At 49.9% G+C, this 123,969-nt stretch overlaps 6 protein-coding genes across 39 annotated transcripts; 3 read left to right on the forward strand and 3 right to left on the reverse strand.

Annotated features, from left to right (window-relative positions):
• Positions 1-12,966: 12,966 nt before the first annotated feature.
• Positions 12,967-22,127, forward strand: ZNF683 (zinc finger protein 683). The gene is given in 9 exon segments (XM_070610621.1): positions 12,967-13,042; positions 13,175-13,253; positions 15,134-15,258; positions 16,404-16,531; positions 17,184-17,388; positions 18,793-19,487; positions 20,600-20,728; positions 21,737-22,034; positions 22,037-22,127. Coding segments are annotated over 8 exon segments (1,680 nt in total). The 5' UTR covers positions 12,967-13,042; positions 13,175-13,227; the 3' UTR covers positions 22,111-22,127.
• Positions 22,128-23,322: 1,195 nt separating this feature from the next.
• On the forward strand, positions 23,323-58,048 carry CRYBG2 (crystallin beta-gamma domain containing 2). Of its 10 annotated transcripts, XR_011537520.1 has the most exons (24): positions 23,598-23,816; positions 25,939-26,008; positions 27,890-28,626; positions 33,505-36,211; positions 36,620-36,667; positions 36,753-36,865; positions 37,035-37,164; positions 39,074-39,213; positions 40,027-40,153; positions 40,383-40,418; positions 40,777-40,913; positions 41,071-41,197; positions 41,477-41,616; positions 41,707-41,833; positions 42,087-42,119; positions 42,238-42,350; positions 42,613-42,652; positions 52,680-52,809; positions 54,067-54,206; positions 54,581-54,704; positions 55,392-55,507; positions 56,194-56,352; positions 57,593-57,752; positions 57,849-58,048. XR_011537520.1 is itself a non-coding variant. In XM_070610617.1 (22 exons), exons 1-22 carry the CDS (start codon positions 23,701-23,703, stop codon positions 57,935-57,937), a joined length of 5,703 nt encoding a protein of 1,900 aa, XP_070466718.1. In that variant the 5' UTR covers positions 23,607-23,700; the 3' UTR covers positions 57,938-58,048. The 10 variants fall into 10 exon arrangements, 4 of the variants coding, with proteins under 4 accessions (XP_070466719.1, XP_070466720.1, XP_070466718.1 ...); XR_011537521.1 differs by lacking the exon at positions 42,613-42,652 and having other exon boundaries at positions 23,595-23,816; positions 41,304-41,616; XR_011537522.1 differs by lacking the exon at positions 42,613-42,652 and having other exon boundaries at positions 23,595-23,816; positions 41,362-41,616.
• Positions 58,049-59,467: 1,419 nt separating this feature from the next.
• Positions 59,468-74,249, reverse strand: CD52 (CD52 molecule). Of its 2 annotated transcripts, XM_070597465.1 has the most exons (4): positions 74,078-74,249; positions 67,158-67,310; positions 61,016-61,188; positions 59,468-59,852 (listed from the first exon to the last, which is right to left on the reverse strand). In XM_070597465.1, exons 2-4 carry the CDS (start codon positions 67,267-67,269, stop codon positions 59,700-59,702), a joined length of 438 nt encoding a protein of 145 aa, XP_070453566.1. In that variant the 5' UTR covers positions 67,270-67,310; positions 74,078-74,249; the 3' UTR covers positions 59,468-59,699. The 2 variants fall into 2 exon arrangements, with proteins under 2 accessions (XP_070453566.1, XP_070453576.1); XM_070597475.1 differs by lacking the exons at positions 67,158-67,310; positions 74,078-74,249 and adding an exon at positions 62,455-63,042.
• UBXN11 (UBX domain protein 11) lies at positions 66,882-89,854 on the forward strand. Of its 17 annotated transcripts, none has more exons than XM_008529026.2 (15): positions 66,882-67,007; positions 71,095-71,200; positions 71,974-72,002; positions 72,641-72,739; positions 75,519-75,619; positions 76,118-76,172; positions 76,630-76,706; positions 79,147-79,273; positions 86,155-86,366; positions 86,656-86,733; positions 87,702-87,819; positions 87,944-88,047; positions 89,292-89,365; positions 89,447-89,587; positions 89,666-89,854. In XM_008529026.2, the coding sequence occupies exons 2-15, from the start codon at positions 71,130-71,132 to the stop codon at positions 89,826-89,828; spliced, it is 1,449 nt and encodes a 482-aa protein (XP_008527248.1). In that variant the 5' UTR covers positions 66,882-67,007; positions 71,095-71,129; the 3' UTR covers positions 89,829-89,854. The 17 variants fall into 17 exon arrangements, with proteins under 17 accessions (XP_008527248.1, XP_070453474.1, XP_008527249.1 ...); XM_070597373.1 differs by having other exon boundaries at positions 75,519-75,586; XM_070597376.1 differs by having other exon boundaries at positions 66,921-67,007; positions 71,095-71,372.
• A 751-nt stretch (positions 89,855-90,605) lies between these two features.
• SH3BGRL3 (SH3 domain binding glutamate rich protein like 3) lies at positions 90,606-93,120 on the reverse strand. The gene is made up of 4 exons (XM_008529023.2): positions 92,469-93,120; positions 92,019-92,184; positions 91,162-91,329; positions 90,606-91,048 (listed from the first exon to the last, which is right to left on the reverse strand). Exons 2-4 carry the CDS (start codon positions 92,064-92,066, stop codon positions 90,983-90,985), a joined length of 282 nt encoding a protein of 93 aa, XP_008527245.1. The 5' UTR covers positions 92,067-92,184; positions 92,469-93,120; the 3' UTR covers positions 90,606-90,982.
• Positions 93,121-93,430: 310 nt separating this feature from the next.
• CEP85 (centrosomal protein 85) lies at positions 93,431-121,127 on the reverse strand. Of its 8 annotated transcripts, XM_070597321.1 has the most exons (16): positions 120,552-120,772; positions 119,957-120,058; positions 118,385-118,416; positions 116,661-116,736; positions 113,866-114,018; positions 108,169-108,863; positions 107,218-107,351; positions 106,683-106,800; positions 105,426-105,611; positions 101,713-101,865; positions 101,327-101,481; positions 100,099-100,213; positions 99,139-99,189; positions 96,894-97,001; positions 95,539-95,764; positions 93,431-95,152 (listed from the first exon to the last, which is right to left on the reverse strand). In XM_070597321.1, exons 4-16 carry the CDS (start codon positions 116,713-116,715, stop codon positions 94,992-94,994), a joined length of 2,310 nt encoding a protein of 769 aa, XP_070453422.1. In that variant the 5' UTR covers positions 116,716-116,736; positions 118,385-118,416; positions 119,957-120,058; positions 120,552-120,772; the 3' UTR covers positions 93,431-94,991. The 8 variants fall into 8 exon arrangements, with proteins under 8 accessions (XP_070453422.1, XP_008527255.1, XP_070453404.1 ...); XM_008529033.2 differs by lacking the exons at positions 118,385-118,416; positions 119,957-120,058; positions 120,552-120,772 and adding an exon at positions 120,953-121,127; XM_070597303.1 differs by having other exon boundaries at positions 118,385-120,785.
• Positions 121,128-123,969: the final 2,842 nt, after the last annotated feature.

Consider the following 123,969-nt stretch of genomic DNA (forward strand, 5'->3'; position numbering starts at 1 on the left):
GCAGATAAAGAAATTGACACTAAGGAATGTTACGGAACTTGCTCAAGGTATGACCTAGTGTGGCAGAGATGGGGTTTGATCTCAGTCCAGTTGACTTTGGGACCTTGGGCTATTAACCAAAATACTCAACCACCACAGGAGAAATAACTGAAGGAGGTTTCGAGGTTGAGTTGGAGTGAAATTCAAGTCATTTCATTAACCTGCTCTGGGTTATTCCAAGGCCTGGTGGAGCCTAGGTGTTTGGGTTACATGTGCGTCCCAGCTGTGTTAGCCACCGACCTGACATCTGTGAATGTCTGTTGTGTGACAAGCTATAGCAGCAGGAGAAGCTCTGAGCCAGAACCATGGGCCTTCCAGGCACCTAAGCCCCTTGAATCTGGTGACAGGAGGAAACTGGCCTTGGCAGTGCCTCTTGGCCAGGGCTCTGAGGTCCTCCTGGCCCTCACATGAACATAGCATCTTAGCATCACAGCATCACACCTGTGATCCTACACCTCTTACTTTTTGTAGATGAGCAAAGATGGTAAAAATCTCAACAGACATGGCTTATGATTCATGTCTGCCACTTACTGGCTGTGTGGCCTCAGACAAGTTAATTAGCCTTTCTGAACTGTTTCTTATCTGTAAAAGTGAAGGAAGAAAATCCATTTCATGGGATTGTGGTGAGGAATACATGATGTCCAGCAGTTACACTAAAAGAAATCTCTCATAATGATAGAAAAGTTCCAATTCTTCCCCTCCTCCTCTTTATTACAATCCTATTATTTTGTATGCCTTCCCAGTCTTATGGTTGCCACAGCCTGCTGAGGAAGGGGGTCTCCTCTCTGGATTTGAAGATCGAGGCCCTCCACTCAGCTGGGTGCCCACAGTTTGCACTGCCTGTCCCTGGAGGGCAGAGCCGCCTTCTGGTCCTGCAGCTGGGAGGCAGGTTAGAGCCGGGCCTCAGAGCTGGGACACCTGAGTTCTCCTCACAGCAAGGCCACCAATTTGCTAGGAGACCAAGGGTAAATCACTTTCCCTCTCGAAAGATCAGTTTCCCCATGGGTGAGCAGAGACGGTTGTATCTGCCTTGCTCACCTCACTGAGCTGTTGTGAGATTCACAGGGTCAAGCCCTGTAAGGAGTAATTGTGTCCCTTGAAAGAAGAGCAAGGGATGCAAGAACTCAGAGGAGCCACGCTGTCTCCTGCCGCCAAGGCTCTGACTACCACTCTCCCTCTGCTTCGCCTGCTTCAGTCATTCATTCAACACATACTGACTGAGCCCTACGAGGGACCAGGTGGTCTTTTAGGTGCTGGGGTACAGCAGTGAACAAAACAAAAATCTCTGCCCTCATGGCACTTCCATTCTAATGGAGGGAGAGGCACAGACATGAACAGAAGTACACGTCCATGAGTCGGCCCAGGCACCAACTCTCCCAGGAAACTGCCTGACGCCTTCGCTCCCACCCTCCTCAAGTCAGATGCCCCCTCTGGGCTCCTGTAGCTCAGTGATCACGCTGGACTTTAATGCCCCACTTGTCTGTTTCATCACAGCCTGTGGGCCCTTCGGGGCAGGGACCTTGTCAACTTCTCCTTTATATCCTTGGCCTGGCACTTGGCTGGGACTCAAGACACATTTGTTCCACAAATGGATGAATGAAAGGAATGGCCTGAGTGATTTAGACCATGGGCTTCCAGTTGTTGACTCGTTCATTCAGCAGCTTTTGTCAGGCAGCATCTATGTGCGTGAGACTGTGTGGGGGTGTGGATGTGGATAAACAAACAATAAGGTTCTGTCTTTGTCCTGAAGGATGGTATAATCTGCAAGGAAATGGCAAGAGAAGGACCAAGGAGAGGGAATGACCATCCATCGAACAGGAGTCAGGCCCTGCGTAAATCCGTTACTTCTCTTTACTTCTCCAGCAAGGCAGGTATTAGGAACTCTGTTTTACAAGTGAGGAAAGAGGTTCATAGAGGCTCAGTAACATGCCAAAACCACACAGGTAGGCTGTGGCTGATGTAGCTGTGAGGTCAGTCCAGAACCCCTGCTCTTCCCGCTGTGGTCATGACACAAGGCAGGATATGCTGTGCACCTAAGGAACTGTCTGAACTGAGGGCTGCAGACCCTGAGATGTGGGAGAGGTTGCTGAACTGAGGTCTGGTCTTAGAGGTTTTTAGGAGGAAGAAATTGCCCTCTGACCTTAAAGGTGGGGTGGTTGTTAGGATGGGGATTGGGGGGACCTCTCTGAGGGTGTGAAAGCCCTGGGGCCCTGGGGCCCTGGGGAGGGTGTCCTTGGAAAGCTGTGAGGCTGGCTGATGGGCAGGTGAGGGTGGAGTAATGGTCCCTGCTTGGGCTCCCTGCTAGAGCACGTGCTCTTTCAAGAGGCTCTGGGCCCACCTCCCCGCTGCAGCTCCCATGGCACCGAGCACCGTGTGGTTCTGGTCTATGTCAGCTGAACGAATAGATCTTTCTGTCCGACTCCTTGGGTGAGCAATCAGGGTTGTCATCTCAGCCAGATCCAAGCAAAGAACCCGCCGCCTCCTTGTTGTGGAACTCAAATCACCCCAGTTTTCTGGGGTAGCGTCCCTGCCCACTGAGCGCTCCAGGAGGCTGCTTGTTGAGGTGCTGTCTCACTGAAATGAAGATGCCAACTCCTTTCCCCAAGCTGAATGGGAAACAGATCGTATGCTAAAAGTAACAGGTCTGTGTACAGTGCCCCGATGAAAGGGCTCACACTCTGGAGTCAGACAAAAGTGGCTTCCTTCAGACGCATCCTCTGCCTTGGTGGCTCCCTGATCTTAAGCAAGTCCTTTATCTTCGATAAGTCACAGTCTTCTCATCTGTAAAGGAGGGCTACTGGTACCTAGATGGTCCAAGTCCAAACCTGGTGGCCTTTCCCCTGCCCCAGTCTCTCAGAGCTGACACAATTAGACCTACACTGCTTGGCTCTGAGTTTTAAGGATTCAGAGTTAGGAAAGATCAGGGCAGACTTCTGGGAGGAAGGATGATGAAGACTGGGTCTGTCTTGTGTCTCACAGGGGTACAAACTGTGAGGACTCCTGATAAAATAACCAAAAATAGCTCAGTTCATGAAACTATGGTCAAGTGTAGTAGTCCCCCCTTATCCCTGGGGAATGTGTTCCAGGACCCCCAGTGGATGCCTGAAGCCATAGATAGTCCTGAACCCTATATACAATGTGTTTTCTCCTATACATAGGTACCTATGATAAAGTTTAATTTATAAATTAGGCACAATAAGAAATTAACCACAATAACACAATAAAATAAAATAATAACTATACTGTAATAAAAGTTACTGTAGATCTTAGCAACCCCAGCATACAATTTTTTTTTCTATCTTTATCAAGTTGAGAACTTCCACCTTTTCACTTAAAGGAAGCACTTTATAAGTTCTCTTTGGCATGTCCGAATTGCCAGCATCACTACTCTTGTGCTTTGGGGCCATTATTAAGTAAAATTAGGGTTAGTTAAATACAAGCGCTGTGATACTGCAACAGTCAACCTGATAACCAAGCCAGCTACTAAGTGACTAATGGCAGGTAGCTTCTACAGCATGGATACACTGGGCAAACGGATGATCCACGTCTGGGCTGGATGGAACTGGATGGCACGAGATTTAATCATGCTACTCAGTATGGCATGCTAAGTAAATATAAGTATTTAAAATATAGGTATTTAATAAATAAATATAAATAAATAAAATAAATAAATATATTTAAATATAAGTATTTAACACTTATAAATTGTTTATTTCTGGAATTTTCCATTTAGTATTTTCAGTGGGTAACTGAAACTACAGAAAGCAAAACTGTGGCTAAGGGAGGACTACTGTAGTGCACTAGGTACTTAAAATATTTCAGATTTAATCCTCAGTGAGGAATTCTTACTTCCATTCTAAAGATGAGGAAATAGAGGCTCAGAGCTGTTAAATTTCATGCAAGACCACTTGGGCAAAGCGGGCATATTCATCAGGACTCAGCTGCAGATAAGATAAACTGCTATTGCCAAGTGGGAAGGGATGTAACACAGGGCATTAAGTGCTTCCAAAATACCTGGAAGGGACAGGGAGCTGGTTCTGGATGAGGCCTCCGGACATAACTCCAGAACAACTCCACAAAACTGACCAGCCAAGGGAGCTGCTCTCTTTGCTACACTCAGAAAGGTGGAGAATCTGTAACTGTTGGCTCCAGACCTATGCTAGAGCCACACCAGAAAAAAAAAAAAAGCCCAAACCTTGACCTTAGGCTCTCTGCTGACACTGTTGCAAAAATAGCTGACCTAGAACCTTTGACCACTTCACTTTCACCTCCCAAATCTCACCCAAATGTATCCACGTTCACACCCCAGAGTCCTAGCTGCAAGGAAGTCCAGGGAACAAGGTTTTTTTCACTTTCCACCTGTGCAGTACAGGAAGGGAACAAAGGATGTCGAGTGCCGAGCCGCCATTTCGGCCAATGCGAGCCTGTGCGTTGAATTGTGCTCACGGCCTATTCTTGCTCACATCTCCTTAGGTTGATGGTGTGGGATGCAGGCATTTAGGTTTTAATGGAAACCTCACTTGAGCACTCCTTTCTTGGAGCTCCCAGTCCAGCAGGAGGCATTTATGGGAAACTCCAGGAAGGTACTCCAGCAGTAGGAAAGCAAGAGCATCCTCGTCTCTTTTTTCCCAGCTTTAAGACAGCCCTTTGAAGTGTGCAGTTCAGTGGGTTTTAGTAGAGTCATACACCGCATAACGATGTTTCATTCAAGGACGGGCTGCACATACCACAGTGGTCCCATAAGATTGGTACTATATAGCCCAGGGATGTACTAGGCTATGCCATCTGTGTCTGTGTAGGTATACTCTGTGATGTTTGCACGACGACGAAATCGCCTAATGATGCATTTCTCAGAACGTATCCGCATCAAGTGATGTATGACTGTATATTTGGAGTTGTGCAACCACCGTGATCTATTTCAGAACATCTTCATCACACCAAAAGCAGGCACTTCCCTCTCCCCCCCAGAACCCTCAGCCCTAGGTAAGCACTAATCTACTTTCCGTCTTCATAGATTTATCTATTCTGGACATTTCATATAAATGGAATCATACAATACTTCACCTTTGCGACTAGCTCCTTCCATCTAACACAACGTTTGCAGTGTTTGTATGGTAGCACGCATCAGTACTTCATTCCTTCTAATGGATGAAGAATGTCTCATTGTGCACATATACCACATTTTGTCTATCCATCATCAGTTGATGAACATTTGAGTTGTTTTCGCTTTTTAGCTATTATAACTAATGCTGCTATGAACTTTCATGTACAAGTTTTCTCATGAACATATGTTTCCAGTCCTCTTGGGTAGATATATCTAAGAGTAGAATTGCTGGGTCATATGGTAACTCTCTGTTTAACTTTTTGAGGAGCCACTAAACTGTTTTCCACAGTGGCTACACCATTTTGCATTCCCACCAGCAACGTATAAAGGTTCCAATTTCTCCACATTGTCACCGATACTTGTCTTCTCACCATATTTTTTTAAAAAAATTGTAACCATCCTAGTGGGTGTGAAATGGTAATTCATTGTGGTTTTGATTTGCGTTTCCCTAATGACTCATTATGTTGAGCTTTTTGTGTGTGTGTTTATTGGCCATCTGTGTATCTTCTCTGGAGAAATGTCCATTCATATCTTTTGCCCATTTTGTAATTGGGTTATTTGTCATTTATTATTGAGTTTTAAGAGTTGTTTATATATTCTGGATACAAGTTCCTTATCAGATATATAATTTGAAAATATTTTCTCCCATTCTGTGTGTTGTCTCTTCACTTTCTTTTAAAAAAATTCATTGATGTAAAATTCACATAACATAAAATTCACCTTTTTTTTTTTTTTTTTTGCTGAGGAAGATTAGCTCCGAGCTAACATCTGTGCCCATCTTCCTCTATGTTCTATGTGGCACATCTGCCACAGCATGGCTTGATAAGCAGTGCGTAGGTCTGCATCCAGGATCTGAGCCTGTGAACCCTGAGCTGTCGAAGCAGAGTGCATGAACTTAACCACTACGCCACCAGACTGGCCCTCAACGTTAGCCATTTTAAAGTGAACAATTCAGGGGCCGGCCCCATGGCCGAGTGGTTAAGTTCACATGCTCTGCTTCGGCGGCCCAGGGTTTTGCCGGTTTGGATCCTGGGCACGGACATCACATCGCTCATCAGGCCATGTTGAGGGGGCATCCCACATGCCACAACTAGAAGGACCCACAACTAAAAATACACAACTATGTACCGGGGGGCTTTGGGAGAAAAAGGAAAAACAAAATCTTTAAAAAAATAAAAAATAAAAAAATAAAGTGAATAATTCACTAGCCTTCAGTACATACATAGTTTGTGCAAACACCACCAGTCCAGAACATTTCTAAAGCTCCACAGTAAAACCTTTTACCCATTAAGCAGTTCCCCTCCAGTCCCTCTTCCCCTCAGCCCCTGGCGACGAGCAGTCTGCCATCTCAATGGATTATCTATTCTACACGCTCATGAAAATGGACTCATATAGAAAGACGAACTCTATGTGACTCCACTCATAGGTGGAAGTTAACATATGGACAAGGAGAACTGGTCAGTGGTTACCAGGGGAAAGGGGGGGTGGGGGAGGGCACAAAGGGTGAAGTGGTGTACCCACAACATGACTAACCATAATGTACAACTGAAATCTCACAAGGTTGTAAACTATCATAATCTTAACAAAAAAAAAGTGGAAAAAAGGGACTCATATGATATGTGACCTTTTGGTGTCTGATTTCTTTCACTCAGCATAGTGTTTTGGAGGTTCGTTCATGCTGTAATATGTATCCGTACCTCATTCCTTTTTAATGCATGAATAATATTCCATTGCATATATATACTACAATTTATTTATCCATCAATTTGTTAATGGACATTTGGACTATTTCTACCTTTTGGCTATCATGAATAGTGTTGCTGTACACATAGCAGTGCGCATGTACATGTACTTGTTTCCATACATGTGTTCGATTTTTTTGGGTCTATGCCTAGGAGTGGAATTCTGGGTTATATGGCAATTCTTTGAGGTACCACCAAACTGTTTTCCACAGCAGCTGAGCCATTTTGCACGCCCACCAATAATGGATGAGTGTCCCGATGTCTTTACATCCTTGCCAACACTTATTATTTTCCTTTTTTTAAAAAAAATTATAGCCATCCTAATCTTTTCCTTTCTTGATGGAATCCTTTGAAGCACAAAAGTTTTTAATTTTATAAAGTCTAATTTACCTAATTTTTTCTTTTGTTGCCTATGCTTTTGGCTTTGCATCCAAGAAGGTTTTGACAAACCCAAGTTCACAAAAATTTGTTCCTATATTTTCTTCTAAGAGTTTCCTTTTTTGTTTTAAAGATTGGCACCTGAGCTAACAACTGTTGCCAATCTTCCTTTTTTTTTTTTCTTGCTTTTTCCTCCCAAATCCCCCAAGTACATAGTTGTATATTATAGTTGGGGGTCCTTCCAGTTGTGGCATGTGGGATGCCGCCTCAGCATGGCCTAATGAGTGGTGCCATGACCTCGCCCAAGATCCAAACCCTGGGCCACCAAAGTGGAGTGCACGAACTTAACCACTCGGCCACAGGGCCGGCCCCTCTTCTAAGAGTTTCATTGTTTTAGCTCTTACACTTAAGTCAATGATCCATTTTGAGTTAGTTTTGTACATGGTGTGAGAACTTCGCATATAGGTATCCAGTTTTCTCAGTGATGTTTGTTGATCTTATATCCTGCAAACTTGCTGAACATATTTATTAGTTCCAGTAGGTTTTTGTCGATTCCTTAGGATTTTCTACATATAAGACCATGTCATCTGTGTAGAGAAATGGTTTTACTTCTTTTGTGTATTTTTTTATTGAATTTTTTTTTTGATGAGGAAGATTGGCCCTGAGCTAACATCTATTGCCAATCTTTCTCTCTTTTTTTTTTATCTCCTTGAAGCCCCAGCACATAGTTGTATATCCTAGTTGTAGTTCTCTTCATTATTCTATGTGAAATGCCGCCCCAGCATGGCCTGATGACCAGTGTGCAGGTCCCTGCCTAGGATCTGAACTGGTGAACCATGGGACACCAAAGCAGAGCACGAGCCCAATCACTATGCCACTGGGCCAGCCTCCCTATTTTTTGTGAGGAAGATTGGCCCTGAGCTAACTTCTCTTGCCAATCTTCCTCTATTTTATATGGGATGCCAGCACAGCATGGCTTGATGAGCAGTGCTAGGTCCGTTCCTGGAATCTGAACCTGCAAACCCTGGGCCACCAAAGCAGAGTGCGCAAACTTAACCACTATGCCACTGGGCTGGCCCCTTTTAATTTTTATTTATTTTTGCAGGGGAAGATTTGCCCCAAGCTAACATCTGTTACCAATCTTTCTCCTTTTTTCTTCCTTTTTTCCCCCCCTCAAAGCCCCAGTACATAGTTCTGTATAGTTGTAAGTTCTTCTGGTTCTTCTATGCAAGCCACCGCCACAGCATGGTTACTGACAGATGAGTGGTGTGGTTCCATGCCCAGGAACCAAACCTGGGCTGCCGAAGTGGAGCACACTCAACTTTAACCTCTAGGCCATCAGGGCTGGGTCTACTTCTTCTTTTTCAATCTGGATGCCTTTCTTTTTTTTTTTTTTTTTTGTGGTTTTTTTTTTTTTTGAGGAAGATTAGCTCTCAGCTATCTACTGCCAGTCCTCCTCTTTTTGCTGAGGAAGACTGGCCCTGAGCTAACATCCATGCCCATCTTCCTCTACTTTATATGTGGGATGCCTACCACAGCATGGCGTGCCAAGCGGTGCCCTGTCCGCACCCGGGATCCGAACCAGCGAACCCCGGGCCGCCGAGAAGCAGAACGTGCGAACTTAACCGCTGCACCACCGGGCCGGCCCCTGGATGCCTTTCACTTCTTTTTCTTGCCAAATTGCCCTGGCTAAAACCTCCAGGACAATGTTGAATAGAAGCGGTGAGAGTGGATATCCTTGTCCTGCTCCTGATCCGAGAGGGAAAGCAACAAGACTTTCACCATTAAGACATCGGCCGTGTGCTTTTCGTAGATGCCTTTTGTTAGGATGAGGAAGTTCCCTTTTTCCAGTTGGGTGAGTGTTTTTATCCTGAAAGGGTGTTGGATTTTGTCAAGCGCATTTTCTGCGTGAGATGATCTTGTGACTTTTCTCCTTTATTCTATTGATATAGTGTATTATGTTAACTGACTTTTGGATGTTAAACCATTTCTGGTATAAATCCCACTTGGTCATGGTATATAATCCTTCTTTTGTGGGGCTGGATTCTGTTTGCTCATATATATATCTCTTTTAATTATTTTATTGAGGTCATATTGGTTTATAACATTGTGTAATTTCAGGTGTACATTATTTCATACCAGTTTCTGTATAGACTGCATCATGCTCACCACCAATACTCTAGTAGTTTTTATCTGTCACCACACGTGTGCCCTTTTACCGCTTTCACCCACTCCCCCACCCCTTCCCCTCTGGTAACCACTAATCTGTGCTCTTTGTCCATGTGTTTGTTTATCTTCCACATATGAGTGAAACCATATGGTGTTTGTCTTTCTCTCTATCTGGCTTGTTTGCTCATATTTTCTTGTGGATTTTGGCATCTATATTCATAGAGATCCTTGTCTGCCATTTTCTTGTTATGTATCAGGGTAATACTGGCCTCAAAGAATGAATCAGGAAGTGTTCCCTCCTTTTTTGGGAAGAGGTTGTAAAGAATTGGCACTAATTCTTTGAACGTTTGGTGGAAGCCATCTGGGTCATATCTTTTCGGGACAGCTGTAAACATGGAAAGGGCTGGAGCTCTGGGACCTTGGACAGAGACAGCTGAATTTGGCATGCAGATCTGACTGGCATGCACATTATTTAAAAACATTTGAACCACTTTAAGAAAAAAATCTAGAGATTTCACATAAAAATCCTGATTTTCAGATTCTCTAGAAAAGTCAGAACCTCTGGCAACACTGGCCTCTATTTATGCTGAGACGTGGTGAACGGCCCACACTTGCTGGTTTGCCTCAGTCCCCACCTCTCCCTGTTAATCCTGACACCAAGGCTGAGTTTCAGGTACCATTTGTACCATACTTATTTCTGGACCTCTTTACGTTAACTATGTGGCCGCTGTAGACATTTGAGTTGATGCTGCCTAGTTTACCCTTGCTGAGTCTTTCTTTGTTCATCTGTAAAATGGGGACATCAAATTCCTACCCTGGAAGATTTTGAGGAAGACTAAATGAGATGATTGTAAAGGGATCTGGCATATAGGAGGTGCTCAATAAATTTACCCCTTGCTTTTTCCTGGCTGCATAGTATTCAGTTGCACAGATGTAAATAATATGTAGCATTCCTCTAATGGCAGACACATAGGTGGATTCCAACTTTTTCCACCTGTTTCACACAAGGCTGGAAAGAACCATCCATGTACATCGTAGGCAGTTTTGCATAGTGGGAGTATATTAGCTTGACTGGATTTTAATTCCAGCTGCATACCTCTTTTTATCTCCTATCCTCTTGGACTGGTTGAGATGAGGGAAAAGGTGGGATGACCTCAGATGTCATTTGAAGACATATTTGCAATTTTTTCCACAGAAGGACTGGACGGTCACAGGTGAGTGCAAGGAAGATGCAAGAGTCTTGAGGCCCCTTCTGCAAATGTGAGAGCTGGCGCACCCTATCTCAGGATCTCCCCACCCTAGGGTGTGAAGCCAAAGGCAAACTCATTACATCTGATAGACTGACAGCCAGGCTGTCTGATGAAATAAGATAAGTGGGTGTCAGGCAGAGGGCGGGAGGTGTCAACCACAGGGAGGGGCGAGGTGAGAGCACAGTGGACTGGGCTGAGCTCCCCACCCTCAACCCTGTGCTCCAAGTCACATCCCATAAAGCTGCTTAACTCTCTAAACCAGTGATGCTCCCAGACTCCCTCCCAGCCTGGACTCCTTACCTGGTGCCCTTCAAAAGTATCTGTGCAACAGAGCTACCCCATGCACTGAGCTTGCCAGGAACTCAGCTGGCTGGCCTCAAGGTTGCTTATGGATTGGAGAAATTTTTGAAGGTTTCAAAGAGGAAATAGGGTTTCTGCCTGTGGTTCCACTGTTTCTCTTTCATATTGCACCAGCCAACCTGACACCCCTGGCTCTACTTTTCTTCCCAAACCCCTACCCTAATAATAATAAACCCTGATAGTTGCACACCACTTTCTATTTCAGCAACATCCACCAAGCCTTCTGATAACTGGACTGTAAATTCCAAGGTCTAAGTCATATTCGTGTGGGCTATATTCCCAGCTACTAGTCCAATGCCTGCTGCATAGCTGGCAATCAATAAATATGTGAATGAATGAGTGATTGAAGGAATGAACAACAGGTCCTTGGGGTTCTTCCAGGGTGCCGGATGCTAATTCCACAGTTTATTTTCCCAGTCCTTAACTTGGGCCTCTGACAATCCTGATTTTTCTGGGGCTTCTTCAGTGCCTGAAGGGAATCCAGACTCTGCCGCTCCACCTCTGTGGCCCTTTTTACCTCTTCCCAGCTTTCCCTCCCGCGATTCTTCCCTGAGCTCTCCTTTCCCTCTGGGAGGTCGCAGCCTCAACTTGGGTCATGTGATCTTGAGCCAGTCACTTTTCTTCTGCATCTCTTACCTGTAAAACAGGAATAAAAGCATCCATCTTGCAGGGTCATTGTGTTGACTGAGTTAAAAGCACATCAAAGTGCTTCGCAGGGTCCCCGGCACGTGGTGAGCACTCAGGTGCCAACAGCTAGTACTATAACAGTGTGTAGACTGGTGTGGGGGCAAGACTGCGTTGGATGAGAGCAGTGGTCTCCAACCAGGGGTTAATGAATAAAGCAATAAAACTGAATGGAGTTAATCTCTTCAAGCGTGCTGCCCAACTTCTGGTCCTCCAAAGTGAGCCAGGAACATCCATCACCATTTTAACACTTTTAGCAAGCTGGCTTGCAGATACTTGCCTAACCAGGGAAAGATTGATGTACAAAAGTAGCAGAAACTCACGTTTGTCAAGTGCTCTCTTTGGGCCAGGAACCATTCTAAGGGCTTTATATGAACTATCTTGAGGAATCCCCAAAAGATCCCTGTGAGGCACGTACTGTTATTATCCCCATTTGACAGATGAGGAAAGAGGCACAGGGAAGTTAAGCAACTTGCCATAAGGTCACAGAGCTGGGATTAAATCCAGGAGAGCTAATATTTTTAACCTCTCTGCATATTGCCTCTGTGTGGAGGCCCTTTCCAGTCTTGTGTGGGACAGGGAAAAATTGGAGTCCACCAATAGAAGGATGCTACATATTATGTCCATCCCCACAATGGAATACTATATAGTTAGGAAAAAGCAGGAGGCAGATGTGTATGTTCTGGAATGAAATGATGGCCACAGTAGATTGTTGGATAGAAAAAGCTGCGGAATAGCATGCATTGTATAATCCATTTTTGTATAAAAACAAAATCAAAAAGCCCATTTACCTGTTTGTAGTTTCATAGATAAATGTCTGGATGGATAAAAAAACCACTGGGAAATTATGAAGGAGGCAAGCTTCCATTTTTTATCTTTATATTCTCTGTTGTTTGAAATGTTTACCACTAGGACGTATTATTTTGTAATTAACAGAAAGAAGAAGAAAGTAAGTGTGCAGTGAGCCAGGAGCCTGAGGACCCCTGTCCATCTCTCCAGCTCTTGCTCCATGCTCCAGATGCTGCGTCTTTTCAGAGGCCTCCCTAGTGTCTCCCACACATCCCTGAAGGCCCCTCAACCCTACTTCCCCTCCACGAGCACTTCCCAAGACCCCTCTGGTCACCGAGGACTTGCCTTGGCTTGGGTCTCTCATCTGCATCCTGGGTTAGGAGGCCACGGTCCTACCCCTGTACTACTCTCCAGGAGACGTGGGACATAGTGACGTCAGAGTTAGGCTGGTGACATCACAATGGACTTGGGGGCTGACAGGACAGAGGACCTGGCAGGGCCTAGGAGATGGGAGAAGGGGTTGGCAGGTAGAGGCTGTTTTGGGTAGGAACTTGAGTGACTGTGTTCTCGGCACACCACCCAGGACATTCCTAGCCAGGCCTTTCAGAGATTGAAGACCTGGACATCTCCAAGGTCATTTCCTTTTTTGTTTAACCAAGAGGTTGTACAGACTTTTCTGAGAGTTGGGAGCAGAGTGTGATGCCAGGAGGGAATGGAGTTGGCAGATGGAAGCCAAAGGTGTGTGTGAATCCTCATCAGAGATGTGAGCAGGTTATTCTGTGGGTGCCCAGCGAGACTCTTGCTCCCTTGTGATTCCAGCAAGACAGTAGGAGAGGCGGGCTAGTGGCCTGAGAGTCAGGGCTCTAGCTTTTGGGGAGTGGAGTTTTGTGGACCAAGAGAGCAAGGGGTGCCATAGGAGGAGCTCCTCCACTAATCTTAAGGATACTAAGAGGGCAGCTGGGAAAGGGGAGCAAGGCTGGGGAGGGCCATCTGGGCACTGTGAACACACGTCGGTAGGGAGCATGAGGGGCAGAAATGAAGCAGAGCAGGTGGGCTGACATGGCCAAGAGACAGTGGAATCTGACGATTAGCACTAGAGAGTTCTTGGCTACTTGCTGTATGCCTGCGTGAATTGCTTACTCTCTCTTAGCTTCTGTTCCTTCATCATGCAGATGATAAAACCAACCACACAGGCTTATTGTGAAGATTAAATGAGATAAAGCTTATGCAGCCCCTAGCACAGGGCCAGGCACATAGTAAGCTCTTTGTAAAGGTAGCTATCTACCCTGATTCTTGGAATATTCCAGCCTGAGCCCTGTTGTTTCATCTTCTATTTGGGGCATGCATAATGCAGGATTCTTGGTTGTAAGCTACAGAAACCATTTCAGGAGGATTTAAGGATAAAAGGAATTCATTTAAAAGATGTTGGGGAAGCACACAGAAGGTCTGTGAGAGCTGCAGAGCCAGGCTTGGAGAACAAGCTGGGTCAACAGGGGCTTGGAGCCCCAGGACCAACACAGAGAGGGCTCTGCAACCCCCTCTGAACACTTCTCTCTTCTGCCACCCTGGAAGCTGATGTGGCACCATTTGCAATATGGAGTCTCCACTGACCCGCCACCTCTGGGCTGGCTTCTGAGTCACAGTCTGGATGAGGGCATCCAATTGACCTGGTCCTTTTCATGTGTCCATATCATGTCCTGGGGCAGGCAGATTGGAATCAAACATGTGGCCATTTTGGCATTTATAGTGGGAGCTGCTTTCTACCTCCCTCCAGACTCCTGTGGGGAAAAAGCTTCCAGATGCTGGGCACCCAAAAACCCTAATAAATGTCTACATGAGAAACAAAAATGAATAGACAGTAGTCCCTGTCCTTGAGACACTCACAGTCACATAGGGGTCAGTTACGTGGGCAAATAATTATGACAGGAGGAGATGGAGGCCACAGCAGAGGTGAGTACTAGCCAGAGGCTGAGCTGGTAGAGAAACTTCAATAATATGTCCCTGGCCCATGGTGAAAAGTCTGAGATGTCCCTGTGTGTCCCAGGCCACATGGGTGGCATGGCTGGGGTGGAGTTTGATGACGGGTTGGGGCTGTGTCACACTGGGCCAGACACTGTGCAATGTGGACACATCAACTGGGCAGAATTTCTGTGAGGCCCCAGGGGTGTTGCATCTTCTCCTGCTCACAGGAATAATGCAATTGCTCCCTCTAAAAAGCAGCTTCCTGGCCTAAGAGACCTCCCTTTTGATACCTAGTCATGCCTTACAAGCATTTTACTGTGTCCTTGGATTATCTCTTGTCCTGTTGGGTCCTCAGTGCTCTCTCTGGATTAGAGAAAGGATATCCCAGGATAGGGAGAGCAAAGATGGGACAATGAGGAGGAAGATGTGTTTGCTGCCTCCTGGGCCTCTGCTCTGTGAGATCAGGTTCCTGCTCTCTTCTCTGTCTCACCCTGTATCCTATGCTGCCTGCTCTTGTCTCTGCCTGTTCCTGTCCCTACCATCACCACCACTGTCTTCCTTGTCATCATCACTGCCCATCTCTGTCTCAGCTGGGCCCCTGTCCCCAGAAGGACTCCAGCTCCAGCCTTTGAGCCCTCTGTCCATCTACTGTTCAGCCATCTAGGTTCCCCGAGAACCAGAGATAGCAACCCTCATCCCACCCTGCTCCCACATACTGAAATTCCAGAAGTCCCAGTTCATGGCGGTCCAGAAATCACATTGGCCTGGAGAGTTGCCACAGGTAGGTAAAGGCTGGTGGGAGGCTCCCCCTTGTCAGGTCTTGCAAGGCCCCAGCCTGCCTGCCTGCCCCCCTCTTCCTATTTGTGGCAACTTCAAATGTAGCATCTTCCTGTCATCTCTCACACCCACTGAGGCCTCAGCCCCAGGCAGCAGCTGCCCGCCTGCCCACCTCTTCCTTCCCCAGCCAGAGGGGACTTCTGCAGAGCCAGGTGAATAGCCACACGCAGGCGGCCCCTCCTTTCGGGGTATTTGTCTTGAGACTGGGGCAGGGTTAGGAGGAGTCGGGAAGGAGGGTAGGATCCTGGGTTTTGGAGGGCTGAGACGCCGGAGTGAGGGTGCTGTGCTGAGGGAGGGTGCGAGGGTTCGAGGGGCACCTGGTGTTAGAGAGAGAAGGGTAGTTCCTGGGGGACTGGGGGACCCTGGGGCATTTGCTGAGCTGAGGTGATCCTTGTGCTGTGTGGCCTCCAATGAAAGATGGCCAAGAAGCTGGTACTAACTAAGCAGACAGCCAGCTGAGCACTCAGGGCGTCTTCCTGCCAGGCCAGTCAGGGGACCTGGGGACTCTTGGCCCACTCTCTCAGACTGTCCCTGGCGAGGGATCTCAGCCTGGGCAGTCTGAGTGGCAGGACACAGGGGCTCCCTCAGCTGCCCAGAAAAGTTGTGTGGAGAAGCCGGGATGCAGGGGCACCCCTCGGTGGGGAGTCTGTGGTTGGGAGAGTCATGAGTCCTGCCCAGTGTAGAAGGGAGTGGCTTCTCAATTCCCTGTGGCCCTGAGGAAGTCTAGAATGCTCCCCGAGATTTCTGAGCTCACTTGGAAGTAACCTCCATGAGGACCTTCTCTCCTCTCTTCCCCAGGGATGGGGATCAGGCTAGCTTTTCTCCTCGTCTCTGATTGGCTAGTCTCCATTCAATCCTCTTCCTGCACCTACTAGGAAAGCTTTGTTGGCTTCCAAATATCAGCACTGAGAAAGTCCTGACACATCAGCCAGTCCAACCTTCCCATTTTGCAGATAGGGAAACTGAGGCCAGGAGGGGTGGTGACTGGTTCAAGATCACACGATGGTTTAGTGGAAGAGCCAGCCCTAGAATCCAGGGTCCTATCTGGAGGACCTTCACTGGCAATCTGTGACTGACCTGTCTTCCCAGCAGGTAATGGGGGCATAAAAAGGGAACCCGCTCCAGAATTGGGTTGTTGCCATAAGACCAAGACCCTGGGGAGCACAAGGGGCTCCCTGTCCCCCAGCCTGGACTTCCAGCTCTGCCAAGGCAACCAGGTAAGGTGGGGTCCCAGCCCCATCTTTGAGACCAGCCTGCTTAAGGAGGGAGGGGACCTTAGGAGGAACTGGGGGAAATCTGAAGGGACCTAGATTCCCATCATCCCCTGCTCCTGAGCACTCCTGCCCTGGCACGTCATGGGGACGTGCCCCTGAGGTGCCAGAGACCCTCTCCCACGTGCCAGGGGTCAGATTCTCCTGTGGGACATGAGAAGGGACTGGGCCATGAAGGAGGCTTGGCTGTATGACCATGGCCTGGGCCTTAGGGGGAGTGAGGCTCAGGGCCATCCTCTGAGGTTTACAGTCTTTGATGAAGATTTTCTCCAAGTTTACCTTGGCTCCATTCAAAACACAGTGGATGGTTTGAGACACGATGGGACCAGGGTGGCTGGGAAAGGAGGGTGGAAGGGAGAACAGGACCAGGCAAGGGGTTCTAGGGGGCAGCAGGAGGGCAATCTTAGGGTGGGCGCCAAAGTCCCTGGGGAAAGAAATCTTTGGATAAGGGAAGGGGAATCCATTTGAGTGACAGATATGGTGGTGGTGGGTCTTAGCTTCTCCTCCCACTTTGGAAACCAAACTAGGGGTGGGAACATCCTAGGGACTCAGGAGTCCCAGCCCCCAGCCCCCAAGCCCCTTGCCCCCTGCCCTCCAGGTTTTCCCAGCCCGCAGGTCACTTCCAGATACAGTGGATGCCCATGGCCTGTCCTGTGCCAGCTGGCTGTGCCCCTTGCCGTGGGCATTGGCCAGGTCTGCCCTGCTGGCCTGTCCCCAGGGCCTGGACCTATACCTGTGTGCCCTGCAGCCGGCACCCCTGGGCACAGCCCCACAAAGTCTCAAAGAGAACGCCTTGAGCACGAGTAAGCCCAGGGCATGGGTTTGCACCTTGGTGGAGGTTGGAGGTGGGGGGAACTGTTAGGTTTCCTGACCAGAGTAGGAGGGGACCCAGTGTCACTGGTGAGGACAGAGCCTCAGGCACCCCTTACTTCCACATTTTAGCCTAGAGTTCTGGCCTGGTGACGCAGGGGTCTTTCAAGGTGGCGATGAGAAGTTGGGCAGTGGCTTTCTCAGACATGGGTGTGGGATCTGGTGTAGGCGTAGCCAAAGTCCTGGGGATACAGGATGGCCTGGAACATTTGAGACGGAGGGGTCTTTATTATAAGACAGGAGCACTGACTGGGAGTCAGGGGGCTGGCGAGGGAGCCCTGGTTCTGCCTTTCTAGCTCTATGACCTCGGGCACACCACTGAGGCCAGTTTCTTCTTCTATAAAAACAGGCTCTCACTATACCTGCATTCTAGGTTTGTCGCGTTGTAATCCACCATTTCCATACATGACTGTGACCTCCTGTAGGGCAGGCACTATGCTGCCGTGTCCTTTATTTCCCCAGCACAGAGCACAGAGTGACACAGCTCAGTAGAGTTGGTTGAGTGAATAAATGAGGATCCAAGCAATCTACTTTTCAAAATTATTTTCTTTTTAATATCTTACTCCATATCGCTCCTAGCCTAACTCCTACCTCACTGGCTGTGGCGTGGCATCTGTCTCCCTTGCTAGCTCTTCTCTATGTACCTCCTAAATACTCCCACGCTCCAGAACTCAGTCCAGAGCCGTCTTCCCTTCCCTCCTCTCCCCTTTCTCCTCCTCTTTGCTCCTCCCCCTTCCCTCTTCTTTCCTTCTCTCCTCTCTTGTTCTCTTTATCTAGCGTAGCACTGTTTGATGGAACTTCCTGGAATAATAGAAATGTTCTATATTGTGCTGTCTAATATCATACCTATTGAGCATTTTAAATGTGGCTAGTGCAACAGAGAAACTGAACTTTTTATTGTACTTACTTTAATTAATTTAAATGTAGTCATATGCATCTAGCGGCTACCATTTTGGACACAGTAGATCTGGTGTCACCCTTATGTGATCTCATTTGGGCCCATGGCACCCAAATTTGTCTCTGGCTCAGACCTCTCCATTAAACTCCACAGCACTTTATCCAACTGACCACTTGACTGTTCCACCTCACTGTCTAATAGGCTTCTTGAGCCATTTTCTCGCCCTAGAATTGTTAAGCATGGCACAAATACTAGCCACTTTTATTGGCAAGTGCAATTGCAGACCAGGAAAGCCCAGAGAGAGAAAACGCCTTGCCCAAGTCGCCCAGCAGGCTTGCAGGCTAGAGTCCTCTCCCAACCCTGGGCTGGGCAGGGTAGATGGGGAGCAGAACTTTACCCCATGCTGGGGGGCACTGACCGTCTTCCCTTTCCTGCTCAGAGCACCAGTCACCAGGGCCACATGCTGACTCTACCGATGACCAGAAACTCACAGCTAAGTACCCTCAGAGCAGAGACAAGATGGGAAGCCGACCAGAAAGAGATGGCAAAGGGGCCTCCTGCCCATCCTTCCCTCTTCACAACAGCTCTTCCCCAACTCCCTGGCAGAATGGAGGGAGCCCCAGCCCCTTGGCTTTCTGCTCCTGCCGCCTGCTTGCTCCCAGCTCCAAAGAACTCCCATTCCATCTCCACCCTTTCTATCCTGCATACCCACTTCTCCTGCCTCCACCTTACCTGTTCACCTATGGGGCCCTACCTTCTCTCCCATTTCCTCCCTTCTTCATGCTGCCCCAAGACACCTCCTATCCCACCATGGCTATGCCCAGCTTGCTGATGACTGTCAATGACCCTGGGCCCCACAGTGCCCCTGGGGAGACCCTGCATCCCTACCCAGGGACCTCCCAAGACCCTGGCCAAACTCAACCCTCCCAGACCAGGAATCCAGGCCCTGGAGCTGCCAGGCCCTACTCCCCAGGGCTGGAGCGTGCTGGCGAGGTAGCTCCAGCAAAGCGGGCCCCACCGGGCTTCCGGGCGGGCACCACAGCCCTGCCTTACCCGCTGAAGAAAGAGAATGGCAAAATCTTGTACGATTGCAATGTGTGCGGCAAGAGCTTCGGTCAGCTCTCCAACCTCAAGGTATCTGCCTCCTGGACTCTGCTGTCCCTCTAGGCATTCTTCAATGACCCCCTTCCCATCCTGCTTCTGCTTCCTGATCAAGAACCTTAAAGCCAGAAGGAACTCCTGAGCAGCCTCTAGGATGGTCCATTTGATGGTCCCTCAGTTTCACGACTGTAGAGAGGAGATACAGGATAAAATGGCCACCCAAGTCCGCTCCACCCTAAAAGACTGTCCATGAGACCATTTCATTTAAGTTAAAAATAGAGAAACTGAGGCCCCTAATGGGAAGGGTTTGCCCGGGATCAATTTGATTTAATAGTGGAGGTAGGCCTTGATCTCAGTCTTTCAGCATCTAGTGCAAAGCCCTTTCCTGAACAACCATGCTTTTTGGATTCCCAGTTTAAGCCTCCTCTTGTTTATTTCTTGGAAAGTCAGGTGGGGGAACAAACAGGCAGATTTCACTGAGACTCACTGAGTCTAGACCACAGACCCGACAACCAGCGTTTTTCAAGTGGGATCCCACAAACCAGCCCCGGTGCTGTTGGTGTCACCATCGGCAGTGCCCAGCAGGGGGCGACCATGGGCGCATCTCTGTGTGTGAGCAAAGACTGAAAGCTATGCGCAAGTTGGCAACCGCTGAAGTTAAGGAAAAGTTGTGGTTATCAGGGAAGGGCCCTTCTGGATCCTCTAGGGCATGAGCTCTTAAACTTTAATGAGCCTTAAACTACCTGGAGAGCTAGTGAACATGCAGATTCCTAGGGCCCAGCCCCAGAGATTTTAATGCAGCTGGTCTGGGGTGGGGCTTGAGAATCTGCTTTTATAACATGCTCCCAGGTGATGCTGATGTTGCTGGTCTGTGGACCACCCTTTGAGAAGCACTGCTCAGGATATATATACATGGGGTACCCCTTACCTGGCCTTCTCCCCTCCTGCAGGGCTGCAGAAAGAGAAGGGGGATCCTGGGGAGTGGTAGAGAGGCCCTGAGGTGGGTGATAGGGAGGAAAGGGGATTGAGAGTCTCTGATGTCAAAAAGGGATCCTGTGGGGCTGTGGGTAGAGATTCAGAGAGGATCCCTGGCCCTGCTGGGGGCCTCTGGGCAGTTGGCAGCTTTTCTCCCACACCTGGCTCAGGTCCATCTGCGTGTGCACAGTGGGGAGCGCCCGTTCCAGTGTGCCCTGTGCCAGAAGAGCTTCACCCAGCTCGCCCACCTGCAGAAGCACCACCTGGTACATACTGGGGAGCGGCCCCACAAGTGCCCGGTGAGACCCTACTCCCCTCCCCTGTGCTCGTGCAGGCTGGTGAGGAGCTCCAGGCCCTGGGGGAATGGCACCTGTAGCCTCCATTCCCCAATCCTCCTGAAAAAGTGGAGACAGGACAGGAAGTGACAGTGGGGTGGGGAGGTAGGTGGAGGGGGTTGAAAATGACCCCCCTCAGCCTGGAAGGGCCAGGATGTGATATTGGAGTCACTCCCTGGGCCTGGAGGGGGGAATAGAGATGTACATCTCTGAGGGGAGAATAATGAAGTTGGGGGGTCCTGGGGAGTGGATACCCATTACCTACTTCCCAGCATTGCCGGAGGAGTTAATGCCATAGTGTGTGCAAAATATACAAGCACTATGTATAACAAGAGCTCAGTGTTAGCACCCTGCCCCTTTGAGCCTCACCATGTCCCTTAGAAGGTCAGACAGGTAGGGACTCTCCCTGTTTTCGGAGGCAGAAAGGAAAGCAACGTAGTGGTTATGAGTCTGGCTACCTGGGTTCAAATCCTAGCTCTGCCTCTAACTTGCTGTGTGACCTTTGGGTAGTAGCTTCACTCCTCTGAGCCTCTGCTTTCCCACTGTAATATAGGAGTTACTAGTACTTGGGAAATCTATGTGAGATCAATTCCTGGCATGTGGCAGCTCTAGTAAATGTTAATTACGCCCGCTGAAGCTGCAGCCCCACGCACAAGGGTTGTCTGCTATTATCTTATTCAGTCCACCATACTTATGAGGTTAGGTATTAATAGTCGCACATTGCCAATAAGGAGAGCAAGGCTCAGAGAGGGGAAGTCACCTATAGAAGGTCACACAGGAAGTAAAAGAACCAGGGTACTAACGCAGGTCTGCCTGGCTCCAACATGCCAGACTCTGTGGGTCCCAGGGAGAAATCATCAGGGGAAAGCTTCCAAGCCTGCATTACAGGGAGGTGGCGATAGGATGTTTCCAAGATGGGGGGGAGGAGCAGAGATCCTGAGCAGAGCTGACACCAGTGCCCATTCTCATCAGATGTGCCACAAGCGGTTCAGCAGCTCCAGCAACCTCAAGACCCACCTGCGCCTGCACTCAGGGGCCCGGCCCTTCCAGTGCAGTGTCTGCCTGAGTCGCTTCACCCAGCACGTTCACCTGAAGCTGCACCATCGGCTGCATGCCCCACAGCCTTGTGGCCTAGCCCACACCCACCTGCCCCTGGAGTCTCTTGCCTGCCTTGCCCGATGGCACCAGGGGGAACGAGATCTTGTGGCAGCTCCATCAGAGAGGCAGATGGGCTGGGATGTGGACAAGGTCAAGATGACCTTGGCATCGCAGAGAAAGCAAGGGCAACCAGCCTGACCAATGGTGCCAGGACTTCCCTGGGGAGGGGGGAGGGGCAGAGCAATTAAAGGATTTTCTCTGATGAGTCGAGGCCTCCTGAGCTTCAACAGTGGAGGAGGAAGCCACCATGTATCTGCCAGACCTCACACCCCACCTGGGAGCAGGTCAGGAGACAGCCAAGAAGAGCCTGTGCTGCCTGTGCAAGGGTGGGTGCCTGCAGCCATCTACCTCTGAGGGCATTGGGGTTCCACTTCCTGTCTGGGGCCTGTTGGGGACCAGGCCCTCCATCTCAGCTCACCGATGGACAGTCCAGCCCTCCAGGACTCTGCAAGGTGCAGACTGTGTTGCCAAGCACAGGGCACAATGCCCTCTTTTCTGGACAGATTTTCCAGCCCCTGTCCAGATGTCTGTCTGCTGCTTCTCACCACCTGCTTGTCTCTCAGTTCCTAGGAGGCCCCTGTGCCCCCTCAGCTGGTATTCTCTGCCATGGTGGTGGTGGGGTGTTTGTGCTTATTCTTCTGTACATGCCAGGATCTGAGCCCCCTGTCGGGGTGGAGGGGCAGGAATGCAGGATGTCAGTGTCCACTCAAGACCCAGAAGCATGATGTCCCCTGTGTTCCAGGACCAGTCACCAGAGAGGGCAAAAGGCTAAGGGAAAGGGGTGCCGAGCTCAGGGAAGGGGTAGAGGCCCTACAAGGACTACTACAAGGGCAGCGAAGAACTGGCAGAGAGGGCCTGGGGACCTGGGACCCTCCTGATGACCTTTCTCCTTGCTGTCCCAGAGGATCCCCTCAAGTGTGCAAGTGTTCCCCACCCCCACCCGAGAGTTAGAGAGGCAGCATCAGGTGGGAAAGGACTCTGCTTGGGAGGCAAGAGGCCAGGGTTAAAATCACAACAGCTGTTTTTGAATAATAGCCGGCTAACTGGCAGCAGGGGCGCAGTTCGCACCCGTGTGGATTTCCGAGCGACTTCCCTACCCGCTGGGCGGGATTCCCGCTCTGTCGTAAGCTCTCCAGGACCGAGAGAGAACTCCGAGGGAGCCCACCACGGCAGAGCAATGGCAGGGTCGGCTGCGGCCCCCACAGATAATCAAAGTCCAGCTGCCAAGACCACCCAGTCACCCTTTTGGCCCCGGGCCAATGCCAACCACTTGGGTCAGGCCCCGCCCAGTCGGCAAGACCACGCCCATTCCCATTGCCCCGCCCTTGTGTTCTAGCGCCCCCTCCTTCTGGTGGGGAAGACCTTCCACTCAGCCCCGCCTCCTGGCCCCCGCTCACCCCAGGTCCCTCGCTCCCCGCCCACATAGTACAGGCCCAGCTTGGGTCAGGAGGTGGGGCTGGGGGATACTTGCACCAGGTGGGCCCCAGGCACCTCTAGAAGGCCTAAAAAAGTAGCGCGGACAGGGCCGAGAGCAGGGCCTCCGAGAGGGGGCTCGGCGTAGCAGCCCGGGGACTGCGGCCCGGGTGGGGACAGCCCCTGGGACATGGGCACCTCTGGGTAGGTCCTCCGCCCGCACAGACTGCGGGCGGGGCGGCTGTTTGCTCAGGGGGGCGGGCCGGAGGAGGCGTTTCTCCGCAAATGAGCGGATCCGGGTGGCCCCTGCTGCCCGGAGCGGTCAGGTGCCCCTGCAACCCCAAGCCCGGGGCCTTGCCCTCGCCATGGCAGAGCGGCGCGGGGGCCTGGGGGCTCGCCTGGCCCGGCGCCTGGCCGGGCTAGGGGTCCGCAGGGAAAGCAGGGAGAAGCGGACCCCGAAGGAGGCCAGAGCCCCGGATAGGTGAGGGGGATAGGGGACGGCCACGCGGGGCGCCCCTGGGTCCTATGGTGTGCGTGTGTTGTGGGGGGCGCCCATGGGTCCTATGGTGTGTGAGTGTGTGTGTGTGTATGTACTCCCAAGCTGGGCCTGCACGAGATGGGCCTGAAAGAGGGGCCTGGGATGAGTGGGGCCAGAGAGTAGTCGATGTTCAAATAAGTGTGTACGAGTGTCTCTCTCGGGGCATGAAAATACACCTGTGGATGTACCATGATGTTGGATACGTGAATGTGAAACGATCTTTATCAAGTCCCTCTGCTCTTTTACAACGTGAAAAACCACTTTTGCAATTTGGTGGCCGGCAGACTAGGATTTCCTCACCAGAGGAGACAGTTTAAGCGAAATGCAATAGTTCCTTCCGCCCCTGTGGACTTTGAATCTCACATCACAGACCAGTTTACCTCTGGTCTCCGCGTCCCCTGGTCCTGAGTATGACAGGTTCCTGAGCTGTCTTAGACTGCACTGCATTTGCCCTTACATGCCACAGAGAGGTTGTCCCCTCTCGTCCCAGATTGTAAGAACAATAACCCTTTATTTGCCACTTGCTTCGTGCTTTACCTGGATAATCTCATTTAATCCTCACAGCAGCTCTGATGAGGCAGATATTCCGTGTGACTCAGATGCAGAAATGGAGGTTCAGAGGGGTGACATCACCTGGCCAAAGTCACACAGCTGGGAGGTAGTGGAGCCAGGAGACAAGCGTGAGCAGTCTGACTCCAGAGCTCGCATCCTGACACTCTGGGCTGCTCTGTTGCCTTGAGAGACTGTGAGCCAGGGGCCAGGGCTCTGTCCTAACCCCAGGTGTCACTGGCCATGAGACCTTGAACAAATGACTTCATCTCTCTGGGCCCATTTACTGTTAGCTGATATCTGAGTGCAGGGAAAAAGGCTGTGTGGATGGTTGAGTAGAACGGCTGGGAGGGGAGCGTCAAGAGGACCCCAGTAGCTCTTGAACCCCATATCCAAAAAGAGCTTGGGGTGTGCTGTCAGGTATGTGTGTTTGTGTGTCTGTGCAGTTACCCAGCAATTTGTTCTGATCTTATCATGACAGCTGTCTTCAGCCTGCCCTGGGAGGGGTGGGGGCGTGGTGAGAGCAAAGCGAGGGGAGGGGTGTGTACTGCTCTCTCACCCCAAAGAGAGGGGAGGGGACTATGCCTGAAGCCTGGGTGCCCAGGGGTGCCCACACCCTGCCAGTGTCCTGCCCACCCCCACCTGGAGGACACGCCCTCCTCCTTTACCCTGTCTGGCAGGAAACTATCCTATAGGCCCAGGTGGCACTGCCCCTCCCTTTCCCCACTTGAGAGGAGGTGGGGTTGGGGTGCAGGTGAGTCAGGCATGTGGAAGGCTGGGTGGGGGGGCGGGGGGGTGGTGACTGCGCAGGCTCCTGGGCCAGCAGGATGACACATCCCTTTGTGTGCACTTGGACTCTGTTCTCACCAGCTGTGGCAATGGGACTCCAGCACTGAGGCCCAGGCCTCCGATCCCTGCTAATTGCCTGGGGGGGGGGGGGCAGAGTGCCCGGAGGAGGCAGCCAAGGCGCTTCTTCATCTTTCCCCCATTAGTACAGTGATGTCCAACCAGCCTTATGTCCCAATGTCTTAACTTCACTTGGTCCCAGTGTCTTAACTCCAAGGCTCACTAGCTGTGTGACTCCAGGCAAGTCACTTCACCTCTCTGGGCCTCAGTTTCCTCATCTGAACAATGGGGGCACTAATACCCACCTTTTAGGATTATTGTGTGGCTTAAAGGTGATCATGCAGGCACAATGCCTAGTGCTAAGCCTGGCCCAGGGAGGGCCTCAGCAGATGGCGAGCTTTTAAATGATCGGGGCACTGTCTTTTTTCTTTATCCTGACCCTAATATAGGCCTAGTCCCAATTTTTGCCCTAAGCCCATCCCTGTCTCTTTCTCTGTCTGGGGTGGAGTGGATGCCGAGGGAGGGAGCGGAGAGGAGGCTGCAGCACAGACCTCCCGCGACCAGGTTTCAGGAGCTCATCCTGCCTGTGGACCCTGAGAGAAGTGGGTCCAGTCTTGGGGATGGGAGAGGAGGAAGCTACTTCACTTTCTTCCCTGTGCTTCCTTCCCAGGCCCTGGGGTGGCCAGAGCTGCCCTGACCTGGCCCAGGGCCAGGGCAGCACCAGCAATGTCAGCCTCAAGGTAGGAAGGAATCCAAAGGGGAGGAAGGGAGGGAGCTGAAGCTCTGGGAGGGGCTGGGCAGGCCCTGAGAACCCTGACCTACGCGTCAGGCACCTGGAGTTCTCTAGTCCTCCCTCTGCCACTGATTCACTGTGTGACCCTGGGCAGATCACTCCTCACCTCTGGGCCTCAGTTTCCCCTCTGCAAAATGGGGACGATAATGCCTCTCAGAACTGCTGTGAGAAATAAGGTAATGGATGTGGAGCATCCAGCAGGGGGCCTAGATGCTCAGGAAGCGTGAGCTTCCTAAAGCTGGGGCCCCCGGGGGAGGCATATGGGGGCAGTGCCTTCCCAGGGCCCCCTTTTCCACACTCCATCCTTTAACTTGACCTCCTCCCATCTTGGGCCCTTTTTCCCCATTTCCTGCCATGGTTCCCCAGGGGTGACGCTGGGCCAGTGGCTTAACCTTCTGGCCACAGTTTCCCCATTTGCAGTGGGGACCTGAGCCATGTATTGGACAGTGACAGGGGGCCCTCCCCTTGGAGGAGCAGAGGGCCTCCCCTGGAAGTGGCTCAAGCAGCGGTGTGTCTCTCTGTGGTCCTGAATACCATTAATAATAACTAGTGGGGTTTTTTTGTTTGTTTCTTTTTTTTTTTTTTTTTTTGAGGAAGATTAGCCCTGGGCTAACATCGGCTGCCAATCCTCCTCTTTTTGCTGAGGAAGACTGGCCCTGAGCTAACATCCGTGCCCATCTTCCTCTGCTTTATATGTGGGATGCCTACCACAGCATGGCTTGATTAGTGGTGCCATGTCCGCACTTGGGATCCGAACTGGCGAACCCCAGGCTGCCGAAGCAGAACTTGTGAACTTAACCCGCTGAGCCACTGGGCCGGCCCCAATTACGACTAGTGTTTAATTGAGTACTTGTTATGTGCTGGGTACTCTGCATGGATTATCTCATATGATCTTCACAGTGCTCCCAGGGAGCACATACTGTTGTTATCACACCCATTTTACACATGGGGAAACTGAGAGGCAAGAGGTGGTGCAGCTAGGGAACAGCAGAGCTGGGATTTAAGCCTGGTTGGCTCGTTCCAGGCCCCGACATGGGGAATGAGAGGTTGCATCTATTTCATAGGTGAGTAAATTGAGGCATTTGGAATCAAGGGCCCCTGCTTGATTTGGAATTTTGACCCCAACTTGGCTCCTCTGTTGCCAAGGACACAAGTCCCTCCCTGAAAACTGGTGGTTTGGGGGACAGTGTCCATGTGGGTTTGGGATCTCCCCTCACCCCCACAGCCAGGCTTGGCCCCAGAGAAAGACAGGAGACAGAGGTCAGGTTTGTCCCACTTTTAGGGGAACCCTCTTCCCTGGCTCCTTCATGTCCCAGGTACATCTCTATGCCCAGGTACTTCCTCCCAGGTGTGCTTGGGAATCTCGGGCTAGGAGGGTGCTGGGGAGGTGGCTGAGGCTCTCTGGAAGCCTGGAGCAGGCAGAGCCCATGGGCACTTGTGGCAGGCATGCCCACACAGCCCCTAATCCCCTGGGCAGCTGGTGCCAAAGGGCCAGAGGCCTGTGGACGCCTGGGCAAGCAGCAACTGGCCTGAGAGTTAGGCCCTCACTCTGTGACTTGAGTCCTCCATGTCCTCTCTGGGCCTCACTTTCCTCATCTGTAGAATCGGGGGGGGGGGGGGGTGAGTTAAATGCTGAAGGGCTTCTTAAAGCTCTGCTCCTTTCTCCAGTTCTCGTGGCCCCGGCAGCCTCTTCTTAGGGTGTCTGCTTGGCGTCATAGCTCTGCTCAGCTTCTCCTGTGCCAAGGAGGGCAGCCAGAAGTGTTAAGGGGGTCCCTGGAGGACAGGGAGGAGATGCTGTCACCAGAACCCTGTCTCTGATTCCCCTCAGGCCCAAGGCCAGAGCCACTCAGAATGGGACCTTCGGGCAGGGAGCCATGGTTCCTGGCTTTGGAAGCGACGACACAGCTCAGGGGGGCCTGCTCAGCCCCTGGGGCGCCTACAGAGGCCAGCTGTGGGCAGCGCCTCCGACCTAGCCAACTATGCCTCTGTGCGGCCAGAGAGCTTGGCACTGGCAGTGGCCTCAGCAGAGCCTGCTGATGCCAGGTGTCCCTCAAGCCCCGTGCCAGCTCCTGGACATCTGGAACAGGGAACCCCAGGCTGTACTTGCCTGTCACCCTCGTACACAGCCCCAGAGGTTCCTCTGAGGCCTGAGCCACCCGGCAACCTGGAAGTCCTGCTGCCCCGCCCAGTATCCTTCCCCATGGCAGAAGGGGCAAAGGGCGAGTCTGCCACCCCAGGGCCAGCCCTGCCAGAGCCAGCCCAGGCCCTACACCAGCGTCCCTCTACCAGGAGGACCCGCTACCACATCACTGTCACCCTGCAGGGGCGTGGGCAGGCACCTGGGGAGGAGTGTGAGGAGCCGAAACCGGCCCAACCAGCTCCCCACCCCTGCGGCCCTGAGGAATCCAGAGGCTGGCAGGAGCCTCTCCAGGGGCCCCGCCCCATCACGGGGTGGCTGACCGACCCGCCCCAGGAGCCCCAGCTGAGAGCCCCACGGCATCAGGGGAGCACGGACCAGCGGCAGGAGCTCCAGGCCAGCCAGACGCCTGGGTCCCCACACAGACGGTGAGTAGAGGTGGGTCTCCACGTGGGGCAACAGTGGGAGGGGAGACTGGCCTGGCTGCCTCTTCTTGGGTCTCTGCCTTATCTCCTGGCTTCTCCAACTCAAGGCCCATTCATTCAGCAACCTGAGCATGAGCTGACTCTGCCATCCCCTCCTCGCCCCAACTCTGCCCTCCTCTCCTTCTCCTCACCCACAGACTCCCTCTTGGAACTCACTGCTGCTCTCTTCTCCTGCCCACTCAAGGAGGGGGAGATCGCGTCATGGCAAGGATGGAGCAGGGGTCTCCTCCTCCTCAGCAACACCCACCACTCCCCAGTTCTGTTCAGGAGACCACAGACTCAGCCTGGGAATAGGCACCCAGCCAAAGTGCTGGGTGTCCTGGGGCAAGTTGCTTAACTTCTCTGGGCCTTGAGTTGTCAGGTAGATTTGGTAGCTGGAGATGAGGAAAGAGGAGGTGGTTACAGGAACATGCTTTGAACTCCGGAGAGTTGGGTTGCCGAAATAGCAGGGGATGCTTATTAATAATGCCTCAGTCACGGCAATAATTATCCCACCTGGCTCTGAGTTGGCGGCCACAGGAACAGGCGCCGAGATTCCCAAGCCGCGGTTTTTATTTGTGTTGAAATGACTCTCCCAAGTCTGCCTGGTGGGCTGAGAGGGGGCTGGATGGGTTCTGTAAAACTCGCTGCCGGGGAGTGAATGTGGAACTTGTCTAGTACCACCAGGAAGGGGCGCTGGGGAAGTCCCTGATGATGACGGCGGTGGCCGTCACTCATGGTTGTTTTCTAAGCATAATTCTATTTAATCCTCACAACAGCCCCATGAAGTAGACTAATCCTGCTCCCACACCCTGATTACAATAGGGAAACTAAGGCTCCGAGGGGTTACGTCACTTGCCCAAGTCAACAAGAAAGTGAAGGGGCCAGAATTGGACCCTGGTGCCTGTGCTGTAAGCACTTCTCTATCCTGCCTCTCGCAGGGGCCTCATGGGCCCTGTGCAGACAGTGGAGGATTGAGTGTGGTTGCTGTGCGGGCCCCAGAGCGTTCTGTGACCTCGTGGAGGTGGATCTGGCAGCACCGTGCTAGCAGAGGTAGCATCAGGGTTGCCCAGGCCTCTGGGCAGGAGTCAGGGTACCCGGTTCTGTGCCGAGGAAAAGAGAGATGTGGGACCCAGGCTGGCTCAGGGACCTGCTTGGGTGCCCCTCCTTGGGGAGAAGGGCTGCAAAGAGAGGAAAAGTGGGCGGAGGAGGCAGGCCTTGGAGACGGAGAAGGAAGGAGCTGGGGGGACGAGGACTCTGCCTGCCACTCCCTGGCTATTTTGGGCCCAGGTGGATAATGATAGACTCGGACGGGAGGCGAGGGCTGACTTAGGGAGGAAGGGGGCCTCCAGGGCCAGCATCCTTCTATGTCCCCCTTCTAGGGGCGGGTTCTCTGGGCCAGGATGGGCAAATATGGGGGGGTGAGGAGGCAGGACATGATTGGGGCTGCAAGTGGGAATGTGTAAGATAGGTATGCATCCATGTGTGTGTGTTCAAGTGCAGGCACATTTCAAGAGGAGGAGGGCTTGGGGCTATGCATTGACTGTGTGTGTATTGTGCATGTGCACATGTGTATGTCATTGTGTTGGTGTGTTTCTGTGAGTGTGTGACTTGTGTGTCTGCTGTGTCTCTGAGTGTCTATGACTCTGTGTGTGTTTGACTGTGTACATCTATGTAAGTGTCTGTGTGTGTTTTTGTGCCTGTGTGGTTCTGTGCCATGTCTGTCTGTGTGTCAGTGTGTGCCTGTGTGACTCAGCATGTATTTGTAGGCATGTGGGCCTGTTGACTGGTTTGGCCTAGTTTGGGGGTGACTCACAGGTAAGGGGGGAGAATCCAGGACTTGTTGGGTTAGATCAGGCTCTTTCCCACACTCTCCCCGCCCCCCCCTCAGCCTCTCCCTTCCCAGCCCCACACACCTTGTTTGGAAGTCACAGGTCACCATCCCAACAAATCCACTTCTGGCCTAGGGCCCTGGAGAAGAGAGGGCTCTGGGAATGGGCACTTCTCTTGGCCCAGGAGAGGCATCCTGGGTCATTGGGGTGTGTCTTCAGAGTAAGGACAAAACGGGAGAGCTATAGGCAGGCAGATTCCAGCATAGTTTGAAGAACGTTCTAGCAGTCATGACTACCTGGGGATGGGACAGGTCAACTGTGAAATGGTGACCTCTCTGTCCCTTGAAGTATGCACGCAGAAGTGAATGATCACATGCCTGTGGAATGAGTGACTAGCAGGGGTGTTGTCAGGGCTTGGTTGGGTTGAGACAGGCACTGAATTCTGATTGTCGGGAAATCACTGACAGTATCTGATCCCACTACAGCAGCTTTCTTTGAAGCTGTTCTGCTGTTTTGCCAAAGCCTATGGGGACTTCCAAATGTGCTTCCTTTTCTTATATCTAATTCTTTGACCCCTGGACCCTAGGATACCACCTGCATGGGAAAGTTGGCTTTGGATGAACCTAACCAGGGCCCAGCACATTACCTAACACAATTAGCACTGAATGAATGAATGAGTGAATCCATCAGTGACTTAGAGCCAGGCTCTACCACCTACTCTCAATGCCACCAGGGACAAGGAATCCCAGCGAGTAGTTGTTGTTCTCACTGTTATTCAGAAAAGGAGAGGACACTCAGTGGGGGCTCAGGGAGGGGGTGAAGCTCCACACTGGGAGGGTCCCAGCAAGGAGGACTGTGGTTCTGCTGGAAGAAAGGGGGCTCCTTAGTGAGGACAGGGGATGGGGGAGGGGGGCTCAGTGACGTGCCACAGTCCAGGGCCGCAGATGTCTGACTGTGCCCAGCTCTCAAGAACTCTGGCCTGGGGGGAAGGATTGGGGATCTTTCTCACCCCCCGCCCCCACCTTCCCTGTACACAAGGCTTTTCCAGGGCCACTCAGACCCTGTCCTGGGCCAGGCCACATGCTGTCATAGCTACCAGTGCTCCCAGAGTCAAGTCAGGCTTCCCTGGGCCTCAGCCCCTTTCATCTCTGCCCCTCATAAAACCTGAGTCACGGCTAGGGCCAAGGGCAGGGTCAAAGTTCTGGGTTCCACCAGCTTCTCAGGAGGAAAGAAGAGATGGAGGAGGGGAGTTGGGGGCATGGGCACATCTCTGGCCCTAACTTCCCTTATAATATAAGGTCTAGGGGCTGCCTTATGGAGAGGAGGAGCAGACCGGAAGACAGGCTGGCCCTGAGGCTGGGCGTGAACAGCCTGACCTCTCTGGTCCTTGCAGTCTAAGAATAGGATTGCCCTGGTCAGTGCAGCCTAGAAGTAAGAGTTGGAGCTGAGTGGTCCTTCCAGGACTACCATGACCCCTTTTAAAAGTAAACCTCCAAACCATAGAGTCTGTTTACCAGATAAATCCATTAGGAAGTTTGGTATGGTGGTGAAGCACTTAGTGTTGGGGTTCAAGTCTGGCCTCTGCTACTGTGTGACTCTGAGCACGTTTCTTAACCTCTCTGAGCCTTTTTTGCCTCATCTGCAAAAATGGAATGTTTGTTTATAATTTATTAATAATTTATTGTTTATGAGGTATCAAATGCATGGGATGCTTTTGAGAATTCAATAGGACAATCACATAAAGCCATTAGCAAGATGTTTGGCACAGAGGAAACCCTCAACAGATGGCTCTTGTTGTTATTACTATTAAAACAGACTCACTAGAGAGTTTCTAGGGAGCTTAGAGGTCTTCTCAGGCAGCTGTTATTATTAACCCCCTGTTTAGTAAAGGAGATAATGGAGCCCCAGAGAGATCAAGGGCGGGTCAGAAAAGAAGTAAGACCCAGGCCCCACCCTCAAGGAGTGAAGGTGAGGTGTGCTCTGCCCAGGGGATCACAGGAATAGCTGGATGTGCTGAGAACCTTGGCTGAGGGAGCAGGAGAAAAGGTGCCTGGACATGGATTCAGATGTGAATTCAAACTCCAGCTTGGCAACTTAGCAGCCACATAACCCGGGGCTGTCACGCCTCTTCTCTGACCCTCAGTTTCTTCCTCTGTACAATGGGGGAAATAATCACAGAGGAGGGAGTTGAGGGAAAGTGCATTCAAGTCCAAAGTGCCGGGTCCTGAGGGGCTTCCTTCAGCCCCGCAGATGCACACATACGTGCACGCACGCTCAGACAGTTCTCCCCAGGTGCTCATGCCAGTTCACACGTGTGCACACCTGCTAACCTTTGGTCACAATTCTCCAAGGTGACCGTGGGAAATTTGTGAGCCAGTGTTTTAGTTTATAGAGCGAGTTTTCCTTCCTTCTCTCCTGCTGAATCCTGACAGTAACGTTATGAAGCACATACTCTTAGTATTCCAGTTTTGTGGCTGGGGGCCTTGAAGCTTTTTCGGGAGAACTGGCCTGCCCAAGGTCATCCAGCTAGTGAGTGACAGGGCCAGGGGGCCCAGCTTTGCCTGAGGGCGAAGCCGGTCTTCCCTTCCCTTCCCTTCCAATGATCGGGAATGGAGTCCGAACAGTTGCCTAGTTTTCAGCTTTCTGGTTTTCTCATCTTCAGGTCCTGGAGGACTAGACTCGGCTCCTTGGGCAGAGTCACAGCCCCATCCACACACCAGTGCATCAGACCCATATGCTTTTGCTCTCCCTTCTCTCTCTTCCAGGCTCAGGCCTCAGCTGCACCTCTTAAAAGACCCTGGCATAGGGAATCATCTGAAAGTGGGGACACGGGTGGGAGAGCTGAGAGAACCATGCCCATTTTATAGATGAAGAAACAAAGGCCCAAAAGGTCAAATGGCTTGCCTGAGGTTCCCCAGCCTGACCTCGGCAGGGGTAGTTAGTCTGCAATGCCGAGAGCCACCCTCACCACCCGTGACCCTGTCCCTCTTCTTCCTGGCACCATCTGCAGGGAGCTGGACCACAGTGTGCCAAGGACACCTCAAGACAGGTTGCGGGGGCCCAACATGGAGGAGGCAGGTGGGCCCCCGGCTCGGACTGAGGCCCGAGTGGTGAGTGCCACGCTGACATGGCGGCAGCGGCCCCCTGCCCAGGAAGAGATTAGACACCGTTTTCGCAAGGTGTCTCTGGTGTCAGGGGCCCAGGTGGAAGCCCCTCAAGAGGAGATGTTTGAGGACAGCCACCATCGAGAGGAAGTCAATGGCTTTGCTACACGGGAAGAAGAGACTGTGAATTACCAGGGCCCCCAGGATGGGGGTGGCTCCAAGAGCTTCCAGAGCCACGGGCCCATCTTTTCCAGGAAGTACACACCACCCCCCAAGGAGAAAAGGCCAGTAGGGAGGCTGAAGGAGGCTGTGGACCAGGTGGATGGCAGCTCCCAAGACCCCAGGACTGAGCCACCAAGCCCAGGAGCCATGGCTAGGACTGAGTACTCTGTGCCTCTGCCTGGGCCCCGTGAACCAAGCCCCCACCCAGGTGTGAGTCACATCAGTGGGAGCCCTCGGAGCCTTGAGGAACGGCGGGTGACACGCACTGTGCGGACCACCATGGTGATGGGAGGGCACGTGGACCGACGGGTGAACAGCTCTGTGACCGTGGGGCCAACGCTCTTGGGTGAGGCCCTGCCAAGGGGGCGAAACGCTGCCCGCACAGTCCGGGCAGTGGTGGTGAGGCCCCAGGCTGAGGGCTCACCCAGCCGCAGTCAGGCCCTGGAGCTGCTAAGTAGCCTGGTGCCTGCTGAGCATAGCCCACCTACCGGCCGGCTTCCTAGGCCCATGGCTGTTGTGCCAAGGAGTCCAGGTCTGGGTCGCTCAGTAGGTGAAGCCCTGGGGCAGCTACCTGAGACAGGGACAGCAGTGCCAAAGGACAGAGATGCCCTGGCTCCTGCAGGCATCCCAGAAGGTGCTCATCCACCGCAGAACCAGGATGTCCCTGCAGCCCACCCAGACCAAGACCAGGTCAAAGCCCCAGACGCCAGGGCCCATGAGTCCCCAAGGATGCAGGGAGCCTCCAGCCCCACCCAACTCCCTTTCCAGACCTCTCAGGGTCATGTGCCAGTACCCTCCTCTCCCCGGCTCCAGACCCATAACCCCTCCCTGGGCCTAGTCCACCCCCCAGAGCAGCCTGTGGTGCCCACTCACCCCAGGGGTCAGATCACTCTCGAGCCCAGGGGACCCCAGGCCCTGCCCTCTGTAAAAATGGAAGGGCTCACGGATCCCCCTGCTGCCACCCTCCTGCCCATGGTGAGGAGTGAGGTTGTTACGGTCCCTGGTCAACCTCTTGTTCCATCCTCTACAAGAAGGAAGGCTGTGCCCAGCCGAGGAGGTCTGTCCGCTCCATCCTCCCCAAGAAGTAAGGTCACTCGGAACTCTGAAGATGTCCCTACCTTCTCTCTTAGCCAAAAAGAGGTAGTGCAGGGCCCTGGTCGTCCTGCTGACCCATCCCCCACCCAGAAGGATGTTGCGCAGGGTCCTAGTGCTCCTGCTGCCTCACCTCCCACCCAGAAAGAGGTTGTGCAGGGTCCTAGTGCTCCTACTGCCTCACCCCCAACCAAGGTTGTCCAGGCCTCTGAAGGGAGCCCCATATCATCTCCCACACAAAAAGAGGTTGTCCAAGGTGTTGAAGGCAGCCTTGCCTCTTCCCTCACCAAGGAAGAGGCTGTTCAAGGCCTGGCTGCTCCTGCTATCCCATCCCCCCAAAAGGATAAGGTTGTCCAGGGCTCTGAAGAGAGTCCCATATCATATCCCACCCCAAAAGAGGTTGTCCAGGGCCCTGGTGCTTCTGCTGCCCCATTTCCCACCCAGAAAGTGGTTGTCCAGGGTTGTCCTGCTGTTATCCCTCCTCCCTGCTCCTCAGTGGACAAAGTGTCCCCCAGCCCAGGAGGCCCCCCTGTCCCAGTGCCAGTGGGAGCAGAGGCCAGCCTGGAGTCCCAGCTTGTTCCTGACTCCACCAAGGGTAAGACCCTCCCAGAACCATCGAGAGAGGAGGAGGAGATGGCCCTGGCCACTGACCTGGAGATTTTCCTGGATACCCTACGGAGCATGGAGCCCCCCGAGATCCTCCGCACTCACCGGCTGCCACGAGCTCCTCGCTCCTCCTACCTGGCCATGTACGCCACACTACCCGCCATCGAGGAGGACCAGCCTGGGCCATGGGTGCTGGGACCCAGCCCCCAGGAGGTGCCTACACTGGAAGAAAAGGGGGAGGAAGAGGAAGAGGAGGAGGAGGAGGAGGAGGAGGAGGAAGAACCAGAGAACCCCTACCTGAGTGACGACGAGAAGCTCCAGCGCAGGCAGGAGAAAGCCGGGCCCAGCCCCTCCTGGGACTCCCGCCCGGCCAGGCCCCCCCAGGCGTCTTGCTCTCCTCTGGAGATGATGAAGAAGCACATGGCAGGTGCCAAGGGCCCCCACCCAGAGCTGGGGCCAGAGTGCCAGGCAGGCAGCAGGCCCACTTCCCGTCTTGGAGGCAGCCTTCTTTTTGGTGGTCTGGTGTCTGCTACCAAGGAGGCCCCCACCTTGGAACCACTGGGCACAAAACTATCTGCTCTGCCTCCCCATGGGGCACCAGGGCTCAGGAAGGTGCCAGGACAGCTACCCCTGCTCTGCAGCGAAAGGCCACCACCAGAGAAGCGCACATGTGCCCGGCTCCCGGAGGGGTGGGTGAGTGAGGACTTGGGTGGACAAGGGAGGGCACCTGGCTTCACCTGGGCCAGGGTTTGGATGGTGTGAGGAAAATGGTACTGGGAGGCAGAGTGTCCAGAGGCCAGAGGCTTGGGTCTGATGTCTAGTTCTGTGTGACCACGTTTCTCTGGGCCTCAGTCTCCCTATCCAAACAGGTGGAGATTTGCACTGTGGATTCCAAAGGGCTTGGTGGCTCTGATAGCTTGGCAGTGGGGCAAGGGGAGCAATAGGCACCCAACTCCTGGGACAGGGTGATGAGGCCGCTGTGGGCCAGCTCTTTGGAGGTGGAGGCCAATCAGGAGGATGTTGGGTCCCTGGAATGGCAGGTGGTGGGAGGCAGGAAGAAGACAACCCCATAAGACTTATTATCACTGCCCTCCATTCCAGAGCCCAGCCTTGAAGACCCAGGGCAAGCTGAACACCAGACCTGGAAAGGTAGGGGTCAGGGGCAGTGGGCGGGGCCAGCAGGAGGCAGGAGCCTGAGGACAGAGTCTGAGGACTCCTACTGTGCCTCCTCCAGATGATCCTCTTCTCGGAGCCCACCTGCCAAGGCAGCAGCAGGGAGGTTTGGGAAGACATCGCTGATGCTTCCAGCTGGGCCCCTGTTGCCTCCATAAGGGTGGTGCGAGGCTGGTGAGTGCAGAGTGCCCAGCAGGGGTCCTGTGTGTGAAGCTGGGGGATGCAAGGGCCAACCTAGAACTACCTAGGTTGACTTTGCAGAAACCCCCTCAGCTACCCAGAGATCCTGCTTTGTGGGTACATCCTCTCCCCACCCAGTGACTGTGGGTCTCTGTGCCTGCAGCTGGGTGCTATATGAAGAGCCAGAGTTCCGGGGCCGGAAGCTGGTCCTGCCAGAAGGAGATGTGGAACTCGGAACCCAGGGGCAAGTGTGGAGTACCCAAGGCATCGGTTCCCTGAGGAGGGTTGTCCGGGTGAGCAGGCTGGGGGTGAGGGCCCAGATGTTGCGCTGACTACCCTGGGCCCCGGGCCCTGAGAAGAGAGACAGCCTCAGGTGCCTAGAGTTGGAATCTGTGGGAGAGATCATATGGGGTAGGGAACAGAAGGGGTTTATTATGGACTCACTCATAGATCCCTGACCTCGGCGCCAACTGGGGAACAAAGGGCTTCTGGAGGATGCTCAGCCTGGCTTAGGAAGGCAGTGGCCAGGCAGAGGCCAAGCCCCAGCTTGGGAAAGCAGCCTGGGGCAGTTTGAGCTGGCGCTGGAAAAGGATTGGATTAGAGCTGCAGAAACGGGTAAGGGTGAATGTGGGTGCTCGCTCACCCCCAGGACCCAGGCTTTCAGGCCCACATCAGACCCAAGGTACCACGGATGTTTGTTCCGTCATTGGCTCACAGATGCTCATTAAGGTCTGCTTTGTGCCAGGCACCACGCCTGCCAATGAGGGGGTAGGGGAAACCTACTCTCTGCCCTGCAGGACTCATGGTCCAACTAGGGTATGAGGGTTGGGTTTGAAGCAGGAAAGCCATAGAACCAGATTGGGGATTTATAAACATCTTTCCAACTGCCAGGAGAAAAGGCTGGATAGGGATCTCGAAGGCAGGAAGACCAGGAAAAGTGATGATTTCCAGCTGAGGGGCACCTCTGAATTTTGAGGAAGGGCTGTGTGGTTTGAAAAGGCATAATCAATATTATAGTTTCATATCTGTAAAGTGGGAAAAAACAATACTGTTTTCATAACACAAATTTACAAACAACTGAAAGTAAGCTTGACAAAATCATCTCGGCCACTAGGGAAAAGCAGAAGAGAAACCAATAATTATAAAAGCTGGGCTGATCAGATGTTTTGAGTTTTTTCTTTTTAATGAAAGGACGAATAACTCTGAGTCCAGAGCTGTTGCCATCCTCCTGGTGAGAGAGGACGAGAGCTGATGAGTCTTAACTAGGGCAGTGGCCCAGCCACGCAAAGGAGGGGACAAGAATTTTTAAAGCCTCTCCAGAAAGACACAAATGTTTGTGGACAATTTGTGAGCCTCTCACAATAAATTCTTCTTTGTGTGGGAGATAACAAGCTACAAGAGAAAAACAAGGGCTTTGAAGTCAGGCGGACCCACATTCACTTGATTCGTTCAGCACTGACTGGGTGCCTAGGGTCTTCCAGGCACGTGGGAGGTGCTGGCTTGCAACCGTGAACAAAACTACACTGCTCTGTTCTTGGCCCTGCTACTTACAGGCTGTGTCCCCTCTGGCAGGCTGCTTAACATTGCTGAGCCTCACTTTCCCAGTCTGTGAATGGAGTAATAACTCCTGTTGGGAGGACCAAATGGATGGGGTAGGACATGCCATTAGCACAGTGTCCTGCACTCAGTAGATGCTTCATAAACATTTGATGAAGGAGTGAGTGAATGAAAATGGTCCTAGTGAGAAAGAAACACCCAGAATGCAGAGAGGACCTGCTGCTTCCTGGGATGAGGTGCAGGTGGTAGTCAGTCTGAACAGGGGTAGGAATTATGTACAACGGCAGGGTTAAAGTTAGACCTCAGGGAGCGGCTGTCCCTCCCACTGGTCCCTCCTCCAGGCTGGAAAGCAGGCTACCCAGAGGCAAGGCGAAGGGCATGGGACGTGCAGGCTCCTGCTGGGAACTTTGGTCTCAGGTCCCAAAGGCCCAGCGTGGGACCAGCAAGGGCTTTAATCTCAGGCCTGTCTGGCTGACCTTGCAGAGAACACCCCAGTCCCCCTTGCTTGCTTCTGGGGAGACAGCCACAAAGGTTTCCCAGAAGCCCCCTGGAGGCCCGCTGGATAGACTTGGGGAAGCAGGTGTGGGCGGGGGTAGTCTCTGAGGGGGCCTGTTTACACTGCCTGTTTCTACCCCTCTCCTGCAGGACTACATTACCCCACAGATCTGCCTGTACTCTGAGGAGGGCCTCAAGGGGGAGGAAGTGAAGCTAACCGAGGTCTTGGAGGACCTCCAGGGCCTGAAGAAGCCCCTGCAGGTGGCATCTGCCATTGTCTCCACAGGACTGTGAGTCTGGGCTATTCTGGAGTCCCTTCATTTAACATTCAGTCTGCTGGGTGCTGGGGACACAGAGGTGACAGGACACATAAGTGCTCAGTCTACTGGTGGGGACAGGCAAGTAAGCAGACAGCGGCAGTCCAGAGTTCTGGGACGGGGGAGCACAGGGTTCAGTGAGCACAGAAACGCACCAAAGCAGCCTGAGGTCAGAGAAGCCCTCCTGGAGGAGGAGACACCTCAGCTCTGAGAATGAGTTGGAACCAGAAGAATCTAAGCTCCATGAGGGCAGGGTTTTGTATGTTTTGTTCATTACTGTATCCCTGATGCCTGAAGCAGGGCCTGGCACGGAGTAGATGCCCCTAAACATTTGTTAATTGAATGAATGGGGGAAAAAGTATATCTAGCAGAGGGAACAGGTCCTGCAAAGGTCCAGAGGTGCGAGATCTAAGCTTGGAAAGTTCAGTCTGGCCGGTGTAAGCAGCACGTGGGGAGATATGAGGCCCAGGCGGAGGGCAGGGGCTGGATCACAGGGTCTCTGTGCAGCTGGATTTATTCTGAGGAATTACTGGGGTGTTTTTAAGCAGGTGTGTGTGCTAGAAAGAACTCTCCAGCTGCTGTGTGAAATTAGAGACAGCCAGGCCAGAGGAAGGGAGACAGATGGAGTAGCTACTATAAGAGATTACGGTGGTGTGAAATGTCCTCCAGAGTCCCCTTGATGGGCATCTCTCCCCCAAACCTCCTTCTCTCCTCTAAACCTTCCCCCTCACCCACCAATCTGTGTCCCTGGGCATCTGGGATGCAATGGCCTCTGCCTCCCCCCAGGTGGCTGCTGTACCCCAAACCTTTCTTTGAAGACATCCCCTGTATCCTGGAGCCTGGAGAATACCCCACCTCAGAGGCCTGGGGTACGTCAGACCCCAGCGTGGGCTCCCTGAAGCCCATAAGATTGGTAAGGAGCAGGTGGTCCCAAGTAGCCTATAGTCAGGGGGAAGATGCAGGGCCTGGCAGCTCCTATTGGGAATGGGTTTGGAGGAGAGGGGGGATTAGCCAAGGGGTGGGGCAGAGGGAGGACATGGGGGCGGTAGTTTTTAGGGGTGTCAGATCAAGTAAATTCTAGGTCCCAGCCCCATGTGTCTTCCCCTACCTCTGGGCTGGTCTCAACCCTGTCTCTTCTCCAGGGCTGCCCAAGTGTGGAGAAGCCAGGGGAGCCCAAGGTAAGAGTCTGGGCTTCAGGGTCAAAGAGGGCCTGTGGGCGGGGTGGGTATGTGTGTGGCTATTGTGGCCTGGACTGGAAGACAGGAGAAGAGGGTGCTGGGGGCCAGAAGCTGGGTCTGGGAGGGTAGAACCGATGGACTCATTGGGAATTGGCTTTTGATGTGTAAAGACCAGGTCAGAGGTCAGAATAGGGATAGGAGTTAGGTAAGGTCATAGGGCTTAGTGAAGGGATGGGGCCCAGTGAGGCAGTGGGAGGGCTTAGCTCTGGGCTGATGCTGGGCAGAGCCATCCTGAGCTGGCTGGGTGTGTTTGGATCCAGATCACTCCCCACTAATCTGACACCCCCCATTCCCCCAGGCTGTGGTTTATGAGGCCCCAGGGTTTCAGGGCCGCAGCTGGGAAGTGAGTCGAGACATCTACAACCTTCAGCAGCCAGAAGACAGCCAGAGCCCCGACCTGGCCTCTGTGGGGTCCCTGCGAATTCTTGGGGGCTGGTGAGGACTCAGGACCCTTCCTTCTCCCTCATCTTCCCCACTAGCCTCTACCCTTGGGGGTGGGGAGTGACCTGGGCTGCCCAGAGGTGGGGGCAGCTGCCTTACCCATCCGACGGCTTTCTGTGATCAGTTGTGTGTGTCCTCTCCCTTCCCCCAGCTGGGTGGGCTACGAGAAGGAGGGCTTCCGGGGCCACCAGTATCTGCTGGAGGAGGGGGAATATGCTGATTGGTCACACTGGGGAGGCTATGACAAGGCGCTGACCTCCCTGCGGGTCATCCGGACGGTAAGCAAGGGCAAATGGGCCATCCCTCTGCCTCTGGCCACAGCCAGACTTGCCCCTGGAACAGTCTGTTGAGGGAAGTATTTGTACCCCTTCTCCTGTTCTCCAGAGCACCTGGAAGTGTTCCCCGAGGTCTAGCCTCTCCTCTTCCTGCTGCTCTTCCCCAGGTCACACTGATCGCCTCACCCCAAAGTCCCCTGGTGGGCTGCATCCCTGGGGTCTGGGCACTCCCAGGGGTTCCCGTCAGTGGGCGGGAGAGACCTGACTGTCCTTGGGGCCCAGGACTTCGGGGACCCGGCCGTGGTACTGTTTGAGGCCATGGACTTCGAGGGGCCCAGCGTGGAGGTGAGCGAGGCATTGCCGGACGTGGAGCTGGTGCAACACGGCCCCCGCACGCAGGCTATCCACGTGCTCAGCGGCGTGTGAGTGACCCGGACTCCGGGCGGGCCGTGGGCTGTTCCAGCCGAGGCGCCGGCTCCGCCCCGCTGACGCCCGCCCCGCCCTTCCTGCAGGTGGGTGGCCTATGAGGAGGTGGGCTTCTCCGGAGAGCAGTACGTGCTGGAGAAAGGCGTGTACCGCAACTGCGACGACTGGGGCGCGGGCAACAGCGCCCTCGCCTCGCTGCAGCCGGTGCTGCAGGTGCGTGCCCGCCGCAGGGGCGGGGCCTCTTAGCGGGCGGGGCTTGGAGTCAGGGATGCTCCCATCGCAGGGGGCGGGACTGGGAGGACCACGCTGGCGGCTCGCAGGGCGGCGGGGGCTCTGGGAGGGGCGGGGCTAATGAAGACCTGAGTTGGGGAGAGCTGCCCTAGGGTCCGGAATATCGAAACCAGAGGAGCTGAGGTTAGGAGCTGGTACTTTCCTTAAGTCTCGAAAATTTGGTCCTTCCCTTCAGGTCGGGGAGCACAACCTGCACTTTGTCTCGAAGGTAAGGAGCTGGTGGGAGCCTGTGTCTCCTCTTCCCTCATTTCAAATCTCTCCCGCTCTTCCCCATTCGGTCTCCATGTCCCTCCTTCATTCTCATCTCTTTCTGTCTCTGCCCCTAGATTCAGCTTTTCTCCGGCCCTGACTTTCTGGGCGACCAAATCTCCTTCGAGGATGACCAGACCTCTCTGCCCCCCTCCTTCCAGCCCCAGTCCTGCCGCGTCCACGGCAGCAGGTGAGTACGCAGGGGAGGGGAGGCTCGGAGGTGCAGGGGGCGGGGTTCACCTGCCCTGAAGACCGCAACTCAGTTTGGAAATCCCCACTGCAGGAAAAGTGTCTTTCAAATGATTTCCTTCCTTCGGTTTCCTTGGGATTAACTGTTCTGTCCCGAATCATTCAATCTTAAAACAAAGCAAAATAAATATAAAGCTTGTAGATAGTATGGTATAAAGAACCCCAATCTTGTTTCATCTATCCTTCTGCCGTTTTTTTTTTAGTGGAATATTTTAAATCCCGACCCAACATAAAATTTCACAGGTAAATATTTCAATATGTATCTGTAATAAGAAAGGACCTCCCTTCCCCACATAGCCACAAATCATTATCGCATCTAATAAAATTAGCAATAATTTATTAATATTATGTAATATCCAGTCCATGTTCAGATTTCTTCCGTTGTGCCAAAACATGCCTTTGCAAAATTGGTTTGTTTTCCTCAAGATCCAAACAAGGTCCACACGTTGCATTTGGTTGATCTATAACAGTCCCCTTCTCCTACTTCTTGTTTTAGACCATTTATTTGTTTGAAGAAATCAATAATTTGCCCTGTAAGTTTCCCATCTTCTGTTTTTGGCCGATTGCTTTCTGGTGGTGTATTTTAACTTGTTCCTCTGTCCCCCATATTTCCTATAAACTGGTAGTTCCATCTAGAGGCTTGATGAGATTCAGGGTGTTTTGTTTTGTTCTGTTGGCAACAAGACTGCATAGTTGGTGCTGTGTACTTCCCACTGCATCCCATCAGGGGGCAAATGTCTGGTTGGCCCACTTTTAGTGATATTAAGATCCCTACATTATAGGATTCCCCATTTACCTTTCACCTAATAGGTTTAGAATCCATTGATGATAATTGCCTAGACCCATTATTTCTTTAGAGGTTACAAAATGATAATTTTTTTTTTTTTTTTTGAGGAAGATTAGCCCTGAGCCAACTGCTTCCAATCCTCTTCTTTTTGCTGAGGAAGCCTGGCCCTGAGCTAACATCCATGCTCATCTTCCTCTACTTTATATGTGGGATGCCTGCCACAGTATGGCTTGCCAAGTGGTGCCATGTCCGCACCTGGGATCCGAACTGGTGAACCCCAGGCCACCGAAGCAGAACATGCAAACTTAACCACTGCGCCACCAGGCCAGCCCCTCAATAGTTGTTTATAACTTCCTTGTGTTTCTAGTTCTATAAGATCCTCGAGGATCATTTTGTACATTTTTTACCCCAAACTTGGACTCAATTATTTCCCAAGGAACTCTGGTTCCTTTTAGTGGTAAATGGTATTGAGAGACCAAAATCTGCATGCTAGGTATTTCAAAATTGTAGTACTGATATTACTACCGGCAGTAAAAATCAGTGAATGCTATTTGAGCTTTCTCTGTGGTTCTTTCTATCCTCAGGTATTCACCTACATCCAATTTGGTATGTACAGTTGAAAACATTGTGTTTTAAGATATTTGAAATAATACTTTTTTGTGTGCTTATGCCACCAACCTGATACATAGTTAGGTTCATTTATTTGATTTACTTTAATTTTTAAGAATAATTTTTATTTAGTTCTGTTTTTAAAAAATTATTTTATTGAGGTCATATTGGTTTATAACATTGTATAATTTTAGGTGTACATTATTATGTATCAGTTTCTGTATAGACTGCATCGTCCTCACCACCAATAGTCTAGTTTTTGTCTGTCACCTTATATATGTGCCCCTTTACCCCTTTCGCCCACCTCCTGATGCCATTCCCCCCTGGTAACCACTAATCTGTTCTCTTTATCCATGTGCTTGTTTACCGTCCACATATGAGTGAAATCTACAGTGTTTGTTTTTCTCTGTCTGGCTTATTTCCCTTACACCCAAGGTCCATCCATATTGTTGCAAATGGGACGATTTTGTCTTTTTTTTATATATACAGCTGTGTGGTATTCCATTGTGTATATATACCACATCTTCTTTATCCATTCATCATGGGCACTTGGGTGCTTCCACATATTGAATAATGCTGCGATGAACATAGGGGTGCATAGATCTCTTTGTATTGTTGATTTCATGTTCTTTGTATGAATACCCATTAGTGGGATGGCTGGATCGTATGGCATTTCTATTTTTAATTTTTTGAGAAATCTCTATTACTGTTTTCCATAGTGGCTACGCCAGTTTGCATTCCCACCAGCAGTGTGTGGGGGTTCCCTTTTCTGCACATCCTCTCCAACACTTATTATTTCTCATCTTGTTAATTGTAGCCATTCTGAGGGGTGTGAGGTGATATCTCATTGTAGTTTTGATTTGCATTTCCCTAATAATTAGTGATGTTGAACATCTTTTCGTGTGCCTGTTGGCCATCTGTATATCTTTGGAAAAATGTCTGTTCATATCCTCTGCCCATTTTTTGATCAGGTTTGTTTCTTTGTTGTTGAGTTGTGTGAGTTCTTTATATATTTTGGAGATTAACCCCTTGTTGGTTATATGATTTGCAATAGTTTCTCCCAGTTAGTGGGTTGTCTTTTCATTTTATTCATGGTTTGCTTTGCCTTGCAGAAGCTTTTTAGTCTGTTGTAGTCCCATTTGTTTATTTTTAATTTTGTTTCCCTTGCCTGAGTAGACATGGTATTCAAAAAGATGCTGCTAACATTGATGTCAAAGAGTGTACTACCTATATTTTCTTCTAGGAGTCTTATCATTTCAGGTTTTACATTCATGTCTTTAATCCATTTTGAGTTAATTTTTGTGTATGTTATAAGATAATGGTCTACTTTCATTCTTTTGCATGTGGCTGACTAGTTTTCACAACACCATTTATTAGAGAGACTTTCCTTTCTCCATTGTATGTTCTTGGCTCCTTTGTCAAAGATTAGCTGTCCATAGATGTGTGGTTTTATTTCTGGGCTTTCAATTCTGTTCCATTGATCTGTGTGCCTGTTTTTGTGCTGGTACCATGCTGTTTTGATCACTGTAGCTTTGTAATATATTTTGCAGTCAGAGATTGTGATGCCTCCAGCTTTGTTCTTTAGTCTCAAGATTGCTTTGGGTATTCAGGATCTTTTGTTGTTCCACATAAATTTTAGGATTCTTTGTTGTATTTCTGTGAAGAATGTCATTGGGATTCTGATTGGGGTTGCATTGAATCTATTGCATTGAATCTAGATTGCTTTAGGTAATACGGACATTTTAGCTATCTTCATTCTTACAGTCCATGAGCATGGAGTATTTTTCCATTTCTTTATGTCTTCTTTGATTTCTTTCAATAATGTCTTATACTTTTCAGTGTGTAGGTCTTTCACCTCCTTGGTTAAGTTTATTCCTAGATATTTTGTTATTTTTCTTTCCATTGTAAATGGGATTGTATTCTTGACTTCTCTTTCTGCTAGTTCATTATTAATGTGTAGAAATGCAACTGATTTTTCTAAGTTGATTTTGTACCCTGCGACTTGGTTGTAGTCGTTAATTATTTTTAATAGTCTTCTGGTGGATTCTTTAGGGTTTTCTATATATAGAATCATGTCATCTGCAAACTTTTACTTCTTCCTTTCCAATTTGGATACCTTTTATTTCTTTTTATTGTCTAATGGCTCTGGCCACAACCTCCAGTACTGTGTTGAATAGGAGTAGTGAGAGTGAGCACCCTTGTCTTGCTCCTGTTCTCAGAGGGATGACTTTCAGGTTTTCACTATTAAGTATGATGTTGGCTGTGGTTTTGTCGTATATGGCCTTTACTATATTGAGGTACTTTCCTTCTATCCCCATTTTACTGAGAGTTTTTATCATAAATGGATGTTGGATCTTGTCAAATGCTATCTCTGCATCTATTGAGATGATCATGTGATTTTTATTCCTCATTTTATTAATGTGGTGTATCACATTGATTGATTTGCGGATGTTGAACCATCCCTGCATCCCTGGTATAAATTCCACTTGATCATGGTGTATGATCCTTTTAATGTATTGCTGTATTCAATTTGCCAATATTTTGTTGAGTATTTTTGCATCTGTGTTCATCAGTGATAGTGGTCTGTAATTTTCCTTCTTTGTGTTGTCCTTGACTGGTTTTGGTCTCAGGGTAATGTTGGCTTCATAGAATGAGTTAGGAAGCATTCCATCTTCCTCAATGTTTTGGAATAATTTGAGAAGGATAGGTAATAAATCTTTTGAATGTTTGGTAGAATTCTCCAGAGAAGCCATCTGGTCCTGGACTTTTGTTTTTTGGGAGGTTTTTGATTACTATTTCAATCTCTTTACTTGTGATTGGTCTATTCAGATTCTCTATTTCTTCTTGATTCGGTTTTGGGAGGTTGTATGAGTCTAAGAATTTATCCAATTCTTCTTGGTTGTCCAATTTGTTGGCATATAGTTTTTCATAGTATTCTCTTATAATCCTTTGTATTTCTGTGGTGTCTTTTATAATTTCTCTTCTTTCATTTTAGATTTTATTTATTTGAGCCTTCTCTCTTTTTTCTTGGTGAGTCTGGCTAAGGGTTTGTCAATTTTATTTGTCTTCTCAAAGAATCGGCTCTTAGTTTCATTGATCCTTTCTATTGTTTTTTTCAGTCTCTATTTCATTTATTTCTGCTCTAATTTGGTGTTTTTTTTTTTTTTTTTGAGGAAGATTAGACCTGAGCTAACATCTGCTGCCAATCTTCCTCTTTTTTGCCAAGGAAGATTGGCCCTGAGCTAACATCCAGGCCCATCTTCCTCCACTTTATATGTGGGATGCTTGCCACAGCATTGGCTTGACAGGCTGTGCATAGGTCTGCACCTGGGATCTGAACTGGGAAACCCAGACCACCAAAGCAGACCATGCAAACTTAACCATTGCACCACCAGGCGGCCACCTCTGCTCTAATTTTTATTATTTTCCTCCTTCTGCTGACTTTGTTTGTTGTTCTTTTTCTAGTTCTGTTAGGTGTAATTTAAGATTGCTTGTTTGAGATTTTTCTTCTTTGTTGAGGTAGGCCTGTATTGCTTTGAATTTCCCTCTTAGCACCACTTTTACTGCATCCCATAAGAGCCGGTATATTGTGTTTTCGTTTTCATTTGTCTCCAGGTATTGTTTTATTTCTCCTTTGATTCCTTCATTGATCCAATGGTTTTCAGTAGCATGTTGTTTAGTCTCTACATATTTGTGACTTTCCCAGCCTTTTTCCTGTGGTTGATTTCTAGTTTCATAGCACTGTAGTCAGAAAAGATGCTTGATGTGATTTCAATATTCGTTTTTTTTTGTTTTTTTTTTTTTTTAGGAAGATTAGCCCTGAGCTAACTACTGCCAGTCCTCCTCTTTTTGCTGAGGAAGCCTGGCCCTGAGCTAACATCCATGCCCATCTTCCTCTACTTTGTATGTGGGATACCTACCACAGCATGGCATGCCAAGCGGTGCCATGTCTGCACCCAGGATCCAAACTGGCGAACCCCGGGCCACTGAGAAGTGGAACATGCAAACTTAACTGCTACACTACTGGGCCAGCCCCCAATATTCTTAAATTTATTGAGGCTTGCCTTATTTCCCAACATATGGTCTATCTTTGAGAAGTTCCTTGTGCACTTGAGAAGAATGTGTATTCTGCTGTTTTGGGATGGAATGTTCTATATATGTCTATTAAGTCCATCTGGTCTGTTATATCATTTAAGGCTACTGTTTCCTTGTTGACTTTCTGTCTGGATGATCTATCTATTGATGTAAGTGGGGTGTTGAGGTCCTCTACTGTTATTGTATTGCTGTTAATTTCTCCCTTTTGGTCTGTTAATAGTTGCTTTATATATTTTGGTGCTCCTGTGGTACATGCATATACATTCATAAGTGTTAGGTCCTCTTTTTAATTTTTTTAAAGATTGGTGCCTGAGCTAACATTTGTTGCCAGTCTTTTTTTCTTCTTCTTCTTTTTTCAAAGCCCCCCAGTACATAGTTGTATATTCTGGTTGTAGGTCCTTCTGGCTCTGCTTTGTGGGATGCTGCCTCAACATGGCTTGAGGAGCAGTGCTAGGTCTGCACCCAAGATCCAAACCAGTGAAACCCTGGGCCACCAAAGCAGAGCACACAAACTTAACCATTCAGCCATGGGGCCAGCCCCAGTGTTATGTTCTCCTGGTGGAATATCCCTTTTATCCTTATATCCTGCCCCTCTTTGTCTCTCATTGTCTTTTTTATCTTAAAGTCTGCTTTGTCTGATGTAAGTATGGCAACACATGCTTTCTTTCGCTTGCCATTTGCTTAGAGTATCATCTTCCATCCCTTCACTCTGAGCCTATGTCTGTCTTTAGAGCTGAGATGTGTTTCCTGGAGGCAGCATGTTTTTGGGTCTTGTTTTTTAATCCATCCAACCACTCTGTGTTTTGATTGGAGAATTCAATCCATTTACATTTAGAGTGATTATCGATATATGAGGGCTTAATCCTGCTATTTTATCTCTTGTTTTCCAGTTGTTCTATATTTCCATTGTTTCTCTTCCCTTGTATTTCTGACTGCCATTTCAGTTTGGTGGTTTTCTGTGATGGTTTTTCAGTTTTCTCTTTGTGATTTGTGACTCTGCTATGATTTTTTGTTTAGTGGTTACCATGAAGTTTGTATAAAAGATCTCATAGATGAGATAGTCCATTTTCTGAATGCCTCTTGTCTCCGTTAGCCTAAGTAGGTTCCATCCCTCTCCTCTTCCCCTTCTCAGTTATTGTTGTCACAAATTGTTCTTTTCTGTGTTGTGAGTTTGTGACTAAATTGAAGTTTTTATAGTTATTTTTGATGCTTTCCTTCTGTTTGTCTTTTATGTTATAATTAAGTGTTTACTAACCTATTCTGATATAGAGTTGCAATTTTCTGATTCTGTCTGTCTATTTATCTCCTTGCTCAAGGTTTTGTAAACCTTTGCTTTTTAGTTTCAGGTGGGAGCGCTCCTTTCAATGTTTCCTGTAAGTCAGGCCTAGTGGCAACGAATTGCCTCAGCTTTTGTTTATCTGGGAAAGCTTTTATTTCTCCATTGTATCTGAAGGATAGTTTCACTGGATAGAGTATTCTTGGCTGAAAGTTTTTGTCTTTCAGTATTTCAAATATATCATTCCATTCTCCCCTTGCCTGTAAGGTTTCTGCTAAGAAATCCACTGAAGGCCTGATATGGATTCCTTTGTGGGTTATTTTCTTCTGCCTTGCTGCACTTAATATTTTTTCTTTGTCATTCTCTTTTGCCAGTTTTAATATTGTATACCTTGGAGAAGATCTTTTTGCATTGATGTAATTAGGAGTTCTATTTTCTTCATGTACTTGTAAGTCCAATTCCTTCCCCAGGTTTGGGAAGTTCTCAGCTATTATTTCTTTGAACAAGCTCTCTGCTCCTTTCTCACCCTCTTCTCCATCTGGAATACCTATAATCCTTATGTTGCTTTTCCTAATTCAGTTGGATATTTCTCGAAGAATTTCTTCACTTTTTACAAATCTTAGTTCTCTTCCTCTTCCACCTGAAGCATTTCTGTATTTCTATCCTCTAAATCACTAACTCTGTCCTCCATAATGTCAGCTCTATTTTTTATGGATTCTAGATTATTTTTTGTCTCATTAATTGTGTTCTTCATGTCCAGAATTTGTTTGTTTGTTTTTATCATTTCAGTCTCTTTGATGAAGTATTCCTTCTGCGTATTAATTTTATTCCTAAGCCCATTGGATTGTCTTTCTGTTTTCTTGTAACTTGTTAACTTTCTTTATGACAATTATTTTGAATTTTCTGTCATTTACATTGTAAATTTCCATGACTTCAGGACTCATTTCTGGAGACTTGTCATTTTCCTTCTGCTCTGAAGTGTTAATGTGGTTCCTCATGGTGTTTGATGAATTGATCCTTTGCTGGCACATTTGTGGTAGTATCAGGTTGCAGATTCCACCTGCCACCACTGGGGGTGGGGCAGGAGCTATGTTTTCTGATTCCACCCTGTCTTCTGGAAGTTGTGCTGGTAGGGCTGGTCTGCATTTGTGCTCTGGCCACAGCTGCTTGTCAGGTCATGCACAGATGTGCAGGTTGGGCCTGTGTGCTCCATGGGTGGGTCATTCTTGTGTAGCACCACTGAGTTCTGCAGGAGACCAGCTGAGCTGCTTGCTAGGCAAGAGAGAAGGGGCACTTCCTTTTGCTCTGGCCGGCTCTCTGCTTGCGGGTGGTTCGGCTAAGCTGCTGCACTTGGTGGGGGCTCCTTCACGGGGGCTGAGCTGCACCACTCAGTGAGAAGTGTTCCCACAGGAGGGACCACTGTGGCATGGTGAGTGCTTCCACAGGCCAGGCTACCACTCCAAAGGCATTCGTGCACAGGTGAAGCTGCCCCTACTTTCTCTTACAGTCGTGCCGGCTGCTGTGTGAGAACCCACGAACTAGGTCACTGCCACCAGGGAGGGGGAGAGGTGTGCTCACCTAGTTCCACTGTCTTCTGGGGACCCAGTCCACCCACCTTCACACGCATGGCTGTGTGGATCTCTCAGACATCCTATTGTGCTGTGCAGGGAATCCTCTGTTGGTTAATGAATGTCCATTTATTTTAACTTAGGGGAGAGACAAAGGGAATAAATCACTCCACTGTGATGCTGACATCACTCCCCTAATTCTGTTTTTTAATTACATTAAATATTTACAATGTTCCTGTGTTAGTCAGCTTGGGCTGCTGTGACAAAATACCATACGCTGACTGGCTGAAACAACAGGAATTTATTTTCTTGAATTTCTGGAGGCTGGGAAGTCCAAGATCAAGGTGCTGGTCGGTTGAGTTCCCTGGTAAGGGCTCTCTTCCTTAGATGGCTGCCTTTTTGCTGTGTCCTCACATGGCAGAGAGAGAGCTCCTGTCTCTTCTTCTTCTTATAAGGATACTAATCCCATCAGGGGGGCTTTACCTTCATGACCTCGTCTAAACCTAATTACCTCTCAAAGTCCATCATATTTGAAGTTAGGGCTTCAATGTTCGAATTTTGGGGAGACACATTCAGTCCACAGCAGTTCCCAAGTCAAGACTTAAAAACAGTAGCTTCCGTCTCTGTCTCTGCTACCTTTTTCTCTCTCTTCCCTGACAGGTAATCTTTTTTTTTTTAAGTGTTTATTTTTCCCTTGTTTCTTTTTGAAGATATAAGCAAGTATACACCATATGTAAATTTACATGTAACTATAGAAATATAACAAGTATATTTTGTTTCTCTCCTCCCCCATTTTCTTACACAAAAAGAAGCATACTACAACCTGGTCAATATACTAAAAACAACTGAATTATACACTTTGAAAGAGTGAATTTTATGGTATGTGGATTATATCTCAATTTTAAAAAAAGGAAACATTCTAGGGGCTGGCCCCGTGGTTAAGTTCGCACGCTCCGCTCCAGGCAGCCCAGTGTTTCTTTGGTTCGAATCCTGGGCATGGACGTGGCACTGCTCATCAAACCACGCTGAGGCAGCGTCCCACATGCCACAACTAGAAAGACCCACAACGAAGAACATACAACTATGTACTGGGGGGCTTTGGGGAGAAAAAGGAAAAAAATTTTAAAAAAATTTTTTAAAAAGAAATCGCTTTAAAAAAAGGAAAACGGGAACATTCTAGAACACTGTTATACACCTTGCTTTTTATTTGACAGGTTGGAGATCACTTTATATCCTCTTAAGAGGTTTTTTTTACTGCTATATTGTATTTTAGATTCTTAGCTTATTAACCAATCCCTGGTTGATGGACATTTGGGCTGCTTCCACTTTTTGTCATTGCAAACAGTGTTGTAATGAACCTCCTTGTGCATGTGTCTTTTCATGTTTTTGAAGGGTGTCTTTGGGATGGATTCCAGAAATGGGATTGCTGAGTAATTACGCATAAAGCATTTTTTTTTGAGGAGGAGGATTAGCCCTGAGCTAACATCTACTTCCAATCCTCTTCTTTTTGCTGAGGAAGATTGGCCCTAGCTAAGGTCCATGCCCATCTTCCTCTACTTTATATATGGGATGCCTGCCACAGCATTGCTTGATAAGCAGTGTGTAGGTCCACACCCGGGATCTGAACTGGTGAACCCTGGGCCACCAAAGTGGAATGTGCGAACTTAACCGCTGCACCACCAGGCTGGCCCTGTGCATAGAGTTTTGCTTGATATTACCAAATTTCTCTCCATGGGGCAGTATGATTTCATTCAGTCATTTCCAAAGTCTGACCTTAGTCCCTGCTGCTGCAGTGCCTATTCATCCTTGATCTCTCCTGGACCAGGAGGGTTACAGTCAAGTCTGCATCCACTCTCAGGGGGCCTCAGGGGGCAGGCCAAGGACAGGGCAGACTCAAATACCCACTCACATCCCCCCATTCTTCCTCTTCCCCAGCTGGATCCTGTTTGATGAGAAGAACTTTGAGGGTGACCAGCACATTCTCTCTGAGGGCGAGTTCCCCACTCTCACGGCCATGGGCTGCCTAGCCTCCACAGTCTTGGGGTCTCTCCAGAAGGTACCCCTGGTGAGTGCCCTTGTCCAGCTCCAGGCATCCCTGAGGCAGGGGGTGCTGCTGGGGGAGTCGTGGACACAGCCTCTTCTCGATGCTGAGTGAGCTGCTGGGGCTTGAATCTAGTCTTCTTCAGAACCATTCTGGGTCCCCTTGACCCCAGGGCTTCAAAGCCAGTTCAACTTTCTAGAGATTTATTGAGCGCTCACTGAGATAGGTCCTGGGGAGACTAAAATAAATTGGACACAGCCCCACCTTCGAGGAACATATGGTCACATTGACATAAAGATTCCAATGCAGGGTGGTGTGTCCAGACACAGAAGTGGTACAGGGAGAGGAGTGCTCAGGGCAGGCTGGGGGCAGGGCAGAGGCCAGGCATTGGAGTTGCTGCTCCAGGAAGCCAGAATGAGTGATGAAAGCCTGGACCAGGCAGGAGATGGAGAGAAGTGACACGGGCCATATTAGGGAGCTAGAGTCTGTAGGACTGTGACTGGGTGGGTGGGCCAGCAGCAGCAGGACAAGCAGAACAAGCAGGACAGCTGAGGTTTACTGAGCACATACCATGTTCTAGGCTGTGTTTGACAGGCTCCCCGTGTACTAAGGTGTTTAAACCTCACCATAACCCTCTGAGGTTCATCACCATCTCCCTCTTCTAGATGTGACAATTAAGGCACAGAGAGGTCACGTGACATGCTCCAGGTCACACAGCTGGTAACAGGCAGAGCCGGGTTCTCCCTGAGGCAGCCCAGCTGCTGAGTCCAAGCTCTTTACAATTACACGTTGGGCTCTGAAGGCAGATAGACCTGGTTCTGAAGCTCCACTTTAGGGCTTTAAGAAAGTGGTTTAATCTTCCCCAGCCTCGGTTTCCCCATTAAGCAGGGGTAATAATAGCGCCTACCTTATAGTGTTGTTGAGAAGTTGTAATGAGATTGGTAAAGCGCCCAGCACAGAATCTGGCATGTTATAAGCCCTGAATATATAAGAACTGCTATAATTACCATTATTATTATTATTACTATTCTTAGAAGTGCCATTTCCTGGGGAGAAGGTGTGAGGGGGCAGAGGGGGGCCCAGTCTGGCAGATGCTGCCTCTGAGAATCTGGGGGACATCCAGCTGGCAGTGTCCAGGAGTCAGGGACCCTGTGGGGTGGAGCTCAGGAGGGCAGGGGGCCTGAAATGCCAATCTGGGTGTTGGGGTATCTGGATTGGGGGGCTGAGTCTGGGGCCGGGGCTCTCGTGGCCTCACCCCTCTCTATGTCCCTGGGTCCCCAGCACTTTTCAGAGCCCTCCATTTTCCTGTATGGACTGGAGTGCTTTGAGGGGAAGGAGATTGAGCTCAACCGGGAGGTGCGGAGCCTGCAAGCCGAGGGCTTCAACAACCACGTGCTGTCTGTGCAGATCAAGGGGGGCGTGTAAGTGTGCTGTGGGGAGGCACGAGGGATTGGGGGCTGCTGGATTGAGGGCTGGGTCTCTAGCCTCTCCCCCATCCCCACTTCTACTCCACTCCCCGCCCAGCCAAGAGGGAGGAGAAGTGCAGACTGAGCAGGTCACTGGCTCTCAGGGCTTGAACCCCAGCCCGGGGGTCCTCTCCACGACCCTCCTCTGTCCTGCAAACCCCAAACCTACTTCCCAGCCTCCCTCTCCCCGCTGGGGACCCCGGCCCTAGACAGAGAAGCCCCAGCATGAGAGAAAAGGAGATGGAGAACATTCTGCTGTCCGTGCCTCCTCCTTCACCTGTCTGCCTGTCTGTCTTCCCTTCTGTGTCTCTGGCGCTTGCTGGGCCCAGCTGGGTACTCTGTGAGCACAGCGACTTCCGGGGCCGCCAGTGGCTGGTGAGCAGCTGTGAGATCACCAACTGGCTGACCTACAGCGGGACCCAGAGAGTGGGTTCCCTCTACCCCATCAAGCAGGTGGGTAGCGAGTCAGGTTGAGCGTGTCCATGCCAGCCTGTCTGGGTGTGTGTCTGTGTGTTTCCCAAACTCGGCATTTGTGTACTTTTGTCACAATTTTTGCCACATCTCATTCCTCGTAAACCATTAATACTGAATGGTTAATACTTAGCTGTTTAAGGTTTTTCTTTAAATCAACTCACTTTTTTTTGCTTTATCCTTATCCTAAAGAATAACCCTAAATCCTGGGTTTGATGTGTGTATATGATTTTTTTAGTAGACATTATAATAAATACATTACCGTTAAATTTTTAACAATGTGTTTATCCACATAGGACTGAAATTTATCTCACGTACCACCCACCAGTAGTAAGCACGCCTCACTTTGGGGAACACTATGTCCACATGTGTGACCTGTATGTCTGTGAGCGTGTGTCTGGACATGTGTCCCATTTATGTAAACTTGCATTTAGGTGGAGGCCCAGCCATGGGGTGTGTGTATATGTGTGTGCGCGCACACGTGCGCGTGCCTGTGCCCATGATGTCGTTTGTATCCAAGCGTCTGTGTGCTCCGGAGGTCACCTGTGGTTGTGTGTCTGTACACGTCTGTGAGAGTGTGTTTATGACTACACGTGCCTGCATTTGTGACAGTGTTGAGAGTGTGTGCCTCTTTGTATCAGGCTATTTGTGTGGTCCCCATATTCACAGACTCTTCTAACATCATTGCTAGAAGAAATCTTGGAGATTATCTCCCACCCTCCCATTTCACAGATGAGGAAATAAAGGCCCAGAGAAGTGGACAAGGATTTGCTCTGCAATCTTGGGCAAGTACTGTACCTCCGTGGACCTCAGTTTCCTCATCTTTAAAAATGGGGATAATATAGATGATGGAGTTGTTTTGAGGACTGAAGATAAATAATGTATATAAAGCCCTTAGAACAGTGCTTGAGTGGGTAGGCACTCAACAAACATTAGCTGGGTTCTTATTACTGTTATTACCCCTATCCAAGACCCCCTCTGATTTGTGGCAGAGCCTGGTCTCATGTCTGACAGTCCCGTGTTTCCCCACCATGGCACCTCTTCAGCATGAGTGTGTGTCTGCATGTCTGTGTTCCTACATGCATCCATCCTCTTAGCAAACATAAGTCCCAGGCACAGAGATGGCTGGGGGGACCTGCGCATCAGTTAGTATGTGTGCGTTTGCATGGCTGCGTGTATCCATGTGTTTGTCTGCTGCAAACTTCTGTGCAACCATGTGGACCTTGGGTGTATCTGCTGGCGTGTCCCTCTGCATATGTCTGTGAGTATCTCTGTAGACCTGGAACCATGTGGGTGTGGGTGTGCGCTACGTATGTGCCTTTGGTGTGTGTGCGTGAAAGAAGGGGTGACGGAGCAGGGCCGAGGAAAGTTTAGGGGCAGGAAGGAGGGCCTAGGGTTGAGTGCGTTGGGGACCCAGGCAGGAGCATTCCTCCCCAGGGACCCCTGACTCTCAGCTCCCCCCACTCCCCAGCGCCGGGCATATTTCCGCCTCTGGAATGCAGCTCTGGGGGGATTCCTGGCAGTGCCGGACCACGTCGAGGACATGAAGGCAGGCCGTGTGGTGGTCTCGGAGCCGCAAGCCGGAGGCAGCTCCATCTGGTACTACGAGGATGGGCTGCTGAAGAACCAGGTACCAGTTTGGGGGCTGGGACAGGGACACCAGGGCCCCAGGCTCTCATAGGCCTAGTCAGGAACAGGAGCCACCCTTAGGCCGGAGAAACAGAGAGATATACACAGATGCCAGGACCCTAGGGAGGTGGAGAATGCAGGCTGTGCACCCCTGGGCAATTGAGGCTCTTCTCTGGGTCTGAGTCCCCTCTGTGCAAGAGAAGAATGTTGAACCAAATGCTTGTAAGGGACCTCCCAGCTCTGTTATCTTGTGACAGAGCTTGGATCCTACTAATAATAATAGATCCACACCACAAATGTGTCTTCAGCACCTGCGATGTGCCGGGCCCTGCCCTAGGTGCTGGGAATACAGCAGTGAGAAGACAGAAATACCCCCCTGCCCTCCTGAAGCTTACATCCTAGTGAGAAGAGACAGAAACAATTTCAAGGAGTAACATATCTTAGTACTTTCAAAGAGGAAAAGTGCAAGAGAGAAAAAATAAATGATGGAAGGAGAATAAGGAGTGTCAGCAGCTCTGACAAGGGGAGCTCTTCCTGAGAGGGTGACATTTGAGGGAGGCAACCATGCAGATGTCTGAGGGAAGAGTATTCAGGCAGAGGAATAGCAAGTGCAAAGGTCCTGAGGTGGGAACAAGCCTGGAATTTTCTAGGACTAGCAAGGCCACCTGAATGGCTGGAGTGAAGTGAGTGAGGGAAGTAGGAGCAGGAGATGAGGTCAGAAAGGTTATGGGGGTGTAAGTCTTTGTAGGCCATTGAAAGGGTTTTGTCTTTTACTTGGAGTGAGAGGAACCTTGGCTCTGTGCCAGGTGCTGTGTTCAGTCCTTCACATGAATGCCTCGTACAGTCCTCAGAGGGCGCTAGGGAGCAGGTCCTGTTATACTCCCCAGTTTATAGGTAAGGAAACTAGGGCACAGAGAAGTTAAGTAATTGGCTGAAAGGCACACAGTCAATAAGTTTGTAATCTCTGATACTAATGCCTGTGCTTTGGGAGTCAGTCGTGACAGGCTTCCTGGAGGAGCTAATATTTTTCCAGCCCATTTATGATTTCTCACATTGAACCTTCACAACAGCCGGTACTCAGAGATTCCCATCCCCAAGGAAACCAAAGCTCAGAAAGATTAAGAGATTTGCCCAGGGTCACAGTCCATAAGAGCCAAGATTCAAAGCTGGGTGGCTCAAAGGTGTCTTGGGTTTGGCGGAGTCCCACAGAAACAGTGCCTGATGACCTCCTGGGGCTTCAGGTGGCCCCCACCATGAGCCTGCAGGTGATTGGACCCCCCAGTACAGGTTCCAAGGTGGTGCTGTGGGCTGAGAGCCGCCTGCCCCGCCAGACGTGGAGCATCAATGAATCGGGCCACATCTGCAGCCAGATGTTCGAAGGGCGGATCCTAGACGTGAAGGGTAAGGTGGGGATGTGTGCGGAAGTCTGAGGGGGTGAGGCCAGTGGAGTCCCCAGCTCTCTCTGACTATCTCCCCATCTCTTATTCCCTCCCCCAGGTGGCCGGGGCTATGACCGGGACCACGCTGTGCTGTGGGAGCTGGCCAAGGACAGGGCGTCCCAGATCTGGACTGTCCATGTGCTTTGAACGCTCCCCCCTCCCCCCAGCCCTGGAGGCTTTCCCGGGGATGACATATTTTTATAGGTTTTTTTGTTGTAACATAAGCTGTTTTCTAATATACTCCCAGGTATCCTCGTCTCTGTGCACCTTGATATTTGGGGCTGGGGGTGAGGGTTTATTCACCTGCCTTCTTCCCCCAACACTCAGCCTGGCCCTTCCCTCCCAGTTCCAGTTCTGGGGCTCAGATGTAAGGCCTCCCTCGGCCACCAGAGGGAGCCCTGGGACCAGACTAACTGGTGAGGGAGTGTCTCTCATGCTGTGCCCTCAAATGAGGTGTTCTAAGAGCCTGCTCCCGGCCAGGTCTGGCACTGGGCTGTGGGGGCACAAACATGAACCAAGTCCCTTGGTCCCTGCCCTCAGGGAACTCACAGTCCAGTGGAGGATTCCCATGGGTAGGGTGATGTGCTTGGTGACAGAGTAAGAATGGAAGTGGAGGGGCGCACAGAGGAGGAGCCTAAACCATTTAGGGGCACAGGGAAGGCTGCTTGGAGGAGGGGACCCTCGGCTGAGGTGTGGAGGATGGGAAAGGGTCAGTCAGGCTAGAGGGTGGCACAGGAAAAGTGTTCTAGGGAGGCAGACAAGCCCAGGGGTGAGAACTTGGAAGTTCGGAGTGACGGGGGCGCAGTGGGCCAGGCGGGAGAGGTGAGTGGGAGCCATGCCCCGAAGGGCCTTGCCAACCAGGGCTCCTCTCAACTTCTCCCAGCTCGGGTCTCAAGGCCTAAAGGTTTGGCCTCAGTCAAAGAAGCCAGGACAGAGGGTCTAGGTTCCTAACCCGACTCAGAGCAGGACAAAGAAGGGGAGCAGCTTCCTCTGTTCCTCAATCTAACAGGCACTTCTCAGCCCCTTGGCCAGGGTCCTCCGGAAGAGGCAGAGATGTTCAAGGCCCTCGGGGGCTTCTCTGGGGCTCCCTTCCCTCTCTCCAGCTCCCAATGCCACCACCCCAAATCCAGGAGGCAGTAGGAGTGGTTAGAGCAGCTGTTTGTCTTTCCCACCTTCCCAACCCATGGGTGGGTGGGGAGGAAGTGGGCAGCTGCCTCGTTATCCCTCTCCGCCGCCTCATGTGGTTGGAGATGTGAGGACAGGAGTACAACTGTGAGGCTGGGAACCCCTGGAAGCTGGGGGCGGTGTTCTCTCTGAATCTGTCATGCTGAAGACACCCAGGTACTAGGGTAGGGGGCTCTCTGAGCCTCTGCAACTTGGGATGTTCAAGATCTAGTGGGCAGGGGCATCCTCTGGGACCATCATTCCCAAACACCCAGGGACAGGTGAAGCAAATGCAAATAAAGGAGATGGTGAGGATGGCAGGTTCTGGGCCTTGTCCCTGCAAGGTGATCCCAAGGGGAGGGGCCTCAGCATTTGGACTTCAGGAAGGGAAGCTGGGGCAGGAGCTCCCTGGTACCACCTGACCTGCTGATAGGGGCATGGGAGACTCTGGTGCTGCTGCAAACCTGGCTCTTGGGGCCCAGTGATGTCCAGTGACCACACACAGAACCCCACTCTAAGTACACGACAACTTTATTAACCCCCAGCTGGGTAGTGCTTGCCCCTCCACATCAGTCCCTCCCTGTGTTGGCCATTGCCCCCAAGGCACTGCTGGTCAATTCCCACAACCTGGTCATCTCTGGTGTCAACCCTTCCCAAGGATAAGGGGGAAGGGAGGGTGGTTCTCTCACTAGTGATGATGGCAGGTGTCTCAGGGGGCACAGGGCTAGGGCTGAGGTGTGTCACCTCAGCTGAGGTGGAAGAGCCGGATGAGGGCGTTGGTAAAGAAGAGAAGGACACAGCTACCACCCAGGCTGCCGAGTGCTGGCGCTGCGCCCTTGGTGGGTCTCTTCGTGGTGGTCATGGTCTTGGTCTTGTTTCCCAAGACTCCAGTCTGTATCTGCAAGAGAAGTGGGGCAAGCGGAGGGGGCTTTTGAATCTCTTGTTTGTTGGTTAGAAACACAGTTCCCCTACCTCTCATACAAAAGTCCCCAGTTCTCTGTCCCCCATGACCACGACTTCTGCTACAAGGTCCTGTGGGAATAGTTGACTGCTTCCTACCTTGAGACAGGCAGAGTTAGAGGTGGTCCCTAGCCTACCTCCCGTGGAAGCTTCCTTTCATCTCTGCCAAACCACCAGCTCCTCCAGCATGCAGGAGACAGGAGAGCCTGTGGCCCCAGCCCATGTCTTTACTAGCCAGGCCAGGGGCTTAACCTCTCTGAGCCTCAGTTTCCTCATCTTTCGGATGGGCAGAAGAGCCCATCACAGTCTTGGGGTCATACGAGACAGGGCTGGTGAGGAGGCACCTGGCAAAGTGTGGGTGGGTGGATGGGTAGATGGGGAGGGTGCAACTTTCCCTGAGAAGATGGCCGCATGGTGATCAAACTGTTCTCAATGCTTGATCAAGCTGCAGCTAAAGCTGCTCTTGATAGAGATTAAGCTGTTTTTGGTGGTGGTCAAGCTGTTCTTGATCAAGAACTTGATGGTTCCTGGCTCCTATCCTAACTAGTGCCCTCTGGGCACAGGGGATGCTGCCAAAGCTGCTTCCTGGCATAGCAGTTGATTTTGAGACTCCAGCTGTTTATGGAGTGGGAGATTTCTGTCTTCTTTGCATTGCTGAACATGCAGGCTTCTTCCCCAGGTGGTTCCCTGCCACCTCCAGAACCAGATCAGGCTCCAGTGGAACGTTTCCTGGCCTCCTCCAACAGGACCGTGTCCCCAGGTTCCCTGTGGGTTGATGCCATCTCACTTAGGGTTGTCTTCCAAAACCTCCTAATTCCCTATTTTTCCTAACACCCAAGGGGTGCCTCAGTGTGCCTGGAGCCCTGTAAGTGCTCCCCAGCCTTGGGTACAGGCTTCTGCTCAGGGGCAGCCCTCAAGCAGCCTGACCCCAGCCAGAAGGCCTGGAAGGCTAGGAGCTGGGCCCCTGAGTCCTTGGTTCCTCTGCTGAAGGCTCTGAGAGAAGGCTGGGTGCGCAGAAGCCTGTATTCCCTTCCTCCTGTGCCAGGCAGGGCTGGGCAGTCCTGGGCAGTGGTGCCAGGGGCTCTGTGGGGCTGCTCTTACCTGAATCATAACCAGGAGGCTGATGGTGAACAGGAGGAAGAGGAAGCCCTTCATCTTGGGAGGATCTTGGTGGCTCTCTTGGCAGCAACTTTTGGAAATGAACGCAGGGCTGTCTGCAGGCTCCTTTTGGCTTGATTGCTTTTGAACCACGAGGCAGGGGAGGCGGAGGCAGGCTGAAAGGGGGAGGAAGGAGGGCCTTTGGGGTAAGAGGAGGAACTGATTTCTTTCTACACAACTTTGGGTTGAAGATACCAGGCCCTTCTGGATAAAGACAGAGACAAATCCCAGGGGATGGTGCGTGGGCAAATCAAGGGGACAGCTGTGGGGCAGTAAATAGGGCCCTGGGCTTGGAGTCATGCATACTGGGGATTGAATCTTGGTTTAATCTCCTATCAGCTCTGAGACCCTGGGCCAGAAACTGCCTCTTTGAACTTTTAATCGAAGAGCTGCCAGAGGATTGAATGCAATGTAATTAAAAACAGATTGCGGCTGGGGATAGAGCTGAAGGGGAGAAGGCTGGGATAGACTCAGCTTTCAATATAAGACTGTAGATGGCTCCACGTGTTCAGAATGAAGGCTGGGGGAACATTAAAATTTAGTGAGGGGTTGGTGGTAGATTTCTGTGAAAATGAATTAACACTGCATTAGGAATCCAGAAACCTAGCTTCTAGACACGCCCATTCCCTCTGTGCCTCAGCTTCCCCATTTCAAGTGAGAAGACTAAAGGGGGTTATTTCTGCAGTTTATTAAGACCTAGCATTTGGTGATTTGGATAAAGAAAGTAGGAGATGGGTTGTTTGTATCAATGTAGGATGGATGGGAATAGGGCTAGGGGCGGGACAACAGGTAACTCAAATGCAGTGGAAGGGATTTGGGGTGGGGGTGGCTGTGAAGTCCCAGTGAGGGGTGGGGGGTGAGAGGGATCACCAAACCGCTTGGATGGCGCTCCATTCTTTATACCTTCTCTCACTTTATTCTCTCAGTGGGGCTCTGCAATACGTTTTATGATTATCCCCATTTTCTTAAAGAAACTGAGGCTTAGATATTAAGTGACTTGTCCAAGGCAGTAAATGGTGGAGCCAGTCTCATTTGAACTTGAATCCAGGTCTGTCTGAAGCCACAGCCATGTATGTAACTTCGGGCTGCCCTGGAAGTCAATTCTGTCTTGATTCCCTGAGCCACTTCTGTCTCCAGCCTCTCCCACTCTCCCTTTCTTAGTCTATTTTATTCTTAGTCTAAACTCACTTCCCTTCTACTTTTATGGGCTAGGCCTCATGTTGCAACCTTCAGAAGAACCTGAGTGGGCCCTTAGGGGCCTCCAGCCCTGGTGAAAAAGAAAGAACTGAGAGTCAAGACTGGTGAGAGAAAGCCAGGAGGAGGAGGCGGCCGTCTTGAGGCTCCTGGGAAGGAGGGAGTGGGAAGTGGGAGGAGTACTCAACTGTCCATCACTGTCCACCCCATCAACTCCTTCACCGGAGGTCTCTCCTGACCCTTGACACAAGTCCTGGCTGCCTTCACTGCATCTGTGGGGGTGGATGATTCTGGGGGTTCGTGGGAGTCAGGGAGGCAGCAGGTGCCAGAAGGGCACTGGCCCAGGAGACAGGAGGCTCCTGCTGAAGTCCAAGATTGCTCTGCTGAAAATTGGCTGTGTCACACTGGGCAGTCTTCTTCCCTCTTACGAAGAGGCAGCTGGACAGGCTAAGTTCCAAAGCCAGCCGGGTTGTACTTTCTCCCTTCTGGGGTTGCATGTGAGGATACTTAAATGCCAGGCTCTTATTTGTAAAAATTTTCTTACAAGCCCCAGAAATTTCATTTCAACAGCCCGCACCTCTGCTGTGGTGTGAGCCTGAGCTGCTAGTGGTGGTGGGGTCTTGAGGCTGCTGGAAGGGTTTTTAAGAGTCTTCAGGACTTGGGGCGTGGAGGGGCATCTGGAGTCTTCAGAATTTCAGAGAAGAAGTGGGGCTTCACATCTTGTCCTCTCCTGCCCTCTCAGCAGTCATTCTATCTTGACAGAACGAAATTTCATTCTGTATAGACAGAACACTAGTCACAAAGCTTAAAGTGCCCAGAGAACCCCCATTTCACAGATGGAAAAACTGAGGGCCAGAGAAGGGCAGGTTAACGGCAGAGCTGGAGATTGTACATAGTCTCTCTCTCGACTTCAATGTCCTACTGCACACCTTCTCCAAAAGTGACTTCTGAACCTTAACCAGCAGGATGGGAAGTCTCAGTCCACACCCTCTGCAACTCTCCCCAGGGATCAAGATCAAGCTCCTCGTGTGACACCGAAGGCCCTTGCCTTCCTCCCGTCTTGTTTTGGGTTCCATAACATCCCTCCCCCATGCCATACACACCACACCCTTGCCCTCACCCAACTTACTTCTCCCCAGCTGCCCCAGGCTGTTTTACACCCCCATGTGTTTTCTCTGCAAGGAAAGCCCTTCTCCAATTATTTTATCTGGCCAACTCTTATTTGTTCTTCAAGACTTAGCTCAGAAGCCCCTCCCCCTAGGAAACTTTCCACTTCCCCCAGGAAACTCCTCCAAAGAGAGGAAGCTCCTCTGTGTTCCAGGAGCCTCTTCTGTTGGCCTCTGCTCTAAAGATTGTGTCTGCTAAGAATACAATCTAAGGGTACTAGGTCTTGTTGCCTCTCTAACCCAACACAGCACAGAACATGGCACAGAGTAGGTGTCAGGGACAGCCGAATGAGTGAGTGACTATAAGGTGACCACTCCCACCTCCAAGCCTTGTATGCCTCTATTCATTCAGACAGTAAATACTTATTATGGGGCAACAGCAGACTAACCATTGGAGAGTTACCAATATAGACCATAATTAAGGGGAAGGGAGAAGTGAGCCCTTCATTTGGGGCTGCTTTTCCCTTAAAAGTATTTGCCACTTCCAGAAGAGACAGCTGAGAAACTGAGCAGAGCTTTCTATAAATTTATGGGTCTGGGGGGAGAAAAACTGTAGTTCAAGACCAGCTAAGAAAGGAGGGCCCTGGTAAACTCTCCCACCCCCGACTAGGCTTTGGGTTGGAACCATGAAAGATTACACCTGAGGAGTAACAGTGAACAGGAAACAACAGCACAGCCCTCACAGAAACTGAAGACAACGTGACCAAAAAACCAAGAGAAGCAACAGATAATAGAAACAGTTACACAGAAGATCCAGCTAATGGAATTATCAACCAAACTTTCAAATAACAATGTTCAGTATATTCAAAGACATATAAGACAAGATCAAGAACTGGAAATTATAGAAAAGAACCAAATGGAAATTCTAGAACTTAAAAATACAATAATAGAAATTAAGAACTCAGTGAATAGGTTTAGCTTCAGATTAGACACAAATGAAGAAAGAATTAGTGAAGTGGAAGACCATAAGAAAATATTACTATGGCATAATGTATTTATTAAGTGCCTACTGTGTGGTCTAGGCACTGAGGATACAGAAATGAACAAAAAGGCGTGGTCTCTGCTCTCATGTAGCTGACATTCGAATGGGAGGAAACGAAAAATAATGATAATTTAAGATTTCAATAAATGCTATGAGGGAGTCAATAGGGTAATGTGAGAGAAGAGAAAAGGGAGGAGAACATATTCTAGGTAAGTGTTTGGGGAAGACCACTCAGAGAAAATGATTGTGTTGGGGAAATGATTGTGTGGGACATAGGCATGCAAAACACCTCAGACCACTCCCTGTCCCAGTTTCACAGTGTTCTTTGATGACTGGCCCGAGGCCCTAGCACAGTCCCACATAGGGCAGGTGTTCAACATGTGCCTGAGCTCAGTGACAGAATGGGATACAGCAGGGATGGAGGAAGAGAAAGGGGGTTGCTGCCCTTAGTATGGTATGATCTGCCCTGCATCTTTCATTCCCACAAAAGAGGGCTGCAATCCAATAGCACCATAGAGCAGTCAAAGGTAAATTTTCATCCATCTGTTCATTCAGTTATTTCAGGCAATTTATTGACACCTACTGTGTGTCAGGAAAGATGAATGAGTGAGGGTCCCTTCCCTTGAGGAGTTCATAGTCCAAGAGGGAGATGCATACTGAAACAATCACAAAACTGAATAAGAAATGCTATAATGGCAGCAGGGCTATTAGAATATAGAGTGTAATTCTGCTTGGGGGGAGGAGTATTCATGGAGGACGGGACATTTGAGCTAGTTCTTGAAGGACTGAGGGGGATTTTCCCAGGCGGAAAAGGCAAAGGAGGATGTTCCCACTGGAAGGAGAGGCCTGAACATAGGAGAGAGCATGATAGTTTCTGGAACACTGAGAAGGGTGGAAGGCAGAACTCATAATCCAAACGTTCTAAATGTCATGCCAAACTAGAGATGGTGAGGTTTGATCCAAGGCAGCTGTGATATGGGTGGAGAAGAGGGGGAGGGTGGCAGAGATAGCCAGGTTTTTATTCTGAAGGAATGCCTGGACTTAGAGGACCTCTCTGTTACTGAGCAAGGGCCCCATCTGCTTGCTGCAAGATAAAGGCCAATCAGTCCAGAGGCAAAGGGGTGGAAAGAGAGAGAAAAGTTTATTTAAGTGATGAGCTAGCAAATCACAAGATGGTGGACTATCATCCAGAAAAAAACCATCTTAAGGAGAACTGATTTGGAAGTGACTTATATAAGGCAAATGGGGCTGGGGAGGGGCCTCAGGAGTATCAGGTGGTGGATGACCGCAGACTGTTGGCCACTTCTGCTTAGCAGATCTGCTGAATGCAACAGTCCTGAGGAATCTAAGAAAACCTGTTACTTCCTTATCTGGGACAGAAGGAACAGTTTGGGCAGAGGACATAAATTTTCTGCTAACAAGTTATTTTTTTCTACTGGTTACAGATTAGCTTTTCTAGTACAGTTCTAAGCGTTTTTCCAAAGCACATTGTGAGAACAAGACAGAGAGAGGGAGCATGTGGCCTTGGGGGCTGAAGTTTTAAGAGTCCTCTGCACAGGCACAACTGTCTTTCATATTTCTTTATGAGTCGAATGTGCAAATTCCGGGGGGGGGGGGGACGGTTTTCTATGTGTTGCATGTGGTGGATATTTAGTCTGTGACTTCTAAAGTTTACACTGGGTCATTTTAACTTCTCAAGGCTCCTGCGAGACGCTTAGTCAGGAGGAGGGCTGTCAGCAAGCTACTTGCTTGTCAGCGGTCCTCCTGCTGTTCTGCAAGGCAAGCTCAGAGAGTGGTTACTTTGTTTCCGACGTTAAACCTTGTGGGTACAGGCATGATTTCATCCTAATCCAGAGAAACTGACTCCGTCCTCAATTTCATCTCTCCTTTATTATTTACCTTTCCCTCCTGAGCTGCTAGGACCCAATAAACACTTGAGCCCCAAAGAGGTCGTAACTGACAAGGGTCTTTCGGGAAATCATTTAAAAGCAAAGCAAACGCTGTCCATTCTCAAGAATAGAGACTTCTAGAGCCATCTGATTCCAGGCCTGGGGTCTACTTCCTCATCCTACAGGTGGGAAAACAGACCCAGAAAGAGCCTTGTTCAGGACCTCCCTCCTCCCAAGCCAGAGCCTTTCCACCATCGTCAGGCAGTAAATATACACCGCGGGATAGAATCAAGAAGAGGCTGAGAAACCCCCACCCCAGAAGTTATTTTCCCCAAAATCAATTTAGCAAAACAGTGGCATCGTTGGGATTACACATTCAGGTCCAGAGGCTTCTAGCAGCTTCATGAATTTAATCCCAGCTTCGCTTTCTACGCCTCGGGGTGGTACGGATGAACTCTCCATTTCCCCAGACCCTGAGTCTGCTCAGAGCGGTGGATTCTGGGATTTGCAGTCTCCCGCGAAGAGTTTAGACTCTGTGGACCAATAGAATTCGAGCACGGACGGCTGTACCCGCCTCCGCTGCCTGCTGGTTACTCAGGGGCCCCTTCGAACTAGCCAATGAGAAGCGCACAGATCCCGGTCGCCTGGGAAACTGCGTGACAACAATATGGCGGCGCCGCGGGACGGCTCCGTGGCCTTGCGTGGTGAGTCCTGGCCGAGGTCTTTCTGCCCCCGGAGTCCTATACGCAGGCTGAGGCCCTGGCCCCCAGAGCCCCGAGGACTCGCGAGCCCGCGGCCCGGCTCCCCTAACAGTCCCCCCGCGTCCCGGGAGCGGATTCGGGCCCCCTGCCTACCATGGCTACGCGTGGAGGCGGGAGGAGGCGACGCGGCTCCCCGGACGGGGTTAGGTGGTGATAGAAGTCGCGCCGTGAGCGTTCCAGCTGCGGATTTACGGAGTGAAGGCATGCAGTCGTCCGGGCCCTGTCGGTGCTGGAGAGCACGGGGGCCTGGGGGGACGAATAGGTCGCGTAGGTGTGAAGGATGTTGTCGATCAAGCACAGTTCTGACTTGGGTCCTACAGACGTAGAGGCATAGGACACAGCTTTCCCCTCAAAGCCCGAATCTGAAGGCAGGGGGACAGTCTAATCTTGAGTCACCTCCAACCTGAGGGGGAAGACACAGTCCGCCCCTGGAAGCCCCCAAAGTGAAGGGAGAAAACATGGCTCTGTCCTCAGGGACCCCTGGTCTGAGGGAGGAGGGGACACAGCGCCGCCCTCAGGAGTCCCCAGACTGATGGGAAGATACGCCCTCAGGGGTCTCCTCTAATCCATGGGAAAAGTGATCTGGAGACAGTATGTCGGATTGGCTTGGACTGAGACTGGAAGCAGGGAAGTCAGTTGGGGGCCAAAGAAGCGCAGTGAGAGCTCCCCTAGGATGGCCAACAGTGGGCATGGAAAGGAGGGGCTATCTGTGAGAGAAAATGCAGTCTATCCTGCAGCGTTTGGCAACTGATGGGGTTAAGAGGGAAGGAAGAAGAGAAAAAATTTGTGGTTGGGTGATGGGGTCCCATTAAGAAGAGAGATGTGGGAAGAGCTTATTTTGAGGGAAGATTTGGATTTGTTTTGGGGACCAGGTCCTTCTTTTTTCTATAATAGGTTTATAGAGATATAATTCACATATTATATACTTCACCCCTTTAAAATGTAAATTTCAATAGTTTTTATTATATTCATAGAGTTGTGCAACCATCACCACAATCACCACAATTGCAGAACATTTTCATCAGCCTCAAAAGAAACTCTGTACCCTTTAGCAATTACCCCCATTTACCCCCAGCTACCCCTCCCAACCTAGGCAACCACTAGTCTACTTTGTCGCTATAGATTTGCCTGTTCTGAACATTTCAAATAAATGGAATCATAACAATACATGGTCTTTTGTGACTAACTTCTTTCCCTTAGCATAATGTTTTCAAAGTCCATTCACATTGTGGCATGTATTTATTTCTTTTTTGTTGCCAAATAACATTCCATTATAAGGAGATATTTATACCACATTTGCTAGTCCATTCGTTGGTTGATGGACATTTGGGTTGTTTCCACTTTTCGGCTATTAGGAATAATGCTGCTATGAACTGTATACAAGTTTTCCTGTGGATACAAGTTTTCATTTCTCTTGGGTATATACCCAGGAGTAGAACTACTGGGCCATAACATCACTGTTTAATCTTTTGATGAACTACCAGACTCTTTTTCCACAGCAGATGCACCATTTTACATCCCAACAGAGGTTCCAATTTCTCCACATCCTTGCCAACACTTGTTAATTTTTGTCTTTTCAACCAGTTTCTTTTGGAGGGTCTTGAGAATGGTGATGAGATAGTGATGCGAATCCTTTGGAGAAGGGAGGGATAATCAGGTCTGGTGGGAGTTCATGCAGCACAGTTCTAGCCTCTAAAAGCACAGTGCCTGGGGCTTTTTAGCACGATGAAAATATTCTGAGATTGTGGTGATGGTTTCACACCTCTGTGAATATGCTAAAAACCCTTGAATAGTACACTTAACAGCATTAAGTATGTGAACTATATCTCAATAAAGCTTTTTTTGAAAAAGAAAGTTCACATACTGTATGATTCCATTTATATAACATTTTTAAAGTAAGAAAATTATAGAGATGGAAAACAGAGTAGTGGTTGTCAGGGGTTAGGGATGCTGGAGGAGGAGCATGGCTGTGACGACAAAGGAGTAACATGAGGGGGCCTTTGCAGTGATGGAATAGTTTTGTATCTTGACCACAGTGGTCATTACACAGACTCTACACAGTGGATGAAATGGCGTAGAAGGACACACACATATAGGGACATAAAACGTAACTATTGGGGGAAACTGGGTGAAGGATACACAAGAGCTCTCTGTACTATTTTCCTGATTTCCTGTGAATCTATAATAATTTTAAAGTAAAAAGTCAAAATATAACTAAAGAACAACCAAAAAAGCTAGGAAAAAAAAAAAAAAGAGTTAACTCAGCCAAAGGAAGGGTGTGGTTAGGAGTGGGAAGATCATTCCAGGAGGGGGTTCCAGGCCGGCAGCAACGTGCGCAAAGGCATGGTGCATTTGAGGCCGAGCTGGCAGTTCAGAGTGGCTCAAGTGTAGGAGGGGGGCCGTGGGGGGTGAGGTCAGGAGACACAGGCAGGGACCAGATCATCCATGTTAAGGAATTTTGAATTTTTTTCCTGTGGGTGAGAGGAGTCATTGGGCACTTTTAGGAGGAAAATGACGTCTCAGCTTTGTGTTTAAAAAGATCCCTCTGGCAGCGTGTGGACACTGGGGAAGGGAACCAAGAGGGGGCTGTCACACTTGGCCACACAAACCATGAGGATGCCCAGACAAGACGGCAGGGGCAGCGCAGATGTGGGAGGCTGGGTGGTGTTGGGCAAGGAAACTCCGGGCCTGGTCCTTGGAGGACTCCTCCTGAGGAAGGAGCCGGGCATGAGTCTCAAACTCCAGAATGAAGACAGAGGAGGCGGCCTCCAGGCCTCACTTGTCCCCTTGCTGGGCAGCTTCAGCACAGGGTGGAGGCCAGGGTCACACATTTCGAAAGTGGAACAAAAGATGATTTCAGGCCCTGATGGAGGTCCTTTGGTTCCAAGATTTCTAGATATTAGCCACCTAAGATGCTTAATTCTTTGAATGGAGTATGACCTTTAATTACATCCCTGATGTGCACTCATCTTTCCAGAAGGAAGAGGGAAGGAAGGAAAACCAACATTGATGAGTGCCTTCCATGTGCCAATAAGAACAAAAGCCACATAGCCACAAGTCACGTGTTTTGTTTTTTGGGGTTTTTTGGAGGAAGATTAGCCCTGAGCTAACATCTGCTGCCAATCCTCCTCTTTTTGCTGAGGAAGACTGGCCCTGAGCTCACATCCATGCCCATCTTCCTCTACTTTGTATGTGGGACACCTACCACAGCATGGCTTGCCAAGTGGTGCCATGTCTGCACCTGGGATCCGAACCGGTGAACACCAGGCCGCCAAAGCTGAACGTGCGCACTTAACTGCTGAGCCACCAGGCCCGCCCCAACAAGTCACATTTTTAAGTGCTTCCTTTGAGGGTGGCACTGGGCTAGGTGCTTTATGAGTGTTCTCTCTGAGTCCCCTGGGTAACCGTGCCTGGCTGGTATAATACCATCCTCATTTTACACCAAAGGAAACTGAGGCATGGGTTACACGGGTAGATGGCAGAACCTGTCCACAGCCTGGGCTTTTGATGTCCCCACTATGGGGACCATGTCTTGGTCGAATCCTGTCTTTGGGTAGCTCCTCTCTGGCTCTGAGATGTTAGGGGTGGCGCCTGGGTTCTAGTAGGAGAGGAGGGGACCCCTGGGCTTTGTGTGGAGCAGCTCCTTGATAGATGGACGAAAGCCCCAGGCCTCCTGGGTAGTCTTGTGCCTAGGCTCTAAGTTTGGGCAAGTCTCAGGCTCTGGCCCATCTCTACCCGCCTCCCTCCCCCGAGCCCATCTCCCCACCGCCCTTTCCTAAGCACTGTCAGGCCAGAGGCCTCCAGGATCCGAGCAGAGAGCTGGATGTCCAGAGGAGCAGGTGAAACAGCAAGCACAGGGATCCTGAGGCTAAGCTGCCTCCAGAAACTTCTGCAGGGGCAGTGGGAAAAAGTGAGGGGTGCTGCTCACTGGACAGTGCTCCCTCCTGGGAAAAGTTGCCAGGGAAGAGGAGGTTTCAGGCCACTTCTTGAGGGAGTGTCCTCCAGGGCTGACTTACTTCTTTCTTCTCAGGGAGTTCCTGACAGCTAGAATCTAGAAGCAGAGCTATGAGCTCCCCTTTGGCCTCCCTTGGCAAGACCCGGAGAGTGCCCCTGCAGTCGGAACCTGTGAGTCCAGGGTAAGGAGCCAGCCTCACGAGGTCTTTGTGTCCATGCCCCGCCTCCTCCTGGCCCCTCCAAGGACTAGAAGAACTGCTGATGTCTTAGAGAAAACAATAAGGAGTTATGTGGCTTTTCCTGATCACCGTATCTTTCTCTTTGTACCTTCTTCTGGGAGGCTCTTCGTTGTGTGTAAGCATACGCTGGGTTGTGCCCTCTAGTTAGCTGTGGGCCCTGTAGGAATGGCTCAGCCTCCATGTTTTTACTCATGGTTCCTGTGTCCACTCTGCAAACACTGGCAGTGTACCTATTCTGGGCCAGGCCATGTGCTGGGCTCTCATTCAAGGGAATTGTTTACATCTGTCCAGCACTTTCATCTTTTCAAAAGCATTTTTCGCCTCTCTTTGCTCTTCTGAATGCCACTTTGAGTCATTGGAAGGCCAAGGGTATCCAGAGAGGTTAAGTGACAGGCCTGGGGTGCCACAGCCATTTCAAAACAGAGCTGGGGCTGGGCTCTTGGGCATGGGGACTCTTGTAGTCTTCCCCCCAAGACTCTGCCCTTCAGCTCTTCCCCACCTTTCTCCATTGGGATGAGTCAGACACCACGAAGCCTGTCCCTTGGCTCGCCCAGTGCCAGGGTGGGATTCGGGGAGGATGTCCTCAGGAGGCAGAGGCCCAGCCTCCATCTCCTTTACACTCTGCTGGGGCTTGGTGCCCAGACCCTTTCTCCTGGTGACATTCCAGGGGGTCCTAACTTGTCTGTCTTCCTTCTCCTTCCTGCCCGGGTTCCCAGGAGGCGAGCGGTAAAAATCTATGGAGATGGTAAGTGTGGGCTCTGTCCTCATGTCCTCCTCATCTCCTATCTGCCAAGGCTCCTTGTGGTTGGGCAGATGGAAAGACCGTGATGAATGCCCCTCTCAGCCAGAGCAGCTGCCCAACTACAATGTTGTCTATAGCTCCCCACCCCTCCCTGAGGACAGGGCTTCCTCCTGGCAGCTCTCAGATTAGGAGGCCCCATACCCTTAGCAGAGATGTCATTGCTAACATCTGAATTCCTCCACCCACGTGGGGTTGCCCAGTGGGTGCTGAGAACCCACGAGGGGGCCAGACCCCAGCCCTCCTTACCCTGACAGCCTCCTCAGCCCGTTTTAGCCTTTTCTCCCTGTCCTCGCATCGCTGCCCTGACTCTTGCAGGCTCAGACCTTTGCATCCCAATTCCACTCTTGCCCCCATCATGGTGCTCCCATTAGCCACTCAGGTCTCATCAGGAGCCAGGCAGGAAGAACTCCCAGAAGAGACCTGTTCTGGTTGGATCCCTTCTCCCCAACATCCCAAGTTTTCTATCCTGTGCTGGGGGTGGGGGAAGATGGAGTACATATGCCAAAATTCCTTGGGTCCCAGGATCCCAGTTTCCTCTGGCCTCAGCCCCAGAGCAGTGACTTGGGCATCCCTGTCTGCAGAAGACGAGGTGGACATGCTGAATGACAGACATGGCTCTGAAGAAACGATCTCTGTTCCTTCCTGCTATGGCCGCATAGGTGCCCCTGTGAGTAGGCAAGGTGAGAGCAGAGGCCCGAAGGGGTCTGGGTGCCCAGCAGCAGGAGAGGGCCCCAGAGAAGGGATGGGGTCCAGAGAGGCGTGGCACCCACTCTTGCCTGCTGGGGCTGACGCAGCTGCTCCCACTCTTGGCTGACTGCAGCCATGTGCCTGCACCCCTAAACCTGTCCAGGACTTGGTTTGGCATAAAGCCACAGGGGCCCCAGCCTTAGCTCAGGAGGTCTGGTCAAGCCCGGGCCAGGCTGTGGCTGGAGCCTCTGGAGTGGACCCAGCTAGAATCACTATCAAGTGTGATGTCAGTGGGTCCAGGATTCAGGGTCTGAGAGGAGTGAAGGGCCTGACGGTGGAGCTCAGCCTCCAAAAATCTGCTTCCACAGGGCTCTGGGCAAGGCCCCAAATCCCCTGGATAGCCCTCCTACCCTGGCCCACTCCAACCCCAAGGGCTGTGGTGACATTGCAGTCATCAGGTGCCTAAATTAGGGTGGGGCTGATCGGGACGGCTTCCCAGAGTGGGAGGATTGAGCAGCCCTGGGCCAAGGAGAGATGTGGGTGGGCGGGACGAGCTGTGCAGAGTGCTGGGCAGGGTCAGAGTCTGAGCTGGGAGTCCAGAGGAGCTGGGGCTGAGGCGAGAGTATCTTGGGTAAGTGACTTCCTGTCTCCGTCTCCATTTCCTCCTCTATGAAGTGGGAATGGAAACACTTAGGTCAGCATGTTGAGGTGAGGATTCCATGAGGCCATCCTCCATGGAACAGCCCTCCATTTTACAGGTAGGGGAATTGAGGTGGAAAAGGACACAGAAGACCCTGGCCCCTCAGCCCTTCAATCATAAAGCCAGGATCTCCTCACTCCAGCTGGGGACACTCTCCATAGTAACTGCAAGAACCAGCTCTTCCCCATCAAGAGCCGTCCACATGCTCTCTCTGCCTCTCTCCTGCTGTTTGCTCCTCACTCACTCTTAGCCAGTGTCTGTCCCCACCAAGGTCACCAAGAGGACACATGCATCTATCTCACTTCTCCGCACAGCAGCATTCCACGTGGTCACCGTTCCCTCCTTCTCAGATCACCCCAGGCTCTTGGCTGCCATGACACTCCTCTCCCAGATGTTTTCCTCCTCTCAGGTTCTTTCCCCTCGGCTCTCTTTGTCAGCTCCTTCTTTTCCTCCCAGAGTTTCAGTGAGATGTTCCTCCTGCCTGACTTTTTCTCCCTCTCTCCGCTCTGCCTCAGTGAGCTCATCTGCACGCTGTGTGCTGACAGTTCCCCAGTGTCTACATATCCGTTAAGCTTTTGACTGTAAGGCAAAGAAAACCCTCGCTCAACCAGCGCGAGCATTAAGGACTTACCATCCCACACACCAAGAAGTTCTGAGGAGGCAGCTTCAGGGTTGCTAATCCAACGACTCAAAGACCATCAAAAGCTCATGTTTCTCCATCTTTCCCCTGAGCCACCCTTGGCACATCAGCCCCACGTGGTTGCATAGTGACAGCTGGAGTTCCTGTGTCACACATCGGAAGGGCAACATCCAGGGGAAGGAGAGGGCCTGTTGCTTCCTGTCTCTCTCGTTTCCTTTTTCAAACTTTTTATTTTGAAAAATTTCCAGCATACAGAAAACTTGAAATAATAGGACGATGAGTCCTCCATCTAGATTCAACAATTTGTGACAGTTAGCCACCTTTGCTTTCTCTCTGTCCATATCCACTCTGTCCATATCTCTCTGTCCATATCCACATATGGATGAATGTCAATGGGTTTTTTGGATGAACCATTTAGAAGTCACTTGCAGATATCATGATGTTTCACCTCTAAATACTTCAGTGTGCACCTTCTGAGAATAAGGAAATACGTGACCACAATACAGTTATCACACCTAAGCCTGTGAATGACTCAGTAATACTCCCCAGCAGCTCTTCCGCATTCAGATTTCCCCAGTCTGCCAAAATATCTCTCTTAGAGTATTTTTTTTTTTCCCCTGATCCAGGTTCTAATTGAGGGTCGTACACTGCCTTTGATTGTTATGCCTCTGTAGAACAGTGTCCCTGCCTTTTTAAAATGTGACGCTTGGGGCCGGGCCGGTGGCGCAGTGGTTAAGTGCGCACATTCCGCTTCGGCGGCCCGAGGTTCACCTGTTCGGATCCCAGGTGGGGACATGGCACCACTTGACGAGGCATGCTGTGGCAGGCGTCCCACATATAAAGTAGAGGAAGATGGGCGCGGATGTGAGCTCAGGGCCAGTCTTCCTCAGCAAAAAGTGGAGGATTGGCAGCAGTTAGCTCAGGGCCAATCTTCCTCAAAATAAATAAATAAAACAAAATAAAATGTGACGCCAACTTTTTGAAGCATGCAGGCCACTTGTTCCAAGGAACGTCGGACATTGTGGATTTGTCTGCTTGCTTGCCCTAGGTGTTGCTTAACTTGTTCCTCTATCTGCTGTATTTCCTGTAAACTAGGGGTAACATTTAGATGCTTGATTCGACTGAGGGTGAACTTTTGGACAGTGCTTCGAGGTTGTGTGACCCTTGTCTTATACCACTTACTCATCACCTTGGACAAATTACTGAATCTCTGTGCCTCAGTTTCCTAAAGCAGTTCATTTCCTCAGAGGCACAGTGTGAGGATGGCATGAGTTGAGACAGGAAAGTGTTTAGGACAGTCCCTCTTATCTAGGTGGCAGCTGTTGTTATTACTCTTATTTCCGCTCCTGGGGATCCCTCTCCCCCTCCCCTGGACCCCCACACCTCAGCCTCAGCTCTAAGCCGGGGCTCTAGGACTTTTTCTGGTTGGCAGTCCCTGTATCCCACGACCCGGAGAAAATGGCCACCGTGATGAAGCAGTTGCGAGATCTGGAGCAGCAGGTGAAGGCCCAGACTAATGAGATGCTGTCCAAGGTGGGACCCCAGCAGGGAAGGGTCAGGGTCTGGTCTGAGGGGTGGTGGGGCCCGGGCTGGGGAGATGAATGAGGCTACTACTGTAATAGGCCAGGGCAGATGGGTTCTAGAACCATCTCCCCCACTGACACATGGAGTTTGAGGGCCAGTTATGGTCTGGGGCTGATCTGGGTCCCTGTGACCTAAGAGGCTAGGGGTCTTCTCACAGCTGAGCAAGGCCTGTAGTCCTTGCACTTGGTGGCAGCAGTGGCTGCTGAGCACTGGGATGCTAGAGGGTGCTCCACATCTTTCCCACACCTCAGGGGGGAACTACAAGGGTCATCTGAGGTATGGGAGCGGGGCTTGGCCAAAGGGGGATGGTGCGGGGGCTTTAAGCTCCCCAGTGCCCCACAGAGGCAAAAATTCTGGCTCTTCCCCTCTGGAAGGGGCTCCTTGGGGCTCTGGGAACCACCAGGCCTGTCTCCCCCACACCCCAACCCCCATATCTCACTGCCACAGGATCGGAAGATACGGGCCCTAGAGGAATTGCTGCAGAACTTCCAGGAGAACCAGGGTAAGAGGCTCTCTTGGTGGGCTGGCCGGCCCTCCTGTTGCACCTCCCTTGGGCTGGTGACCTCTGGGCATCAGGACTCCGTGAGCATCACGCTGAGTCCTGTGGTGGGGTCTGGACCACTGAGCCCAGAGCGGAGCAGTGACACACCCAGGACGGTCCCTCCTATATGGGACTGAGTCCCCTGAGCCCAGCCCTGAGCACAGCGTGCACCATTGAAAGTGTAGAGGAAACACAGCCCCCTCAGGAACCTTGCTCTCAGGGGGTGGCCTCCTGAGAGTCAGGACATCCCCCCTCAAGGTCAGGGGGAGCAGCCCAGAGGCAGTTCTCAGGGGATCCCTTGAGTTCTCAAGGGGCAGCTTCTTCAGATGACCCTCCCGGCAGAGCACTGGTCAAGGCCAAGGTGGCCTGGCAGCCTCCTTGCTGAGGCAGCGGAACCCCTCCCTGTCTCTCCCCGAAGGTGAGGCGACCCTGCAGCGGCAGGAGGAGCTGGAGACGATGTGCACGCGGCTGCAGCGGCAGGTCGGGGAAATGGAGGTGAGCGAGGCAGCGGCTGAGAGCTCTCTGCCACTCAGAAACAGGGTCAGAGCCCCTCTCTCTGGGCTGCCCTCGCCACACATCCCACACAGGGCCTGCCCTGTGTTCCCTACTCAGGACTAACCCAGCGTTTAAAGAGCCCTGGAGGTGTCCAGTGCCAGAGCACACTTCTCCTTTCGGGCCTGGGCGAGCCCCTGCCTACCTCTTCAGTCTCCCCTTGAACCACTCTCCTCTCCAGCCATGGAGACCTGCCTCGGGTTCTTTAACCAGATAGAGCTCTTTCCCACCTCAGAACCTTGGCCCATGCTGTTCCCTCTGCCTGAAATGTTTTTTTCCACCTTACCCTGGCAGGTTGTCACTCATCCTCAGTCTCAAATCGAGGTGGGGGCCCTTCCCTGGGGGCCTCCAGACCTCTGACCAGGGCAGGTTCTCCGTCCTGTGTTTTCTCAGTGCCTCGTCTTCTTCCCCTAGGGGACTGTAAACTCCACAAGGGAGGGGCCTCTTTTCCCTGCTCATTGCTGTGCGCCCAGCACCTAGCACTGCGCCTGGTCATATGTGCTTACTGAATTGGCCATGGCCATCCCTTGCCTGTGAAAGTGGCATCTCACTCACCCAGTGTCATCTTTCTTGCCCCTCCTCACTCACCCATTCCTGTGGCAAGGCTTGAACTGGAGGGACCCTACGCTAAAGGGAGGGTCCTGGGCAAGCACACTTCCTCAGTGCCCGGCACTCTCACTGGCCCCACCAGAAGCTCCTCCTGGGCTCTAACCTCTCCCTCTCCATGCAGAGTTGGGGCAAAGCCCCAACCCAATTGAAGACCACAGAAGCAAACTTCCAAGCTGCAGCTGTAACTGAGGGCGCTTCCCACCTGGGCCTGTTCATACCTGGGGCTCAGGGTAAACACAGCTGCTCCCTGAGCAGCCTGCTGGCAATGCTGTCAGCCCATGGGGCTTCTCTGAGCAGCTCCCACAGTGGGTGAGGGCTGCGACCCAGAGCCTCAGGGCAGAGGGCATCGCGGCTCCCATGTTCACAGCATTCATGCTTTTATTGCTTCGTTAATTTAATAAACTCGTACAAAGTATCTCCTGTGTGCCAGGCACCCTGCCAGGCGTGAGATATGGATGTGGTCCCTGTCCTCCTGGGCCTGACAGTCTGTAGGGGACAGAGACATAAACAAGTACAGAGAGTACGTGAACTATTTAAATGGGTGACACGATCGAGAGTAGTTGGGAATTGGGCCACTCTGTGCGGTGACGTTGGGTAAAAGATCTAGAGAATGAGGAGGGGACCACGGAAAGGCTGAAGAGATGAAAGGCTTCACTTCCCCGTGTAAACTTGGCTCCTGGTGGGTGGTTATGGAGCAAGAGGGAGAGCGAGAAGAGGCTGAAGAAGCCACAGCGACCACATCACAGGGGCTCGCCCATTGCCCGTCGTGTGGGATTGGATTCTGTTCCTTGAGAATGGGAAACCATGGGAAGGTTTCAGTTGGTGGAGTGCATGGGGGAAGGCAGGTGGAAGCACAGTTTGAGTTGTCCAGGAGGGAGTGACCATGGCTTGAAAGAGGATGGCGGCAGAGGAGAGGGAGCAGAGTGGATGGATTCCAACCGCTTTGGAGGCGGTGCCCACAGGCCTGTGAGTCGTGGCAGGGCAGAGAGAGGAATGGGTTATGGATGAGCCCTGGGTGGCGGGGGTGCCGTTGAATGAGACCAGAAGACCTGGAGGGGAAGAGGTTTGGGAGGTGGGGTCGGGGAGTCATGGCTGTTTTGAGATGCCTGTTAGATATCTAAGTTAGACGGTTGGAAATTTGAAACTGAAAAGGAACAACATGTGTTGCAAGGTCTGAAGACAGAAGTGTGCCCACTGGGTTTGGCACCAGGCAGGCTGTTGGTGGCAGCACATGAGCAGTTTCAGTGAGTTGTGGACAGAGGCCTGGTTGGTGGGTTGAGGAGAGAGAACTGAGGAAGCAGCAACAGGAAGTGTAGACAACTCAGAAGTTTTCCTGTGGCCAAGGGGATGTGAGGCCCAGCTCTAGGCAGGCTGTGTGTGGGTGGCGTGTCCTCTCAGTCCGCAGAGCTGGGTGTCCCTGCTCCTCACACTCAAGCCAGACCACCGGGTCCCCACCGCCGTAATGGCTGCCTTCAGGGAGTTCTTACTTGTGCCAGGCACTGTGCTGAGTACTTGACGTGCATTATCTTACTGAGTCCTCCTCAAGCTTATGGGGCAGGTGCTGTCATCTCCATTTTACAAGGAGGCACCTGAGGTTTTAGGAGGTTAAGTGGCTTCCCAAGGTCACAGCCAGGAAGTGGCCAAGATCCCTGGGCCCATCCCCTCTGCCCACTTAGCTCTGGGCTGAGGCTGGGGACTGGGCTGATGTCACCTTTTCCCTGGGAAGGGGCTGAGCTGATGGTGGCCCCAGCATCGCCCCCTCCTCTCCCCCCAGCGCTTCCTTGGTGACTACGGCCTGCAGTGGGTGGGTGAGCACGTGGACCAGGAGGACTCGGAGGACAAGATAGGCTCCAAGGATGGTGAGGAGGACTGGATGACGGCCAAGAAGTTCTGGAAGCCAGGTAGAATTGGGGGTCTGCCCCTGGCCCTTCCTACAAAGGGAATTCTCCAACAGCTTCCTGTTGGCCAGCAGCTGTCCAGAGACTGTCTCGTTCATGCCCTTCCCTCCAAGCACAAGGTGCCTTCAGACATCCCACACTTTGCCTCTGACATGGGGGCAGGGAGGGAAGGCCTTGGCCTCCATTGCCGACAGCCTAACCTGCCACCACTTTCTTCTTCTGGTCTCGCCTCAGACTTTCTGCTTGCTCATCTTTCAAAGCCTCCAGAGACCCAGAGAAACAGGAGGTAACAAGACCTCATTTGTCTCAGGCGCCATAGTTTACAAAACATCATCCATCCAAAATCCATTGCCTTTAAAAGCTATCCCTCTGCTTTGGAAGCTGCCCCTCAATTCCAGGGCTTGGCGCCCCCTGTATACTCTCTTTCCAGGTTCCTTTACGACCCAGGCCATGGAAGTCTGCCTGCTTCTATGGGACTTCACCACTTTTTACTTTCAACTCGACTGCTAATATCTAGGGCTGTGCCCTATAGATTTGGGGCCATAGAACCGGTCATTTCTGAAAGCCAGGTCCGTTCTCTTTAAAGAAGGGAAGTTCTTGCCCAGAAGGTACTTCTGTAGGCTCTGGAGCTAGTCAAACCTGGGTGCTCATTCCCACTCCACCACCTTTTCCAGGTGTGACTTGGGCACATGACTTTCCTTCTCAGGCCTCCAGTTCCTCATCCATAGATGGGGCTGTGCTCTTCCTGACAGAGTTATGAGGCCCGAGTGGGTTAGACGTAGAGTACCCAGCACTGACCCTGCAAGTTATCAGCCCAACAAATTCGCACTCATTGTTTTCCAGAAGGCAGTGGTGGTCTTGTGGGAACATGATCATGGCTCCTGAGGGGACTGTTTGGAAGATGATCACACTCTCTTGATTTAATAGGTTTCCTATTGAGTGATAATCCAGACTCAAAACTTGAGAGTACTACTTCCTGTTCAAGCCTTAGCTTTGACCGGATCCTCCTAAACCTCAGGGCACAACTTCTTCACTGTTTGTTCTAAACACATCACTTCCCATTTATGCAACATTTACAGTTTTCTTTCTTCTTTTTTGGTGAGGAAGATTGGCCCTGAGCTAACATCTGTGCCAATCTCCCTCTACCTTGTATGTGGGACATCACCACAGCATGGCTTGATGAGTGATATGTAGGTCTGCGCCCGGGATCTGAACCCACGAACCTGGGGCCACCAAAGCAGAGTGTGCAAACTTAACCACTACACCACCAGGCCGTCCCCCAACATTTGCAGTTTTCAAAGTATTTTTGTAAATCGCCTTGACATAGGCCAGGGCTTATTCCATTTTACAGATGGGCAAACTGAGACATTTAAGTCTGAAGACTGTTGAGTGAAGGAAGCAGGCCTTAAGGCTGAGAGCCCATTTGAGAGGTGGTTAGAATCATCCAGGAGGATGAGATGATGTCCAGCATCAGGGAGATACAGGTGGGGATGGTGAGAAGAGGCAGAGCAGAGAGATGTAGGAGGTAGAATCCACGGCCTTGGAGACTGATAGTGCAGGAGGGAGTGGACGGGAGGAGTGTCAGGGATGACCTTAGGGAGCTCGCTGTGAGGAAGATGCTGAGTCCATTTGAAACATGCCAAAGCTGGGAGCTGTGTGGCACCAGGCCGTGCCGGGAGGCAGTGGGGGCCTGGCTCTGCTGCCCAGGACGATGCAGGCCTGGGCGTGCCAACAGCTTAATCACACTAAATGAGCCGTAGATGGAATGCTGTGGGAAGAGTTCTCTAGGGACCCCCCACCCAGGTGAGAGGGGAGGTACTGGCAGGGGACTGCCAGAGCTGTAAGAACGGCTGTTCCTGGCATCCAGGGCCAGAGGCCTGCCAGCACTGCGCCTGGGGCCCTGCCATGGCGATCTGGGCTCAGGTGTTACATGACCCTGCTGACTTGGAGGCCAGCCTTCCTCCTGGCCGGGGGGCCTCTCTGCTCCTTTGGGGAGGCAGTCAGGCCAGATAGCTGGTTTCCAGACCTGGCTCTGTGGATTCCTACCCCTCTCCCCAAAAAAGAGAGCAGCCCCGAGTCTGCTCTGTGCTGTTTATGCTCCGAGTGGGCTGGCTCTGAAGCTAAAGGCCCTCATGAAAGCCCCCGCCGTGCGCTCCCTCTGTGCATCCCTTCCTTTTGCTTTTTGATCCTTCAATGTGAGGGCCCTCAATTTAGCTCTTCTGACAGATGAACAACATGTTTTTCATTTCCAGCAGCTTTTCCTCCTGGGACCCCCCTCTGTCCTGGCTCCTCTCCATCCTCTCCCCACTGCCTTCTCCCAGGTGCCAGCCTGCTCCTCCCCAGAGGCCCTCAGGTCCACAAAGCTGGCTTCTGGCTGGCCCAGTGCTCTGGCTCTCCCTCTGTTGGATAGTACTCCCCGCAGGCCAGTGGACGGGGGAGCCAGGGCATCTGTGTTGGGCCAGACTGGGGCTGATTGCAATGTTCTAGAGCCTGGGCCTCTTGTCTTAGGGAGGAAGGTCACTTGGGCCCATGAAGGGCCTCACTGGAGGGGAAGCCTTGCAAGGGCTTTGCCTCAGGCTGGATCATTTGCCCCTCCACACCAGGGTATTGAGCATCAAACAGGATGGGTTCCAGGTGCTTCAGGGTGTGCGGACACATGAAAGGGATAGTCCTGCTCTGATCACACCACCATGGGGCCAGGTGTTGAGCCTCAGGGCAACTCCAGTCAACTCCTCACTCCTTTCTTTTCCCGCTCTGAGCTCCTCACCTCATCAAGTTCCTGCCTTCCCTCTACATCTCCGCTCCCCCTGCCGGCCCCTACCTCCCGACCTCCCAAGCCCCAGGCTCCTGCATCTGGGTGGGGGCCTCTTCCCACCCCTGCTCAGGAAGCTGCGCTGACTCCATGGGCTGTAGCCAGCTTCCCTTGTCCCTGGGCCACATTTGGGCCCCTGGAACTGGCCTGGCCTAGACTCCAGGCAGACTGGGCTCCTTCTGCCCCCGACCCCAGGCCTGTGCTATGGCCCCAGAAGTGCCTTGCCCCCTTCCCTCCCCTCCTTTGAAGCTCAGCTCAAACCAACCTGCTTCAGCCAGTGGGCATGGAATGCCTGCTCATGCCAGGCACTGGGCCACCCTAGAGCTGCCCCCTACCGCGCTCCACCCGCCCACCCCACCACCTGGCACGTGGCTCTGTGTTAGAGGTAAAATGTCAAAGGCTCTGGCTGAGGAGCGGGGGCCTGGATTAGATCAGACCCTGTGTGGGCAAACCTCTTCACCTCTCTGAGTCCAAGTCCTCATCTGTGAAATGAGGAGGTGGTGTGACTGAGCCCTAGGCCACCGAGAGCACTGAATGCCACAGCGCCTGCGGAGCGTTCCCGAGGGCTGACGGTGGTAGATGAACGGTGACCGTGAGCCCCTGTTATGCCCTGAGTGCCCAGCACAGTGCTTGACCCATAGGCCAGGGCACATGCGCATGCACGTCATTGGCGGGCGGTGCCCAGGCCTGACAAGGCACCTTGGGACAATCCTCTGCACAGGAGGAGGTGGGGACGGGTGGCGCGATGCTCAACAGCAGGGGCCAGAGAGTTGGTTGTGGCCCTGGCAGTGACCAGACTCAGGGCCTGTTTTCTCCCCGCGGCCCCTCTGAGGAGCAGAGTGAATGTAGGTAAAGCCCCCGAGCAGGGCCTGGCTTGCAGGTCAGTGGAAATAGTGGGTCCATTTCCTGTCCCGCAGCCTTTGCCTGAGGTGAAGGGAAGTGCTGAGGCCCCTCGGCCACTGCCTCGGTATTTCACAGCCACAGGTGGTCCTCCCAGCCCAGGGTGGGCCCACCACTCATCTGCTGATAGTGGCAGAGTCTGGCCCTCTTCTGGGCTCTGCGGCCCCCACAGTGGCACTTACCACATGCCATTGTCACCATTTGTCACCCTGGCTCCTTCACTCAAGTATGAGCCTGCGGACAGCAGGACTCTCGGCATGAGCACAGCCTTGGTTCTCAGGGCCTTGTGGAGCATGGGTGCTCCAGACGTATTTGCTGGATGGCGGGATGGAGAGATGGATCCAGTACGTGCTGGATGCTCCAGGCTGCGTTCAAGGAGTACCAGTGTGGTTGGAAAGACAAGCAAACAGAAAATAACAACAGCCTGTGATGGGGCAGAGGGAGTGAGCCCAAAGGCTCCAGGAACCCAAGTGGAACAGGGACCCAGCCTCAGAGGGAAGGGCTCCTGGCAAGGCCTCTCAGAGGAAGAGACCCCAGGGATGAGCAAGAGTGTCAGGTGTTAATGACAATAGCCACCACCTGCCAGGCAGTTCCTCTGAGCTTCACAGCAATCCTGTGAAGTGGGAACTGTTATTGTCCTCATTTTATAGAAGACGAAGCCGAGGTCCAGAAATGTTGGTCCACTTGCCCAGAGTCACACAGCTTGAAAGCAGAAGCCCTGGCAGTATGGCTGCAGAGCATGAGAGAGGGAGCATATTGAGGGGAGGCTGGGGACCCTAGGCTCTGAGGGTCTCGGAAGTTGGGCCAAGGAGTTCCATGCCTCCCTTCTCCCCTTTTTAATGAAATCCAGGGCTCTCGAGGTCGGATGAGGCCTCAGAGATGATCTCCCTGCACTGCACCCCTCCTTGGAAAGGGACCCCAGTGAGCAGTGTCTGAAGAGCCAGCACTGAGAGGCAGCCTGTGTGGTCACTGAGAACCACGGTTGGAGTCACCTGGGCTCTGCAAGCTGCATGACCTGGGGCATGTCACCTTTCAAGGCCCAATTTCCTCTTCTGTAAAATGGGAGCAGTAATCCCGCGTGTCACTACTGTCAGTTCTCTGCTGGACCTTGTGGGCGGGGTGGAGTTTCCTATTATCTACCCACTCCATGGAAAGGAAAGCTGGGACTCGAGAGAGGAACACCTCATTTGATCTCTGACCTTCCTCACCCCATGTGACCTGGCTGCACTGGGCCAGGCTTCTGTTGAGCACTCCTTTCTGTGTGGTGGCGATGCCAGGCTCTTCCTGCCTTGTTCTCTCAGCCCTTGTTTGCCCAGCGCCACCCTTCCTTCTCCTGGGCCCCTTATCTTGCTTCCACCTGCTGCACCTGATACCTGCCCTGCCGGCCCTGCTTTCACTTCTCCAAGCCCTAGCCCGAGTGGCCGGGAGCCTTACAGGCTGATTTTCTCTGCAAACTTCTCTTTTCCCTTTCAGTCTTTGGGCATTCTCCCCTGGGCTTCCACCTGCCCCTTCCCCTGTGGACCACCCCATGCCCATCAGCCCCTGCAAAAGCCCTGCCCCAGGAGGCAGCTGGATTAGCAGTCAGTGTATCTGAGTGGTCCTCCTGGTTCTGCTAGGTGGTGTTGACTTGGGCCAAGTCATCTGACCTTCCTAGGCCTCACTTGCTCCATCTGTAAGAATGTAGGGATGGGGCAGGTGTTGAATGAGATGAGAGCTTTTCTGTTGTTTTTAGGTTTACCAATGTTTTCTGAAAGTAGTTAGTTGTTAAAGAAAAACAGTGTCTTGTCATACCAGGGATGCCCACGATGTTCTGTGAGTCTTTTGAATCTCAGGGACTCCAGGGGACCCCAGGAGGAGAGGGGGCAGGTGCAGCCCCTACAACAGTGTGACATGTGGGGCGAGGGGAAAGCCAGCTGGAGCCTATCGCTTCAGCAGCTGCGAAGACAACAGGAAACAGGGCCGCCCACATCTGTACTTAGAGCAACCACTGCACCACTGTTGGGAAAGGACTTGGGTCCCCAGAGTCCTGACCCACATCCTGCAGCAGCCTGGCTGTCCTGGAGAAAAACAGCTCCCGAGAAGACCCAGAAAGTCACTGGTGTTTCGTGGGGTTACACCCTAGTAGATGACTTACTTGGGGGCCAGGTCCCTCCAAGGACTGAGAACAGACCCCTAGCCTGTCCCCCACCAGCATCCCACCTGCCCTCTGCCCTTTCTGCTCTGGCATCTGCCACGGCTGCCCCCACCTCATCTGCACCCTCTGAAGCTTATGCACAGCTCTATGTGCAACACATTTTTCGGAAGAGGAGGCCAAAGCTTCTGTCAGCTTCTCAAAGGGGTCTGTGACCCAGAAGTAGTTGCACAGCCCAAGGTCTGCCCCATATCTGTTCTGTCCAGCAGCTGTCCCGACATCTTCCCTAATAGCCATCTGTCCCTACCCCAGCCTCCCTCTCCTGAGGGTGCAGATGGATGGAAAACAGACTGTAGTCAGCCCCTCTTCTAACTTTCCAAGTGGCCTGGGGCAAGTCATTTATCATCTCTGTGGGCCTGTTTCCTCATGTGTAAAATGAAGATAAATAACCCCTGCCTTATAGCCTCTGGGTTGGCCTGAGGTCCATTTGTGCAAGGTAGAGTTGGTAACAATAACTAACATGGACAGAGTGCGTGTTCCCAGGTGGCCCTTACTTCGTCATCCTCCTGGACCCTAACAACCATCCTGGGAGGCAGACACTATTATCATCCCCTTCTAGAAGAGGATGCTGTGATGAAGAGCATTAAATGGCTTGACCAAGGTCACACAAGTAGAGGTGGAGGAGCTGGGATTTGAACCCAGACAACTTTGATCCCGAGCTGGGAGCTCTGTACAGTGCTTTTCAGCTTCTAAGCCAGTGCCTGACACAGACAGCCCTGAGATTAGATCCTGCTCTTGCCATTTATTGTGCATCCCTAGACAAGCCACTGACCTTCTCTAACCCTCAGCTTCCTCATCTGAAAAATGGGGATGATTGTAGCCCCTGCAGCATAGCGTTGGTATGAAGCGAGAATGGGATAATACATATTAAACACCCAGCACAAAGTGAGCGCTCGACAAAAGATTGCTGTGGAAGCCAGGGCTGCTAGGGCACACGGCAGCCATGAAGAGAGGCTCATGGGTATCTATCCTCTTTGCCAGGGGACTCATTGGTGCCCCCCGAGGTGGACTTTGATAGGCTGCTGGCCAGCCTGAAGGATCTCAGTGAGCTGGTAGACAGTGACATGCAGGTGACACCAGTGCCCGGTGGAGTGCAGTTCCATGTCCTTGAGCCCATCCCACTGAAACTCTACCGGAATGGCATCATGATGTTCGATGGGCCCTTCCGGCCCTTCTATGATCCCTCCACACAGGTAGGAGTAGGGGACAGGGGAGACAGGCCTGTACAAACTCAGGCCACTCTGCTGCCCCACCCCTTCTCACCATTAGTTGGAGATGGTGGGTCCCAGGTCACTCTCAGCCCAGCTTACTCCACGGGCACCCAGGCTCATGTGCAACTTGCAGAAGCGCCCCCACCCAAGTCCTGGGGCTCTGAATATTTCCAGGGTGTGCCAGGGCCCAGGGCGTGCCATCCAGACAGGAAGCAAGGTGGGGGGCACTGCACAGGTCCAGCCAGGCCTCACCCTCCCTCTCCCCCTGCAGCGCTGCCTCCGAGATATATTGGATGGCTTCTTCCCCTCAGAGCTCCAGCGGCTGTACCCTGATGGGGTCCCTTTTCAGGTGACGGGCTGCTCCTCAAACCACCTACTCTGTGTGGGGATTTTGGAGGGGGGTGGGCATAAACAGCTTCCTCAGGCTTCATTCAGTCTGAGGCGGGAAGCCACTGTCTCATTTCAGGGGACCCCAGTCTGATGACTTGTGGGAGGAGGGTGAGCCTGAAGCCAGGCCGGGAAGGGAGTGGGGAGACTGCATGGCCACAGTTGCCACATCAGCAGGGGAGACGGCCTGTGGCTGAGCAGCAGGCAGCGCCCCCTGCTGGTACTCTCAAGGCACAGCCTTCAGCTGTGTGTGACCACTGCCCCTCCTTCCCAGCATTCAGGAAACCTTGACAGCCTGGGGTCCCTGAGGAGTCTATGCAAAAGTGGCCCGGCTTCCCCCAGAGGCTCCTGAAGCCATCTGGTTGAAGTGGAGGGCAGTGCTATGGGGGGAAAATGTTGGGACTAAGGGACATGAGATGGAGCCGGTCCCCTGCTGTGGGGGGTGGGAGGTGAGATGAGGATGCTGTGATGGGCATTCATGAGGCAGTGTCCCCGAGGGTGGCATTAGTTCCCCACTGAGGGCATGTGAGGGAGCGTGTGCCACCACGTCTTGGAAAATAGCATGAGTCATGACTGGAGGTGTGTGAGGCAGTCCATGCCAAGACAAGCTTTGCCCTCTCCTAACACCCCCATCCCTCCCCTCCCAGTCGGCTCCTGAGAGGGGCTCCTGAGGAGGATGTTAATAGTGTGGCTTCAGCTGGCATGATGAGGGGTGCCTGCAGGAAGAGCAGGGCCCAGGTGGGCAATAGCAGCATGAACCGTAGCTCCTCTGCTCTCTCCCAGGGCCTCAGTTTCCTCACCTGTAAAATGGAGATTGCACCAGACCGTCCCTTGGGCCTATTCCTGGGGCCTCTGTTTGGGAAAGGGAGGTGGGGTGCAGCCCAGGGCTGAAGAGCTGGGCCCGCCGCTGTCTCCCTTCCTTCTTGCCAGGTGAGTGACCTGCGCAATCAGGTCTACCCAGAGAATGGGCTGGACCCGTTCCCAGGTGAGGGCCGCGTGGTGGGCCGGCAGAGGATTCGCAAGCCCTTGGACAGGATGGAGCACCCAGGTGAGCTCAGCCTTGAGGCTGAGCTAGGTGGTGGGGGTGCTGTGCAAGACAAGCTCCAGGTGGCCTCCTCCACCATCACTAACAGTCCTTCCCCAGGCCAAGGCTTCCAATGCCCTCCCTATAGGCTCCAAGATGACTGCCGAGAAGTTTCTGAAGAAACTCCCCAAGTTTGTGATCCGGCAAGGCGAGGTGATTGATATCCGGGGCCCCATCCGGGACACCCTGCAGGTGAGGCCAGCCCTAGCTATCCCAGCCTTCTTAGGAGGCTTTACCATCAACCCTGGCCCAGCCTACCAGTGCAGTGGTTCATCTGGAGGCTCAGGCTTGGGGGCCCCTGAGGAGAGCCTAGACGGAGAGATGAGTCCCTCAGAGCTGTTCCACTGCTTCCCAGAAACTGGAGCTGGTGAGGGCTCTGGGCTGGGACCCAGAGAGCAGCTGGGTTGGCAGGGGTGTGGCTGGAAGAAGGGGAAAGTCAGAGTCTAGGCTGGGGGTTAGCCCAAGTCCCAGGCCACCCCTCAAGGTCCAGACCCAAATATCCAGTTCAGTCCTGGATACCCCTTTCTGGCCCTCCCAGAACTCTTCAACCTCTCTCCTCACTCCCCATCCTGCTGCTACTCCCTCTGAAAGGTACCAGACCTCAGTTTCCCAGGACTGCACATTTCACCCCATAGTGCCAAATGCTGTCTGACCTGTTGATCCCCAGAACTTTTCCTGACTCTATCCCTTCTCTCCATTCCCACTGCCTACCGCCTTAGCCTAGGCTCCAGAGCGTCTCTCCCAGACAAACGCAGGGGCCCCTCACTGGCCTCCTGCCCCACCAGCCATCCTCCTCCAGCAGCCTCTGTGCTCTTTTGAAAATGTAAATTGCATCTTGGCCCTTCCCTGTTGAAACCCTCCAGTGGATCTTGGGTGAGGCCAAGCTCTTATCTCAGCACCCAAGGCCATCTGTTGCTGGTCCTCTTCCCACCTCTGACCTTTTTTTCCCCTACTCCAACCTGATTCCTAGCTTCAGCCACTGGAACTGCTGACATTTCCCCAAATGTATCACCTCCTCTTGGAAGCCCTCACTGACCTGGGGATCTTTGCCCATGCTCTCTGGACTATCCCCCCAATTCCATTTCTAAGGACTCCTCACTTTTTAGTCATAGCTCAGGTGTCATTTCCCCAGGGAACCCTTCCCAGACTCATACTGGGTTAGGCGTCCAGCCTGGTCATGTCTGTGTGGGGTTCTGTCTCCCCCACTAGACTGAGGAACCTCAAGGCTTCTGGGGGGGAATAGTGCGGCCACCTCCCAAAGCTTCCCTTCCATTTCCTCTCCTTGGACCCCAGTTTACACAGAACATCCCCTCCCCGTTTGGCTCATTGGTTTCATCCATCCCGGACCAGGGATAAGTCCCCTCTAAGGGTTGAGGGGAAGGGTGTGACTCAGGCAGGACCCAGAGCTCTGTCCACTCTCCATCAACGGCTTCCAGAATTGCTGCCCCTTGCCTGCCCGGATCCAGGAGATCGTAGTGGAGACACCTGCCTTGGCTGCTGAGCGTGAGAGGTGAGGGCAGAATGGAGAGGCGAGGACCTTGGGGGTTGGGCTTTGGGGGAGGGTGGGCACTGACAGCCTCTGGGCCGGCAGGAGCCAAGAGTCACCCGACTCACCAGCGCCTCCGCTCTCCATGCTGCGCATCAAGTCTGAGAATGGCGAGCAGGCTTTCCTCCTAATGATGCGGCCCGAGGACACTGTCGGCGATGTGCGCACCCTGCTTGCACAGGCCAGGTGGGCATGGGGCGGGCTGGTGGCTGCAGGGGTCTCTGGCCCCGCGACCCAGCCTGATCCATTCTTCTGGGTCCCCAGGGCCGTGGACGCCACCACCTTCGAGATCTTCAGTACGTTCCCACCTACAGTCTACCACGACGACACGCTCACACTGCAGGCTGCAGGCCTGGTACCCAACGCAGCACTGCTGCTGCGGGTGCCCCGGGCCCCACCGCCTGCCCCCGGCCCCTGCTCCAAATAAAGCGCCTGCCCCAACATGGACACAGACACCGGCTGCTCCCTGAGTCTCTCTTGGCAGGGCAGCCCAGCTGGGCCGGGGGAGTGGGCAGTGCCGACCCACCCCTCCGTAACTTGATCCCCAGCTGGCTGGCCTGACTCTCGGTCTTTGTCCTCTAGATTCCTCCTTTTCCCCAGAAGGGCTAAGCCGATCCAGTGGAGGGAAGGTGATCCAGTGGAGGGAAGTGAATCCAGTGGAGGGAAGGTGGGCCCCCACCTCAGCCTCAGCTGGGGTAGCAGAGACTCATGAGTGCAACTGTGCAGCCAGCAGATCCCTGTGTGCAGATATGCACAGAACCACAAGCACGTGGGGACACTTCCTCAATGCTATGCACAAAGCCACTGTCCCCACTGTCCCCAAACTGGAAGAACTACAGCTGTGTACCCACTCCCATGACACACCCACACTTAACCAATCTGCTGGAACATAGGCAGACAGCCACATTACTACAGGCATGCAAATGTGCAGTACACACCAAGGCATAGGCGTGGCATGGACACCATCACATGCATGTGAACTGGAGAGGGACTCACCCACACTGTCACCAGAAACCACTGGTCCACACAGGTATGCATGTGCCGGCCATATATCCATACACATGCACTATCACACACACGTGCGCCACACAGAACAGCTTGACCCACCTGCCCACAGGAGCACGGCCACAGCACAGTCACAACTATCAGCCTTGCTCAAAGCAGGGACTCAAGATGCCCAGACCACACCAAACAGACACGGTGCTAATGGAATGGGACATTTAATTGTCTCTAGGGTGGTCCCAGGTTGGGGATTGCGGGGCCTTTGGCAGAGCCCTGGCTAATGGAACCAACATAGGTGCCCATCAGCCAGTGTCAGGCAGGGTGGCAGCCCCAGGGCCTGGCTGAGGACAGCCAGCACTTGGGCTGTTGCTTAAGACAATTTCTGAGACTAGTGGGTAAGGAATGTGGCCTTTGAATGGGGAGAGGGGGCAACAGGGGAGGAGAAGGGGCTTGGGTTAGGGGAGGGGCTCCAAGGCCAGAAGGTTAGGAATAACAGGGAATTGGTCACAGGGTCTTTCGTGGCTGGGCGGGCGATGCCTGGGGGGAATGTGGTGATGGAGTCGAGGGGGCCAGCTTGGCTTAGGCCAGTTTCAGGAACTCCTGCAGCGTGTTTTGCTCCACAGCCTCCACGAAGAGCTCATAGTCCTGGGGGAGGGAGGCAAGAGGTGGTCACCTGAGTGCTGGTGCTTTGTCTCAGGTGTGACTCTGGCTGGGGTCCTCCTACAACACTCCCCCACCCCCAACCCCTGGGCCCATACCCCACAGTACTGGTCCCCGTTGACAATCTGGGGTGGGGTGGCCTTAGGGTTGCCTGCCAAGGCTCGCATCTCATCCCGCAGGGCGTTGTCCTGAGAGATGTCCACTAGCTGGTACTGGATGCGCTTCCCATCCAGGATGCGTGTCACCTCGCTCTGCTGGGACTTGATCTGGGGGCAGAGGGCAGGCAGGGGTTAGCAAGCATGCTGGAGGACTTATGGGGGGAACCCTAGGTAGAGAGAAAAGGGCTGTGGCCAGGAGCTTTTGTCCCTTGTCCCCCTCCACACCCTGGGGGAGGTTCTGGCCACTAGGAGTTGGGAGGATGAGTCAGGCTTTCGGTGGTGCAGGATGAGAGTGGGACCACCAACCATGGGGGAGAGGAGTCAGAATGAAGGGAAGTGGGATAAAGTTCAGCATGGGGAGAGCCAGGAGCTCAGCGAAGGAAAAGCAGGGCAGGCCTGGGTGGAGGCTGGTAGGGGGCCACCCCCGCCCCAGGTTCAGTACACACACGGTGGAGGAGAGACAGGGCAACATAAGGCCGTGGTCAGGGTCAGCTGGTAGTGGGGGTGCAGAGAATGGATGTCCGGGTGACGGAGGATGGGCGTGGGCATCCCGTGGGCGCGCTGATGCTGCTGAGGACCCAGGATGCCCAGTGAAGGGGTTCAGGATGGGGATGTGAAGCCCACCCTTGGACCCCACCCAAGAGGCCGTGCCCACCTCGTCGCCCCCCTCGCCCCGCCCCCGCCCTCGCCCTCGCCCTCGCCCTCGCCCTGGGGGCGGGTCCCGGGCACCGGGTCCGGAGCACCGGGACTCGGCTGCCCGCGCTCTCCGGCAGCGCGGGCCCCGGGCGCGCACTCACTTCGCGGGAGCCGGTGACCGACGTGCTGTAGACGCGCAGGCCGCTCATGCTGCGGGTGGACGGACGGGCCGATAGGCGGACGGGAGGCGGGAGCGGCAGCTCTACGGCCTGGAGACGACGCCGCCGCGCTCGGGAGCGGTTTCCTTCCTGCTCAGCCCGCGAGTCACTGCTCTCGGGACCAATGGGCGGCGCGGGCAGGCGCGCGGCCGGGGCGTGGCTTGAGCGACCCCGCCCAGCGCGCCGCCGACCCCCCTCCCGCTCAGGGGCCGGACGGGCCCAGGACCCCAGTCCCTCGCAGTACCTCCCCCTTCGGCCCTCCCCCGATCTGGGGCTCACAGTTTGAGGCTGCCGAGAGACCCCGTGGCGGGAAAGGCCGGGAGGGCAGGGGCGAAGGTTTGGCAAAAGCCTGCTCCTCAGCCTCGCCCGGGTTTGCTGCACTCCACTACCCACCTCGGAGCCACGAGAGCACGTAGCACAGCTTGGCTTTGAAGGCTTATGCTGTTTCCAAACCTGAAGTTCCCAAGCTAGCGAACCTCGCTCCACGGAACCCCTCCCCACACCCTCGGGGGACACCCACACATGGCTAACTCCACGGGACAGGAGGCACACCAAAACAGGAACAGCCCCGCTTAAGAGATTTTCCCCACACTTCCTCTCCACTCAAATAGGCAGGTTTAGACAAGAAAGAGTGGTGGCTGAAGACAGGGCCACACCCTCAAGGAGCCAGATGGAGGCAAGGTTAAGAGGCTACTAGCTCTGCAAAGGGTGGCCGCAGAGGTTGGTGTCAGGACTCCGGGGAGCCTGGGCCCTTGCTAAAGATCCACAGCAGCTGGTCTCGGAGTGGCCCCAGCTCAGTTCCAACTCCCTGATGCAGATGGCACTTCAAAACTGCTCCTACTCCCAGCAAAAACTCAGGGGGGTTGGAGGGAGCAGACTCCAGCAACCAGCTCAGCTTTAGAGACTCAGCTCTCTGTCTTGGGTTGGATATGACACCCCTCGGAAGTCCCCCCAGGTCCAGGGCTCAGAGAGTAGTCCAGGAAGACAGCCCTAGCTCCCTGGGGCAAACCGTGCCCTGCAGTGCTTGGGGAAGCCACTTCTTCACAGCAATCCAGAGGCAGCAGACTTCCTCTCTCAGAGGATTACTGAAACTCCTTCCAATGACAAACTTGCTTTATGACTCAGGGCAGTTTCGCCCAATAGACAGCGGTGTGGGAAGAGATCTTATTTGTCCTCATAGAATGAGAGGGGAGCGGAAGTGGTAGAGATGTAGACGTGAGGCTGGACCTGCGAAAGGTCCCTTCTTGCAGCTCTCTGGGGAACTTGGCTAAACACCCAGGGTTTTGGCTCCAACAAGCCAAAATGAGGGGTGGAGTAGGGGATGGTGGTGATGGAAAGCAATGGAAAACTGAGGAGTCTGTTAAATGTTTTATTTTGTAATCAAAATAGGCAATACAAACCAGTTGACATAACAAAGATTCATATAAATAACTGCTTATAAACTTTATGAGGAAAAATACCCGTGAGCATGGTGGCTGGGCTCCCAACTCGGGTGGAGACCAACCAGGCAGCTCTGCTTTTAGGACGCAGGAGCCCAGAGGCTGAGGGGATGGCTGGGTGGGGCTGTTGTGAATGGAAGGAATAAGTCACTCCATAAATAAAACACAAACTTTAAAAACACTTAATAAGGAGTCTCATTCAGGCCTAGGAGTGAGGTCCAGGATGCTGCCCTGATAGCCCAAAGCTTAGCAAGAATTGAGTAGTGGCTGACTCTGGGCTTCCCCATCCCCACACAGCCCAGCTTGGCCTGGTTCCAGATCCAGAGGAGGCCTGCAGTCACCCCAACAACCAGATACAAACAATTGTGAGATGCTCCCCAATCGAGGAAGCAAGAGAAACCAGAAAGCAGAGGGTCCACAGGCCCGAAGAAACAAACAACGCCCTCCTGCACTGATAACACTAAAAGCTGTACCTTAAAGCCAGCCCGTACTGGGTACTCTGAACTCTCAAAGAGCCCAGAGCAGGAAAGGGAAAGGACCTCCATCTCCAAACACAAGAGAGGCACAAATGAGAGGGCTGGGCGCCGGCCCGAGCCCAAGGGGAGGGGTTGAGCAGCTTGACAGATGCCCTGTGGTATTCTGGGGGAAAATCTTGCCCAAACCCAGAACCATAGAGAAGACTTCGCACTCAAAGCCCAAGAAAAGGGCTACATGGACGGCCTGAGAACAAAGGCAAAGGGGCTGTGTTAACCACATGGCTAGGGTCCTAAGGGGACAGGGCACCTGGAGAGTGGGGTTTCCTGTGATAGACTTGATAGTACAGATGAAGGAGCCCTGGCTATAACCCCCAGGCCTCCCATTCTAGTGAGTGCTTTGCTAATGAACAGATCACCCTGAGGCGTCTATGAGAACAAGAGCCCTGAGGAAGCAGCAGTGAAACTGGGCCTAAGAAAACCCAGAAAGCCAGCTCAGCTCCCAGGCAGGCTGGCATATGGGGCCTTAGAATTCTCAAATGGCCACTGTTACTGGTACTCAGCCTTTCCAGGCCCCTCTAATGAACTCTGGGCATCAGCAGGACCAAGGCATGGAGTGGGAATGAATGTGGATCCATCCCAGAGGATGGAGAAGGGATGTGAGCAGCCTGTTTGCCTTTGACGTCTGCCTGGAGCTGGGAACAGTCTGTGAGGACTTATCAGTCGACCTGCAAAAGTTAATTAGTAACTCCCCCTCAAAGGGTAAATCAAGATGAGAGAACAAATGCAACCCAACAAGGCAAAGCCAGTGTGGAGCAGGGCAGGCACAGTTCCCTAATCAGCCCTTGGCCCCAGATGCAGGCTCTTACCTCCCCTTCACCTCCTCTCTGGGAACAGCAGCAGACAGGAGGCAGGAGATTGTCAGGGCAGGACCTGCCCGACTGGGCTCTCAGCAAACCAGATCCTCCCTGAAGGAATACAGCCTATCCCACCCCCAGCATTCCTCACTGTGTGACACAGTTTTCTCCCATGTCCTGTGCATATCTGTCTGACATGGTGGTCCTTAAGTCCTCGATGTCACGGCGCAGCTGTTGAACCTCTTCTAGTTTCCTCCTGATCACATCCGGCTTCTGCAAATCTAGCTGAGTCCCTGGGTGCTGTGCAGCTGGGGAGGAGAGTATTGAGAGAATGTTAGTAAGTGTGCTAGGAGACGCTTTCACATGGAGGGGGCAGTATGGATAGGCAGTACCCTGGGGCCCATGATCTTGGGATATGACACTTTTAAAAAAGCAGCTGGGGACAGTGGGCTGAAAACTTGCTGCCTAAGAGCCACTTTTTGTTTGTTCTGCACCCAGGTACCCCTCAAGGATGCCTGTTTCCAAAACAGATTTACTGAACATCCTTCGCAAAACACATGAACTCCAAAGAGGGCAGTGGCCAGGCCTACACAGCTCTGTTCACACGTTACCCTAAAGACGGGAGAGTTGGATGGGGGTGAGAAGAGAATGAAAACCACTCTCTCCTGGGTCCTGCAGTGGCCTGAGGACTCACAGTGAATGCCCAGGAGTAGGGAGAGATTGGGATCACGGCCCTGGGCCCTCTGGGTCACAATGCTACAGACTGCCTGCAGATCTTGAAGGCAACTGGATAACTCCTGATGCAGCTCAAATGCCAGCTGGGCAGTATCTGGTGAAGATGGAGACCCTAGTTGGGCCTGGCGTAGGTGTTCCTGGAGTGTCAGATTCTTCTCAATCAGGTCCTGGTTCTGCACTGAAAGCTGAATAGACAGACAAGCACATTAACCCAGCCCCAGGGAAAGACCGACTATCTGTGCATGAGTGTGTATATATGTATATATGTGTGTATGGTGGGGAGGCTATGAGTCACAGGCGACGTTCCCCGCCCACCCCCAACAATATCAGGCCTAGTCTCTCCTGCAGGTAGGTTGGGCCCTCAGGGCTCCAGCACTGGAGAGGAAACCATTCCCCAGCAGACTGAGTCATCAGCCTTCAGGTTTCTGTTCAGGAACCAGAGAAGATACTCCCGCCCCTCAGAACTCTATCTGAAGCCAGTCCCTCAGCCAACTCTGTTAGCCAGGCTATTAGAGAAGGCTTAACGTGAACCATGAAATCTGAGGAGACACTGGTTTCAATCTCTCCTTGCCACCCGGACAAAAGTGGCCACCAGCCAGCCTGATCAGAGTGTATCAGACAGATAAAGGGGGCAAGAAAGACAACATGACAGGTAGTGGCCACTAGACAGGGGGCTGGAGAAGCTGGGGACCTGGAAAACACAGAGCTGGAATGTATCCTGCCTTTTCAAAGCCTCCCCTCAGTGGAGTTACTACATAGACCAGCTATTCATGTACATCTGTCTCTTTCCTTCCCACCTCTCCCTGAACAGCTTAACCCACTCTCCTTCCCTCCCTTCCTCTATTCTCTTTTAAAGACACTGAAGAGAGTTCCTCCTCCAGTCCCAGCCCTTTACACCCACTCTGGGCCATGTGACAGTCCTAGCTCTGGGAGACTCCTTCCTAGGGACTTGGCCAGCGAACTTGGTTGCCCCCTGCTGACAGCTCTGTTTACTCCATGAGGACAACCAAACCCTCAGTCTTCTTGAACCGCTCCTCCCCAACCATACAAATGTGTGGCTGCAGGAACACAAGAGGAGAGAGAATGACTTTCCACATCCAAAGAGCACTCCTGGGTAATTATGGCCACTCTAAGACAGGCTTAGGACCTTTAATACAAAGGATGGTACAATGTTGCTTCTGATTCCTCTGCCAAAAAAAGCTCAGCAGGGACCTCTCAACTGTGGGGGTTCTTGTGGGAGCAGGGATGGGGAGGGTACACAGAGAAATCAGGTTTGTGGAGGCAGTACCAAGAAGCCTAGTTCATGTTACTCACCTCTTTCACAGCTGTGCGCAGCTGCTGCAGGGCTGTCTCCCTCCGCTGGGCCTCCTCCTTCAGGGCCTGGCTTGTTCCTTCTTCTTGAGCCACTTCCTGCTCTAGGCTCTGAATCCCACATCAAGCAGTGGTGGGAGAACACACCAGGGGTGACAAGTCTGGTTCAGACCATATCACCTCTGGCCTGGATTACATAGTAAAGCCCCAGCCTATGCAAACACTGATGCTAAGAGATTATCGTAGAACAGCCCTGATCTGTGACTTTCCACTGAAACCCTCCTATAGCCCCTGACCATGTTCCAAATAGAGGCCAGCTCTTCAGCAGAGCATTCCAGGCCAGTCTGGCCCCTACCTACTTTTCTAGCCATATCTCTTTTTACCCTCCACACAGCTTCCACTCCAACCACACAGCATTACTGACTGGCTGTTATCCCTGAGGGCTCCAGCTCCAATGCTGTTGCTCACTCCTCTTCCCCTTTGCTCAGCCTCCTCTTCTGTTCTGCCTGTCACCAAGGAAACCTTCAAGGCCCACCTTAGCCTTCCTTAATCTGCAAATCAGATCCAATTAATCTTGCCCTGCTACTTCTAGCCCCATCATAGCTCATGAGTACATTTGTTGACTGGCACACGATTCCTCCCTCCACCAGACCATAACTTTCTCGAGGGCAGGGAACATGCCACTCAGTTGAGTTCAATATTTATTAAGCACTTACTTTGACAGGCACTGAGGATACTGAAAAGAATACCAAACAGTCCCTGTCTTTGAGGAGCTCACGGCTAAGTGCCTTGACAACACTGTGTAGAGTGTGTGTGTATGTGCGTGTAGGGGTAGTCAGGGTCAGGGAGCAGGAGGTATTTATGTTTATTATCTCCTGTCTCTCACTCTATTCATTCCAATTTCCTCCCAATTCTGAAACTGACTTGAACCAATAAAGTATGAAAAAAATGTCTGCATTTCCCCATTTTGTATAAATAAAAAATGTAACTGCCAAGGAGAACATCTCATCACCATGAAATGCCCAAGGCAACCATGTTGAATCCACCTAATTCCAGTAAATTCATGACACTCTAATTTGTCTAAGAAGTCTTTCATGGGTAAACGTACCATTTAAAATGCTGCACTTTTTCAACTTTCGTGGAACCTCAGGGTTCCAGGAAATCTACTTTGAGCTCCAGTAAAAAGTCTTAAAAACTTGGGATTCTAAATGGGTATATAAAACACTCACTAGGCTTGACTATCTCCTTACAGGACTTGAAACAGGTGAGAACCGAACAGCCAGAGCCAGACCCACAAAATGGCAAAGGCAGGACTTCAGCTGTCAGTTGCTACTCAGAGTGAGGGCATCTCACCTATTTTGGTGTGAAAATCTCTTTTAGAATCCAAAGAGAACCTAAGTGAACCTACTTTACCTAGAATTTCTCGGAGAACTCAATTAGGGACACTCCCACTCCGGCCTAAAATAGAAACCAGGAGTCATCTTTGATTTTTCCTTATTCTTCAACTCCCTTCACTTTGTTAGTCACTGATTCCTCTCAATTTTACCTCCTAAGATTCACTTCCATCTATCCCCTCACATCTCCTCCTTGTTATGCTGCCTTATGCCAGGTTCCTTCATCATCTCACTAGGATTTCTGCAATCGTCCACTAGCCTCCAGCCTTGCCTCACTCCAAGTGCGAATCTTCTTCCACAAGCAAGTCTGAGTTGCAAACCTGACCACATCACACCCCAATGAAATGCTATAGTAGATTCTCATCACTTCCCTAAAGAATACAAGCTACATTAGTTGAAGAAACAAAGCCTCCCATAGCCTAGTTCTCCATTCACCACCTTACTCCAACAAAAACTGCTTGCGGCTCCAGATTCAAACCCTGTTTCATGCCTCCATGTTCCCACCCGTGCTGTTCCTTCTATCTAGAACTCCAAAACCATCCTATCTAGCTCCTCTTCTTTGCCTGGCTGGCTCCTCCCCCTCCTTCAAGGCTCATAATCTCCAGAAACCCTTCCTTGACCCTGACTCCCACTGACTCTTCCATGCTCTCTCAGGGTAACATGGACACTGCTCTCACAGTATGGTGCTGAAAGCCCTTCCCAACAAGACTGTAGGCTAAAAGCACTGATCAGGTCTCATTCTTGTTGTACTCCTAACACCAAGAAAATTGCATGGCAGATAATAAAGTGTTGGCTGAATTCTAGAGATTTCATCACTAAAGTTCTGCCCACCATGTCCCAGGACTCCAAATCACCTGTACTTGTGAACGCAATTGATCCATCTTCTGCTGTTGCTTCTCCACAATCTGAAAGGCAAAGTCACCAAGAAGGGCTGTAAGCATAGGCTGATGGTAAAGCCATAGGGCAAGACGCTGCGCTAGGATCAGTGGTCTGGCTATTAGCCCCACTGGCTACAGACAGTCAATAGAGACCAGGGTGAAGGCAAGTTAGCTCTACCTACAGAACTATAACTCAAATTCCCTATCCTGGCTAACTAGCTTCACACTCTTGTGCTCCAGTCACAAAGAGTTAAACAGGAATGCAGTGTGGACCCAATGACCACTACTGGGGTGGAAGGGCAGAGACCCTCACCCTGATGACTGTAGGCCAGCAGAATCAGCTTTATATACAGCCACTGTACATTCTGGTTCTTTAGTAAACAACATGACTAAAAATTCACTTTAATGAAGTCTGCTCTATCCAGGGCTGCGATGGTTGTTGTTACTTATAGCTTTGGTCACAGTGACTGTCCTAGAAGAGAAGCTAAACAGGCCCAGTTTCCTGTCCTTTGAGACCTTGGGTATTCTCTGAACCATTTCTGGGTCTTCATTTTTGCCAGCCTGTGATCAGTCTCACCAGCAGGTCCTTGCTCCTTCTCCTCTGCTGAATTAGGGCCAGCTCACCTGCCCAATGCAAGAGGTTCTTACATGGGGTCTGAGCCATGAAGGAAGTGTACCAAGCTTCAGTACACCATTCTGGAGCATCTAGTCTGGATGTTCAGAGGCATGTTCCCCCTTAACTTTGCTTGCCTGTCATAAGGATGAATATCTAAAATGCAAACTTATTGTGCAGGGGTTACTTCTCAGAAAAGAGAAAAAAACTCTGGGTAGCAGACCCTAGGTGGCCCAGGGCCAGAAATTCATGATTCCTTCCCAATATACAATCTTCTCTTTCCTCTTAGCCTACCCCATTACAGCCTGGACACCTTCAGTCACCTTTCGGAGCGAATTGCATTCCTTCTGCCAGGACTCCATTTCTACTTTTGGACCTTCTCCCTGTTGGGCTGGACCTTCTCCACTGGCCTCCTCCGCACTCTGCTTATCTTGCAGGCTGAAAGACAGTGGTCTCTTTAAGAACTCTGAAGTCAGAGAAATGTGGCTTTGACTCCTGATTCTGCTAGTTACTGAATGTTTTGGGGCAAGAGACTCAGGCCCTTCCATGTCATGGCTGGGGATAATGTCTTAGCTCATGCCACACAGAAGGTGCTCAGTGTATGTGAGTGTCCTTCGCTAGAGACCAGTATCTATATGATGTGCCACCAAGTCTCTACCTGCCCAAAGCTCTTTTATTCTGTTTTGATATTTAAAAATAAACATTCATCACATGTATTTAGATTATAAAAGCCATACATGTATATTGTAGAAATTTTGGAAAACAGAAAAAAATCTCCTTTTTTCTTGGCACATACAGTCTGGGGCAAAGTCAACTTTGTCCCCTAACCTGACTTCTGACTCCAACCAACAGTCTCCTCCAACGGATCTCCACAATCACTTTCATCATGGCCGATCTGCTCAGAATAAACAACAGGGTCACTATGGTTGAACACGGGATCAGAAATCCAATCCATCCCATTAGAAACTGGATTTGGTCCAAGTGGCTGTTGAAACAGCCATTATATTTTCAGAAACTGCTATTAATATGGAGGAGGCTCCCAAGACACCCTGAGAGTACATTATGGCATCTTGTTTTGTTCTCAGAACCTATCATGACAATGGAGAGCAATCCCTAGGGCTGAGGAGAAAAAGATGCTCCTGGCAGCCTTTAGCTTACAAGTTTTGAAATGTGGATAACCCCTAGACCTCAGCACCAGAATCTACTTTTGCAAATATACAGATAACTCATCTCCCAGTTTATAAAGTGCTTCTGTTCATTCAACACATACATACTCAAGGATTATTATCCAGTAATATATTATGCCAGGTACTGGGTTGGATCCTTCCAAAGGATACAATGAGAAACCCCCACTGCACCACTACACAGCCCCACAATCCATCTCAAGGACATATTCCTGCTCATAAGCAGCTTTTCTATTACTCACAATCCTGAGAAAACGAAGCTCAGAGAAGTAAAGTGATTTGCCTTGGGTCACATAAGTAGCGAGTAGGGTAGCCAGGACCAAACCTACCTATCCACCCTTTCCCTCAATCCCACAGGGGTATTTACCTAAGTCTAATGGAGGAGAATTCTGCTTCTCTCTGTCTCAGGCTTTCCAGTTGAACCTCCTTCTCTCTGCAGGCTGCTTGCGTCTCCTCCAGCAAACTCTCCAGCTCAGTCACTCTCTCCTGCAGCTCTGTGCTCTTCAACTCAGAATCCTTAAGCTGAGAGACAGGATCCCATGCTTAGGTCAACAAGCCAAAGAAGACTTTGTCTGGGTATCTCAAAGAATTTGCAGTCCAGTTGCAAATTTGACAGATGTGAGTCTATACATGACTCCTTTGGGATTTTCCTTTCAGGAAGTCACAGGGTAACTGCATACAGCACAGGCTGAGAAAGTCCCCCTGCTTGGCCATTCCCTGCTTGCCCCAGGTATGCCCAGACATTGCTGCTACCTGCTGGCTCTGCTTTTGATGGTCTTCCAGGGTGGGGAGGTCAGCCAGGTAACGCTCCAAGGTCTCAATACGCTGCTGCTTCTCCCGGTTCTGCTCTGATTCCTTTTGACATTTCTTTTTCAAATTATTGATATGTTTATCACGACCCTTGACCTAGGCAAAGAAATGTCAAGAATCTGTCTTCATTGACTCCTCTAGAATCCTAAACATCAACTTTTTTTGAAGTGACCACTGTCTTTGCCTTTAGGACTGTAAGTGTTATTCTACTGCAATGAAGGTAGGAAGCTGATCAAAATGTGCCATTTGACATCAGAGCATCAACTGCAAAGTTAACACACCTGAACTTTCCAATCAATGGCAAGGAAAAAGGGCAGTTTTTAAAAATTGGCAGCATTTCTGTATAACATAAATTTGTCAGGTCTTTGTCCCAGGTTCCTGAGAGGTAACTTCTAAACTCTTAGAATTTCCCAAATAATAGAAAAGGAGTGTCTTTGTCATTCATAGTGGGCCAGAGCCCACCATGAATGCATTTCTGCTAGTGAGATGACTCAGATTGGGGGCTGGTCACTAGAAAGACCAATGGAGTTGAGCGCAACTTTCAGTGAGGAGGGGAGGAAGGCAGGAGATTGAGTTCAGTCATGCCTACATAACAAAACCCCAATAAAAACAACACTGAAGCTCAGTGGAGCTTCGTGGTTGGTGAACACATGCATGTGCTAGTAGGGTGACATGCCCTGATTCCACAGGAAGGCACAGAGGCTCTGCTTTTAGGACCTTCCCAGACCTCACCCTATGTGTCTCTTCATTTGGCTTGTCTTGATTTGTATCCTTCATAATAAAACTGAAAGCCTAAGTATAGCACTTTCCTGAGTTCTGAGTTGTTCTGGTAAATTATTGAACTTCGTGGTGTCATGAGAACCCATGGATTTGTAGCCAAGGATGGTGGGCTGGGGAACCTAGAACTTGCAGCTGGCATCTGAAATAACTGCAGTCTTATTGGGCACTGTGCCTTTAAACCTGTTCAGTCTGACACTAACCCTGGGTGGTGTGCATCAGAACTGAATTGCAGAAGTACATACAACTTCTCTATAGACATACAACCAGTCTGGTCCATTCTGATTAAATAGGTAATACATTCTTCCCTGAATACCACACATGATATAAAGCTAAGTAATCATCTGGAAGGGCTAACGAGACTGTAAACTCCTTGAGAGGAGAGTTTGTGTCCATTTTGCTCATTATCATCTTCCCAACACACAGCATAATGCTTGGCACAGAGCAGGCATTCAATCAAAATTTGCTGAATGGAGACTTTTTCTTCACTATTATGGCCTTTTCTTTAGCTTATGAACAAGGAAGCTGGAGGAAGCAAGAGAAAGCAGAGAAAAAGTAAGGTAGATCTACTGATGCCAAAGAGGAGGCACAGGCCTAATTTAATCCAAAGATAAGATAGTACTAAGAGAGATCCCTGAAAATCACCCAAAAGCTTTACCCCAGGTACAATCTGTCCCCTTCAAGCTCTGAACCAGTGATTCTCACATTTTAATATGCATCAGAATCACTCGGGAAGCTTAGTGAAAATGCTGATAACCAACTTTCAATTAAAAAGATGGTGGACTGACCACAGATGTTTATTTTTTCTTCTTTCCAAAATATTTCTAAAATGATAGGAAAGAAATAAGTGTTAATCTAAAAAAGTCAACAGAGAGGAGACAAAAAGTATACAAAAGATTTCAAGGTGTTTTCAGAAGACAAAAGTGGACAGGGAATAAATGACTTGGAGCAGAGGAATTATAATCCACAGTGAACGTTACAGACAATTTGAAAAACGATGTGCCCTTCACTATCCCCAAGAATCTCTGCACTTGAAGCACCAGGTACCTCTGAAGCAATTATCAGCTATAGACCTGAAAAACAGGGAGACTTACTAGACGTCTATATGCAAGTTAGCTGGATACTAGCCTCACCCTAGGTTCCCCCAACAGGACAATGCAGATTTATTCTCTGGAGAAATAAAATGAGAGAGATACCAGACTCAGGGATATGCGTCATAGCAAAGAGAGAGAGCAAAGCACTAGGTTGAAAATAAGTATAAGTAAAAATCTAAGTACAGAACTGTGGGACTCTAAGCTTAATCTTGTCAGTGTTGGGAACCTAAAGGCCAAAAGCATTCTTTCCCCTAGCCTTCCCACCAGGCAGCAGACTGAAGATTCTTTTCTAGAGAGGGTAAGATAAGACATTTAGATACTGATATTTGAAGGTCCCCAAGTGAAAGGACAGTCTAAGTCTGATCAGCTTTCAGTGAAGTCTACCAGGCAACTACCACGAACCCAGAGTTTCCACTCAGCTTTTAAATACTTTGTTCTTTTTTTTTTTTAAGATTTTATTTTTTCCTTTTTCTCCCCAAAGCGCCCCCGGTACATAGTTGTCTATTTTAGTTGTGGGTCCTTCTAGTTGTGGCATGTGGGACGCCACCTCAGCATGGCTTGATGAGTGGCGCCATGTCCATGCCCAGGATCTGAACCGGTGAACTCTGGGCTGCTGAAGCGGAGCAGGCGAACTTAACCACTTGGCCATGGGGCCAGCCCCTAAATACTTCATTCTTAAATAGGAGTGCCCGTTCATTCAGGGATCACCAAGACTCTAACATGAAAGATACCAAAACAAAATAAAAAGCACCTGAAGGAAACAAGAAACAATACTACAAGCAGATGTAGACATCCCAAAAGGTAAAGTCAGTATCATCAGAGAGAGAAGATACTGCATTAGTGAAACAAAAAGAGCAAGGAAAGAATACTATTCTGAAACATAGGGGTATATATCAGGAGAAAGAGAAGAGTTGAGGATGGATACTTTTGTGGAGTGGGGCTGTACACAGAACTAATTTTTATTATAAACATGTTGGTATTTAATTATTCACCTCAGATACATGTATTATTTTGATTAAAAGTTTCTTTTTTAACAAGCCTCTGTCTAAGTCGTTGTTATATTAGTGACACCAACAGCACCTGGGAGCTTGATAGAAATGCAGGCTCTCAGGCCCTCCCTCCTCCCATAACTGAATTTGGATCTGCATTTTTAACAAGATATCCAAATGTTTCTCAAGCACATTAAAGTTTAAGAAGCACTGCTCTAGTGATTTTGATGCAAGTGGTCCAGAACTAAACATTAGTACATTGGCCCCCCAAGAACATCTGCATTAGAGCAAGTGGTGAACAAAACCAAGATTTTAAATCAGCTCCTTCTATAATGACTAATCTCACCCTAAGGCATTTCTAAGAGTACTAGCAAAAATGTAACAACTTCCAAACTGGATGCACACATGGAATTCTTCTCTACCTTTTTAGGTAGAGTGAGGAGAAACCAGGCTGAATGATGTAAATCTATCACAGGTGTTCAAACATCTTGCAACAGTACCATCTGGTTTGACTGCTCAGGCTGGTTTTCTACCCAGGCCAGCTGGCAGCCCATCACAACCTGGGGCAGTGAGGGATTATAAACTTTCCCTGTCTGCAGTAGTTTTGTGGAGATGAAGCAGAATGGAGGAGTTCCATTTCTAGTAGATCAGTCCTGCATGAGAAGTCAATGTAGGGTCTCACCAATTGGCTCCTCCTGGTTCCAAGAAGGGGGCCAGAAAGAGTTTAGGGTTTGGTAGAAGGCGGCCGACTGCCAACTCCTTTGTGAATTAGAGAGCTATCAGCTCCTTAGCTCACCCTTTCTTCCTGTTTCTTCCCCTCCTCTGAATGCTTCTGCAACGCGACTTTGAGTGACTCTCTGATGAGCTGGACTTCAACTTCTGAAGCAGAGAGTTTCTTTTCAAGCTCGATCTTTTCTTTGCTCAAGGCTTCTGTCTTCTGTGCAAACTGCGCACGTAAGAAAGTGTTCTCTCGCTGCAATTCCTGCAGAAAGATTCTGGATATATAACTGTTCCTCACCCTTAGAGTCCCATGTACTTTACTTATCCCCAGCATACTTCGTGATCAAATATCACCTTTCTTAAAGAATTTCTTCAACCAGTGCTTCTTAAACTGCAGTCCTAGGATGCTTCAGCATCACCTGGGAATTTGTTAGAAATACAAATTCTTGAGCCCAACTCCCAGGCCCACTGAATCAGAAACTCTGGGGACGAGTCTCAATAATCTGTGTTTTAGCAAGCCCTCCAGGTGATTCTGATGCACACTCACATTTCAGAACCACTGCCTTAAAGCAATACCTGAGGAGCTGTAGTACAATGGAAGGAATACAGGACAAGACATCAGAAGACCTGGGCTCAAGGCTTGGTTCTCCTCCAATCATTCTCTATATGATCATCGGCAAGTTCTTCCTCTTTCTTGGGCCTCAATCAGTAAATCAGAGGACTGAATTAGATTTTATCTAAGGGCTCTTCTCACTCTAACACTGATTCTACAAGATGGAACACTGTCTTAAGAGGCCCACTAGCTGGCAAAGCCAGTACTATAACCTGTCTAATACTCATCACTGAAAAGTCCAAACTGCAGAAGCTTGGTCAACAAAGCAGGCTTCTTTTAGAGCAACTGACCTCAATGAAAATCTGGTTTCCTTCAGTTGCTCCTAGACATGGAAGAATAAACATGAGAATGGCTCTAAAAACTCCCCCATTACCTCTGCCTCTCCCTCCATTTGGCCAGGGCTGGTAATAGATTAAGACTTCTCAGAGTATCACCCAACTCTAGGACTTTACTAAGTACTTTGCTCTGCCTTCCTTTTCTCCCAAGAATGTCTTGACACCAAGGCATCTGGACTTCCACCTGATTCTACCTTCAAGACTTTTCTGCCCCTACAAGGGCAGAACAAGGGATACTTTACAATTAGAATGTTTACTCTTTGAGGATAAGGACACTTTACATCACTTAGTCCCTTTCCTATATCCTGGATACCTAAAAGTACCAAGCACAGGGAAGCTACTGAGTTATGACGAGGAGAATGCCATCCTGGCTGCCAATGCTTACCTGTAGCCTCAGCAAGCAGACATCTCCAAAGGGGGCAGGGTGGCCCAAAAGGGCATTGTGGACTTGTAGTTCACTCTCTCGTACTTTCTGCTCCAGCTGAGAGATGTGTTTCCTCTGCCTGCAAAAGCCAGTAGAATGAGGTCCAGGGTCCTGACACTAACTCACCTGCAATATGAGCCCCCACCTTCCTCAGATGGGTACAATCCATACCATATAAGCAAAGACTTTGGATTCTGGACAGTAGTGTTTTGCTGAAGGAAGAAGAAAGGGAAATGCTGAGGAGAAATGAGGAAAGACGAGCTGCAAAGAACCGGCTGCCCCTTCCAGGCACTACCCAGAGCCCCTGCAGATAGACACAACTGGCCTATCACATTAGTCAGTTACAGGACTAGGCAGCTTATGAACCTAGCTCTACCATGAGGCAAGGTGTGGGCCTAAACAAAGGGGGATGTGCAGCCCTAGGGAAACCTCATGGTTCCCTCAGTGGGGGTTGGGAGAGCAGGGGCTGGTACAATGGCACCCCTGGCCCTCTTACTTGTCAATGAGGAGCTCCTTTTCCTTCAGAAGGTGTTCATTACTGTTCAGGATGCTGATCCACTGTGCTGGTTCTAATGTGGACAGTGAAGGAGCAAAAGCAGCGGGATGATGGCAGATGGCTCCATTCTGGAGCTGAAAGACAAGGAGGCTCAGTGGGGCCCGATCTTGACTCATAGGCACCTGAAAACCTGAGCAATACCCAGTTGCGTCTGCAGTCAAGGCTCACTTTGGCTCAGCATGAGAAGGCCTAATGTTTATGAAATAATTTTAGCTCTGATGCATGACTGGAAAGAACCTGCCAGGAGATTTCTGCCAACTGGACACTCCCTGCTCAGAAAGGCTCTAGTTTCTAAGAAAAGGTCAGTTATCTTTCATTATCTGGCAACAGAGACAAACCAGGAGCTAAGATGTCCTTACCAACCAAGAAAGGAGAATATGCTCTTCTTCCTTCCCACTCTTAAGCAGCACAAGGACTTTTTTCTTAAATGCAAAAGTGGTACAGGAGAAAGAACACAGGAGTTCAAAGATGGTTTTTCAAACACTAGCTCTGGCACTTACCAGCTTTGTGACCCTGAACAGTTTACTTATTCTAAGAACCTGGTAAATTCCTACATTTAACTCATCAGAGTGCTATAAAGATTAAGTAAGATTTTGTATATGAGAGTACCTAGCCTAGTGACTGGTACACAAGTACACAATGAGTGTTAGTGTCCCACCTTTTTGAGTTTTCCCTTGTAACCCTCTACTTTGGAGAACCTATCTGCTGTTTAATTAGACCATGAACAGATTCTATGGCATTTTCATAAGGCTTCATTTCCAATCTACAAATATCTTCCCTCTTTCTTACAAATGTTTTCTTGAGAGTCAAAACTGATAGGACAATTCTAAGATATATACAGTTCTAAGACCTGCACAGAACCTGCAAAATCCAAGGAAGAAGGGCCCGTACCTGCATTTGCTCCATCTGTAAACGGATCAACTCCAGCTGCTGCCGACAAGTGCTGAGCTCACAAGATCGCTCACGGGGATGCCAAGGGTCAGGATTTGGCTGCCACACCTGAGAGGGTAGAGGGTTGGAGAGCCCAGGAGCAGGCTGGAGGCCCAAAGGGAGCACCCCACTGCTGCTAGGGTGTGGTCCATTCCGCTCACATACTGCCCCACTGCCTGGTGCCTTCTTGGTCTCAGGCAACACTTTGTATAACTCCTTGTTTGCGTCGGTTCTTGGGTTGTGGAAGTGGACTCGGTAGTGAGGATCTGTATAAAGTGTCTCCATCATTGCCGACTGATTGAGTGTAGACTCCACACTGGGAATATCAAACTTCCTCACTTCTTCTTCTCTTTCATGGCCCACTGCTGGAAACCAGGACTGCTCGATTCCATTGTCTCCGGCAGCACCACAAAGATACATAAAATCTCTAGACAAGCCTGCAGAACGTTTCATTGCACCGAGGTCTCCATTTCTTGTCATCCCCACACTTTCACTCAACCCTGACAAAGGGAGTTTAGAGGAAGAGGGTCCAGCAGGTGTAGAATTTGGCTTGGCAGGAGAGGTCCCCAAAGTAGAAGGCATCACATGGGCTGTTGGAATGGCTACGTGGCTTTTGATGGGCTGGAAAGACGGGCTGCTACTTGAGCTGCAAAAATCTGCGGACAGAACAGTCTTCCATAAGTCAAAATTGAAGCAGCAAGCTTTCTTGAGTTTGGCTGCTATGCCAGACGTTCTCTGCCTGTCCTGAGACCAGGCAGAGAGGGCACTATCATCACAAGTACCAGGCAGAAAGACATGGCAGCCTAATCGGGAGTTATGTGTTCTAGGATCTCGAATGCCATTCACAAGGTAAACCAAAAAAGGCAACACTGGCTTCACTTTTAACTTACACTTTGTCCTTTGTATTTGAATAAAAAATCTTGCCAGTTAACAAACGAAGCCGAAAACAACTTTAAAAAAATAATCACTTACTTAGGGGAAATGGATTAGGTCCTACTCTTCTGGGAGCTGGGCAACTCTAAACTATAATCCAATTTAGTAAAAATATCCTTCGCAAGGGCTGCCAGAATCCTCTGTGACCTCCAAAAGCTCCCCAGTGAAGGTGAGCAATGAATCTAAACTATCCAAAGAATAAGACGAACTGGATAGTGCTGCTCTGTATCCAGGGCAGGGAATACAGCATCTGAATCAGGATTCTGTTCTCTCTCCCACACTCCAGACCTGACTGCCTGGATATGTGAAGTTATTCTTAGTAACTCTCAGGTTTCATTCTAGCACAGTGAGCACTCTCAAGTGGGTACACACTAAAATCCTCTATCTTATATATTGCCTTCCACTTACCCCCTTATTTGTATCCAACTGCGATTTTTCACTTTTCCTTCAGACTGGATTTACCTTTCCTTTAGCTCCTGCCTAGTCTTGGGAGACAACTCTCTGATTAGCCCTGCCACAGAAGATTCACATTTCTACATATTTCCAACTTTCAAGTTGGAAGAGGACTACTCTGAAGAGGATGACAAGGTCACAGAACTAATGTGCCGGGGTGGTGGGCTGCAAACAAACAAGATAGGAACGTAAAGAAACACATCTGTTACCTTCAGCAGGCCGAAAACTGAGTAAGGGGACAATGAATATAAATGTCTTTTTTTTACAACTATATCCAGTACTCTTCCAAACCAAGTACATCTACCATGGAAAAGAGCTGACTACCAATTTCTTCCTCTTTTTTCTTTCCATCAACCAACATAGAACATACTCAGATAATGACAGATACTATAACCTTTCCCAGAATTATATAGATATAGATCAGCTACCATCTTCTCAAATGGGTTTGTAAGCACCTCTTTAAAAAAATGGGCAAGCCAAGTTATGCCTTATAATGTACGCAGAGTATCTAATTTCCTATACTTAGATGATCTTGGAGATATATAAAAGGTCATATGAAAAACAAAACAAAAAAACCCAGTAATTTCTGACAACATGCATCAGCCTCTCAGGACCAAGAAAAAGAACATTTCACAGTCAAAGGAAACAGTTTCTGATGTCCCACAACTTAAATATAGGACTGGTCAACAGGGTTAAGGTAGACTACTGGTGATGAAGACTTCCAAGACTAGTAAGCTCTCTATTTGAAATCTTTCAAAACGGCACCAAGGATCCCTGCCCCCAAAGTATAATTATGGAACAGAAGTCAGCAAGATTGTGGCATATGAAGGAGCTACTATGCTGAACTTAGTAACACCTCCTTCCATTCTCCATCCACAGCACCATTCTCTCTCAAGATTCACTGAATTCAGTTTTGAGCCCATAATCCCCAGAGCAGTAATGCCAAAACCAAAGCCAAGAAAAAAGGTATCAACTCACCCAGGAGAATATAGTTTTCCTAATTCTCTAGTGGGTGTGGTTCATCTATGGATGACAGAATAAAGTGAGGTCTTTGTCAGCATTTGTAACTTGTCTATTGGGTTCATCTATTTATATTAAGGAAACTATGTGTTTCTGACAAATTGCTATAAAATGTCAAGTTTAAACACCTTTACATCTGGTTTGTGTTTCAGAACATTGTGAAACAAAATAGCAACAGTCATTTTCAAAAGGGCCACTATATTTTATAATTTTCAAAGGCTTTCAAAATTTAGTGTTGAGATACATGATTTTTATTTAGAGAAGTCTACAATTCCCAAAAATCATTGGGGTTTTGGCACTTTAAGGACATATTTCTAAATCTCTCCTCTCCTCAACCATATCACCTGCCCCCTAACCTTGCCAAAAAACAACTCATTCTTTCTAGCAACCCTGCTTTCTTGGTAAGCAGTAGATTTAGCTATTGCTAAATCTTGATCGCTTCTGTTTACATCTCTTACTGGTTTATGGAGAAAGGGAGTATGAACTAAGCCAGTGACTACTTCAGTCCTTAGGAAAGAGGTGAAAGCCTTCTGAGCTCTCTGGTAACCACCTGACACCCCCGTGCCTTGAGAATCCAGGTAAAACAACTTAGCGAAGGGTGGAATCAAAAGCAAGCCTATTCAATTAAAGATGCACCAATAAACGACATTTACACCAGTCACAAGTGTTCTTGTCAACTGGGCTCCAAATAAACCAAGCTCGATTCATGAACAAAATGAGCAAAAATTAAAATTAAGACAGTGGTATATAACAAAGAAGGCAGAAAAGACATCTTGGATCCTTTAGCAAGAAACTTGTAGACAAATGGCTTTGGCCACTACATCAAGGCTACTACAATTTAAAAAGAATGCATTGCAAAGGAAATACATATATTTCCCCAAAGGAATAAAAAGCAGACAGAGTCACACATAATTCTATGTCAAACTTCGACAGAATTAAACATAGCCAGTCAATTCAATAGGGGGAAAAATCTAGACCATTGTTTGATTTTAAAAAGACTTATTTAGTCAAAATGAAAAAGGTCCCGTGACTGCACATGTAGACAAAACCTTAACAAGGCATAACTAAATTAACAGTAACACTTTTGATTACGCCACTTGTCCCTCGGGAGACCCAAATCTGATAACTAATTGTGTGACATTAGGCAGGTTACTTAACCCCTAAGGGAATTTTTGTTACTCACTAGCAAAAGGAACTGGATTAAGTGACTTTTAAAGTCCTATCTAGGGGCTGGCCTGGTGGCATAGTGGTTAAGTTCATACACTCCGCTTCAGCGGCCCGGGGTTGGCAGGTTCGGATGCTGGGCACAGACCTAGCACGGCTCGTCAGCCTATGCTGTGGCGGGCGTCCCATATAAAGTAGAGGAGGATTGGCACAGATGTTAGCTCAGCGACAATCTTTCTCACACAAAAAATAAATAAATAAAAAAATAAAGTCCTGTCTACCTCAAAATCTGATTCAATTCTACTCAACATATACTAAGCACTGTGCCCATATACACACAGCTATCAAACTATTAGAATTAAATGGCAGGTGTCTAGGAGTTAGTACTAGCAGACATGTTTTTTTTTTTCTTTTCATTCTTTTTTTCCCAAGCACTTCTATTCTTTTTGTTTTTAAACAGCTTTACTGAGATATAATTCACATATCATACAATTCACTCACTTGAAGTGTACAATGCAATGGTTTTCAATATATTCACAGAGTTGTGTAACCATCACTACAATCAATTTTAGAACATTCTCATCACCCTAAAAAGAAACCTCTTGCCCTTTAGCAGTCACGCTCCATTTCCCTTAACTTTCCTAGCCTTACGCAACAACTCTATCTACATTCTCTCTCTATACAGACTGGCCTCTTCTGGACATTTCATATAAGTGGAATCATACTATATGTGGTCTTCTGCGTCTGGCTTTTTTTTACTTAGCATAAATGTTCTTAAAGTTCATCCATTTTGTATAGCATGTATCAGTACTTCGTTTCTTTTTATTGCCAAATAATATTCTATCGTGTATATATACTACATTTTACTCATCCATTCATCAGTTGATAGACATCTGGATTGTTTCCATTTTGGGGGCTACTATGAACAACGCTGCTATGCTAAGTTTCTGTGTGGACATCTGTTTTCATTTCTCTTGGGTATGTACCTAGCAGTAGAATTGCTGAGTCATAAGGTAACTCCATGTTTAACCTTTTGAGGAACTGCCAAACTGCCTTCCAAAGCAACTGCAACATTTTATATTCCCACCAGCAATGTGTAAAGGTTCCAATTTCTCCACATTCTCACCAACACGTTACATCATCTTTTTGATTATAGCCATCCTAGTGGGTGTGACATCTGATAAAGTACTAAAGTGACTAGTTTTGCGACTTTTAATCAACTCATTTAATCACTTTGAAATTCAGCTTTTTCATCTGTAAAATGGAAATAAAATATTTCAGAGTTCTTAAAGGCATTAATGGAAAAATTCAGCACGAATCCATCATGAAGTATTTAATAAATAGTAATTAATTATTATCATTAGGTCCTCTGCCCTCTAGGAACTCACCATCTAAATGAAAAAACAAAATACTCTTGTAAAGTACTGCCTGGCAGTTATTACTTAATTTAGCTAAGTGCAAAAACAAGTAGCAGAAATAATAAAGATAAAAGACTGCAATAAGGAAGATCAGTAATGGGTGGAAGGGATGAGGAGTGTCTTGTCAGACTCTTCACTAGATCTTGAAAAATAAGACCAGCATAGCTGGGAGGGGCAAGAGGAGGTGGGAACAGCACAAATCGGCCCAGATTAAAGAAGGAAACAGCTGAGGCATAAAAAGAAAAATTCTGTACTTTCAGGGCATAGTAAGACAACAAACCTGGTGACAGTAAGAAATATGTTTGAGTGGGTGGGATAGGGCCAGATCACAGAAGAACTGAGGCCTCTGAACTTTATCCTCCAAATAATGGAAATAATCGAGGATTTGCAGGAAATAAAAACTATGAAATCAGGCTCTTAGAAAGATTAATCTGGCAGTAGAGGGGAAGACTTGAGGCCAAGAAATCTATTAGAAAGTTGTTTCAGATACAACAAACAGTAGGAATTGAGAGGTAGGGACCAGCAGTGAGAAGCATGGGGTAAGAAGGATCAAGCAGATTCCTTTACTGAATGGATTGATTTACAAATATTCCGGAAATGACAATACACCTGGAACACAATCTGAAAATGACACCACATACTGGTAATCAAGTAATTAATCTAAACTTACCCTCTGCAATGTCTGAGCATGATGTGCCAATGGCTGTGTCCCCACTGTCAGCTACACTGGAACAACGGCTGAAGCGGCTCCGAAAGGCCTCCGAGATAACTGGGGTCTGCCATTCTGTCCCCAGGGAACTGCCCTTCTGAATCACACTGGAACCTGCAACAAACGGCATTTCCCACCTTTAGTGTGAACCGGCTGATGTAACCCCACAAGACTGTTTAAAAAAAACCACTTAAATCTATGAGAGAATAGCAGCACCCTGCCCTTTTCTCTCTCCTGTGCCTATTTCAGCTACTCTAAGTTAGTTAATTGTACATGGAAATAGCATGAGAGGTGAGAATGTTCAAAGATAGAAATAAGACTTACCAAGAATCCAGGAATACTGGGACAGAAAACAGTAATATTTAATAGCAGCTACATTTTTTGAAACCTAGAAGCCACAGCACTTTATGAACATGATCTTATTTACTTACTACTGAAAAGTATTATCATCTATTTCACAGAGAATAGAACTGAGATTTGAACCCAGCTTGTTATGATTCAAACGTCTATACTCTTTCCCCTTACAGGGTTTCTCAACAAGTGCTTTTGGCATACTGGACATGCCAATTCTTCAATGTGTAGTCTATACATTGCAGGATGGTTTAGCATCCCTGGTCCCCATCCACTAAATGGCAGTAGCAGCCCTCACTCCATCCCACCATCACCGTGAAACCTGAAAATACCCCCTAGGATAAGAGGCAGTCCAATTCCCTGTTGAAAATCATTGCTTGACTGAACCAAGGTCATGAGCAGGGTGAATTCAGATCAAGGTGAGTCTTGAAAGCCAATCTGAAGAGTTTAAGACTTTATTTTGAGGGCAATGCAAAGAAATCACTAAAATTACTGAGCAGGTAATACAAAACAAGGCTGATGAGATTTATTTGACTTTATCAGCTTGCAGTTCAAGGGCTAGTAGGTAGGAAGTCTTCAATAAATACCTGATTTACTAACATACTAGCAAACATTTAAATTCAAATTATTTTTTAAAAAGCACTATGATTTTTCTAAATTGTAACTGATGATCCATGTAAACAAACAAAAAGGTAATGGCAGCTACTCATTCATTTAAAGTGTCAGAGTTTGCGTTGAAATTAGAAAAAATGTTCCACAGACTCTTTGATCTAGTGGGAAGCAAATGATATTTGAACATAAATCCCCTTATTCCCTTCTTCCAAATTTAGTGCTTCTCCCATCTTTTTAACCTCCTTTTTTCTACTTTTGCTCCTTTTTTTGCTAACCTTACTTCTGCTTTCTATTGAAGGCAACCTAACTTTCCCCAAGAACTCCTTTTATTGTGTGAGTCACAGTGGACTGCTTGATTTGAAAGAATCTATATACACAAAGTAATCTATAATAATCTTTAATAGAAGACATAGCCAACAATCAGAGCTTCTGATCAGCATAAGAGTAGCCAGTGTTACTATACTAAGTTAGTGTAATTCTAGCCAGAAGCAAAGAAATCTGACCTCTTGGTGAGTCTATATGGCGTTCTCTCTCTAGTCAGTGTACAATTTGCCAGGCCTTCTAAAATACTGAAAATTGATTGAGGGCCTCTGTTACCATGTTCTTGGCCTCCTACTGGAAACTACTCCGTTACTACTGCTAATCTTCCATTCTTCCATCTCTTTTCTATGCATCCACTCCGCACATCAATTCTAAAGAGATATTCGCTAGAATGAAAGCATGTTTTGGTATTATAGAGGCTTATGCTTATTTCAAAATTCAAGTTTGAAAGTGCAACTTTTTTGTGTTATATCACGTCCTATCAGCAGCATCTTTATCAAATATTAAGACCATTATTTAATGAGTGAGAGACTACTAAAGACAAAGCCATCAGAAAAGCAATGAGCTTTGTCAGGAATTGCTACATTCCAAAAACTTGCATTATACATATAATTGTCCTAAGAAATTGTACAATGCAGCCCTAAGACAATGCATGGCACCCAGCAGATGTTCAATAAATTATTTGCTGAATGAATCTTGAAGTGATTCAACAAACGCTTATCAAAGTGCCTGCTATATGCAAGGCAGTATGCCCAGGAGAATACAACAAATATCTACCAAACGTCTGCTGTAAGGCACTGTGGGATTCTAAAGTTAAATAAAGCATACCTCTGGTTGAATAAAATGTACCCTTTTCTTCACAAATACCCCAGAACTCAGAAAGTTATTTTTCTAAAACACTACTTTCTATTTGAATATACCATATCTACGTAATATGTCTATTGAGTGTGTATATAGTCATATGTAAATTTAATATATATACTTAATATAGCCACTTAATATATTACTGAGTTTTCAAAATCTTTTTAATCCATTCTAGAGATAAATTTCTGAGTCTCTAGTGACAACATAACTGAGACTGTTGGCATCCAAGAAGAATTCCAATCTTTGTGGGCTAGCAGATGACTGACCCACCCACAGGACTACAAAGACAACATAGAACACAATAATTTATGCTGTGTTTTTCTGATTTCAAATGGAACTATGTTCCCAAGTCATTCTGTTCCAATCTTTTATGTGTCCTCCCCTCCCAATCAATCATGTGGTCTTGTTGGAATCCATGTAGGACCAGAGAGTTGTTCTCTGGGAGAGACCTGTTTTTCTGTTCAACGTAGCCCCATGTTATTTTTGCGCCTTCAGTACCAGGATTTCAGTGAATGCTTGTTTGCTCAGTATTTCCTTTAAAGGATATTTCTGTTATGAAATAACAGAACAAAGGTCAGAATTTAACCCAGAAAATTTTGATTACTCACCTGGTGAAGTAGCATGAGAGATCCTCTCACTTGGATATTTCTCTTGCATGGCCATCAACACAGTTATCTGAGCCAACTATAGAAAGAAGGAATAATCAATTAGATCTCTCCACTATCTTTTAATTCCCTGTAACTCATTCCTATTCAACCGAAACTGTCAAAACGACACAGAGTATTCAAGTACTCTTCTATATGTTTTACTCCTAAGGATATTTTTTTTTTTATGCTTTCAAGAATCTTTTTTTTTTTTAATTGAGTTAATGATAGGTTACAATCTTGTGAAATTTCAGTTGTACATTAATGTTTGTCAGTCATGTTGTAGGTGCACCACTTCACCCTTTGTGCCCATCCCCCACCCCACCTTTCCCCTGGTATCCACTAAACTGTTCTTAGTCTAAGGATATTTTTTAAGGCAAAGCAACTCCCAATACTCATCCCTACTTCTCTTGCTAAAGCAAGGAAAGAAAACCTAGAATCAAATAGAGATTCCCAATACTGCTCCTCCATGGTCCTCGAACCCCTCTGATTGTTACAAAAATTAAAAATAACATTACTTTTAATTAACCAATTTTGCTATGGATCTTCTGAGCCATGGGAACAGGATGGGAGGGTAGGGTGGAGAAAGAACTAAATAACCAAACCAACAGTGAAGTAATATAGCTTCAACTATGATTAACATAAAAAGAACTCTCCAATTTCTCTAGTAATGAAAGTCAGTCATATGATGCATAAAGATGGACAGAATTCTTGGTCATAAGCAGAACCCCAATCCCCAGCTGGGAACATGAGGTTTTCTTCTCATTTCCACACTCCTTAAAACAATTATATTTACTCTAATGGTAGGTGCTGAGAGTTCAGCAGAAGTCTGATTACCACCTGTGTAAGCAAAAGCTTTAATTAACTGTAACTAATAGCATATAATAATAATATCTTATATTTGCAAAGTACTTGAGAGGCATTACAGGGAAGTGGTTGAGAGTATGGATTCTTGATCAGACAGCTTGGGTTTGAAGCCTGACTTAGCAATTTATTAGCTGTGTAACCTTGGGCAAATTTCTTAATATGTATCTCTGTGCTTCAGTTCCTTCATATAAAAATGAAGATAAATACAGAACCTAATTCATGCTAATTCATTTAAAATTAACTTACAACAGTGTCTGACACATATTAAGTACTCAATTAACGTTATTATTACTTGGCAGATTATGTCAATTAAAAGGGGCACAGTAAGGTCCCTGGAAGATAAAGTATGAATTTAGAAACAGAATTTGTAAGAGCCCCAAAAGAGTTTGGGACAAACTCTATCAATAGAACACAATTCTTAGAAGTGAAATTCAACTTTGGAGGGGGAAAAAAGGCTATATGGTACTATTTCTCTAATGTACTTTACTGACATCTATAGTTTTCTGTTAGTAACAACACCCCAAACTCTCACTAATTCACTGCATCTACAGTGGAAATAGTATGAAATCCTAGCTCTTCACATACCTTATTCAGTAAGAAAAGCTTCAATTTACAGCTAGTATCATTCAGTGTGTTAATGATGACACATAAGGATTAGATTACCTACCTATTAGTGACTATTAGTGATATGAAAATCCTTTTCTTTACCCTTTCTTAAAAGTGTAACAAAATGGTAGGCTCATTGGATTCTGAGACCTTTCCAAATTCAGATGAGTTGAAAACAGGATGACAAAAGAACTCTCAGTTAAACACAGAATTACCTTATTATGCTTATGACTCAGCAGTTCCACTCCTAGGTACATATTCAAGAGAAATAAAAACATAAGTCTACACAAAATCTTGTACAAGAATGTTGCATAGCAGCATTATTCGTAATAGACAAAAAGTACAAAGAACTCAAATGTCCATCAACTGATGAATAGATAAGTTAAATGTGGTATATCCATACGATGGAATATTATTGGGCAATAAAAAGGAATGCAGTATTGATACATGCTACAACATGGATGAACATTTAAAACATTATGCTAAGTGAAAGAAGCCAAACACAAAAGGCTACATATAATTCCATTTATATGAAATGTCCAGAAATGGCAAAGCCATTTAGATTAGGGATTGGAAGGAACTAAGAGGAGGCCAGTGGGGGAATGGCAAATGACTGCTAATTGATACAAGGCTTCTTTCCAGGGTGACCAAAATGTCCTCAGAACAGACAGTAGTGATGGCTGCACAACCTTGTGAATGTACTAAAACCACTGAACTGTATGCACATAAAACTGAATTTTATGGTATGTGAATTATATCTCAATTAAAAAAAAGAAATTCCACAAAAAGTAAAACAGTCAAGAATAAATAACTCCTACTTTTTTCCTACTAAGTTCAGAAGTAGATGGGCTACTGGGGAAATTTTTAGGACCATTTGTAGGAGACAGAGATTTCTTGAAATAAAAGTGAGAGAAATGAATGTACAAGAAACATAAACAACCAATTATACAGCCAAGAAAGACAGGAATGCATGGAGGCAGACAGAAAAAAAGCACCTAACATTGATGGTTTCTATCTTCAAAGCCCTTTAAACTAAAGAAATATTCATTCATTCAACAAATTTAACATGTATTCCGTTCTTACTAACCATCAAGCACTGTGCTACAAACACTTTACAGGTATCACGTCTTGTGTTTAATGCTCACATCAAACCTGCAGGGCAGTTACTATTACTGTCCTCATTTCATAGATGACAAAATAAAGGATTAGAGAGGTGAAACTCATAGAGCTAGGAAGGGGCTTCAAAGCCAGGACTGTGCTCTAATGCTATAGGAGTCCAGCCAGCATGCTTTCTGTGTGTGACAGAGAAATAAAGGAAGTTACTAAGGCACCACAAGTTGGAATTTCTGCCTCAGACATAGCCAGAGCTGCAACCCGAAAACAGTAGCAGGGACAGCTCATATAATTTCTTCATTTTGCCCTTGGTCACCACCCAGGCTCTATTTCGCAAATTGCTACCCAAGAATTAGATTTTGATTATACTCCCCTTGAAGAATTATAATCTTAGCGTGGAATGTCACACTCGGCAGCTGTTGAGAGAACCACATCAAGACAGGAGAGGATCTGAAGGAACCCACAGACAGCTAACACAGACACATCAAGAGTCTCACGCCATCACACTACTTTCATGGCCTTAATCACTCATTAAATCAGACCTAAAGAGAGAGAAGCCAAATCCTTGCCACAAAGTTGCCTTGACAGAGAACAAGTCCTGGAACATACATCACCACGAGACCTGCATAAGGCAGACGAGGCCTAACTAAGGGCAAGTGATGAGGCTCGGTTACCTTAATCATCCTTGTACCACCATTCATCCCCACCTAGCACACAGTAATCGGTTCATCAACCAAAATCTAACGCCCGCGTGCCTGTTTTCCTGGCTCTGTGCCCTGTGGTGGAAATACACTGGTGTAAAACACCAGCAGGGTTCGAATCGTCCCGGTTTACTGTGATGAAGTAGGTACTGAATACCCTCTATGGAACAACCAGGCTTTAACACAGTAAACTTTCGGGCCATCCAGAGCCCCAGTTCCTCCTTGTCTGGAGCAGGGCTCCTCAAGCTCAGCACTACCGACACTTTGGGTCAGGTGAGTCTTTGCTGTGGGGCCGTCCTGCACACTGCAGGATGTTTAGCAGCACCCCTGACTTCTACCCACGCGAGGCCGGGAGCAATCCCCGAGTTGCGATAACCCAAAACATCTCCGGACGCAGTCAAATGTCGCGTGGGGAGAAACACGGGGCTAGCTCAGAAACTCCAGCCGAGGGCCCTAACAGGGGCTCCGGTCTCCACCCGTCCTTCCTCGGGGGGCTCCCCGCGCTCCCGGGCTGCTCCGGGCCCTGGTCCGCGCCTTGTCCCTCTCCGCCCTACATGCGGGGCGAGACCGAGGAGGCGCCGCCGAGCGTCTGCTTTTCCCCCGGATCCAGCGCTCCACCAGGGCAGGGACCGTGCTTCCCGCCGGCCCCTGGCGCCCGGCACAGGCCTCCCCTTCACACACGTCCAGCAACCGCTGAGGAGTGAGGGTCGGAAGGAAAAGCAAGGCAGTGAGGGCGGGAGGCGACCGAGACACGAGCGGGCGTGCAGGGAGCATTATTTCAGGAAGCCCACACCGTGAGACCGAGGGGGCACGGCTGCGTCGCTCTGCGCATGCGCTTCGCTCTCTCGTCGCTCCCTCCCCCCACGCCCCCCCGAGATAGGTCGTGAGCGCCTGAGGCTCCTGCAAGGCTCCCCAAGGGGGGCAGGGTCTGTCAGTCCGACGGGGTACCCCGAGGCAAGGAGGACTTACGTGGGCATGAAAGCGGGCGGCGAAATGCCTCACTCAGACACACCGACTGCGACCTCCACGTTGGCCCCGAGCGGCGATTTCGTCGCTCAGCTCGCCTAACGGCCGTTACACGCCCTCCAGGCCGCGCGCCTCGCAGCGCGCGCCGCCCAGGCCCCGCCCCTTTCTGCCCGCCTGCGACCAATCAGGAGTCGGGCCGCACCGGTGTCCCGCCCCTGCACGCTGCCTTCGGCGCCGAGAGCGGGCGGGTCTCTCTGCGCATGACCTCGCCGCCTCTCGCAGCCTTCTCCACGGCCGCTGACCGGGTCTCGCCTCTGGGCGGAGCCCTGCTCGCCCAGGTCTGGAGCAGCTTGCCGGGCCTGTGCAGACGGAGACGCTGGCGGCATGGGCAAGTCACTCGGGAATCCCTCCCAGTCTGCCCCACCTTCCTCCCGTTCCCCATCACCTATCAGTTCTCCCACCTGAAGGAATGGGTCAAGTTGTGACCAGGAGTTAGGGTGTGGCCTGGGTCACTGCCTTGTCAGGGTTAGGGCTCGGGCCAGGTTAGAGCCAGTGGTCAGTCTGTGACCAGACTCAGGTAGAAGAGTAACGGATCAGTCTTGCCTCCCTACTCAAACTCGGTCCCCCGGAAAAGGAACTAAGTTTTCTGCATTAATATATACTTAAGAATCAGACTGGGAAATTGTTTAAAAGGAGGAACAAAGCCATCAGCCAAAGGAAATGAAATGCCAGGCATTTGGAAACCTGACTTGGGAAGGAGAGGCATTAAAAAGTTGTGTGATTTCTTAACTTTGAAGAACCGGATATAAAGAGAGTTAATTACTGGATCAAATTTACTCTAGAGGAAAGACTCTGGAGGAGTGCCCAAAGTTCTACCCCCCACCATCTCATAACATTTTAAGGTAAGAAAAGAGAAGGCATAAAATAGCAAATTTAATGGATACTGAATCTAATCTAGGTATCATATGATAGATGAATTTAGGGGGTATTCTCTGACATTGGGACCAGAAGCCTTTGTTAAAATATAAATGGTAAGAATAGGTGTCTAAATGATTAAATTTGTGGGCTGGGGGGTAGGAAGTAGACTGGTGGGTGGTGGAAACATCCACTTGCTGGCTTCTATTTCTTTTGGGAGAAGCACCTGTGAGGAGGGAGGGAACAGGGGCATAAACAGGACTGAGAAGAATGGGGAGGATTTGAAGAGCTGATACAGAGAATGAAAGAGAAATCTGACTGGAAACATAGTGAAAGTGCTGAGATTTAAATTTACAAGCGGCAAACAGTACGTTTGTACAGTTTTCTCCAATGGATATCTGTATGTTAAAAGTAACTCCATTATGATACTGCCAATTTCCAAATGTGAATGACTCTTCATTTATATTTTAACAAAGACTTTTGGCACTAATTGCAAATACAATCAATTTTTAGATATGAGATATTCTTAAATCTTCAGTTACTTTATTATTTTAAAAAGACTTGCTGCATATTTTAGTAAAATATATCAACGGAAGTATCATCTGACATGAATGAAAAAGGACTAGAGTTAGCCAGATATGTCCCACCCCAATTTCATCAAAGAAACGAGAAACTAACTGTATCTCAGTTATAATCATATAATGAGAGGTACCACTTTCACATGCATTAAGTGTTGTCTGGCAGCTTATTTTATAAACATCTATTGTTACAGCACAGAGGCTGTGTGAGTTCAATAACTTCCTTGTTTACTTAATTTTGTTTCCTTCTGTTTTCTTTTTGAGATATTTAAGCATTGTATCATCAATAATATTTTGTCCTTTATCCTTCAGGATATATTTTGAATAAAGGCAAGGGTTAATGCCTTTGCCATCACGACTCTTTGAACAGTCCAGACCTATACATTTAATATGAATTATCAATGAAATGCAATTAATTGTATGCTGATTTAATAAATGTGTGACTTTGATGTATATGAAAAAATAATATAGATTAACATTTGACTTTTTTCAGGAGCTGCTAAACCATTAAATGACAAGAAAACTTTGTAAATGAAACATTAAGGCTGTTAAATTTAACTTTAATTTTGTTGCTTGTACCAACATATTTTCCCAAGAAATTGATTTCTAAAATGGTCATAGATATCAATAAAAAGTAGTATTTCAGGGCCAGCCCCATGGCTTAGTGGTTAAGGTCGGCATGCTCTGCCTTGGCCACCTGGGTTCGTGGGCCTGGATCCCAGGGCGTGGACCTACGTGGTGTCAGCCATGCTGTTGTGGCAACCCATATAAAAAATAAAGGAAGATTGGCACAGATGTTAGCTCAGGGTTAATCTTCCTCAAGGAAAAAAAGAGGCAGATTGGCAACCGATGTTAGCTCAAGGTGACTCTTCTTCAGGAAAAAAAAAGTAGTATTTCAAAAATGAGACAACAAAAAGAGGCACAGGGCCTTGTTGTGATTTTGTGAAAGTGCCACCTCTGCCAGTTTATAAAGCTTGTCCTGCTTCCTGGTCCATACCACCTACTTCCTACACTCAACTGTCCTCTCAGTATGGTCAAAGACTGTGTCTTGTGTACTGTTGAATCATCACGGCCTAACACAGGAACTGGTACATAGTAGATTCCAACCCTTTTGTGTGTGTGTGAAGATTGGCCCTGACCTAACGTCTGTTCCCAAGCTTTTTTTTCTTCTTCTCCCCAAAGCCCCCCAGTACATAGTTGTATTTTCTAGTTGTAGGTCCTTCCAGTTCTGCTTTATGGGATGCTGCCTCAGCATGGCTTGATGAGCGGTGCTACGTCTGCGCCCAGGATCCGAACTGGTGAAGCCCTGGGCTGGTAAAGTGGAGCACCCGAACTTAACCACTTGACCATGGAGCCAGCCCCCCAACCCATTTTTTGAATGAATAAATGATAGTAGCAAAAACACTGCTGCCTAAATCCACCCTCTGCTAGGAAGGGGGGCAGTTAATGAGATTAGAAATAATTAATGGTCAGGATAATATTATATGGATACATTTAATCTTAATTCTGAAATTGAATAGCTCTTTC

This window comes from Equus przewalskii, chromosome 2, assembly GCF_037783145.1.
Source record: "Equus przewalskii isolate Varuska chromosome 2, EquPr2, whole genome shotgun sequence".
Classification (NCBI taxonomy): domain Eukaryota; kingdom Metazoa; phylum Chordata; class Mammalia; order Perissodactyla; family Equidae; genus Equus; species Equus przewalskii.

What these genes read in the sequence shown, in the direction of transcription:
- CRYBG2 (XM_070610617.1), top strand. Translation starts at nt 23,701, where the DNA reads ATGGCAGAGCGGCGCGGGGGCCTGGGGGCTCGCCTGGCCCGGCGCCTG. An exon ending in TGCCGCGTCCACGGCAGCAG is followed by an intron (nt 42,351 to 52,679) that starts GTGAGTACGCAG and finishes CCTCTTCCCCAG; the next exon opens with CTGGATCCTGTTTGATGAGA. An exon ending in CTCTCCAGAAGGTACCCCTG is followed by an intron (nt 52,810 to 54,066) that starts GTGAGTGCCCTT and finishes CTGGGTCCCCAG; the next exon opens with CACTTTTCAGAGCCCTCCAT.
- CD52 (XM_070597465.1), bottom strand. Translation starts at nt 67,269, where the DNA reads ATGCCTTCACTCCGTAAATCCGCAGCTGGAACGCTCACGGCGCGACTT. An exon ending in CGCCTCCACGCGTAGCCATG is followed by an intron (nt 61,189 to 67,157) that starts GTAGGCAGGGGG and finishes TCCCCCTTTCAG; the next exon opens with CCTGCCTCCGCCTCCCCTGC. An exon ending in GCCTCCTGGTTATGATTCAG is followed by an intron (nt 59,853 to 61,015) that starts GTAAGAGCAGCC and finishes CTTCTCTTGCAG; the next exon opens with ATACAGACTGGAGTCTTGGG.
- UBXN11 (XM_008529024.2), top strand. Translation starts at nt 71,307, where the DNA reads ATGTGGCTTTTCCTGATCACCGTATCTTTCTCTTTGTACCTTCTTCTG. An exon ending in GGACAGGATGGAGCACCCAG is followed by an intron (nt 87,820 to 87,943) that starts GTGAGCTCAGCC and finishes CCCTCCCTATAG; the next exon opens with GCTCCAAGATGACTGCCGAG. An exon ending in CCATCCGGGACACCCTGCAG is followed by an intron (nt 88,048 to 89,291) that starts GTGAGGCCAGCC and finishes AACGGCTTCCAG; the next exon opens with AATTGCTGCCCCTTGCCTGC.
- SH3BGRL3 (XM_008529023.2), bottom strand. Translation starts at nt 92,066, where the DNA reads ATGAGCGGCCTGCGCGTCTACAGCACGTCGGTCACCGGCTCCCGCGAA. An exon ending in CGGTCACCGGCTCCCGCGAA is followed by an intron (nt 91,330 to 92,018) that starts GTGAGTGCGCGC and finishes CTCTGCCCCCAG; the next exon opens with ATCAAGTCCCAGCAGAGCGA. An exon ending in ACGGGGACCAGTACTGTGGG is followed by an intron (nt 91,049 to 91,161) that starts GTATGGGCCCAG and finishes TCCCTCCCCCAG; the next exon opens with GACTATGAGCTCTTCGTGGA.
- CEP85 (XM_070597303.1), bottom strand. Translation starts at nt 118,447, where the DNA reads ATGTTTTTATTTCTCTTGAATATGTACCTAGGAGTGGAACTGCTGAGT. An exon ending in ATGCTCAGACATTGCAGAGG is followed by an intron (nt 108,864 to 113,865) that starts GTAAGTTTAGAT and finishes TTCTGTCCGCAG; the next exon opens with ATTTTTGCAGCTCAAGTAGC. An exon ending in TTCTCCTCCATTAGACTTAG is followed by an intron (nt 100,214 to 101,326) that starts GTAAATACCCCT and finishes ACTGTCTTTCAG; the next exon opens with CCTGCAAGATAAGCAGAGTG.